Raw genomic sequence first — 139231 nt, 5'->3', positions numbered from 1 at the left:
GAAAAAAAAAAAAAAAAAAAAAAAAAAGGTCCATCTCTGGTTTCCGCCTGAAACCAGAGCAAACTGCCATTTTAGCAATTTTGACCGAGAACATGTGAAACGGCAATTTGGCCATTCCAAAAAATGACTTCCGGAAAAGTATTCCGTAAGTCATTTTCAGAAAAAATGAACAGATTTTCCTTGGTCAACGGAAAACATTTTCCATTGATCGCATTTTCCGGACGTTGCCAAACACCGAAAACTCGAAAAACATTTTCCGGAAGTCATTTTCCGGGTTACCAAACTGACTTTATATATATATATATATATATATATATATATATATATATATATATATATATATATATATATATATATATATATATATATATATANATATATATATATATATATATATATATCATGTCTGTATGATTTTCGAAAATTTATTGGGCCTCATATAAATTATATTATCATCCCTTTATGTCCATATAATTTTATTGGACCACGTCTGATGATCGAAAAAAAAAAATTGAATAATTACCCATCATCATGCCTGTATAAGTTTCGAAAATTTATTGGACCTCATATCAATTATATTATCATCCCTTTATGTCTAGTTATTGGACCACGTCTGATGATCGAAATTTTTTTTTTGAATAATTACCAATAATATGTCGTATTATCTGTATAATTTTCTAAATAAAAAAAAAATCATCACAACCTGATGTATTTCCAATTCTTTCACTGCTTTTGAATTGCCAAAACACACATACACACAAATTTTTGAACAATTTTTTTTGTTCCAAAAAATGTATATCAAACCCACAAAACAATAACCCTAGATCCGGATTCATGAACGAATCAATTCACACCAAAATTCACCCAAAGGTTAAAATATTTGATTTGACATTTTTGCTCTCAATTCTAACACCTATTTAACATTTATTTAATAGAAGGACCAAAAATAGTACAAAATCAATAGTTAAGGGACCAACTTTGATAAAATTAAAAGTCGAGGACTAAAATTGGTAAAAAATCAATAGTTAAGGGACCAACTTTGGTAAAATTAAAAGTCGAAGACCAAAATTGGTACAAAATCAATAGTTAAGGGACCAACTTTGATAAAATTAAAAGTCGAGGACAAAAGTTGGTAAAAGTCAATAGTCGAAGGACCATTTCTGGAATTAACCTCTTAAATTATTACATGAATGCACAAGATCTGATCTCACGATCCTACCTAAACAAGTGATCTCATATGATCCTAACAAAAAAAAAAATATATATATATATATATATATATATATATATATATATATATATATATATATATAATCACGTTCAGGTGTGTACGGGCCGCCCAGGAGAGAACTGCGGACGAATCGCAGTGCGCCACGTGTCTGGAATGTAGTTGCACCTAACGTTATAACTAGGTGCACATAATGTTATAACTAGGTGCACCCAGGTGCATAAATGTTAACAAGGTACATTACTTGCACTTGTAAGTGAAAATAGGTGCACACGTGCAAATAAAATGTATTATAAGTGCAAGTAAATTGTACAATGAGCATCAATACTAAGTGCACCTAACATTAGGTGCACATAGGTTGCACCCAAGTGCATGAACGTTAACAAAGTAAATTACTTGCACAAGTGCAAGTAAAATGTATTGCAGATGCAAGTAAAATGTATTACAGGTGCAAGTGAATTGTACACTGAGCATCAATACTAAGTGCACCTAATGTTATAATTAGGTGCACCTAAGTTGCACCAGGTGCATGAATATTAACAAGGTAAATTACTTGCACTTGTAAGTGAAAATATTTGCGAAAATAGGTGCATGAATATTAACAAGGTAAATTACTTGCACTTGTAAGTGAAAATATGTGCACTTGTAAGTGAAATTAGGTGCACTTGTAAGTGAAAATAGGTGCACCAAAGTTCTAGTTATTTACGAAAATGCCACCGCGTCATTTTTTTAAAATTTCATATGATTCGTTGATCTGGATACGTGGACGGCTGTGGAGCGTTCTCATTTCCTACTTAGGCAGTAGTTTGCACGGGAGTGCGAAGATCCAACTCATTAATAAAAAATCTAACCCGTCTCATGGATTAAGACCCGTGAGACGGTCTCACACAAGTGTTGCTCATATATATATATATATATATATATATATATATATATATATATATATATATATATATATATGAGTTAATACATTATGGGATTCAAGTAACCACCCATTGTCTTTTAATTTTCAAAATTGTCCTCTAAGAACGAACACGACTATTTAAAATTTGATAGTTGAAGGACTATGAATGGTTAATTTTGACCACAGGTGATCAATTTGAAAGTTTAAGAATAGATGTGGCAAAATCACTATATTTGGAAGATCTCATATGGCATTATATGAGAACCCATCTACCACGTAAAAACTGTGAACAAATTTATACTATCCCATCTTGAGTCTTTTTGTGGCTGGAATTTTTCCTGATTTTTTTTATATATGTTACCTTTTATTTACAGAGCGTTGTTTTGGTAATTTTGCACTGTATTTTCAATGTTGGAATGTTTTTAGGCTACTGTTATACATAATTTAGGTTTTTAATTCACAGGGCGTTTGGTTGGGAGGAGCGAATTATGTAAGGAAAAGAATTATAATTCCGTGAAAAAAAATAAGTTGAAAATAAAGCATGAATTCATATTACATTGTTTAATAGGAAAGAATAGAATTATTGGGAATAAGAAGGGAAGAAGTGGTATAAAGACTAAAATTTCCTTGTGTAATAATAATAATAATAATAATAATAATAATAGTAATAACCAATGATAATTTTGTCATTTTCACCCTTTTTTTCCTTTCCACTTCCAATTCATTATCGGGAGGGTGGAGGGGAGAGGGGAATATGAATTGCAATTCCACAAAAGGAAGAAATTGCAATTTCTTTTAACCAAACAATGTAATTTTGACGGGTGTTGAATTCAATTAAAAAAGACTTTCAATTACACATTTACACCCAACCAAACACCTTGTTATTGTAAAATTTGGATTCCCTAGCTTATGTAGTCTCCTTCGTGTGGGGTTTTCTTCTCTTGCTAGCCATTTTTTAAGACATGGACTCATGTTAATTTTCGTATTTTTAGTTGTCTATCGTTTAATTATAATTTTTTTTTTTGTGATTGACCTGTGTATTTTTTGTGGGTGGCGTGCATTGGCATGGTTACTGCCCACTGGTGTGCATTTTAAGTAATTTTAGATGAATAACAAAGTCCTCATGTAAAAAATATGACTAATCATAGTCACCTATAATTGTTCATCAATAGTTTATGGTTTTAGTAAAAAAAAGGTACTAGATTAATTTTATAATTATAATAAACTTTTAAGTTTGTAATATTTATAAAACATGTCTTGTCCCCATTTTCCCTTACTACTATTGTGCATTGTGTCCCTATTGTTTGAGTATAATATTGACTACTTTTGTGATTGGCCTATATATGTGCATTTTTCTCGGGTGCCATGCAATGTACCAATTAATGTGCATTGTTGTCTCCGTATGTATGCATTTGCACAATCAATGGTGTGCATCTTGGGTGATTTAGAGGAGGATTCAAATGATAACAATGTCCTCTTGTAAAGAGTTAGGACTGATAATAGCCACCATCAAGGTTCGTTAATGATTGGGAGTTTTAGTAAAAAAAAATGCATGATCAATTTTATAAGTATTGCAAACTTTTAAATTTACAATATTTATAAAATTTTTAAAGTGTGTATTTGCATAGTCAATGGTTTGGCTTTCATTGTGGATTACATTGAGTAGAGTTCAGGCGAGTGAAAAATAACGACTAATCTCAACCTTCATAATTTTATAATTATTGTAAATTTTTAATTTGAAATATTTTATAAAAAGCACTCCACACTTTTTCCCTTATTTTTCAAAAATCATAAAACTTTGATCTATCCAAATGAAGAGATCATACCAATATTCACTTTTTACTTTGGAGTATGTTCTCACGTAAACGTAACCCTCACCTATACACACTTTTTAGTGTGACAAAACTGACATATATTAATTGAAGTAAATGTTACTCTATCTGTCCCATTTTATTTGTCTTACTTACAATTTATTGGTAAAATCAACTCGTTCTTCTTTGTTTGTTTTCTTTATTATTTTTACTTATTTTTAAATTTGATTTTTTGTGTTTAATAGTACTTTAGTGTAGTTTCTAAATATATAAATTTTTGTATATTAATACTACACTTAATATTATGAAAAATTGAATTAAAAATAATTTCAGTTAAGTCTAGTTAACCGAACCAGACACATAAAATGAGACGAATGGAGTATGTTTTATTGATGATTTTGTCAAAACCGAGTATGAAAGTACAAAATGGGAGTATAAAAATAGTAGTATTACTGTTTGGGGCACCAAGTCCAAAAGAATACGTACAAAGTCCGAGATACTGGCTCAAAACGCCGGCCAAAATAATAAATAAATAATACAAGTTATAACAAAAATAATGGCTAAAAATAATAATGTAGGCCTGGAGGATTGAACTTGGTATAGGGGTTGAAGGTTTGGATCACAAACCACTAAGCCAGTTAGGATTTAGTGAGCCAAAAGATTAATTTCAAGGGGGATGTGCCTTATACAGTGTAGAGGGCCTTCCGGATTGTTGACAAATGTACGGTATCGGCTTACCTTCGATCTTAGCCGTACGTACATGTGTCCCTTCACTACATGAATGTCAACGATCTCCACACGGACAAATAGAGTATCCTTCCTTCTAGTACACAAGATACATGTTAATTTGGTGGTTTGGAACTACTTGTGATGTTATGCTTGAGATTGTGGGTTTCATACCCCATGGTAGCTCTTCCTTTATTTATTTCACTTCATGGTTCCTTTTTCGGCAAAAGATTTATCCAATAAAATAGACTCTCGGTCCCATGTCCTCATCATTTATAATAGTAAGAATTGATGAAATTGATTATTTAACCCTAAACAAAGAAGATGAACCAGCTGCAGGGGGAAATAGAAAGCCAATAAAAAGATGAGACGACAGACAGCCTAATTCATGTATTGCATGTATTTATTGTATTGGAGATTTGGAGGATGACAAACGGACTCCTCCTTTCAATAACAATTGTAACAAAATTTAGAAAATCAAAGAAATGATGAACGTAACACCCCCGGGTCCAATAGTTTTAACACCTATTTTTAACCCCCATTATTATTATTTTTCCTTAATTTCATCAATTTTTAAATTACCTATACTATATCAGAAAGTCATCATAATAAAGTTGAAATAATGAGAGTAGTTACGATAAATGGTGTAATCTAATAACATAAATATGGGATTTATAGGAAAGATGATGTGGATCCATTCTCAATTTCTCATCTTTATCATACTTTTTTTAGCGTAACAGTCACGAGATACACAAAATTTAGGACAAAAGAAAACGGAGGTGAAAAATGTGAGAACAAGAGAAGAATGAGGTGCGTGGACCCACCTAAGACCAGCGTCTCTCCCCATAATTTCCTCGTGAACCTGCAAACAGGGAATCAAAAGGTCGCAAGGAAACGAAATAAATCCCACAAATGGAAACTTGACTGAGAGGACTCGGAAAAGCATAAGCCCATACACCATTCCATTTTGACAGAGTTTTAGTGAGAGAAAGAGAGAGAGAGAGTCAGAGAGCAGAAGAGAGTTTTCTTCGCGTGTTTTTAACTTGTTTGTTTTATTTTTTGTCTGAGTTAGGGTTTTTTTTGTGGCTGTGATCGTTTTCATCGTCGGCGGGAGGTATCGGAAATGGCGACGAGTTCACGTTCTGCGGCGGTCAAGCGGGAGTTGAGGAAGCCGGTGTTCGTCAAGGTGAGCGGTCTGAAGCCCGGGACCAACGGCCACACGCTGATCGTCAAGGTGATCGGCTCCAACATGGTGTTGGCGAAGGGCAGCGCGGTGTCGACGCACCTCCGTAACACCAGCATTGCTGAATGCCTCGTCGGAGACGAAACCGGCTGCATCCTCTTTACTGCTCGCAACGATCAAGGTATATATGGACCGTATGGTCAATGTGTGTTAGTGTTTATGTTGTGTGTGTGTGACACAGGTTTTGAATTTTGTGTGATGTGAATGCTTCGTGTTTCGTGTCGTTGAACATGTGGAATTCGTAAATGTGCCTTGAAAATTTCTGATATGAAAACCTAAATTTTGCCGGATTTGTAGTTCTCTGAAAGCTTTGTTTGCTTAGCTTTTTGTGCTATTGGTTTGTCTTGTGCTCATCAGATGATGTATCTGTGCTCATTTTGATGCATGCAAACTTGAAATCTAAGAGTTTGTATCTACAGCTAATTGACTGTTGTTGAGTGTGAAAATCCACAATTGATCAGTTCTGATCTTTGACAGAGGTTCTAGTTTTATTGCTGCAAATTAACTGTGCTAATGTAGGGATACTTGATTGTTGCAAAAAATGGGAGTCTGTCCATTTACTATTACACTTTTCCTCCTATTTTGCCCCTCATTATAAATTCTGTTGAGCTATATATGACTGAAAAATAAACTCTGTTCCTCCCCAACAGTAATGTTGGGGGTACTGTAATGGCCAAAACTGAAATCATTTTGGCTATTCTCAGGAATTCAACTTACTTTTTTTACCCAAGCAAGATATTGATTGCTAATAAACACTTTAGGTGTGAGAGAGATCTTGTGCAACTAGAACAAAATTTTTGTTCTTTGAAGCTTACCTTCTTAATTTTGTAGTAAAGTCCATTTTATCATATCCATAAATACTCAGACCACCAGACAGCAATGACCACTTAGAGATATTATAACAATTGTCTTTCTACTAATGTACCTGCAAATTTATGGTGTACTTATTCCATTAACCTGCCATTAGGCATATAATGACTTTATTGACGGTCCAAATTCTCTGTTCCATAATGTCTTTATTCCACCTGCCTATGATGCTATTATCCTCTTTTCAAGTTTTCCTCTGGTGTTCTACTAGCTATTTTCTTTATCTACTTGGTACAAAGCTTTTCAACTCCTGTATTTGGTGAAGAACATTTACTATCTTGTCAAAAAGAATAGAAGAGAAAATCCTCTGGTTGGTTTCCTTTTATTGTCTTACCCTTCTGGACACTGAAACATTTATCTCAAAGTTGCTCCAATCGTTTTCTTTTCATGTGTAAGAAAGGATATTATTCCATTAAAATATTATGTGTCCTGAATAAAATATTGAGAAAGATTCAGATTGACACACTGAATGGCATTTGTCACTTGTGGAAGTGTAACCTTCATTATATTTTATATGTTTACCAATGCTACTTTGTTATTTATGTTGTAGATTAGTTATCAAACCAACTGAAGGAATTACTTTATAAAATTGCATTGTTTTTGACTGGCAAATTTATTCTTGGTGGTGCCTTTAGTAAGCAATATTTGATGCAGGGGCAGCCATTTGTCTGTTACAACAGGGATTACAAAAAGTAATTGACATTCCAATTCCCAACCCTTCCACCCCAGAAACAAACACAAAACAAATTGATTCATTCTAGATTCTCTGATCTCATCCCATTTTGTTCTTATAGTGGGCACTTGATCTTAATGCTTCATTCTTTTCTTATGCAGTTAATGTGATGGAGCCTGGTACTACCGTGATCCTCCGAAATGCTAAGATTGACATGTTCAAGGGATGCATGAGGCTTGCTGTTGACAAATGGGGCCGTATTGAGGTCACTGAAGCGGCTGCTTTTGATGTGAAAGAAGACAACAATCTCTCACTGATTGAGTATGAGCTGGTGAATGTTGTGCAGGAGTGACTCTGGTGGTTTAGCTCCTGATTTACTAGTGTACTAGTGTAGTTTTTCCTGGTTTGCTGTGGTAGTCTGCAAATGGTGGGATAGTATGTTTTTTGGTGATGACCATGCATTTTGTAAGCTTAAAGAAAATTATTGTCTGGTCATATAAAACTTGTTTAATATGCGGCAAAAAGGAAACTATATATAGTCCTAGCTCTCTTTCAATGTTTTTGTTTTTTTAATTATTTTTTTCTCTTTGCTTGGGACAATCTTATAACCTAGATTAGGGTTACTTGATATACAAGTATATTAAAAATATCCGTGGTATATTAAAAATAAACTTGTATGGAAATCTTAATGTGCAAGATATGTGCATGTGCAATATATGTGCATGATATAATTTGCCCTTGTAATACTCTCTCAACATAATAAATGAATTTTTCTGTCACATAATCATATTTGTAATTCATTTTTTTTTATTCCTACAATACCAAATAATTCTTAAAATATAGTATAATAATAATAAATTTCATTTTAAATTGGGTCCACTCAAGGCCTTCCCCATTTGTTCATTTTGACACAAGTTTTTAGGCAAAAATAAAACTAACCCACAAGTTTTTATACAAATGGGGGATGAGTTTTTAGGGATGTTTTTCTAATGCAAATATGAGTTTTTGGCAGAAAAAGGTGGGCCCTGCCCAGTGAGAAAGAAGCTGCGCCTCACTTATGAGGCGCAGTTTTTGCGCATAGGCGGGCTCGTAAATACCAATTTTTTTTTCTGTTTTAGATTTTTTTTTTCTTCTTTTCTTTTTTTCATCTCTCTCATTTTTTCTTTTCTAATCACACTTACAAAAACTCCTCAAAAATCACACCAAAATTACAACTATTGAGGAAGACCTAAATGAAGCTTGAATCGTGCCAGGTAAGCTTATCTTGTATTTGTTGCTGTTAATATATATATATATATATATATATATATATATATATATACACATATATATATATATATATTATATATTTCTAATAATATGAGAATAAATTTCTAGGTATAAACTAACGGACAAATTCAAACCATTAATCTGATAGATAGAAATCAAGTAAAAAGTAAAAACAATATAATGTACCATATCATCTTTGCAAGCATCTCAATTGTTGGGATAAACACCGGCTAAGTTAAAAGACAATTCATGTACAAAAATGTAAAAAAGTAAAAACTCTAAAAAAGAACGAAAATAGTCCTTCGCAATGTAAATAGTATATTAATAAATGAACCTAGCTATGTTATAGACTTGTAGCTGAAGTAGGAGCAAATGAAGAACAAAAGTAAATGATGTTACTAGAATGAACCTCAACAACAATAACCCATTCAAAACGTAAACGAATCAGAACCTAAAAATTCTATTGTTGTTGGCCGGATAAGTGATCCGACAACTCTGCCGCCATCGAATTTAGAATTGGGAATGAAACTCCGCATATGCAGCTCAACTGGTCACAATGGATAAAGTTTAAAAGCAAAGATCAGAGATCGAATTTCATTAGCGGTAGTGTGGGGGCAACCTCTCAAAGTGAATGGGGACTCTTTGTGCACAGTAAGCATAGGTCTAGTCTCGGGGGAGAGAAAAAAAAAGTATCTCCTGCAAGGGACGGTTTAGGTCTAGCCTCAGTGTTCAGTTACAGTTTTTAAAAGGAGTAAATGGTGATAAGGGGGAGAGAGAAAAAAAAGTATCTCCTACCAGGGTCGATTTTTGGTCGGAATTGTGGGGTTAAGGTGGAGAGCAACAAACCGCGTTACGCGCCCTGAGCGCGTAATTCCTATGCTTTTAATGTTTTTTCAGATTTTTTTTAAATTTTTTCTTTCCTGCTTCCCTTTTATCTTCTCTTTCCTAATCATAAAACTCCTCAAAAACCGATCACTATTGAGGAAGGCCTAACATAGTAACATAGACATGTTCCATGTAATAATAATAAGAATGTTCCACCTTGCTCCACAGACATGTTCCAGAAGATTAAAATAGCGCTAAACAATATCAGACATGTTCCATGTAATAATAATAAGAATTAATTTCACTTTTGCTCCCATGGCTTTTAAAATCTTGTCAATTTTGGTGCACATTTTTAAATTTTTTTAATTTCGGTGCCTAACTTTGTTATTTTTATCAATTTTAGTCCTTCCGGCTAAATTGACGGTAATTAAAATGTTGCTGGATTTTATATTTAGGGGCAAAATCATCATCCCAAAGAAAGGTTTTCAATATATAAACAAAATCACGGTAAAATCATATTTATAGGTGTTTGATCGATGTAAATAATGAGAAAGACGGGCAGAAACTAGACAGAGATCTATGAGATTTATAACATCAACGATTGACAAACCTTTCTTTTTCTCTTAATATGTTTTTTTTTTTTGTTTAGATATTGAAGATCTTTCTTTGGGATGACGATTTTGCCCCTAAAATATAAAATTCTGCAATTTTTCGCCGTTAATTTGACCGGAATGACCAAAACTGATAAAAAAAATTAGACACCAAAATTGAAAAAAAAAAAATTAAAGTTGTGCACCAAATTGATAAATCTCAAAAATCGTGGGACCAAAAGTGAAATTAATTCTAATAATAATAATAATAATAATAATATCATCAACATGTACACGAAGATTTATGTTGCATGGAGATTTAAGTTAAGGTTGTTCCATACTCAAAGCTAAGTATCAAACCTTGACGTTTAGTTAAGGATGATGATACCTTTCTAACAAATCTTTTTTTTTTTTGAGTGCCAAGAAAAATCGCAGTCAATCTCTGAGTATGTATATTGAATAAACATCGCCTTTTGACTCTAACCTACAAAGGACCACAATGAGATAAGCTATTTTAAGTTGTCCTTAGTTGACCGACTCAAACCAGAAAAGTCATAAGCCGGCTCCTACTATGATACAAATTCGTACATTCAAACAAATGAATACCATGTACACATAGGTGCTAATTATAGAAAATGATATTGCGATGAAATATTTTAGATGCATGTGACTATGCATAAGTATCAAAATCTTTTTATATTTATTAGCTATAGCTAAATTAGTTTTTTTTTTTTAAAGAATTATAGTTAAATTAGTTAAATTTCATTATGAGTTGATCAAATAAAGTGACTTTTTTTCAAAAATAAATAAATAAATAAATAAAGTGACTTTAGATGTTAAAAATTTATTAAATAAATATTAATTTCATATAGCATTATATTGTCCAAAATTGCAACCCAGCTAGATTGGGATACTTAATGTCAAATGAAAATCGACACACACATAAGACTGGCGCTAACATTGGATCAACTCTTAGGTTCATGAATAAACATTGCAAACCACCATTCATAGTTCATTTCATGCTTTGTGGGGAATAGGATGTTGTTCTAACACCATACACTCTCCAAATACCATTGCCCTACTCAATCTACAAGGGTCCATCAACTTAGCTATACCCTCATCCCGCATTAATTTCCTTTACTCCATGCATATCTCTCTCCAAATTTTATATTCAAAGTTTCAAACACATACATACAGACACGCGCGCGCGCACACACATATATATGAGCCCGTGAAGGTGAAAACAGGTTGTCCATGAGAGATTTAAGAACCACTCACAACCATCCATGTGCCCAAATCTAACGGATTAAAACCCCTAATTGTTTTTTAAACACGATGGCATTTTCGTAAATAATTGAACATCGAAGTACAAGTAAATTGTTTTAAAAGTGCAAGTAACAGTTTCATATAGTGCACCTAAGTGCAAGTAAAATGTACACGAAGCATCAATATTAAGTACATCTAACGTTATCATTAGTTGCACCAAACGTTATCATTAAGTGCACCTATGGAAAGACTTTATCATTAGGTGCATGAATATTGTTAACAAGGTAAATTACTTGCACTATTTAGTAAAACTAGTTGCACTTGTAAGTGATTTTACTCGCAATTTTTACTTGCAAATTTGCACTAGCTACTTGCACTTTTAACACATTTTACTTGCACCAAAGTTTGAGTTATTTTCAAAAATGCCACAGCGTCATTTTTCAAAATTACATCTAATTCGTTGAATATGGGCACGTGAACGACTGTGGGTGGTTCTTAGTTCTCTCCTGGGCTCCCGTTCTCACCTGAGCGCACCGAGAGAGAAAGAGATTCAATAAGAACTACTTCCATAACTAATATCATATGTTCATCTAAGATGATCAATAGTTGAATTTTTTTTCAGTTATCTGTGAATGCACAATTAGGCCGACATTATAAGATGTACAATCGTAATTACAGAGATCGATGTGATTTCATCCATATTTTACTATAAAACTATGGGAGCTTTCCATATAAGGATGTGATTTTACACATACAATAATAATCCATGAAAACTTTTACATATTTACAAGATTGCAAGTATGTTTCTTTTTTTTTTATACCAACCAAACCGTTATATTAGATTAAATCAAGAAGAAAAGGAGGAGGAGAATCCTCCCAATACATACTACCAGTGTGAGAATCAACCACTTTAGTCAAAGCATGAGCAACTTGGTTCGCTGATCTACGAATGTACTGAAAAACACATGCTAAGAACAAACTACAGATAGCTCAAACGATGCATGTTTTTATCCAAAGTGATACATGCATATGTTTATCCCAAAGTGATGTTTTATCTCAAAGTGATGTTAATTTACCAAAAAAGTGATTGTGTAAGTTTTGCATATTTCTAAAAATGTCACCCATTTTATTTATTTTTTAAGTATAGAGTTTGTCTGTTTGGTCATGTTTTGTGACCGACGAATAAGATTTCTTCTTATTTAATTTCTCAAGTTATGTGTGTAAAAGGGTCTCTCATAAAAAAAAAAGAAATTGAATCTTAGTTGTTGATCATAATTTTTTTAAAGAAGAAGATTGAAGATCTATATATTCTTAAACTAGCTATCAATATAATATATATTTAAGTTAAAATAATACAAACTTCTTTCAAAATAATGTAATTTTGTTCAAAATTATCACCTTAAAAACTTTTATATATTTATAAAAATATCATGACATATTTTATTTAATTGCATAGAACAAGTTGGATTATGTAATAATAATTTAGTAGGTATTTCCAAAACCATCCATAAATGCATTGATACGGGTGAAACTTTTTGTATTCACCCAAAACACCGAGTAACTAACTCATGCGATTCGGAACAAAGAATTACGAGATAAACTAACTTAGGTAATTCATAATTGATCGGCTTAAACTAAAGAGTTAGTCACAAAGAATACTCAGGGTGTGTTTGGTTAGAGGGTTTTGGTATAGGGAATGGGTATGAAAGTGATTGCTAGTGTTTGGTTGATAGGTTTTGAGAATGCTACTATGGGTTTGGAATACTCCATTAATGAGAAAACCCATACCCTTATTAAATAAGGGTTTCATTTCACTTCCTCATTTCTTCCCCAACTATTAATATTCATTCCCATTCCACCCAACTACCAAACATGCTAAATGTTTTCACCAAAACATATTACCCTTACCAAGTATTTGATACCCATTCCGATTCCGATTCCCATGTGCGAACCAAACACACCCTCATTGCTTAAATAATTTTCAATTTTTTCTTCAAAATTCTTACCATTCCAGCATTCCTACAATATACCTAGCTCAAAGGAGAATACTCTATGTTTCAAATTGAAGGAGGGAATGCAAAAAATTTTGCAATTGATGAGTCACTTTGTTTTGAAGAAAGTTGTCCCCGAACATCCTTAGAAGAGTTGTCTCCAAATGATCAGGCTCTCGATTGAATTAGTCTCATCTCATGATGATCACGAGATGCAGATACTAGTGTAATATGCAAAAATAATAATAATAATAATAATAATAATAATAATAATAATAATAATAATAATAATAATAATAATAATGTGTGCAATTCTAACTTATCTCTATGTACTATACAATAAAAATTTAAAAAAAAAATAAAAGAGAGTATTTGAATTTCGTTAATTAATCTATATATGATGATTCTTGCATTCAATTATACTTATAAATTTGATGATGATGGGAAATATTTAAGTGTGATAGACCCTTAATTGTAATTATGTAGCTTAATTAAGAAGAATTAATTATGTTTTAGAATTAGTAGGATAATTAGGATGGTATAACTTTATTAGTGGGAGACTTAATATTGTGCCTAAATTAGCGTAGGAAAATTATGTATATCATAATATATCATTACTTTCCAATGACCTTGTTCTCAAGTGACATGAAATGACTCTCCCAAATGGGAGGTATTTGTGCTTCAATAAGTTGAGAAAGTATATACAAACAGATACTACAATGTAACAGAGTTCGTAGTACTTATACAATTAGTATAATTTAGGAAGAGAAATATATTGTTATTCTACTATTTTAACTATTATTCTTGGACCTCTCACACGTTCGAAGTGTGAAATTGAAGTTTGTCGTGATTCGAATATGGTTAGAAGCCAGAAACCTACATAAAAAATTTCTTATCTGTTATGGTCCTAAGGTAAGTTTTCCATCCGTTACGGTCCTATCTAAGTCGCAACAAAGTGCTTCTTGTCAAAATAGGAAATACAGACGAAGTGATCTTTATTATCGCAAATTCTTTTCTTTCTATATATTCTCAATCTAATTAATATAATGTAAATTAAACATTTCTTTTCTTTCCATTTATAAAAAGAGGCACAATCCTAGAGGCTTCCTAAAATTGTTTATAAATTTATATATGTCTAATTAATATTATCCATTTATTATCTTACATGATCTTTCTTTCAATTTTATAATTGTTTTAACAAAGTGAAAACCTAAAACATGGATATGCTTGAATTGCTTTATCTTTTCCTCTCTCTCTCTCTCTCTCTTAAAATATTTTAATTTAGTCTCTTTTTCTTTTGTAACTAATTAGACAGCTCATAGCAATTGTTGGTCGTAGTTTATTTAATGGAGTAATCAAAAAATTGGCCAAGTACATGATCCTAAACATTGGAACTTGTTTGATATAAATATTTTTTTCCAAAAATATATATTAAAAAAGATTTTTTTTATTATTATTTTATAGAAATAGGAACATCTTAATCCACAAAGCTAAGGATAAAGTTTTTTAGTGTAATATCTTCCCCAAAATATTCTTCTCTACTTGTGTTGTAGGCCCAACTTCACGTGAATACTTGCCCATGCACGGGAAGTTAGCCATCTTCAACTATAGTTATTATATTGATCATAAGTCAAGACATTAAAACGGTTAAAATAGTGTTAATATATAAAATTAAAACGAGTAATGTCAATGACTTTGTGGTCTAGTGTCACCTGGTTGTACCCCATATGGAAGGGGGTGATTTCGAGCCTCAGCGGAGATGATGTTTCAGTAGGTAGAAGGGGGCTGGGTTGATTAGCTCTATGTATTTTAATTCGATCAATTATAGAATTAAAGAGACAAAGAAATTCCCTACTCGATTGTTCAAATATAGGTAAAATGTACTAGCAAATCAAGCCAACTACTAGGTGTTATGTCAAATAGTTGGCAACTAGGTTACTAGATAAACTCCTTTGACATGTTTTTCACTATCCAATCTTCCATCTCCAAGGGTCTTAAGAAATTAATAGTTTAACACAATATAGATGATTTTTTGAAGCTTAGAATGCTTAGATGGCTTGATTACTCGTGTAATTTCTCTCTATTTCTTTCAAGCTTGCAAACTTTATACAAGCTTCAAGTGAGGCTGTACTTATAGAGATGAGGAGCCAAAAATTCAATTGAATCTATCTATTGGCGCTCTCTAAGATGATAGTTAGGTGTCCAAAAAGTTGTCATCTTCTCATTTTTCTGTTGCACGCAATTAAGCTTTGGGTATTAACCAATACTTTTTAGGTAAAAATATCATTTTGTCCTTGAAATTAAAGTAGGTATATAGCCTTTCTAAACATATTTTAAAGTCCGGACTCTTAAGAGATGCGCCCAATAGCTCTTTTTCTCATAAGACAATCCATATTCCTTGTACTAGATTTACCAATTGACAAGTGTGCTAGGATTTGCTAGTCATGCATGTTCATTGAAAAGATCTAGGTCAATCTATTAAGATCTACTAGAACCATTAGTATAGAATGTGTCAGATAGATTTTTGTTGAAATAAATGCACAACGATATACTCTAATCACAAAATCTTCTTGAGAAGATCTACGTATTAACTAAACTTTAGGCAAATAAATTGAGTCCTATTTTAACCTTTACAAATGTCCTACCCAACTCATTACAATCAATATAATGAAAATTTAGAGACACTAAATTCTTTATCTATATAAATATTACCATCATCAAAATCTAAAGGCTATTATTTCTAACATAACCAAATTCTTGTGCTAACTGAATAGCCACAATAATTGAAATATTGCTTTTAGGATTTCAAGTGTATGTTTGACGATTTATCGAATGGTTTACGATCATTGTTGGTTGCAGATTGTGTGGACATAATTAACTTGGTTACAATTTATGTAATCCATTGTCTCTTTTGCCAGTTATATCTATTAAAAAAAAAAAGAAATTGAAACAATTAATACTCTTTTAATTAAATTTTTTTTATAATTTTAAACACAATACATCCTAAAAACCTAATTTTTGAAGTGTGACTCGATTAGTGGACCACTCTCCTAAACATGCCTTTTGATAGATGCCATTCAAGATACTCCATATCAATACATATAAATGATATAATTCTTATTAATGTTTTAAAGGTAAATTAAATAACAAATAAAAAAAGTATTTATTCTTTAAAAAAATGTAGCAAATTTTTATGCCATGCATGTTAATATATTTTAACATGTCAGTGACAATTAAGTATGTGGCCTGGCTTCGTTAAACAAGTTAGTAATTATTCTCTATTTTATTAATTTAAAAATACAATGATAAAATTAATTAAAACCCAAATTCTTACAAAAAATTAAAATTGAATAAAAAAAATTTTACAAGAATATCTCAAATATATATTCGCTTTATTTTTTTTATTTTTGTGCCAAACATCTATGTTGTGTTGTACCAATACAAGCATACATGTATAGTGGGTTACTAGATATTGTTTATACAAATGCTAACAGTACTTAAAATTATATTAGTATAACTTGGTAAACGTATATATTTGTATTGTCAATACTAATACCAATTAACACTTTAATTTTTAATTTTTTTAAAACAATTTGTTTAATTATTTAATTATTTAATACCACATATTTAATAGTAAGCAATGTGTGTTTTATCAATTTTTTCTTGCTCAATTAACAACCATTATTTAACCGCCAATAATCTTGTGTTCTAGTGAGACGAAATTGCTCTCCCATATAAAATGTCAGACCCTTAAGGTTGTATGACCCTGACCCAATACCGAAAAGATGCACGGAATGTATATAAACAAATGATCTATGTAACATAAATAATGAGCACATTAGTTATGTTCATAGATGTAGTAAAATTTACATTATATTCATGAATTAAAATTTAATTAAATTCCATTCTTAACAAAAATTACTACAGGTGACTATACTGAATTGGTCCCAATCATGGTCCTAGAAAGGCTAGTCTTAACCCTACCCGACCTAATCCGTTTTAGAGTAAGTCATGCCTAAACTGACTCTAACACTACTTCTAATGAAAATTGTATAATGTTCTAATCAAATATATATATATATATATATATATATATATATATATATATATATATATATAAAGAGTTTTGTATATATTACCAAGGGAATGTTACATTGGAATGTCACTTACAAGTGTTCGGTTTATGTTATCTTAAGATTCTAAGGGAGTTGAAAGTTATATGTCTGTCACATAAGCTAGCTTTTTCCCTTGTCTTGATGAGAAAATGTGATTCTCTTAAGTTAATTTTTGTCACTCTTGATGTGACTATTTTTTGTGGTTAGTTTTTTATTTTTTATTTTTAATATTTATTTAAATAAATTTAAAAATCATTATATATATATTGTCTTTTGTTATTATTAAATCTATTGAAGTATTAAATTAAAGTGGTTATTTAATATAAAAGATAACCTTCCACCAAACATGTTAATCAAAATAGTTGAACCAAATGTTCTTGGTAAACATTAAAGATAAAATTAGGAAAAAAAACAGTATTTTACTTGGTATATTACGATGTGTTTGGTTCATTAGTTTGCACACTAGGAATATAATGAGAATCAAAATCATAGTTATTGTTTAGCTGACAACTGTTTAAAACACAACTATGAGATTTGATTACCCCTTCAATTAAAATTCGCATTCCCTAATTAAAATATGTATCATTTAATCTTATTAGTAATATGATTTTTAGGTTTGAATTAGTGCTTTTAGATTCTTTTTATTTTTTTTCATATTGGTGCTTTGAATGTCATTATATTAAGATCAATTGTCTTAATTTTTTTATTTTTGTATTTTAAAAACTTTTATTCCCATTATAGGATCATAAGTGTCATACATAACCAAACATCAATATTCGTAATCATTTCAACTCCACCATACCACCAAATATGCAAAATATTTTTACCAAAACTCATTACAATTATCAAATATTTAATTTTAATTCCGATTTCAATTCTCATATGCGAACTAAAAACCCCTTAGTATATATAGGTGGCTATAAACGTTCTTATTATTGATAAGTCTTTACTTTATAGCTAGCTAGGCAAAATGGCAAACACATTAGTTAATCAGCTGATATCAAATCAAAGAACATTAAAATAATCATATATACCAAACATTAAATTAAAGCCTCATCTGTTCCCTGGCCTATATATCAACCCATACCATATAATAAAAGCATATATATGACGTTTCGTGTCATTTCATTTCATTTCATTGCAACTCCCTAAATCTTCACCTCATCAGCTCCTGACATGAATTTCTTGAACTCTCAAACCAAGCAAAAAACCCACTCATCATCATCTCTCAACCACAACAAGAAGAGGCTAACCCAAGACCAAGTGAAGCTCTTGGAGGCGAGTTTCGACTCGAACAAGAAACTCGACCCGGAGCGCAAGTTCCAGCTCGCGCGGGACCTAGGGGTCCCACCGCGACAGGTTGCAATTTGGTATCAGAACAGGCGAGCGCGATGGAAGAGCCAGAGCCTGGAGCTCGACTACAGTGCGCTCCAGGTGAAGCTCGAGAGCGCGTTGGCTGAGAAGAGACATCTGGAGAGAGAGATGGGGAAGCTGAGAGAAGAGCTGAAGAGGGCAGAAGAGAGGATGTTGGTGGTTGGAGGGTCATCATCACAAGGGCAAGAAGGAGCTGCAGCCCTAGCTAGGGTTTCTTCATTTTCTCCATCGCCTAATTATAACTCAAGCTGTTGTGATGAAGGCATGAGCTCCAGTTTCCATGATGAGGAGGGGTTGCAGTTTGAGGAGCTGTATGCTTCCCTGGTTGGTGCAGAAGATGGGTCAAATACAAATTCTGGTTCGAGTTGGGCAAATGGGAAAGATTTTTGGGGCTAATAACATGCATAAATGAATTTTATTTTATTTTATAAATAAAAGCTATTAATTGTATGCAATCTTTATTGACTTCAATTCCCCAGGGAAAGATGGTTTTCATTTCTTTTCATCAATTCATATGGCAGTGGCCAGTGGGAGTTAAGTTTGAATTGCTTTTTGTTTTTTTCTCTCCTTTGGTGAACATAAATTATAAGAACTTTAGTTCTATGTTTTTTTAATCCAGCTCACTCATATGTTTATCAATTTAATATTCAAGGTATCACCTGCAGTGGGTGGTAGCTTTCGATGTATGTTAAATTAAAGACATTTTTTCTTGTGTGTATTCATGCTTGATGGAATAATGAAAAAAGTAGGGGTGTCAAAGCGGGCCGGCCCGCCCCATTAGGCCCGGCCCGCTGCGGGCTTTTATTTTCGCGGGCTTATGCGGGCCGGCCCGCGAAGCCCGCGGGCTTGGAAGTATACAGCCCAAGCCCGCCCCGCGCGGGCTTGCGGGTTTGGCGGTCTGGCCCGCGGGCCTACTAATAAATATTTAAAAAATCTAAAATTAAATATTAAATAATATTTAAAATAAAATATATGATATTAGATTAATATAATATAACAAACTTCACACTGTTCACAGCCCACTAATTAAAAAACCACCAAAATCATTAAATTATAAAAACATAGAACACAATAACGCATCAAACAAGGGAAACAACATAAACAAAGTAAAAACATTCCTACATTTTATTACACATTAATACTTAGTATCTTAAAATTCAAACATAACATTCAAATCAATGCACTCTTCAGTCTTCAAAGTTCAAAGTAATATATATCATCTATAATTAATAAGTAATTATATATATTAATTTTTTTTAATAGCATGGCCCGCGGGTCAGCCCGCGCGGGCTGCGGGCTTCCGCGGGCAAAGCCCGTTAGGCCCGCTAATTGGCGGGCCTTCTTTTTGGAGGCCCTAGCCCGCCCCACTGCGGGGCGGGTGCGGGCCAGCCCACGGGCTTCGGCCCTACTTGACAGCCCTAGAAAAAAGGGTTGTTCAACACGGCCCAACTCAAAACTAAAGGGGAAGAGGCCCAAAGGAAGACTTCAAGCCGGGGAAGCAGTCCTTCAAGCGTTATACCGTGGATCCTGGTCCTATACTGTATATTATGCACTTAAATAATGTACATTATGTGCAAAAATAATGTACCTTGTCCAATCAACTAACCAAATCCTAAATAGAATACACTTACTGCAATGCAATGCAAATCAGGAAAAATAAGCAAAAGACAAACCTGGATCAACATCAATTGCAGAAATCAATTCAACATTAATCAAAGCATTCGAATCACCTGCAATATAGAAAAGTAAACAATATAAATCGAAATTCAAATTAAAAATGAAACCTAAATCGCATGTAAATACCTGTATTAAGTTGAGAGAGAAGCGAGAAGGAAATAATTCACGAAGAGAATTTGCAGACAAGGAAATCGCAATTTGTGAAGATAAATCAACAATCGGAAATCAATCTGCCAAGCAATTCGAAAATAATTTGCAGAGAGAAGAGGAGAAAAGGAAATCAAAGCAGCGAAGGAGAGAATGAGCGAGCAATGCGATGACCACACATCAGCGAAGGAGAGAATGAATAACGGACGATTGAGGCCGTTAAAATCAAAGGAGCGAATTTTTTTTTTTTAAGAATTAAACGACGTCGTTTTGTGGCATGGTCCACACAATAATTTGCGGGTCCTATACGACGACATTTTGAACTTTAATTTTAATGGCGATCGTTTGTTATTCATTTCGCGTTACAGATTTTTTTTTAATTATTGTAAAGCATATTTATGTATCTCGTGTTATGCGTTTCTGTACTTTATGTTACGCAATTCTGTACATTAAGCGTAAGGATTTTGTACCTAAAATTGATTAATAGTTGTATAACACAAAACATATTGTGTGTCTTATTTTACGAATTTATGTCTTGTATTATGAAATTATGTGCCTATAGGACATAAATTATTTACATAAATCAGATCTAAGAATAAGTAAAATAGAAAACATATATATGTATCTCGTGTTATGCGTTGATGTATCCCATGTTACGCAATTTTGTACATTAAGCTTAAGGATTTTGTACCTGAAATTGATTAATAGTTGTATAACACAAAACATATTGTGTGCTTTATATTACAAATTTATGTCTTGTATTATGAAATTATGTGCCTATAGGACATAAATTATTTGCATAAATCAGATATGAGAATAAGTAAAATAGAAAACATATATATGTATCTCGTGTTATTCGTTTATGTACCTCATGTTACATAATTATATTCTGTACCTTAAACGTATGGATTCTGTACCTAGAATAAATTAAAATTTGTGTTAAACATGAGAAAATGGAAGCTACGAAATCTGTTAAAGCTTAAATATTAAACTACATTGTTTTGATCCAGGGTCCACAATGCTATGTGGACCCTAGTCTATGATATAAATTGCCGCAATCCTTATACCAGGCGACCAGGGTTTACAATGCACTGTAGACCATAGTGCATGTGTATGTGTCTTATGTTGTGAGTTTTTGTGCCTTGTGTTATGAAATTCTATACCTTAAGATTATGAATTATGTACCTGAAACAAATTAGTAATTGTGTCTTATGTTATGAATTTGTGTGTCTTGTGTTGTGAAATTCTGTGCCTATGAACATAAATTATGTATCCAAATCAGATTTGAAAAATAAGTAAATATATAACATGCGTATGTGTCTTGTGTTGTGATTCTTTGTATTTTGTGTTATAAAATTTTATATCTTACGAGTATGAATTTTGTACCTCATCATTTCAATTCAAAGTCCAAAATGCTATGTGAATTCTGATCCGTGATATAAATTACCTTGGGGAAGGCTTCGACATTCCTTTCCATACATGAGCAGAAGTCAAAGATACGAAGGCTGGGAGAAAAGTTATGTTGGTTCATTTGATCTTAAATTACCTGATTAATGTGGGTTTGGTAATATTTTTTTAAAATAGATTATTTACAATGTAGTGTATGTTTTTATACTTTTTCAAATATTTTTAGTAAAAAAATCTAAGTCCCATTATTGAGGTTAAAATCTATGATCACCCATTTGAAACAGTAACCGGAATACTATAACACTACATGGTAACATATATTATATTGTTTGGTTAAGTTAGATTACCTAGTAATGTTATATTACATTAAGGGGTCGTTTGGTTCACGGAATCTTGGATTACATCAGGTAATAGGATTATCTCCAAGAAAGTAATGTGAGATTGTGTGAATGTAAGATTACCTTATGTGTTTGGTTTGAATTGTGGAATATAATATTACTTTGTTTGGTTAAAGGTTATATTTTAAGTTATATGAATCAATTTACTATAATTTCCTCAATATATATATATATATATATATATATATATATATTTATTTATTTATTTATTTATTTATTTATATGTGTCTTCGGCGTGTGTATTTATTAATTTATATGTATGAATGTATATCAATGCTTAATATTAAAAAAAATAAATATATAAATATACATACATGTATATTTGATTATATAAATATATATTTATTCTATATACGTTGTTGTTCGTTGTTTATTGTTGTTGTTGTTGTTGTTGTTGTTATTATTATTATTATTATTATTATTATTATTATTATATAAGGATTAGTTAACAAGGGCAAAGTTGGAATAATTCAAGGTTCTTATTCGTAATACAATTCTATACTAGAATTACTGATGGTAATAATTCAGTATATATATTTCTCTGCAATGCAATCTATACTATTAATAAAAACAATATCCTCAGTTTTAACTTCCCGCCCAAAATAGACCTAAACAATATCCTCAGTTTTAACTTCCCGCCCAAAATAGACCTATAATATTTCCTCAGTTTTAACTTCCCGCCCAAAATAGACCTATAATATTATGGTTTGCGTAATATTTTAAAATATGGTAATACAATTCCTATCAATAATACAATTGTAATTTAAAATAGAATTCCTAATAAAATATATTCTTCCCTACGTTCCTATTCGTAATACAATTCTAGACTAGAATTACTAATGGTAATAATTCAATATATATATTTCTCTCTAGAATTACTAATGGTAATAATTCAATATATATATTTCTCTGCAATGCAATCTATAGTAATAATTCAATATATATATTTCTCTGCAATGCAATCTATATCTATACTATTAATAAAAACAATATCCTCAGTTTTAACTCCCGCCCAAAACAAACCTATAATATTTGGGTGTGCGTAATATTGTAAAATATGGTAATACAATTCCTATCTCTAATACAATTGTAAATTAAAATAGAATTCCTAATAAAATATATTCTTCCCTACGTTCCTATTCGTAATACAATTCTAGACTAGAATTACTAATGGTAATAATTCAATATATATATTTCTCTGCAATGCAATCTATATCTATACTATTAATAAAAACAATATCCTCAGTTTTAACTCCCGCCCAAAACAAACCTATAATATTTGGGTGTGCGTAATATTGTAAAATATGGTAATACAATTCCTATCTCTAATACAATTGTAAATTAAAATAGAATTCCTAATAAAATATATTCTTCCCTACGTTCTTAAAATAGAATTCCTAATAAAATATATTCTTCCCTACGTTCATATTCGTAATACAATTCTAAACTAGAATTACTAATGGTAATAATTCAGTATATATAGTTCTCTGCAATGCAATCTATACTATTAATAAAAACAATTTTCTCAGTTTTAACTTCCCGCACAGAACAGACCTATAATATTTTGGTATGCGTAATATTGTAAAATATGGTAATACAATTCCTATCCCTAATACAATTGTAAATTAAAATAGAATTCCTAATAAAATATATTCTTTCATACGTTCCTATTCGTAATACAATTCTAGACTAGAATTACTAATGGAAATAATTTCGTAATACAATTCTAGACTAGAATTACTAATGGAAATAATTCAATATATATATTTCTCTGCAATGCAATCTATATCTATACTATTAATAAAAACAATATCCTCAGTTTTAACTCCCGCCCAAAACAAACCTATAATATTTGGGTGTGCGTAATATTGTAAAATATGGTAATACAATTCCTATCCCTAATACAATTGTAAATTAAAATAGAATTCCTAATAAAATATATTCTTTCATACGTTCCTATTCGTAATACAATTCTAGACTAGAATTACTAATGGAAATAATACAGTATATATATTTCTCTGCAATGAAATCTATACTATTAATAAAAACAATATCCTCAGTCTTAACTTCCCGCCCAAAACAGACCTATAATATTTTGGTGTGCGTAATATTGTAAAATATGGTAATACAATTTCTATCCCTAATACAATTGTAAATCAAAATAGAATTCCTAATAAACTATATCCTTCTCTACGTTCCTATTCGTAATACAATTCTAAACTAGAATTACTAATGGTAATAATTCAGTATATATACTTCTCTACAATGCAATCTATACTATTAATAAAAACAATATCATCAGTTTTAACTCCCGCCCAAAACAGACCTATAATATTTTGGTGTGCGTAATCTATACTATTAATAAAAACAATATCCTCAGTTTTAACTCCTGCCCAAAACAGACCTATAATATTTGGGTGTGCGTAATATTGTAAAATATGGTCATACAATTTCTATCCCTAATACAATTGTAAATCAAAATAGAATTCGTAATAAACTATATCCTTCTCTACGTTCATATTCGTAATACAATTCTAAACTAGAATTACTAATGGTAATAATTCAGTATATATACTTCTCTACAATGCAATCTATACTATTAATAAGAACAATATCATCAGTTTTAACTCCCGCCCAAAACAGACCTATAATATTTTGGTGTGCGCAATATTGTAAAATATGGTAATACAATTCCAATCCCTAATACAATTGTAAATTAAAATAGAATTCCTAATAAAATATATTCTTATCTACGTTCCTATTCGTAATACAATTCTAGACTAGAATTACTAATGGAAATAATACAGTATATATATTTCTCTGCAATGAAATCTATACTATTAATAAAGTATATATATTTCTCTGCAATGAAATCTATACTATTAATAAAATATATATATTTCTCTGCAATGAAATCTATACTATTAATAAAAGCAATATCCTCAGTCTTAACTTCCCGCCCAAAACAGACCTATAATATTTTGGTGTGCGTAATATTGTAAAATATTGTAATGCAATTCCTATCCCTAATACAATTGTAAATCAAAATAGAATTCCTAATAAAATATATCCTTCCCTACGTTCCTATTCGTAATACAATTCTAAACTAGAATTACTAACGGTAATAATTCAGTATATATATACTTCTCTGCAATGCAATCTATACTATTAATAAAAACAATATCCTCAGTTTTAACTCCCGCCCAAAACAGACCTATAATATTTTGGTGTGCGTAATATTGTAAAATATTGGAATGCAATTCCTATCCCTAATACAATTGTAAATCAAAATAGAATTCCTAATAAAATATATCNCCTATCCCTAATACAATTGTAAATCAAAATAGAATTCCTAATAAAATATATCATTCTCTACGTTCTTATTCGTAATACAATTCTAGACTAGAATTAGTAATGGTAATAATTCAGTATATATATTTCTATACAATGCAATCTATACTATTAATAAAAACAATATCCTCAGTTTTAACTTCCCGACCAAAACAGACCTATAATATTATGGATTGCGTAATATTGTAAGATATGGTAATACAATTCATATCCCTAATACAATTGATTAAAATAGAATTCCTAATAAAATATATTCTTATCTACGTTCCTATTCGTAATACAATTCTAGAGTAGAATTACTAATGGTAGTAATTCAGTATATATATTTCTCTGCAATGCAATCTATACTATTAATAAAAACAATATGCTCAGTTTTAACTTGCTGCCCAAAACAGATCGATATTATTATGGTATGGTTTGCGTAATATTGTAAAAAATATGAAAATTTTGCATAATTCAACCCGCAAGGCCAACCAATTTTCTGAACGACATTTGTGCATGCAGGTGTCGGCGCACCCCCCCTGCGCGCGAGCCTTAGAAAAACTCTTGTATAAGTAGTGATGCAAACCCCTTCTCAAACCAATGTGGGACAAAAGTTACTTGAAAGGTTTTTCTCTATATTTTTCTAACTCAAATGGGTCAACTTTGAGAACCAATTTCTTATTCACCCATTATCAGTTTTGAGCGTACAATATATCAATCTTTTCGTCTAACTACGAAGAACACGAATCCACTTTGACCCGACCCAAATCGAAAGTGGACCCCACATATATTTGTACCACAATATTGCCAGTAAAATGCCATTTTATGCTAATTTTTTTCCAACAGTTATTTGTCCAGAGAATATCAACGTGTTGAAGGAAGAAGATGATATATAGTGAAGGGCAATATCATCTTCACTATATATCATCTTCTTCCTCCAACACAACGCTCTACGGTCAACCAACAATTACTCAACTGATTATCCCATTANCTATATTTTTCTAACTCAAATGGGTCAACTTTGAGAACCAATTTCTTATTCACCCATTATCAGTTTTGAGCGTACAATATATCAATCTTTTCGTCTAACTACGAAGAACACGAATCCACTTTGACCCGACCAAAATCAAAAGTGGACCCACATATATTTGTACCACAATATTGCCAGTAAAATGCCATTTTATGCTAATTTTTTTCCAACAGTTATTTGTCCAGAGAATATCANACACGAATCCACTTTGACCCGACCAAAATCAAAAGTGGACCCACATATATTTGTACCACAATATTGCCAGTAAAATGCCATTTTATGCTAATTTTTTTCCAACAGTTATTTGTCCAGAGAATATCAACGTGTTGAAGGAAGAAGATGATATATAGTGAAGGGCAATATCATCTTCACTATATATCATCTTCCTCCTCCAACACAACGCTCTACGGTCAACCAACAATTACTCAACTGATTATCCCATTACTCATATGTAAATTTTTCTCTAATATAGTTATACTTACTGAATATCAAAATATAAGTGTACCTCAAGATCTTGCAATAACTAACCGACAAATAATTAAATTAATGAATATGATGCAATAATGTAAATTATCTACCTATTGCATTTATACACTTATTTTAGAACACTGAATTTTTGTGGTATTTGTTGTATGCAAGGAAGACGCATACTATAATTGCATTTATACACTTATTCATACTCATATTCGATGTTATATTTTATATAATTGTATATCGATTCAAATATTTCTTAAAATATTATAACAAATTCATTCCGTGCAACGCATGGGTGAAAATACTAGTTATTAATAAAAACAATATCCTCAGTTTTAACTTCCCGCCCAAATCAGATCTATAATATTATGGTTTGCGTAATATTATAAAATATGGTAATACAATTCCTATCCCTAATACAATTGTAAATTAAAATAGAATTCCTAATAAAATATATTCTTCCCTACGTTCCTATTCGTAATACAATTCTAGACCAGAATTGCTAATGGTAATAATTCAGTATATATATTTCTCCGCAATGCAATCTATACTATTAATAAAACAATATCCTCAGTTTTAACTTCCCGCCCAAAACAAACCTATAATATTATGGTATGGTTTGCGTAATATTGTAATAAATAACCAATTTTCTGAACGACATGACGACATTCGTGCATGCAGGTGTCGACGCACGAGTCAAGCCTTTTTAAGGTCATTTTGGGATTTCATTTGCACCCCCCTGCGCGCGAGAGAGAGAGCCTCTATGCTATACAATTCAATAAGCCTTAGAAAAACTCTTGTATAAGTAGTGGTGCAAACCACTTCTCAAACCAATGTGGGACAAAAGTTACTTTGAAAGGTTTTTCTCTATATTTTTCTAACTCAAATGGGTCAACTTTGAGAACCAATTTCTCATTCACCCATTATCAGTTTTGAGCGTACAATATATCAATCTTTTCGTCTAACTACGAAGAACACGAATCCACTTTGACCCGACCCAAATCGAAAGTGGACCCCACATATATTTGTACCACAATATTGCCATTTTATGCTAATTTGTTTCCAACAGTTATTTGTCCAGAGAATATCAACGTGTTGATGGAAGAAGATAATATATAGTGAAGGGCAATATCATCTTCACTATATATCATCTTCTTCCTCCAACACAACGCTCTACGGTCAACCAACAATTACTCAACTGATTATCCCATTACTCCCATGTAAATTTTTCTCTAATATAGTTATACATTCTGAATATCAAAATATAAGTGTATCTCAAGATCTTGCAATAACTAAACGACAAGTAATTAAATTAATGAATATGATGCAATAATGTAAATTATCTACCTATTGCATTTATACACTTATTTTAGAACACTGAATTTTTGTGATATTTGTTGCATGCAAGGAAGACTCATACTATAATTGCATTTATACACTTATTCATACTCATATTCGATGTTATAATTTATATAATTGTATATCAATTCAAATATTTCTTTAAATATTATAACAAATTCATTCCGTGCAACGCACAGGTCAAAATACTAGTTGTTATATAAAGTTTTAACTACATGAGTGTATGTATAGCGAGGTATTCATTATCGTTTGGCAATGAGATTTCATGGAAATCGATATATGAAAATTAAATTATTTTTATAATAAATTAAGATATATTGTATTGGGTAGATTTTATTTTATTTTAAAAATAAATTAATATTTTTGGATTTTTGGATAATTGAATAACTTAAGATATTGTATTTTTGGATGATTTCTTGGAAAGAAATAGGGCAGGAATCAAAGTTGTTATATAAGTTTCAACTATAGTATACTGTGTATGTATAGCGGAGTGTACTGTATATGTATAGCGGGGTATTCAGTGTCGTTTGACAATGAGATTCCATGAAAATTGATATATAAAAATTAAATTATTTTTTATAAAATAATAAAATTTACCCAATATAATATCTTAAGTTATTATATTTAATTTTAATATATCGATTTTCATGTAATTTCATTGCCGAACAACTTTGAATATCCCACTATACATACACAGTCGTGCAGTACACTGTAATTAAAACATTATATAACAACTTTGACTTCTACCCTATTTCATTGCAAGAAATCATTTTCTTCATTAATGAAATAGGGTAAAATCATCCAAAATATTCATATAAATAACATGTCATCGTATTTTATTATTTTATTTTTCCATGTCAACAAATTAGATGGGTTACTTGTTAGAAATGAGCTAAAAATGCTAGATGAAAAATAATTAGGAGTATAATGACTTAGATGAACCATATTTTAGTTCATGGTGCTAGATGAATAATCAGTGTTAGTACATTGGTCTATTTGACCATTTTGCCTATTTTTAATATATTAAAAATATATATTATATTCATAGCTCACGGAGAATTTTGCCCCCATTTTTGGTGTATAGTTGTAGGTTTTTAAAATTTATTGAATACATTTGTGTGTTTTATCATTTTTTAAGTGTTATTTTTACTTTGTAAAATGATTTTTTGCATCATTTTTGCTTCTTTTTTTTTTTCATTTTGATTTTTGTTATGCTTGTTTATTTACCTTGCGTAATTTGTTATTTTTTACCGTTCTCATTCTTCTTCTTCTTCTTTTTTTTTTGTTATTTTTTACCGTTCTCCTTCTTCTTCTTCTTCTTTTTTTTAAACATTCTTTCTACGTATATTTTATACGTAATTTTAATTTGAAATATTTAGTTTTATTTCCTTATGAGTACTTTTGTGTGTCACATATTTCGTGTGTATTTCACTAGTGGATTTAAAAATTAATCTCCTAATTTGACTTGGGTTACAAGTGTGATTTTGGTTGTATTGACCGCATCTTTTTGACGTATATACAATATATGCGTCACTTCTAGGTGAGAAAATATGCAATTCGACACATTGCTTACGTTTATATCTATATAGAGTTAATACCCAAAATTGTTCTCGACTATAGTGGTTTTTCTCAATTTTGTCCTAAACGACTTTGGTATCAGATCCCAGACTTTAGTGTTATCACCAAAATTTGTCCTCTGTTAGCGGAGCTGTCAATTCGGCGTTAAGTGGAGGGACAATTTGGACAATTCATGTTTAAGTCTTCTCTCATCCGGTCACTTGTACCAACGAAATGTCATTACCCTTGAGAGAGAGAAATATGGTGAGAGAGAGAATATGTTATTAGAAGTATTTGCTACAGTAATGAGGTTGCTAGGGTTTTGTGTTTTATGATTTGACTGAAAATTTTCGATGGAAATACCTAAAAGAAAACCTAATTATGCTTTATTGAGTCAGATTCCAAACGATAACTTCCACCAGCTACCGAAGTTTACCGCTCCCGGAGCTGGTGTGCCAGCTTACGAGTCTCATTCAGGGGAGAAGAATAAGGCGAAAGGTGATAAGGGATTTGATTGGGACTTGATTGATCATAGAATGATTCAGTCGCAGAACCGAATCAGCACGCCGGGTACCCCGCGTCGATTGGGTTGCAGAGACAATCCAGCGATAGTAGCTTCGGTGAGAACTCGATCTCCGGCGACTATTACATGTCGTCGTTATCCAATCCTGATGCATCTTATGGACAGTTAAATGATGGCGGCGGCGACCTGAGGCTAGGTGGCGGCGGCTCTTCGTCGTCCAAGAGCTGGGCGCAGCAGCTAGCACTGGCGCTACGGCTTTCATCTGAAGCTACATGGGCTGATGATCCTATTTTTTGGTTCCCGTGCCCGACGAAGGGGCATCGAGGTCTTCAGCTTCAACTACTTCAGCAGAGTCCATGCCACATAGATTCTGGGTAAGTTTTATCATTCTCTTATACGATGAAACCTTTATTCAAGACGCCCAACCTAGATTAAAGAATCATTGTAGTAATAAAATCTTCGAAATCAGTTATATATATGATCACCACTGTCAAAATACAACAGTAGTTAGAATTAGATAGGTAGCAACCTAAAATCTGAGCTAACAGAATCTGGTGGGCAAAGAAACCTTAGAAATCTGCGGCTGTAAAGAATCATATTCCACCAAAAAAAAACCATCAATCGAGCGAGGATTAAAGAATCATAGTAGTAATAAAATCTTCGAAATCAGATATATGATTACCTCCTCTATTTTGATGTTGAACCACGGGTCTTGAAGCCATTCTTTCAAATATGCTTCGGAAAATGAAATCTTTTTCTTTCTGGGTATCTCACAATCCTTCCTCCTCTTCCAACTCTATCTGAGATCTTTCTTTATATCAAGAAACAAAGGAACAAGCCCGATTAGAAGAGTTGAGATGGCGCCCCCTTCAAAGATGTGGAATTGAAGACTATATTTGCTTTGGGGGGAATTTTGGGGGAAGAGAGAGGCAGATTGTAAGGGAAGAGCGAATTTTGGGGGAAGAGAGACATCAGGCCCTATATATAGAATAAGAAAAAGAGAGATCGGTGGCGGACTGGCGGGAGATATCATGCGCCCACTTAAAATTTTGAACACACAGACTCTCAACGGATAAATTAATCCGTTGAGAGTTTTTTTTTTTTTTTTTTTTTAATTCCGTTGAGAGAGTAATCATTTTTTAAAATTCTTCCTAACTAATTTTTAAAAGGTAAAAAATTGTGTGAAATTGTATTTCGAATCTTTGTCCGTGAAATATGTCGGGTGAAGATTAAAATGTAATATTTATACACAAAAGTGTAATACTAATCAGAATAAAATATTTATTATTTATATGAGAAATTGTAATACTTTTACATTTTGATTTAAAAGTATTACATTGTCTTTTATAAGTAACAAACATTTGCCAACATCACTTATAAGGGAAAATGTAATACTTTTAATGCAAATTTTAATACTTTTACATCAAAATGTAAAAGTATTGCATTTACACTTTCACTTATAAGCAATAAATATTTTATTTCTGATCTATATTATATTTTTTCATATAAGTAATACATTTTCATATGACTCGACCCGACTCGTCTCGCGGTCAAAGATCCGTGAGAAGGTCTCACATAAGTGTGACTCATTTTTAAATGCGTTCGTAGAGTTATTTTATAAAAATTCTCCATAGCCTTTTCCTTTTTTTTTTTTGTATAAAGCTAATTTTTATTTTTATTTTTAATTTCTTTCATATTGTTAAAGTTGATTAAGCAAGTCAAACTTTGGTTAAGAAGAGGGAGGAAGTCAGGTTTTAGAGAGACAACAGTCATATATGTAGAATAAGAAAAAGAGATATCGACGAATGCGAGTGACGGAAACCCTAGCTAGAAGCAAGGCTAGCTCTCATGGCTCCTCTTAAGGAGAGTCATTTGCACTTTCTCAAACTCAAGCCGACGCATCATCTCATCATGTGGCTTCATGACCTCAATCCAGCCACACTGTTTCCTAAGGGCAAGTTTAGTGAGCCAATCAACAACAAAGTTATTCTCTCTAGGCACGTGGCTAATCTTGACTTCCCAGTTTCTCAAAATCCATTTCTTGCACTCTCAGATAATATCCCGATCGGACCCATCAAGCCAATATCATTATTGATCTAATGCACCACATCCTGAGAGTCACAATGAATTCATCTCGCCACTATCACAAGCCCATTTTAATTCGTTGCGTGTCTAACCCTCTTTGTGTCTACGAAATTTGAATATTTTAGATATACGTCAAGTGACAAGCAAGGAAGCAAGAATTTAAAAATTTATTTCGATAACATGTAGTAGGTATGGGAAATGTGATATCAATATCTATTAGGATACTTCAATCATATATCATGGACCATGGTTCACCTTGTAAGGTATACCACTTATAGGATGTACATTTTTAATATAATAAAAGTGTATATTTTAAATACATTAGGTTCATTTTTTAATGTACATTATTTGTGTACTATATGCCCATTATTTGATAGTATTCCAAATAATGAATTTTTAGTACACAAATAATGTGAACCATGAAAGTTCCATGATATAATTTGCCAATACATGTCACCAATGCTGAGAAGATTAACAAAAAGCTCGACAGGCCTAGACATCCATTGCCATGTGATCAGCAATCTCTCTCACTTCATTTGGAGGATTCCTTTAGTGACAATAATATTTCAAAGTAACATGATTATCTCCATTTTCTAAGGTAATTTTATTTTGTTGAAATATTCTAACTTTGCCCTAATAATAATAATAATAATAGTTATTTTAGAGTTGTTTTATTGATTTTTTTTACTTAAGATTGTGAATTATGAGAAATCTATTGTAGTCATTTTTCTGTAATCAAAATGAATAATTGACTAATTGTTTACAAAAGTTTATGAACGCCTAATAAAAAAAAAAACAAAAACAAAAACAAAAACAAATAAATTAACTCCACTGCTCAGTGGCTCAGTGCTCACTCAGGCCGTCGGCCAATAATTCTACGCAAATGGCTCTCTCAAGGGTCTCTGTGTTTAGCCGGAATCCTGTCCGTTCTCCGCCGCTTCCTTTTACATCTTCCTCTCCTTTCTCTCTCTGTATCCAACGCAACCGCCAAATCGGCGCCTTTGCCGTCCATTCCATGGCGGAAGAATCCACCTCGTCTCCGATTGCTGCGGCACCTCCGCCGAAGAACACCCGGTGGAGGCCAACGTGTTTGTACTTCACTCAAGGTAAGTGCACTAAGGTAATAACATTCCTCAGCAACTTCTTAGGGCGCTTGTAAACACGAAATTTTCACTGTTTCCAACTTACTTATATAGTTTTCCTTTTTCTGGCTTTAACTTAGATGGATGATGCAATTCATATTGAGAGGTTCAATCACAGTTGCTCCGTCTCTGGGGAAATGACGGCAACTGCTTTGCAATCCAGGAATTTGCAGCAGCAGGGCTTAGAGTTTCTCCTCGTGCTTGATTTGGAAGGGAAAGTTGAAATCCTTGAATTTCCGGTTTTGTTGTTTGATACGAAAACCATGGATGTTATCGATTTCTTTCATAGGTGAGGTTCTGTTCATTTATCATATTCTCTGGTGCCATACCATTGAGGATTGAGAGCTTTACAGTAGCAGTAATAAGAATTTTAGGTTTGGATTTTATACACATTGAAAACTATAGCATTGTTGTGTCAAGCTGTATGAAAATTTTAGTAAAGAAAATATTTCAAATAAACAGATGCAGGATGCCAAGATTTAGGCGCTGCTAAATTTTAGAATGGCTTTGATAGCTTCTGAATGTTTTGCCTCTTTCAGCCAAGTCATATCAATGTCAGTTTGTTAATTTCATACCCACAAAAGGTGAAATCCCTCGCCCCGGGACCTCACACCTGGCCCGACAGGATTTGTGGCCTTCAAGAAATAATGTTATAGCATTAGCATTGGAATTGTTATGGCCTTTTAGATAGAATGTTACTCTGTATAACAAGTGGCCATAGTACGTTTTGTTTCCATGCCTGTCGAGTATGTTATATGTCAAGATAAATTATTTGTGTTCAGGGAGTATTAGTTTCAACCACTTAGCTCTGTCTCTTTTTTTTCACTATATTGCTACAGGTTTGTCAGGCCCTCAAAAATGACGGAGAAAAGAATAAATGAATATATAGAAGGAAAATATGGAAAAATAGGAGTTGACAGGTATGATATTGCCTCTACCTTTCACAAGATTGTGTATCTTTGTCTAAAATATGGTTCACCTCCTTTATAGCTATCATGTTTGTGCAATTATACAAAAATGGATCCAATAATTGGAAGGATTAATAAAATTGAATTTAAGAGGTGGGAAGCATGTTTGGTTACTTAAAGATATGAACTCTCAAACCTACTCAAAAGATTAAAATTTAGAATCCAGTAATGAAGAATTATTTTCCTCCAGCTATCTCCTATTTTATGGTTTTAGCGCAGGCATCGCGTATGGTGTTTCATCCTCCTTTAGACTTAACATCTCTGGGCATGATTTTGTGTCCAGCATTCACAAATTTGTGAACAATGCATAATGTTTTAATTTCCTAGTAAATAAACTCTTGCAGGGTTTGGCATGATACAGCTATCCCATTCAAGGAAGTTATTCAAGAATTTGAAACTTGGCTAGTTAAAAATGAATTATGGCGAAAGGAGCGGGGTGGCTGTCTGAGTAAGGCTGCATTTGTAACTTGGTGAGTTTCTGAAAATGGAAGATCAAAGCTCCCCTAAAGTTTTCTGATCTAAAATCCAACTGCAAAAGAGAACTCATAACTGCAAGAGAAAAAAAAAATAGATGTTAACAGAAACATGGGTTTAAGATTTATTTTTTTTTAAATATTTCTTTTAAGACAATATGTGAATCCTCTTATAGTTATTGGCAATGGCCAAATCTCTTCTGTTTTTGGAGAACTTTTTGGGGCTGATTTGTTTCTATGGTCCCAATTTATTTTCCAGCGCATACTTGTTGGCTTTCTCATCTTAGGATAAACCAGTTACCCAATCTTTTAGAATCTGTCCTTTTGTTTCATTGGTCTGTCTAATTGCAGTGCATATGCATGTGTGAGGTTCTGAAATGCTTGTCATGTAGAAATCCTGCATACAATATTCTCCTGAAACCCAAAATAATAGAAGGAACAGATTTATGTTATGGTTATGGAAAGTAAGAATTTTTGTTCGAGGGAATGTGCGCTGATAACCAATTTGTAATTTGCCTGCAACAGTGGGAATTGGGATTTGAAAACAAAAGTCCCCCAGCAATGCGAAGTAGCAAAGATGAAACTCCCACCATATTTTATGGAATGGATCAATTTGAAAGACATCTATCTAAACTTCTACAAGAGGAGGGTAAGGATAAACTTCGCCTCTTCTCATCCGGTATTTTGTTGCTCTTGCCAAGGGCTTTTTCCCCTCTTTGGTGCATACCTTTTAATAGTTAACGACAATGTTGCTTTACTTGTGGCACTGCAGGCCCCGGGGATGCTTTCCATGATGAGGGAACTAAATATTCCGTTGTTGGGCAGTCACCATCTTGGAATTGATGACTCGAAAAACATTGCGAGGGTATTGCAGCATATGCTAAATGACGGCGCCTACTTGCAAGTTACTGCTAGAAGAAATCCTGACTCTCCTGAAGTTGTAAAATTTCTTTTTGAAAACCGTATCAGGTAGTTGAGCAAACTAAAACCTGAAACGAATCAGGTTTTTGACTAATTTGAAGGTTGTAGCTTTTTACTGAGATTCTTTTTGGAAGTCTAACTAATAGTTTTGGAAATTTTAAGGTCATTTAGATGTTTATTACAGAATTACAGGACGTTGATGTTTTGATATTACTTAGTTGTCTTGGTGTTTCCCTGTTCATCACATTTCCATACAAACTATAAGTTGTCTGATGTATGTTACTGAACTGCAAAACTAAAGGTGGGTTTAGGCATAAGGTATGGGTATCAAAGTGATTGTTATTGTTTGGTTGATAAGTTTTTAGAATACTACTATGGGTTTGGAATACCTCGTTAATTGGAAAACCCATACCCTAATGAAATAAGGGTTTCATTTCCCTTCCTCCTTTTTACCCCAACTATTAATAATCATTTTCATTCCACCCTACTACCAAACATGCAAAATACTTTCACCAAAACCCATTACCCTTACCAAGTATTTGATACCCATACCGATTCCGATTCCCATGTGCAAACCAAACACACCCTAAATAATTTTTTTTTAAATCCTGAATGTCTTCAAATACAATAAATAATCATATTAGCTCCCAATGAGGATTGATCTGGTCTCAAGTTTGACCCTCTAGATTCAAGCTCAGTTAGTATGCGAAATCCATTGTTTACCAAATACTCGGCATTGGCTCTACGGCATTTAGAGACAAGGGTCCATGCTCTCGCTCTCACTATTCAAAAAAAAATCATATTTAGTCAAATTAAATTGAATAAATTAAAATTTTCCAATAATGAATTTATGGTCTAGTGATACGAAGTAGCTCTCCCAAATGGGAGGTCGTGGGTGGGAGCTTCAGTAGATTGAGAAAGTAATTATGAACAGATACTACATTGTAACAGAGCTAATAGTACTAAAAAAAATTGAATAAGTTTTCAAAAAAAAATGAATAAGTTTTTATTTTAGCTTTATTAATGATAATTTGATATTCGAAAATGTAAATTATGTATTATTGAAAAAGCACAATTTGTTTCATAAAACAAAATTCCAGTTTTAAAACGAATATATGTATAAATGGTTTAGTCAAAATTAAATTAGATTAGTTCACGAGAAATAAAGTAAGCAAATATAAATATAAATATATATATAAATAAATAAATATATATATATATATTGTGAATTCTACTTTGTCTATTTGAAAAAAAAAAATGGAAAATCTGTCCCGTAGCAATTAAGCCTCAAATTAAATTATCCCTCTCCATCAAACATTAATTAGAATGTCAAAACCTCAAGGATATGATAATTAGTCTGGCTATGATTTTCGTTTCTATAAGGTTAGGGTAGATTTGGAAAGTGGTTACCTTCACGATAAGGTCTTTGACCACTCCAATTAACAATGACTATAGTACAAATTTTCACCTTAGATTATGATATATGATCACAATATCTTGTTTAATTAATTAATATCAAAATCTATAGATATTTAGTAATATTTAATAATATACTAAAAAATTGGTAAGTATGTATTAAAACTTTAGTCTTAATATATTTTAAAATTAGTGACGTAGTGTTCACGTAAATAGCCGTGTGGGTTCGGCTGTCTGTACTACATGCATGCAGATCAGAATATTTTGCAAAAACACATCATATATCGCATACACGTATCACATGTAATTATTCTACACCATGGGTAAACACCTGTACCACGTAGGCTAAGGGAAAACTGTCTTGTTTGTGATATGATATATCCACATATAGTGCATGTATACACTTCAAACATATATATAGATTAATCAGAATCGCTAGTTAGTCCCTGTCATTGACTATCTTAAAAAGTTTGGGCGACTTTAAGTTAGGTGGTCTACCACTTGGATTAATCTCATGAACCACTTTAAACACATAATTTTAAATTAAATCTCGTAAAATTGTCATTGATTGGTTTAGGAAACTTTAATTTGATAACTTTAGGTCAGATGGTCTACTACTTGAGCTTTGAAAAAATTCAAATACATATTGTTTTTAAATGTCTTAATAAGATTGTGATATAGTGATATGTATTGAATTGTTTCTAAAACTATATATAGTACCATTCAGTAAGTAGATGGTATTGGTATACGGAATTTCCAGCACTTTGACAAATGTTACCATCAAAGTGAGCTAATTAAATGAAAGCAAATCCTCAAAGGTTTTTTTTTTTTTTTTTTTTTTTAGAGGTTTTGTTGTAGTAGTAGCAAAGCTGGAGAGACATAGCAAAACGATCCATGATAATTTTTAAGGAATTGAAGTCCTATACGTGCATTTCAAATTTCAAAAACATTTTATTTTCAAAAAATTTATACAAACTCTATAATAAAACAAAAATTTAAAACTTGTATATAGTATATCCTAAAAAGAAATTTTCAAAAAATTTATACAAACTCTATAATAAAACAAAAATTTAAAACTTGTATATATACAAACTCTATAATAAAACAAAAATTTAAAACTTGTATAGTATATCCTAAAAAGAAACTAATACACAATTAATATTTATGCATATTTATGTGTGCACGCAACAAAAAATTTGTAATCTAGTTTACACTAGTTAAAAAGTGAAACAACACGCACATATATATAGGAAAGATTGTGATGCTTAAAGTAACTCTCTGTGAGGCCATCTCACGTATGAATCTTTATCTTAAAAAAGTGTTTGTTACTTATAAGGAAAACTATAAACTTTTTGAGAAAAAATATAATACTTTTAAATTAAAATATAAATGTACCACATTTTTTTCTCAAAAATATTACACTTCCCGTTAGCTAATAAGTAACAAACACTTTATTTCTTATAATTATTATATTTTTCAGTATGAGTATTATATTTTCATCTTATTGACTCAACATATCTCATGAACAATAATTATTGAGATAGTCCACACAAATTTTTACCAAACTTAAAAGTTTTAGAAACACATAACAAATTCAATGTCTTTGCCATTTACAGGGTGGTAGCAAGCATAATAAGTTATCATACCAATTAGAGTTTCCCCAAGTCATTACGCAAATTCACATGTACATTTTATAATTAATTTTTCATTTACTCATTAAGTTCTTGAATGTTAATGTATAAAGTTTACCCCTTTCATTTAAAAAATTCTTTTTATTTACTCATTAACTGTTCTTGAATGTTAATGTATAAAATTTACCCCTTTCATTTAAAAAATTCTAGATTTATTTTTTCTTTCCGCAACCATGTTAATTTAAATTAAGAAGAAGACTAATAAGTTATTTATCAAATTAATAGTACGAGCAACTTGTTTAAATCTAATGTGGTAGCCAAAACATAATTGTCAAATGTGGCACGTCATCGATGTTCTAGGTCGATCCGACTCGGATAGAAAACGATGCCTAAAGCTACGGATTAAAACTGCCTTTTTAATCTTTTTAGGCCTACTTAGGTGTCGTAACACATCTTATCATATATTTTTTAAATAAGAAATTTAAGTATATATTCATATTAAATATATTTCTTATTTTGTCATAAAAGTAATGAATTGAAGTCCTATCCATATGTTTTTTGCATGTCTAGTTAAAATATAAAGAGGTGTCTAAGCTAATTGGTATGGGTGGCTACTACTGGCTACAATCACGCCGCCCATCAAAGTAGCTTAAAAAAACTAGTAAAAATACAAAAGATAAAAGTATTGAAGAAATAATATTAAATTAGAAACAATATTTTGTTTAGGGAAGAAATAATATTTTACTAGGTCTTAATAATTAGTGAATAGCGAATTATTTACTTGTTTTAACCAACGATTAATATTAATAATTTATAAATTGTTTTAACCCACGATTAATATGCTTAATTAATTCTAGTTGGTAATGTATAAAGCAACAAATAAGAACATGAATAAATTGTTTTATTTATGAAACAACATACGAAAATGGGTAAAACAAAGTGCCATTTTTTTCTCCCAAATACAAAAATAAAACAAAACAAGTTAGACTTCCTACATACCATATATAATTCTATATATATTATCTCTAGCCTTAGCTGTCATATAATGAAAAGGAACCAATTCAAGTCACCCATCCCATAATGTTTTAGTCAATTTGCTGTCTTTAATGTAATGAATAATACACCCATCACATGGCTGTGCTGGCATCAGCTACCATATTTTTCCAACCCAATATTTTACTGTTTGCTCATCTTATTGCCAATAATCAATACTATATTCTATTTTTTAAAAAAATAAAATAAATAAATATAGCATCTAAAGAATATCTTTTATAATGCCGATAGTAATAGGTAAAATCATATATAATATTGATAGGGAATACACCTCGAGTATATCTCCCTTCTCGTCTCGTATAAGTGCTTGGCATCCATATATGTCATGCGGGTCACCGAGAGGGACCATTCCCGACCTTCGCCGACCAGTAGCTTGACATTCTTGGCCTAAAGTTGATAACTGAGCTAAATGGAGGCCGTAACAGCATTTTACTACAGCATTTTACTGCAGCAAGAACTCTCCCGACTCGTTCAAGTCGGGATGACCTTCCCGAGTAGGCCCACTTGGATTGATAGAGTTGGATATCTCAGTGGACAGACATGAATCTTGTAACACGTGGCTGAGGAGGCGCCGTTCCCGAGCCTCCCTAATGCATGTTCAACACGTATCCGTCATGTCGGACTTATGACGTGCTCCCTCCTTACCTCTATAAATACCGCATTTATGGCTAGGAGGAGGGACTTTTGGACTCATTCTCTCTCTAGTCCTATAAGCTTAGGAACTTCTGATCTTTGGTCCTAGCCTCCCGATCTACTACAAAACTACGAAATTATCATATCGCATACCAATACGCAAACCCGAGTGTATTTATTACATCAAATATATTTTATTGTAGTGGATATTATTGATACTAATCCTGATAGTAATTGCTATAACATAAAATAGTATCATAATTATATCTGCTGATGATAATTTATCTATATTGATCATAATCAACAAAAAAAAAAATGTAGGACCAAATGCGTACCTAACTTTTAGATCAAGATGATTAGGTTAAAAGATCATTTTATTTAATTAAGATTTAATTTTCAAATAAATTTATGCATCAACTATAAAGCTTGTCTATACTGTATACCTTTTTGGTGGTTTTCTTTTTTTGGTAAATCAGTAACAAACTGGCAACACTAAATAAGGCAAAATAGGTTTCGAAATACTTTTTGGTGGTTTTCTTCTTTTGGTATATCAGTAACAATCTTGATGGTTTCATTGTTTTGTAATGCGTGATTGAGTATAATTCTGACCGTTTACTCAATTCTCTCATATTTGTCAACTCATCAAAGGGTATGCCAGCTTGTTATGATTCCAATCAACCTTTTTTGTTTTTTGTTTTTTTTTTTTATTTTGTTTTTTAGCGACAAGGAAACTCTCAATCACGGTCCGAAAGTGTGCACTGCGAAAGCCATGCATTCTGCTCCTAACTAGTAAAGAAACACAAAAAGATAAATCAATCTAAGTTGTCTATTACTGTCTAGCTAGCTCAAACGAAGAATCAAGAAGGTCACTAGGCCGCTCTCATTGAAAGTCAAACTTAAAACTTTGTAGTTAGTAGTTACTACCAAACCAATAGCCTGACCAACATGGCTGAAGTTTCCCTCTTACATGCTAGAACAAGCGTTGAATTGAAACCTCTCTCCGTGACCTGACTCCCTTTCCCCCGTTAATGGTCTTCACAACTACTTCTGAATCTATTTTAACTTTTACATTCACAAATCCTAGCTCCTCCCCCCCCCCCCCCCCCCCCCCCCTTCAAATCGAAAACTTTTATAAAGACCCATATTTGGTAACATAGTTAGTTTATCAACCAATTTTAACTTATTTGATCATTATTAGTTGTTTGATTTGGTTAAACAATCCATATTAGTGTTTGATTTATTAGCTTTTTGTGACAGCTTATTACATCAAAATGCTAAAATTTAGAAAGCTGTTTAAAGCAACTTTTTCGATCAGTTTTTTGAGAAGTCATTTTGCATGTAATCAGTTATCAACTAACAACTAATTTACCAAATGCTTTTCTACAATCAGCTAATACTGTAAACTAGTCAAATCCACTAATCCAATTAACCAACCTATTTACCAAACACCTCAAAGTTATTAACGAAATCTATTTTTGTCATGAAGTGTGTGAGCCAAATCTCCCCCATCAGCCCTCTTGCAGCTCCAAAATAAACTTCCTGTGCAGAATCTCTATTAAATATCAGGTTGGCTTCCACCGGCAAGACTGAATGCTCCAATTAGATGCAGACATCTCTTTCCACCCCCATTTTAATAATCTCAATTGTGTATATACATTCTTTAGTTCACATAACTTTTGTCTTTGATGAACCAATATTATTGTATATCACTTAACAACCAAATCTCATGGCAAGCAGCACATGACATCCAAATCCCACATGGCCTCTCTAATCAACCTCTTCTGACAGCCTTTTCCTAGATATAAAAACAACCCAAGATCCACATGTGCCCACTCCCCTTAAAAACAACCTGAGAAACTCAGAAACCTTTGATTTTGTTTGCTCCTCCTCCTCCTTCTATGGCTATGGATTTTCTTGACTCTCTACCCCTTCAATCCTCTCCTAATCTTAGCATGATAATAGAGCCTGGAGAGCTTCTGGATGAAACCTGGTTTTTTGGGAACTTGCTTGATGGAAAACCAAGAATGTTGAGATGCTACTCTGATCCTTGTCCTTCCTCAAAGACATCATCATCATCTGATGATTACGATGATGACGATGATGACGTGTTTCCCGGGAAGTCCATGGAGGAAACCTTTTCATCAATCAACAGAAGAATACCAGAAGGCAAGAGAGCGTTGAGTCTTCGCGTGCCCGGGACAGGTCTGATGAAGACTCCTTCCCTGCCAGCGAAGCAACAACCGGATTCAGCGGACACAAACAATCCGAGAATTCAAGAACCGTGGCGTAACAGCCTGTTAAGGGCTCCATCACTGCCCAGTTTTGCAGAGAAGGAAGAATTTCAAGACGAAGAGAGTGAGTTTTCTATGGGAAATTTGATCAGACAGGCATCTTTAAACCAAACCAAAGTTCTGACCAGACATGAATCATTAAGCCAACCCAAGGTTCTGATCAGACAAGGATCCTTAAACCTTAACCAATCCAATCCTCTGATCAGACAAGGATCCTTAAACCAATCCAAACCTCTGACCAGACAAGGATCCTTAAACCAATCCAACCCTCTGATCAGACAAGGATCCTTAAACCAATCCAAACCTCTGACCAGACAAGGATCCTTAAACCAACCCAAAGTTCTGCCTCCAAGACAAACTGCAAAGGTACCTTATTGGACTATGTCAGCGCCACATTTTAGTATTTCACTATGGTGATTTCAATTCATACATCCAAATAAGAACAGCTTTAATTCAAACTTTTTTCTGCAGGGTGTGACAAGAAGTTGCAGCATTTCTACCATCCCAAAACAAAATCCGCGAAAAAAATCAGAGCCAGAGAGCATTAACCCCATCTTGGACTGCAATTCCGGGGAGACAAAACCGCGATTTGCATCAAATCAACCCAAGATAAGAAGGAGCCATTCTAGTGTAGATACTGAAGAGTTGAAAGGATTGAAGAACTTGGGGTTGAAGGTGAAAGATGAAGAAAAGGTGAGCAGAAGAAGAGGTGATACTACATCAGAGGCATGGCTGGCAAAGAGTTTTGGGGCTCCACTACAAAGTGGGGCAGCCGCTAGCAAGAAATCAGCAGAAGACATGAAAGCACAGATAAGGTTTTGGGCAAGAGCTGTGGCATCAAATGTGCGCCAAGAATGATAATTCATCATCAAAGTTAAAAAACTTTAACTTAGCCTCACAGTACTATACTACTACATACATAAATGTTCTTGATTTCCGGGAATTTGAGAAACTACTTAGATTTTTGTCTGACAATTGAAGCATATGTTACATCTCAACTAAAAGTCTATAAACTAACAGTTAGACTATATGCGTATTTATGTTTATAGATCCTTTCATGTGTGCGAGCAATTACTTTTGATAGGTTCTCTCATAACTTTTTACATAGGACTAATTCTGATATTAAATTGAAGTATGTGTTTCTTTCTCAATTAGAAGTCTAAGCTGATAGTTGGACTAAAATATTTATATGTTATATGCTCAGTATGTTGATAAAAAGATTTGTGTCTAGAACACATGACTAGACTTTCTGGACTTGTCTCTTGATGACTTGTGGCTTGTAAACAGCTTAGTGTAGAAGGTTTCATTGTAGACATAGAAGCTAGGCAATAGGTTGAGTTCATGACAACCATCTTAATTATCTCCTAGGATATGATGATGCCAATAAGAATGTCCTTACATTAAGATTATAATATAGAGTTTTCCCTTTGCTTTATTGTGCATGATCTTTCAAGCTATATAAGATTATAATTTGATATTAAGAATATATATGGAGTATTTATGTCATATGCTCAACATGAATTAAGCAATTTGCTGTCAATGATCCTCTACCTATTACATATATATTGAAAATTATAATTTTGTTCATTTTAGTGATTTTATATTTTATTTTTTTACAAATATATACAATTTTTATTTGTTGGTATGACAATATCTTGCCACTAAAAATATATTGTTATAATTATAACAATATATTACAATGCAGTATATGTTCATAACTACTTTCTCAACATATTGGAGGCACAGTCAACCTATTAGCGGCACGAACCCACCACCTCCTGTATAAAGGAAAGGGTTTGATGCCACTGGACCACAAGGTCCTTGGGGTAATACCATCCTTTACTTCTTTTTAATTGCCAATAGAGAGTGAGAAACCAAACATTAGCATCATATATCCACTTTTTGTCTTTTAGGTATTATCTATCTTAATAACTTATATTATAAAAAAATTTCTAATTTTCCCCCCTCTTCCTCCTCACATATAGAACAATAAACAAATACTCCGCAGTTAATAGCTAAATACATTTTTTTAGTTATCAATAATTTATATAATTATTACACATTCATGAATTAAAAGATCATAATCATAGAATTTATTATCTCGAAATAAAATAAATCAAGGAATTCACTTCATATTCAAAAAAGAAATACATATATTAAACAATCGATTATTTAACAAGGATAATGCAACATATAACTCAACTAAGTTAAAGTCCTCTAACCTCAGTTAGCATTCCAAATAGGAGGTTATATGTTCAAAGTTCAAATTCCGATGGTAAGAACTTATATTCATAATACTGAAAATGTTTGAGAAAGTATAGAAAACCTCTAATTTTTTCAAAAAAAAAATAAATATTACCTCTAATTTCTTATCTTGTACTCATTCAAAATATTATTGAGATAAAATTACATTATATAAGATTTTGATAGAAATAACATTACTAGATATTCATTAAGAAACAGTAATGGAAGTGATGGGACCAGAAAGATATTTTCACCACCAAGATATTATCCAATAAAATCTCATAAAAGTGCCAAAAAATTCATTGATGTTTTTTTTTAATTTTTTGCAGGAAGATGAAAATTTGAAACCATAGGCCATAGCCATAAACCTTCAAAATCTTTCGATCTCCATTTCTATCCCTAAAACCCCAAGAATGTTGCAGATACAGCACTGTTCATTCTCCATCTTCCCCCTTCTTCACCCCCATAAACCCTCATTTGCTCCATCCAATCTCTCCTTCTATAAATCCGTGAAGACTCTCCGTCCAGTAAGGGCCCAGAAACTCCGGCCGGCGCCGCCGGAACCATGGCTGGCCCAGGTTGAAGACGAGCCCACCACCGCTACTGCGGATTCACTGCCTCCGGAGGAAGGGCCCATCGAGCTCCCGTCTTCAGCTCCCGCCATTTTCGGCTCCTCGGACGACCCTACCCCTATCCAAACCGCCACTAGTGTCCTCCTCACCGGAGCCATCTCCGTCTTCCTCTTCCGGGCTCTCCGCCGCCGCGCGAAACGTGCCAAAGAATTGGTAATGCCAGCATTTTTCTCCTTGGAGTTTGTGAACTTCTGAACTTTGATTTCAATGCTTTTTGCTTCTGAACTTTGATTTCAAATATACTGGCAGGGCGTTTGGTTGCAATGAAGGAATTAGCCAATTAGGGGGAAAAATTGACAAATTGCAATTTCACGTGGAAGAATAGTGTGCAGGAATTTAAGTTCACCCAGAATAGAATTACTAGAAATTTCAATTTCTATATTTGGTATGAAAAATAGTACTCCTTATAAATGAAACATCTATACTTCTTATAGCATATACAAATAAAATATCAATTTTGAGAAGTAGTGTTCATTTTTTTTCTTCTAAAAAATAGCGGAATTGAAAATACCAGGGAGACATAAGATTCTAATTCGGTGAAAATAAAGGAATTGCAATTCCCCGACCACACAAAGGAATTTTCTTAGCTTTGGAATTATGTAGGAGTAAAATTCTAATTCCTTCCAACCAAACTGGCCGTGAGGAATGGACTTATTTATCTCCTAAATTTCATTCAATTTGAATAAATTTCCAAGATTCATTTTTCACAACAATTGTATTGGAGATTTGAAGTTATGTATTTTCATTTTGTATGCTCTTGCATTGTTGTTACCTTGTATAGCTTTAGTCTGCTGAATGAGCAAATAACTTCATATAACTATTTGCAAAGAGTTTATTCTTATGTGTTGAGCATATCATGGTGGGATTAGCGGTTTAGGTCATCTGGAGAGAAGAAAACACTAAAAGAGGAGGCAATTGAGAGCTTGAAAACAATAACGCCGACACCTATTGATGCCAAGGCTCCACCTTCACCTGTTCAGGCACTCTTGGGTGGTTTGGCAGCTGGTGTTATTGCGATAATCCTATACAAATTCACTACAACTATTGAGGCCACTCTGAATCGCCAAGCTATCTCGGATAATTTCTCGGTGTGTCTCTCATTTGCTTCCCAGATTTGTTTGCGTTGCATTTATTCTAATATTCACATTGTAATGCTGAAAGCTGCAACTAATGAATATGGACTTTTGAACTGATCAATTCAGATAACGAATTGAATGTGGAGTTGAAAAATACTTAAATTTCTATATGAATGAGGTGATTGCCTTATCTATAACCTAATATTTTGCATCCTAAAATGGTGTGCTAATTTGACGCAAAATCTACCATGTGCCTCCTTGCTATGGCTTTTCACTTTGGATTTAATGTTCACATTGAAGAAGATTTGAACTATGTACTAAATATTCATATTTGGAAATTTTCACATTGTATTTTAGAGGGTGGACTAGCAACATCAACCCTATTGGCTATTGTACTGTAGATAAATTGCTACTTAGAAGTACACGAGTAGTTCCTGACGTTATATTCAGATGTATAAATACGTTTGTCTCTTCAAACTCATTCCGAGAAAGAGATGTGTTTCTGGAATAGTTTTTCTGTTAAAAGTTGTGATTTCATTTTTCTTTCACTGCCCTTTTCAACTCATTCATTTTCTTTGATCATTTTCAGGTTCGTCAGATAACAATAACAATAAGGTAATTTGCTCTGCTTCCTTGTGTCAATTCACTTACCCATAGTCACAATATGTTGTAAACTAATAAACTGCCATTTTGTATTTGCAGAACAATTGTTAATGGCTTGTGCTACCTTGCAACATTCATTTTTGGCCTCAACTCTCTAGGCTTAGTCCTATACTCTGGCCAGCTTGCCTTAAACTCATTTTCTGAAGACTCTACAAGTCAAGAAACAAAAAATGAAAGAGAAACACCACCGGGTTCAGATCCTGTAGATAGCAGTGAGGGTAACAATAGTAAAGATGATATAACTTCAGATAGTACAAAATAACTGAAGGTATAGAAGGGAAAAAAAAAAAAAAAAAAGATATAGATTTAGTTCCTCATTTTGTATGATATGTACAAATTCAATTAAGACATGCAATTTTTGGTAATGCATCCATTCTTCGTAATATTATCAATTTACAATCATTTAAAATGAAAATACATTTCATGGTTGCCACCTGGATGACCTAATGAAATTGCAGCTGGAATTACAAGTACTAAATGCAAAGCTACAGATCCGCTCAAATGCTTTTATTGTTTTCTACTGAATAGGAATGTTAAAAAATAGTAAATCTCACATATGCTGGTTGAAGTGATACTTGTTTTCATTTTATGCCTGCAAATACTATCTCTGTTACTCTTTGCAGGAAGTGGTCACTGCCGGACACTGGATGTCCTGCTTTAGTTCTCATACCGTCTTCCTTGGTCTCCATTATTCTGAGCAACAGTGATTACTTCTTGATACGTTTTTACTTGCTCACCTATTTTCTTGAAGGAATCTTGTTTGGGAAGGGGACAATATTCGTGCAATTCACATGAATTTTTGTCAAGGTTGTACAATAGTGTCACCATAGCCATTGATGCGCACAACATTGGGATTGGACCAAAGATCCACATCAGCAAATTGGTGGCGAAATACAGTGCCCGTGTTCCAGCCGAAAAGAAATTGCCTCCTCTTATCACCGCCCTCACAATGTATTTCACCGGTAAGTCACTTTTTGGTGTGGTGATTAAGAAACTTGCATGAACATAGTATCTCGCAGCTTGCACAAAAGCGCCAAAAGCGACTAGGAAGCAGGAAAGCAGAGCTATGTATTTGATGGAAACAATAGTAGAGCTCGTGTTACCATAGATTACACTGCTGGTAAGTATGTTCTTGAAAGAGCTTCCAAACCAAGCTCCAATTAAGGAGCAGAGAGCTAAGGACATGGAACACATGGTAGTTGATACTGATAAATTGGAATTGATCACATTTACAGCTACAGTTCTGTCTTTACCTTCAACCTGCAAAGGTTTAGCCAAAACTTGTGATTATCTCTATACAAAACAATATTTTTTTTGAAACAAACGCTGAATAACGAATCTATTGTTCAATTTCTTACCAGCATCATTCTCTCTACCCATGCTTTCTTGTTATGATTTTCATATCCTATGACCGTTTCCCCTGGACATCTCAGGTATCTATAAAGGAGGTAGAGATGATACCCGAACATGATCAGCAAACCAGCCGGGACCAGAAGAATATCCAGATGCTCCTCCTTCCAGGTTAGATGCATTCTTCTGGTCTTGCTCTTAACCTTTCTTTCTCCTTGTGGCTTCTTGTGTAAATCACAGACAACCTATCTAAGAGTAGTAGTTGTGCCTAATCTATCTTACCTTGTCTAACTACACCTATCATATCTCAGACTTCCATATTTGATTAAATGCAGTGGCCCAGGATTGAAAATTTAGCCAATGACTTTCTCTAAGGTGCTGAGTCTATGCATAGAAAGTTATTGACTTTGGCAGAACATTTTGCTTTTAAATTATCATGCATTCCCACTGTCAAGGTTGGCATATTCCTGTCAGCCTTCTTGGGTCCTTCTGTTTATCTATTTTTTAAGAAAAGCATATGATTTATGTGGGGCAATCATGTTATGGCTGCTTTTAGTTCAAATAATGTGAATCAAATACTTGGTAATGTAATAGCTTTAAATTTTAAATACAAAGAGTTTATTTGTTTGGTAGTAAATAGGAATTAGAATAAAAATAATTAATAAATTAATTAAAATATAAATATATAAGAATATATAATACATGTATATACACATACGTATTACTACAGTCCCCACTTCTATTTTTGTATGTTTGGACTTGAAAGTTTTTTTTTTTTTTTAATAATTCCTACAATTATGCACTAAATATAATGTTAAGTACGCAAGTGGTACATGTGGATGCGCTAGATTATTGGAGTTGTTAATCACCAAGTGGTATGCAGCAATCCATCAAGCAAATGAGTAATCAATCATTATTTAAAATGAATTGAAGTATTTATCCCTTTTTAATGCAATTGGACCCCCAACTCCAGCGTTGTTAGGTGTGTGTGTATATATTAACTCTAAATACAAATGGATCGATCAAATCGATCAAATCGATCATCACTTTTTACTGGGAAGATTGTTATCACCTGAATTCTTTTAAAACACTTGTGCACCTGAAAAAGAAAATTTGTGCACTTCAAAGTTAAAAAATTTACTAAAATGTCACTATGTTTTTTATAAACTTGTAGACCATATCAAGAGTTGAGATTTCACACGTGTGCACGTGCACACACATGGCGGGTTCAATGGGATTTTGGATGGACCTTGTACATAAAATTTGAATTCAACATGACCAACCACTCGTTATCACCTAAAAACCCCAATCCATACGAGGTGGTTTGAAATTGACACCTTTAAACAATATTTAACACATGTATATGTATGCGTGTTAAATATTTCTTTAAAAGAGATTTACTTTTTCATTTGTTACTTAAAAGAAAAAGGAAAGCAAAAAAAAAAAAAAATGTCATCTTAGCATTAATACCATGTTTGTTTTGTTTTGTTTTGTTTTTTGTTTTTTATTCTTTGGTTGTTTGTGGTTGAGAGAGATATAGTATTAAAGCTTAGATTTTTCTTTAATTTTAGTGAATTGATTATTTATTATTAAAAAAAAAAAAAAGAAAAAAAGTTGGTGGTGTTACCCACACTAGCAATGCTTAGTGGGTCCGTTAAAAGCCGAAGACAACTTTTTTTTTCTTCAAAAAACTCAAGCATTGATCTTGCTCTAAGGAATAAAGAATAAAAAGTTAAAATGTTAAGTATTTCTTTTTATCTTGTGTTATGTACTAATTGAATGAGAAAAAAAAAATGTGTCGTCTCTTATTATTACATCAAGACACTAATAGTTAGCCATCACGTCAAGGAGCAAAGAATAACAAGTTGCGAAGTATTTTAAGCATTTAAGAAGCCTAGTTCCAAATAGGAAGTGTCAAGTTTGGTTTCAACTTTCTAATTAAAAGTTGCTAAAAAAAATTCTAATTAAATTGAACTGTTATTCTATTTCGCTTTACCACATTGGTCTTCTGATCTTCTCTGCTATTTTCAAGTTACCAAATGCTTAATAATAGAATGCTTGAAAACAATTTAATATTAAAATTTTATCTAATGAACGCTAGGCACAATAATAAAATTACTCTAGTTTTAAAAGTAACTATCACTATCATTGGGACACCAAATATAATGTTACATACAATTTACCTCTCTTTCATGATTTATGGGCTATTACTACTCAATGTACACCTTCAAGGAGTAGTTTATTCTAACTTGTACTTGTTAGAACATATAATATATAAACATAAATGTGCAATTCAATTATTAGTTTAAACATTTAGTTAAGATAAATAACATGCTTCAATTTGGTATTATAGACAATCACATACATGCTAAAGATTATCGGTTCAAACCTCTGCGTCACCTGATAATTGCTTGGAGCGAGTCAAAATAAGCATAAATGTGCAATTAGTCTTGTTAAAGTTCTTAGCTTTTTAATCCATCAACAACAACAAGAAATGAATAATGATAATTAAATACGGAGTAATAATGAAAGTCTTGGTCTTGTTAAAGTTCTTTAACTTTTTGTGCAAAATAAAATAATTCAACTTTTATGATGTCTCATTGTCTCCAAGTCTATTGATTTAATTTGTACTCGGTGAGACTTTATCAAATTTGGCAAAAAGTTATGTACTTACTCCCTCATTTTTACTCTCTGATTTAATAATTGATGATTAATTATCTTTATTTTATAGGTCCCAATGAAAATGTTATTATCAAAATTTCGTGAGAAGTAAAAGTTGAGAGTAGGAGTAGTATTTTCCTTTGGTTGTGTTCATTGTGTAGGTCGTGGTTTACACAACTGTGTGGATCATGGTCTAAAAGGAAGTCCTTTTGATGTTTTAAAAAATATTTGCTCCGCGCGCGTGTTGAATAATGAATATTCTAAAGTAAGATAATGTATTTTATGAGTTAGAATAATATACTTTATGTGTTAAAATAATGAAATTTCTGGGGTAAGATAATGTATTTTATGAATTAGAATAATGTACTTTATGTGTTAGAATAATGAAATTTTTGGAGTAAGATCATATATTTTATGAATTAGAATAATGTATTTTATGTGTTTGTAGACTGTGGTTCACACAGCTGTGTGGCCCGTGATTGATCAAATTTATTGTAGCTAAACATACATATAATTTTATCGTAATTTTTTTAAAAAGTAAAACATTTGTGCATTATGCCAATTATATTTCAACTTTAACAATAAAATGCCAAATATTTGTATATTTAAAAATTATATCTAATTATACTTAACAATTATATCTAAACTTTTAAAATTTGACAAATTAATATTAAATATTATATTTTGTAACAATTATACGAAGTAATTTCAAATCTAGGATATTTCTAACCTAACAATTAAGATTTCCCTAAGTTAGCAAACAAATTATTTTTAAAATTATAATACAACGTCATTATTTGTAAAAATATAATGTATCAAAACGTCTACATCATACAATTAAAAAATCACAATTAAACCTTCTAAAAAAATATTCTACATACATAAAAACATGTTCAAACATTATACTCACTGATTAATAACTAAATCACGTCACGCGAACTAAATTACTTTTTAAGATTTTGATACTATAATACTTTGTAATAAAATAAAATAAAATAATTAAGGCGGGTGGAGGTGCGTTGTCATGCACTCATGCATATCCATCTGAATAATTTTTTTTTGTTTGAAAATAGAATAATAATTGAATCACGTCAATGTATGAAGTCATCCCATATATTGGGGTATTGTACTCCGTATTACATAACGTACCGAAGATGTTTATTATCATTTTTTTAATACACTCCAACTTATTGTTTAACAATTATATCAATTTTGATTTGAGATATGATGAAATTCATACCTGCAACCTTTATTATGTTTAGGGAAAAGGGTCAAATAGGCCCTCGAACTTTAGCTGGAAAGTCAATTAGCCCCCTCAACTTTTTAAATATGCAATTACACCCTTCAACAATTAGTTTTGAGGCAATGAAGCCCAAAAATCAATTTATGACCTGCTATTACAGGTTAAAAAAAATTCCGGCGAAAAACTGACTGGCGACCGGCGAAACTTATTGGTTCCCCGGCGAACCAGTGGACTGGTTCACCTTCTCTGGCGAGAAGGGGAACCAGTGACTGGTTCGCCTTCTCGCTGGAGAAAGGCGACCCAGATTTGGGCCGCCTTTCTCCAGCGAGAAGGGGAACCAGTCGTTCCCCTTCTCGCCGGAGAAGGCGAGGGCGAACCAGTAGACTGTAATAGCAGGTCATAAATTGATTTTTGGGCTTCATTGCCTCAAAACTAATTGTTGAAGAGTGTAATTGCATCTTTAAAAAGTTGAGGGGGCTAATTGACTTTTCAGCTAAAGTTTGAGGGCCTATTTGACCCTTTTCCCTTATGTTTATTATCATTTTTACGCATTATTTCTAACAACCATTGCAAAACTTAAAAAGAGTAGTATTATGTAAAAACTTGTATGGATTTGACTTTGTTGTAGACACTAGTTTACAAATATTTGAGGGTCTGTAGGTCAGTTGAAACGTATCTTATTATTTACCTACTTTATTTGCTTCTAAGGTAAGAATGATGAGAGACCTTTAAATTTATAGTTCAAACTTATAAAAATAGTATTTAATGGGGTTAACGATTAAGCTATTCGGATTTATATAATTTTAAAAAAAAATCTCAATTTTAAACCACTGAAATAATAATGAGTTAACAATAATTTAAATATTTTAACACTTGGTTCAAGCAATTCGTGAGTTTAATTAAATTTTATTACAGTATCAATTTTATATATTTGATATGTAATTTAAATTTATAAATATAAATTTATTGTTTGTTTTATATTTATATGTTTATAAAATATTGTTTAAAACTTGTAAAATATTGTTTATAGCAATTCGTGAGTTTATTTAGACTGAGCTTCAGAATCAAACTAGGCTTTGAGCTTTGAGCTTTGTAGTTTATCGTGTTTGAACTCAAGTTCAGTTCAATACTTCAATTAGTAGTTTCTCACTCTCTGATACCGTACCCAGGCCATTTCCTTTTAAAAAATTTTGCTTTACAATGCAATGCATTTCGTAAGACGTCACCATGATCCATCCAATATTGTACGGATTATTTCTTTTTTTGTCCATAACAAATGCATTATATATTTATGAGTTCAAAAAGTATTATATTTATGAAAATAAACAATTTTTTTGAACATCACAATATAGTAAAGAGGACAATTTTTTATGGATAGAGAGAATATAGAGTACTTTGCAAGAAAAACATAGGACGTCAGAAGATATCAAGGATTTAATTTCATACTTGTACCTGATATGCAAGTTAAAAGCATTGGAAGAATTAACTGATTTTTACAAGTTAAAAACATTATACGAGTGTCCTAGCCTTAAAACGAAATGGTTAATGTTGGAAGAATGGTCTAATTTTTACAGGTTTATATAAATCCTAATCTGAAAGCATAGAACATACAGCTACCCTTGCTGCACATTAGCAGAACCACCACCCGTATCGAGCATACCAGTCATATCTGCCACTGCATCTGAATCTTCATCCATAGCATCGCAAGTTTCCATCAGAACATCACTTTGAATTGGTATCTCTGAAATTCCCACATTTTCCGAGCTGACATTCTCTGCATCTTTTGTTGATACATCTTTGTATTCATTTGCAACAGAAACATCTGTGTGACTGTCAGGAGCGACAGCTGGTGCAGCCTGTTCATAGGCCTTTAGCTGCTTGTCTGTGGCCTCAGTTGGGTTTGATGTGGCGGCAGAATTACTAGCAGGAGCCACTGTTGCAGCAACATTTGCAAGCTCCTCTGGGTTAAATTGCTCGTCTGTTGGCTCAACTGGATTTGGTGTGGTGACAGGACTTATAGCAGGAGCAACTGTTGCAGCAACATTCTGATGCTCCTCTGGATTAAGTTGCTTATCGGTTGGCTCAACTGGATTTGGTGTGGTGACAGAACTTATAGCAGGAGCCACTGTTGCAGCAACATTAGCATGCTCCTCTGGATTAAGTTGCCCGTCTGTTGGCTCAACTGGTTTTGGTGTGGTGACAGAACTTATAGCAGGAGCCACTGTTGCAGCAACATTAGCATGCTCCTCTGGATTAAGTTGCCCATCTGTTGGCTCAACTGGTTTTTGTGTGGTAACAGAACTTAGAGCAGGAGCCACTGTTGCAGCAACATTAGCATGCTCCTCTGGATTAAGTTGCCCGTCAGTTGGCTCAACTGGATTTGGTGTGGTGACAGGACTTATAGCGGGGGTTACAGGAGCCACAGCAGCAACATTTGCATTCTCCTCTGGGTTAAGCTGCTCATCTGTTGACTCAACTGGATTTGGTGTGGGGACAGAACTTATAGCAGCAGACATGGGAGCAACAGTTGCATGCTCCTCTTCCTCAGTATTTTGCACTGTTGGATTTGGCATTGATTCAGCTGGAGGCATTGATGTCGGTTCAGCTGGGGGCGTTACTTTTGATTCAGCTGAAGACTCTGGCATTGATTCAGCTGGAAGCTTTTGCACCGACTCAGTCAGAAGTTTTTGTGATTCAACCGGAGCATTGGCCTCTAAGGTATTGCCAGGTTGAGCATCATTACTAGCTTGTTGTTGCTGCATAGGAGGCAGATTTGATCCAGCATTCACGTGGTCCACAGCCTTAGGCAGGTTTAATGTAGAGGCAGATCCATCAATATGAGCTGAAGAAGTCATAGTGGTAGCATGCACATGCTCATCCGTCTTTATCTTTTTAGCTAATGGTTCAACTGGCTTCCCTGATGATATAGCTGGAGGTTTCTGTGCTGTTTCGGAAAAAGCATAGACCCTCAATGTGTTGGCTGTTTGAGGATCAGTACCAGCTTTTTGCTGCTTCGTTGTTGCAGATTCAGCATTTAATTGCTCTAACCTATAATCAGTTTCAGGCCGACGGCAAATCTTCCTCAGAGGAACAATCTCCTAGGGAGAATGATGGCCAATTTGTATCAGCTAAAATGGATGGCATCATAATAATTCAAAAACAATGGACATTTTGGAATATTAAGTTATTGTGTTAGTTAAATATGACATGGCAATCGAAATTTGACAATTACATACAAGACTGGGAAGTTTAGAAACAAAAGCATTTATCAAAGACAAGCCATGGATTGGTCCATTAGCAGAGTACTAAAAAGAAATACCTCAGATTGATCATGATCATAGCGGACCAAAAAGCGACAGCGGCAACCTCTTACATCATGCCTGCGCCTTTGAGCATCAAGTACATGTGCATCAAAGTAAAGAGCCTGCTCCTTGCCTTCCTGAAAATTTTACAAGAGCCTTAACAGGTTGATATCATAAATTTAATAAAGTAGCAGCAGATTCCTAACTGGTGGTAATTTTACTAGAAGCATGTAAAAACAGTGCACCTGAAAGCAGAGGATTAGATCTCCTGGTAGAACTGCTACGCATTCTGATGATTCACAGGGAAGAGACCTCTGCCTAACATTTCTACGAACATTAACCCATTCATCCTCTTCTGCTCCAAAACCAGCAAATCGAACCAGAACTTCCTGAATTGGCCAAGCAATATTAACCATATCAAGGGGCAGAAAAGGACAGGCTGACCAACAAATATATTGACTGAGTATTTATTTTCTTTTTGATAAGTAAACAATGTATATTGTTACATTAAACTAGAATGGCAGAATATCTAATGTCTACACACATGAGCAAGAATTAAATGTGGTGCAGCTGAATGACTAATTGCAGTATACTCTATCAATCACAAGAGGCATCTGATAAAGTTGCAAAGGTCAGAAAATCATGCAGTGTCTAGAACAGAAAACACTCATCCTATCTTGGTAAATTATAGGAAATTGTAGCATCTGCAATGCAAAGAGAAATAATTAAGACATGTAAGATATGCTAATTACCGGATCACCAGTTTCCATGGATCTATGCGACAGAAAAGCTGCCACATCATACCTAGAAAGTAATGACATTGCATCAGTAAATAAGAACCATAGTAGAAAAACCACCAGGTCACATACAAAACTAAAATAAAAATCTAAGATTTAATTATTTAAATTACTCACCATGCACCATCCCTAGCAGATTTTGCTTCAAACTCCATTTGGGAGCTATCTGAACCATTCCTACCTGCACTTACTGGTGATAAAACGCAAACTTTTGTAAAGAGTTGAAAGAATTAACTATACAAGATAAAATAAGAGGAAGGCAAATATAATAATGTAAAATAAGCATTACAATCATTAAAAATAATCATGTAATATGTCATTGATGTCAATTGCACTCTAATAATATTTAAAACAAAGTTTGCTAAAAAAATTCTACCTGAAGGGGCAGCAATGGGTTGAGGTCCTTGAGGAGCTTGGATCATTGGTCTCACTGTGACTTAATTACATATAGAATACAATAAGACACAGTAACGGAATGACATGGTTAATGATTAAATGAAGGAGATACAAATTTGCACTCACCTGAAGGAGGAGGAGGACCAGGTTGGGGGACTTGGGGAACTGTCCTTACAATAGTTGGTTCACTTTGATGTGTGACCGGAGCAGGCACTTTACTGGGAGTTTTAGCTGCTTTTGCTCGGAGAGCATATCGCCTATTCTGGAACCAATTCCATACCTGGAATAACAATATGAAAGATTAGGGAAAAGAAATACTACTTAAGGATAAATCATTTGTAACGACAGTCTCTTACTTGTTTCATCTGAACCACGACCTTTCCAGATCTCTCGGCTGAAGCACTAAAATCAAAGGCAGTTAAATTACAGTCCAACCTTGACATCTTACGGGTTAAATAGCAAATTACCAAATAAGTAATAGGTAAGTACAATAGTACATACCTAAACTTCTCAGCAAGAGACACAAGAACCTCACGAGCAGGCACTTGAGTATTGTGTGCTTGCAAAATAGCCTCCATCTCAGCAACCTTCAACATTATAGACCAAAAAAAATGACTATCCAAGAACTCATTATCGTACACATAAAACTAAATTCTGGCTCCATCTCAATAAAACCCAGCCCAATCCTATATCCCATAACAAATAAGAAAAAAGAAATAGAATTTATCCCAAATTCTACAAATTAGCTTATATCTATTAACTCAAACTTCTATCTTTTTGTTCTAAAGTAAACATGGGGTAACAGGGAGCACTACAAGTTAAAACTAAAGAATTTACTGGTGAAGTATAATGGACCAGCTACTAATTGATATTGAATAATCGAAACAGGGTTGGATTTAGCGTTTCCATTTCCACAGGAAGAAATTGGGTATCCAGTTGGTGCTTTGGCTCACACATACTGACAATTTCATTGGCCTGAAAAGATCAGTATATTGGCTTCGGTGGAAATTTAGCTCCCATCAAGTTACACCATTTAACTTGCGTAACAGTATTCTCTTTTTGCTTTTATTCCTGAACTGGTGAAGCTTTTCATAAGGTGTCTAGAGAAGTTAAAACCACTTTTTGCACAGCCATGGGAGCTACAACAACTTCTATAAGATCAGCATTCAAATTGAAGAGAAAATTATAATATAAAAAGTCTGTTTTCTGCACTTTTCAATCCTACCTCCTCCCTTTTTCCCTGCTGCTTTAATTAGTTCTATTTTCAGCCGATTAAAAGAAAATAAAAAGCTTATGTAGCTTATTTCACAGAATCAATTAAAAATTAGAATGCCACAAGTACCAATGTGCCTTAAACTGAATTACAGGAAAAGGAAACTACAAAATAAAAATCAATCACCAAATTGCATTGGCAAAAGCGCGAAAATCAGTCATAAGCGAGCATAAACTAATCCAGAAAGACACATACATACAAGATATAAGCAGACAAGAGGGAAAGATTAACCTCAGTAGGGTTGAAGCGGAACGAAGGACCTCCGTTGCTCGGCGGTCTACCCATCGGCTCCGGCCTAGAGAGAGAGAGAAAGCGCGCGCTAGAGAGAGAGAGAAGTGCAGAAATTTGAGACAGTAAGCGAAGGTGGGAAGCGGTTTTGTTGGATCAGACTTCAAATTTTCGTTTCTCGACTGCTGATGTCGTTCGTAGAAGAGATTACGGGGCACGGGGCACGCTAGCCTTTTCCTTCTTTTCTAGCTTTTAATTTCATCGGGATCCCTGAAATTCTTCAGAATAACACATTAGTCTCTTTTTATTTCAAATATTATGCCACAACTTCATTGCTTCTTTCGTGACACGCCACATTTATTTTTAATATTACAATTATATCCTTATTCATCTATATTCCTTCAGGACCTTCACTTGCACTTACATACACTTGAAACATTATAGTTAGTCCTGTCAAAGCGGAGGATACGTAGAACTAACCCCGCGCTGCCTCATCTAGCAAGCTAGGGTTGGTAAGCTCGTCAAAACAATAAAAGTTTAACTTTAATTAAAATGCGAATGAGCTTCCTAGTAAAAAATATGGTTAAATTTTAATGCATTATATAATAGAATATAAATTCTACAATTATAATTACAAAAATTATATACTATTATTTTTTAGTACTACAATCTAACCTATACATAGTATCTTCAAACAACATGATAAAACAAAATATTTTAATATAATTAACATTTTAATATTGAATATAGTTAATTCCCAAAATGGTTCTCTCACTATGATATTTTCTTAATTTAGTGTCTTGACTTTTAATTGCACACAAAGTGGTCCCCAAACTATTCAATTTTAAGCCAATTTGGACTCCGTTAACTTTCGCATGAACATTGTGTTAAACAAAAGGGCAAAAAGAATAATTTACTTTGAGACCTTTGACCAGCATGTTTCTTCCCCAAATTAACAAAACAAAATACATTATGCTGAATTTTACTTTCGATATTCATAACAGTCCAAGGGTCATGGAACAAAAACCCTAACGAAACGTTTAAATCCTGCTAATAAACAATAAAATTTTAGATAAATTTTTTTTTCGTATCAGTGGAAAAAGCTTACCGGCGCATATTGGAACTTCCGTTTGGGAGACATTTGAGGCTGGGCGGAGTCGCCGGAGGCCGCGGAGGGAAGAGGAATCCAACGACAGAGGAGAAGCGTGGGAGCAGCTGCGTTGTTAGCGTTGGTGGTCTGGATCTTCCGACGATATCTCAAATCTTCCGTCGGATCTTGTGTCTGGATCTTACATGCTACCTTTGAACCTAAAGCGAATCTGTAAAGCTTGCCCTTGAATGCATGAGTCCTAGCCATTGTTGATATATCAGAAAGTGTTAAACATATACTATAGTAATTTACCATTATAGTTTACTTGCGAGTCATTTCTATATCAATTCTAGATTTCTGCAGTTTTGGGTCAAAATTATAGTTTTCTATATCATTATAGTTTACTTGCTGCCTTTGGGTCAAAATTTGTATAGATTTTTGCAGTTTTGTAATTAAAACAAAGCAGTTTTATTAGATTAAAAAAAAACATTATGCCCAGGTTTCATTTTTGTCTTGCAGCAGTAAACCTAGAAAATGGTTAAATTTCTCAAGCCTAACAAGGTTGTTATTCTCCTTCAAGGCCACTACGCTGGCAAGAAGATGGTCATCGTGAAGTCGTTCGACGACGCACTCGCAACCACCCCTACGGGCACTGCCTGGTCGTTGGGATCACCAAGTATCTAAGCAAGGTGTGATCCGCAAGGACTCCGTCAAGAAGCAGGGGAAGAAACTTTTAAACTGGAGACCAACACTTGAATTACCCATTTTACTCCTCATTTTAACACCCATTTGACCCCAAATCTAACAGATGACCTTTTTGGCTTAAAATTGAATAGTTTGGGATTCACTTTGGGTGCAATTAAAAGGTGAGGCACTAAATAAAAAAAGACCATAGTCGGATGACCATTTTGGAAATTAACTCTATTGAATATTAATATTAGACATATATTTTTGAGTATCGTGTATATAAAATATTTGTGTGTGTGTATTATCAAATGTGAACTACCACTTAAGTGAAAATGTGATAATCAACATGAATACACAAAATCTACTCAATGATAGATTATGTGCATTCATACAGTAGCTCGCAGATTCTCACTTACCGTGCATTTCTTTGGTTCACATGGGAAGTCTTGTTCGCATTTGAATGGGACTATATATATATATATATATATATATATATATATATATATATATATATATATATATTTCTATTCAAATGTGGTCGCGCCCTTACGTGCGGCCGTGCGGTTTACACCATGAAATACACCACTCAACGTTATTGAGTGGTGCATTTCGTAACATTGAGTGGTGCATTTCTTAACATTGAGTGGTGTAAACCGCACGTAAGGACGCAGGCACACCTGAACATGACCCTATATATATATATATATATATATATATATATATATATATATATATATGTATGTATATGAGACGAGACGAGACGGATTAGGTGAGAATCACATGCCCATGATAGAAATAAGAATCAATTGCAGACGTCCACGTGTTCAAATTTTACGGATTAGAAATGCTATTTAAAAAAAAAAATACGGTAACATTTTCGCAAATAATTAAACTTTGAAGTGCAACTAAATTGTGTTAAAATGCAAGTAACAGTTCCATATAGTGTACACATGTGCAAATAAAATGTATTAAAAGTGCAACTAAAATGTATTAAAAGTGCAACAAATAATTTACATTGAACATCAATATTACGTTCACCTAATGTTATCATTACTTGCACCAAACGGTATCATAAAATACACCAATGTTAAAAAGGCAAATTACTTACTACTAAGTGAAATTGGTTGCACTTTTAAACAATTTTAGTTGCATACTTACACTTTTAACACATGTTATTTGCACTAAGATTTCATTTTGTTTACGAAAATGTCACTACGTTTTTTAAAAAAAGGTTACATCCGATCTGTTAAATTTGGACATGTGGACGCCTATATATATATATATATATATATATTTTGCATAAGTGGAAACTTATTGTATCAAAGAAAATGTCTTATTATACTCCGTATATATTTATAGTTTCTCTTCTTCTTTATTGTTTCTTCCATTTTGCAATTATATATTTCCACCAGAAAAAGATAATGTGAAATGGAAAGAGTTCCTTTTCATTTTTATTTTTTTCTAAAACAAGAAAAAACCAAAATTATTCGAAAAAAAAAAAAGAAAAAGCTAATACTACCAAAATATAGAACTGATTTTACCAAAACGCCCTCAACTGCCTTATCTATTAGGGGTACGTTTGGAAATTAAAGAAGCCTAGTGAGGCCATTAATGACAAAAAGCGTACACCTTGAGCCAAGAAGCAGTTAAAGGTGCAGAAAAGAAAAAAAAAATTAAAAACAGAAAAAAAATAAAAATATTAGAGAGCATTTCAAGAACAACCAGCAGGTGGTTTTCCTCTGAGCCTTCCTTTCTCTCTCTACAAATTTTTTTTTTTTCTTTTGCAGAGCTTTCTCTGCGCTTTCCCTTGTGGGATCTGTTTTCCTCTGATCAATCTCAATTTGGTTAGTTTTCCTGTTATTTTCAACCCCCTAATGAATATATATTTCATGTTTAAAAAAATATTAATCTGTTTTTTTGGGTTGCATTGCTTTTGTACAGATATATGTTTGTATGCGTGTATCTGTGTATATGCTTTATCCCTGTAAAATGCATGCATTAGGGCCTCAAAGGGAGGCATTTCTGGGTTTTTTGCTTGATTGCAATTTGATGATCATTGATTAGAAATTTAGAATTTGTCTTACAAAATTTAGGGTTTTTTTTTTTTTTTTCCTTTCTTTCGTATTCCTAATTTTTACTCTTTTTTTTTGTTTGTTTTTGTTTTGTTTTGTTTTGTTCTGTTTTTTTTTGTTTTGTTTTGTTTTTTTTTTGTTTTTGTTTTTGTTTTTTTTTTGTTTGTTTTTTTGTTTTTGTTGTTTGCAGCGGTTGCATATAATTTATCTCAAAATTTGGCCGGGGAAATCTAAGGTTCTACTCTGGAAGCCAATCAGTTTGTTGATGGTAGAAAGGTGAGGTTTTTCTTTGTCTTATTTTATCTCTGTTTTTAAAATGCGTTTTATGTTCAGTTATTGCAGTTTTTGTTGCTGTCTGTGTCATTCTTATGCAAATTCTGGATGTAAAGACTGCTAATATGCATTTTTCTTTTTATTCCATTTTATAGTGTATTTTGAGGCATTTGTGCTTATATAAATGTTGGTTCATCTCTTTTGCTCTTGCAAACAACTAACTTTTTTTTTTTTTTTTTTTTTAAATAAAAAATTATATTAAGAAAGAAATAAAGATGTAGAAAATGTAAATATCTTCACCCAGAGTGTTCATATTAGTCACCTTTAAAGGGGCAAAAATTGAAGATATACGTATTGTGAATAAGTTATTTTTTTTTTTTTCCAATTCTTTTTGCCATGGAGGAAGCTTAGGAAGTGAAGAATATTTCTAACCTAGTTTTCAAAGGATAGGAAAAGTTGAATCTCAAATTGTACATTAATTTATAAGCTCTAATCTGATTACTGTCAAATGTATAAAGCTCTTTCAAGCAAAGAAAGATTTTACTTGCAACTTTTGTAATACCTTCATTCCTTCTTGGAAGTTCATTTTTAGAATTATAGTCCCTCGACTAGAAGACTATAGTGACATCCCATCGAAAAAAAAAGAAAAAAGAACTTGTGGGTTTACCTGATTGCCATCCCTTCACTTTTTGTGACAACTTAGAAATACCACTTAGCATTGCCAAATTCCATCAATTTAAGCCCAAAACCTAACAAAATATTAAAGTTGATACTATCACAAAGACTGAGGGATGGCAATCAAACAACTTTCAAGTTGTTACTTATTTTGAGAAAGTCACTATGGTCAAGTGGCTGAAAGTGAACTTTTCTCCATTTCATCAGAATCAATATTTATCGTAGATTTTTTATATGTTTTTGTTAAGAGTCCCACATTGAAAAAAATAAGAGAGAACATATGGGTTTATAATGCATCATTTTGACTAGCTAATAGATTGGATTTAGTCTTTTAGTATGGTTTGGCCCATGTGCATTATAGCCCAATTGAGTGACCCTGACACTATCTTAGATTATACAAGTTTTCTATGTCTTAATCAATTAATTCAGCCCCTTTAAATATGTAGTCTAAGGTATATCCTATTTTCCAATATAATTTATAAAAGTAACTGGATTATGGTTTAACTAGTGTTTTTAGTGATTGAGCGTTTGATTGAGAGAAGAAGCTGCCCTGCAGTCTATCCCTCATCTTCACTATTGCTACTTGAATTTATTGACAATTGATCTATTCATGTGTTTACTACAGATTTCCCTTTCTTGATTGCGAGTTCCTCAAATATATATCAAATTATGATTCTTTTACCAGTTAATGACCATACATATGATGATGATTTCCTGGACTCAAGTACTTCGCAGCAATATCATGACAATGATGATGTTGATCATGCTCCATATGTTGAATCAAACTGTTATGAGTGATCTAATTTCTGAAAATAGCAGTTACTCTTAATTTTGACAAAACTTCAGAGAATTACACATTCTGGTGTCATGAGAATTGCACTATCTTCTTCAATATGGTTTACGAATTTGATACCATTAGACTTGAAAGAAGAGTAGAACTCATTCAAGAGAGCTTGGTCATCGTAAGAGTAGCTTCACGGGGTCATGAAGGGTTGAGGCTGACACAATGACCCATGCTCTTCCTAAAATCGAAACTTCCGGAACCTGTTATTTTGCGGCACTGCAGAGAGAGTGTCTAGGAGTGTGTATAGGGAACTAGGCTATTAGGATTAAATGGTTAAGACTTGGGCCACAAAAAAATATTTTAAGGCTAGCCCATGGGCCAGCCTGCAGCCTGTGCAGGCCAATCCACGAAACCCGCCAGCCCACATTTTCATCAGCCAGAAATTCTGAGTGGTGGGGTGGTTTAGGGTTGGCCCACGGGCTTTGGCCGACTTTCACACCCCTAGTTGTTTATTATTGCCTTATTGAGAAAAGATGCTAATTTTTTTTATTGAAATTTGCTCTTCTAGTTTTGTCACCAATTCCAAAGGGTTGAATAGATACGTGGAATAATTTGTTAGACTGTTTTGGTTTTGTTCTGCATATGGAAGAATGAATATTCACTTTACTTCATACTTATTTCTCACTTATTTTCCCTCTCTATATCTGAGTAATAATTTCCCTTTTACATCCCCTCTTTATTTACATTTTAACAAACACTATTAGTTGTGGATTCCCTTTCCATTCTAGCATCCATCTACTTCTTACCTTCAACCAATTGTAGTGTTATACTTTCTTCTAATGGAATTCATATTAATTCCTTTTTTGGTGGATAAAAAATTTCTTCGCATTTGTTCCCCTAATGGAATCTTTCTTCTGAGCAGGCATAACCAAAAACTTCTATTTATCAACATGGGGCAGAGGAATATACCATCCAATAGACAAATGATTGATTTAGAATCAGATCAGCAAGGGCAAGACTATATCCATCCCGAGCCTTGTGTCTTTTATGGGAGTGTAACAACTTTTCCGCAGCTTAATGCCCATACATTAGGACATGTACCAACATTAGGAAATGCTGGCAATATGTATTTGCATCATTTGCCAGAAGGCCCAGAATATCATGACAGTGCTTTATTTTATGGGATGCCACAGTACAATAGCACTATTCACACTCATCCTGCTGCAAATCTTGATCCTGCTATTGCTACATCTTCCAATCATTATAATCCGTACATGGGTGCTCCAGCTGCTACTTGTGATTTCCCTTTTCCAATCAATCATGCAACTCATGATCAGCTCCAATTCTCAAGTACTCAAAGCATGGCCGGCATTCACACAGATAATAATGGATGGAACACTCCTTATGTGGATGATGTCAGAGGCTCATTCAAGAGAAAAATGGCTGAGGGATTCCATAGAAATCTCCAGCACCATCATTCTATGATGGCTTCTAGCTCTTCTGCAGCCCCAATGATTTCGAATGCACATGGGTCAGATACTTGTTTAACGGCTGCTGCGTCACATATGCAACCAAGTAATTGTGAATCATTAATGTTTGCGGAAGATGGATCCCTTAGAAGTGTGATGAATGGGTCTGGTGTCAGTGGTTCAGAATCTGTAGCAGCACACAGCTTCAGTCACATTAATCAAGTAAACTATGCAGGCCAATCCTTTCAATTGGCTGGCAATCCTCAGTTGGACATGCAGTTCTGCAGTAGCAGTGGACAGAGTGAAACTTGGGCCTGGAATCAGGGTGCTCCTTTGCCCTACATGCAGGGTAATATCTATTGCTCTTGTCTATCCTACCTCAATACCTCCCTTCCCTTTTTGGGGTGATGAGGGAAACCCGCAGCCACTAATCAAGGTTGTGCATTGGGTAAACCCGGCCTTGTGACCCTAGCCGGCAAAGGACCACAAGGAGGTAAACCAGCCTAGGATGCTCATAGAGTCATAGCTGACCGGCTCAAACCAAGAAGGTTGGGATTCGAACTCGTGACCTTGTGGTTACAAGGTTGTATCATTAGCCATCTTGGCTGGGGTTACCCCCAATACCTCCCTTCCCTTGATTTGTCAACGAAATGTTGTCCACGTGTATATTTTACCCTAGTATAAGTTTCAATTGCTTAGCAGTGTGAACTGATTACGTCCCTTCTTTTTCTTCTTGTGCACAAAACACCAGGGAGCATGGGAGGTTGTTTGGAGGCTGGAGTCGTGGGTGTGCAAGGTTATCAAGTAACTGCCAACAATAGGAGCTTGACAAGCTTTATGCACCCTCCCATTCCTCTTGTTCATTCAAATGCTCATCATATGCTACCATCCTTGCAAGGGATGAGAGGCCATAATATCAACTTTCCTCCTCAAGTGGCATCATCTTCACGTAGACACATAGCAAATGGCTCATCAACAAACAACATAAATCCTTTTCCAGGTGCAGTAGAGGGAGGAGGTCCTAGATATATTGCACCTTTTCCACCAACTGGCATTAGGCTTTACAGGCCTCGTCGAAGGGACTTCACATTAGAGACAAACAATACGAGGCATCGTAACATTCCTAATGTGAGAGTTCTGCCAGATGATGTATGTTTGCCTGTGTCACTACTTATTATATTTTTGGCATCTATGTTATCTAACCTGACAAAACAGTGTGAGTGATAATCTTCGGTGATTCTATGTAGGGAGTAGCAATGCTAGAGATTCCTGGCTACGGTGAAGTAGGGGATTCTGATGATCAGCACAGAGATATGCGCATGGACATAGATCACATGTCTTACGAGGTAAAGAAATTAGCAGTTCAGCATGGACTAACCTTAACCTATATTGTTTTATTGCCAATCGTTACTTCCAAACATCTAATTATGTGGTGTCATTTAAATATAATCTCGCAGGAGCTTCTTGCATTGGGCGATCAGATTGGCAGTGTCACTACTGGTTTTTCAGAAGAGGCCGTTATTAGTCATTTGAAAACAAGATTATTCACCTTCCCAACAACTTCTTCTAGTTCAGAATGTGCTGAATGTCTGGATCAAGAAACTGATTTCTGTGTCATATGCCAGGTATTGCCCCAATCTTTTACTTCCCCTTTGCAAGTCATGAATATCTGGCTGATATTTTGGAGTTTGAGTCACAGTGTGATGGGTTTTATTTTCTGCACATCCACTTAGTACCATAGCTAAATGTTTGTGCTGTTACTATTCTAAATTTTCATAAAAATTTTATCATTCCCGAAGTTGCCATGTAAAATGAAGGTATGACTATTACTTCACGTGGTTTATATTGACCATGAGAAAGGAAGCACTTTCTTTAAACTTTGTATATTGCACTGTTTGTGGTGTTCTTCATTTCTTGACCTTCAACTAATGGGCCCTGTTCTCTCAGAATGGCTACGAAGACCAAGAAAATATTGGAAGACTTGAGTGCGGGCATGAGTATCACGTAGATTGCATAAAGAAGTGGCTGATTGTGAAGAACAGTTGTCCAGTCTGCAAATCCGCGGCATTGCCAACAGAACAAAAGGATTCATAAAAATTGTTGGTGGAACGCCTTGTGGAAGAAGCCTAATCTTTCGTTCTTTTATATCTATATAAGAAGTATTTATTGTCCAATCAGAGAGAATGGATTCTTGAACTGTATTATATCCTGTACATAATTCTCCCTGTCCAAATGTAGCTGCCAAAACTGCAGCAAAATGTTTATTCTGTTGGGCTGATATCCGTGATCTGGAAATTGTACAGACAACAGAACTCTAAATCTTGTTCCAGACATGCATAATAGCTGTATCAAAGTCCTGTTGATATGTGATCATGCACCAGAAATATCCCAGATGAATAATGAGCATAAAGTCCATAATTGTCATGGAAGTTGATGTTATTCTTTTGATACCCTTGAGGCCGTTTTGATCTGTGTGTGTTAGAAATAGGGATGACAATTTCAATCCATTCGCGGATATCCATCCGAATCCACCCCTCATAGATTGGGGTGTTTTGGGTGATAGTAGATGGTGAGTTGGATGTGGGTCTTAAAAAATAAAATTCGTAGTGAGTTGGGTTGGATTCGAATTCTATATACAAAACCGGCTAGAAACTTAACTAACCCACCATGTGTGTGTATATATATCACATTTGGTGTAAGTTTTATTTTTATTTTTTGTCAAATTTGGTCATTCCAATCAAATCTTCGATAGAAAAAATAATTAAAATTTGTCACATTTTCATTTCAAAACCATTCATTTTCTTTTAAAAAAAAAACTCAGAATGTTCGTACAGTTTTAAAATAAAAATGTGAAACACTCTAATTATGTATTAAAAAATTTGACTAGAGGAACTAATTCTGGCATGGAAGACATGCACACAATGTATTCAACATAATATTTAGGTATTAAATATGAAAGTAATATAAAAGTCGGGACAATAAATGAGAATAAATTACGTCTTTTTTTTTTGATAATAGAATAATTACATCTTAAAAGAGCTAATTTTGAGAAAAACATATAATTATATAAAATAAAATGACACTTTTGACATCTGAATTATTTCACTTTTCAAAATTAGATTTATGTAAGTTAATTTAAACAAATTTTGTACTTAATTGTCTAAAATATTACATTTTTAGTCTCTAATTTATATAATGGTCAAACTCAATTAATATATAATGTTATTTTTATTATTTAAAACAATATTCACCGTTAAAAATGATATTTCTATGAGGAGAGTAAAATTTTAACAAGTGATATTGGTTCTAAATGACAAAAATAATATAATAACAAAAAAATTTCTAATAGAATTTGACAATTACTGAGTATATTACACTAGAGACTAAAAATGTAATATTATAAATAAGGAATAAGGGTCAAATAAGCCACTGAACTACACACGAAACTGCAATTAGGCTATTGAACTAAAAAACAATGCAATTGGGTCCCTGAACTACACAAATTCATACAAATTAACCCAAAGTGACTTGTTTGACTTGATGTTCCGGTTACCAACTTTAAAAATAATATTTTAAAATAATTTTAAATTAATTAATTAATTAAAATTAAATTTAAAATTAAAAATTTTAAAAAGGACCCAATTGACTTGTTCATGTTTTTTTTTAATTTTAATTTTAATTAATTAATTAATTTAAAATTATTTTAAAATATTATTTTAAAAGTTGGTAACCGGAAGATCAAGTCAACAAGTCACTTTGGGTTAATTTGCATGAATTTGTGTAGTTCAGGGACCCAATTGCATTGTTTTTGAGTTTGATGGCCTAATTGCAGTTTCGTGTGTAGTTCGGTGGCCTATTTGAACCTTATTCTTATAAATAATTAAGAAAATAAATTTATTTAAATTAACTTTCATGAATCAATCAAAAAGTAAAACAATTAAGGAGTTTAAAAGCACTATAAAATATAGTATTTGTTAATAACTACTTTCTTAACTTACTGAAGTACAAAAAGTCATTATCGTCTTATTGAGTTCGAACCCATGACCTCTCATCTAGAAGAGCCACTAGACTACAAGGTAAAAAAAAAAAAGAGTTTAAAAGTGTTGGTTTCCATTAAATTAAAAAAAAAAAAAGAAGACAGGTTTTCAAAAAAGAAAAAAAGAAAAAAAGAAAAGACAGAATAGAGGAGAAATCTCCATAAAAATGATTTTATTTCTTCTCGGAACCAAATTTAACCGAATTACAAAAGTTGGGATTTCTCCCTCCATCCCTCCATTTCTATTTTCTAACCCTAGCTTCCTTCTTCTATCTTCCAAACTCTCTGAGCTTCTGTAATCTCTAATTGGTTTTAATGGCCGAAGCTTCCGACGATTCCGCCGACATCGAGAAGCTCTACGAGTTCAACGAGCGGCTCAGTTCGGCCAAGGACAAGTCCGAAGTGAGTAACATGAACTCTGCTCTCTCTCGATTTTCCTAGGGTTTACAAACACTTCCATTCCATGTATATAACATTTGTTTAGTAGTAAACATGCTGTGCTGTTTATTTCTTTATTTGTACTTGGCCGAGCAGTACGGGAAGGACTACGAGAGTATAATTGTGGCGGCAAATGCAAGTGTAAAAGCTAAGCAACTGGCTGCGCAGCTCATCCCCAAGTTCTTCAAGTACTTCCCTCAGCTCGCTGAACAAGCTTTTGAGTCTCACTGGTATTTATGTGAAGATGAAGAGCTTGCGGTTAGTGTTTCAATTTCTTTAACTATTTCTCTTTCTAATAAATTGTCCTTACTCTTCAACAAAAACCCACTTAGAGTTGAATATAAACTATGCATAACTTGAGGACTTTAGGTGGAGTTTTACACACAAGGCTTGAATTTTACAGAAGAATGCTTTTAAAATTAAATTAGGGGTGATTATTTAGAAGAAACAGAGGAATGGAAAAGGATACATAGTGTCCAATAATGTTAGCTTATGTGAAGTAGAGAAAATTCTAACTCATCTGAGTTAAATATTTGACTTGGTTTCAGAAGTAAAGCAATGCATAAAATGATTTCAAATTGGTAGGCAGGGGAACATAGCATGGCATTTTAATTTGAATACCTGATTGTGCGTTTGTGATTATAGAAAAGAAGTGTAGTTAGATTGAAGCTGAAGTGGAAAATATGGCATTGTTTGTTTTATTTTATTTTATTTTATCTTGTTTTTATAACATTTGTTGAAGTCCTTACTTTGCTTTTTAATTGCTAAAGGTCCGTATACAAGCAATCCGTGGACTTCCTTTTCTGTGCAAGGATACACCAGAATATGTGCCTAAAGTTGTTGACATTCTTGCTCAATTCCTTGGAGCAGGTAATTTTCTGTTTCATAACCTATGAATTGTTGCTTGCCTAAAGTTGTTGACATTCTTGCTCAATTCCTTAGAATGATGAACTCCCCTGATGACTTTAGGTGAAAACGTGGAGCGCGATGCTGTACAGAAGGCTCTTATGACATTGTTAAGGCAGGATGTGAAGAGTAAGTTTCGGTTTCAAAGTTTATATAAAAATCTCCCTTTCCCCCAACTTCCCTGGCCCCACCAAAGGAAATGATATCCAGTTATCCACATCTTCCTCCAACAAAGACTCAAAGAGTAAGGAAAGGAAACAAGGAGAGAAGCAATCTTTTTATTTTTTATTTATTATTATTATTTTTTAAATAATAAAATCTAGCATTTGCTTATTTTTTCACTCCTTTTTTTAGATGATAAGCTTTAGTATTCACATAAACAATTCTTAGTTTTATGTTGATTTTGTATTTCCTATTGAAAAATAAATTTCTGTTCTCGTTTCATTAATTTTACTTTAGCTGCTGTCTTTGACTTTATGAGTAGTGAGGAAATAGGATTTTGTATATACAGGGGGACAGGGGGTTGGGTTCATTTCGTGTAGGTGCTTTGCGTTGGTGAAAGATTAAAGTTACAGAGAAAGAAGATGTGTGCTATTTCATTATAGTCCAAAAATTAATGAGGAACTGTAGTTTGTCTTTGGAAAGTGCCCAAGTGGCTCTTTTGTGTGGAAACTTTGGTGATAGGAGTTCTTCCTGTGGTTTGCTGGAGGGAATATGGTACTCCTTAATTTGTATCAACAGTGGCTTTCTTGTGTGTCACATGGTGAGAAGTTGGCAACAACATCAATTGCTACTCTGCCAACAAGGAATATGGTACTCCATTTTGATGATATGGAGGATCTCAGTTTCCCTTGCTTTGATTTCATTCTTTCTTCTATCATCTCATGTTGTGATGTAACAAATTATACAAGAGAAAATGTCAAGAAGTTGTAAGATACCCAGTATTTATTTGTCTACAACTTAGTGATAAGACGTTTATTGGCTGACCTGTGACTTTTCTCTTCTTGGGTAGCCCAATTGTATTCTAATTATGCTTTTCTGTTGCAGCCTGTTTAACTGCTTTGTTCAAGCATATTGGTAACACCGAGGATCGAAGTGCAGAGGAATTAAGTACCTGGGAGAGCATTCGTGAAAAGGTTATACACTTTATTAGGGATAAGGTGAGACTTCAATCAAACATTTCCATTGTCTGTTTAACGCACAAGGAGTCAATAAGTTTTTATTGCTTTCTAATTATACAAGGTTTTGTTAGAATTCTGTAATTAAACTCAATGTAACTGAAACTATGGTTCTTTCTCATGATGTAATACAATTGCTATTTAGAATAAGACATGGTCTATTGTCATCAAAAGAGATGGCTTATTGTTATTGATATAATTGTGTTTTTTCCAGGTGTTTCCTCTTAAGGTAGAGCTATTAAAGCCACGGGATGAGATGGAAAGGCATATAACTAACTTGATTAAACTGGTACAGTGGTACTTTCTTCATAGCAAACATCAATACTAAAATGTTTAGCTTTCAATGGCCTATTTTTGATTTATTGACTATTGTATTTAGTGGTATGGTCTCAACACTGAGTCAACTTGATGCTGTTGGTCTGACACTTAAACTTAATTAGTTTTTGCTGTTCAAGTGATTCTTTGCTTGCTCTTGTTAACCTCAAGAAATGTTGCAGAATTTGCAAGATGTAACTGCAGAAGAGTTTAACATGTTCTTGAACTTCTTGAAAAGCTTGACTTTGTTTGGGCAAAATGCTACTGCGGAGTGTGTACAGGAGCTGGTTGAAATTATTGAAGGTCAGGCTGATCTTGATGCTCAATTTGAAGTAAGTTTTTGTACCTTTCTTTATATGATAGAGCTGAGAGCAGTTTGTAATATGTAAATCATTCCGTGAGGTGGGTGTGGAGTAGTGGCCAAACCTGGATTTGAGGTTTAGGGGGACTTGGGTAGGTTTTCAACATATCTAAAAATTTGAACTCTGTAGTTGTTGAGTCAGGTTGGTTTAAATAAACCAAGATTTATTTATTTGTTTATTTATTTTTATCTTAAAATTATCTTAAGTTTGTGATTTAATCTTGCCATTATTTCCTTCATTAACAAACTAGTATGCTGAAACAACTGATTTACTCTATAATACACAATTATATATTTTTTGTTTTTGGTAGATATGGAGTATTTCTAAATTTTTAGATTTTTCAAAAAGCTAGAGGGGCAGGTTCCCCCTCCTTTCCCTAATTTTGCCACTGGGTGTGGGATAGGTACCTACATTGTGCACATTGATTTTGCCTTGGATATGAAATTCTTAATGTAGAATAGTCTGATTTTGTGTACTGATTGCATGTTATTTAATTTTATCTTGCCAATAGGTTTCTGATGCGGATCATATTATGCGGTTCATATCTTGCCTCTGTATGGCCATTCCCTTTTTCAAGGTAAATACCACTTAAGTATTTGAATATTTGATAGTCTCCAATTTGTTTCTGCATTCAGTTACCTCTTAATGTATTTTTTTTTAGAGGGGAGCATCAAGCAGCAAGTTTCTTAACTATCTGAACAAGCAAATTTTTCCTGTTTTTGACAAGGTACTGCTTGAGTGACGTAATCTATGTTTCTCATTTTGTTTAAATAATATGATAATTAGGGATACTTCATTTATTTTTCTTTTTATTTCTGCATTGTCAATTATCTCTGGTATATAATCTGTGTCCCTATTGCAAGGACTATGTTTGCAAGTTGGCTATTTGAAATGTTTTATGAAAGCTGCTTAATGAATTTCCATTTTGGAGATAAAACATATTATGATGTTTATGGGCTGGTAATTATTTAATGATGAAATGTTATTTTATGATGTAAATTCGCTTTCAGGCCTTGTTCAGCAACTACAATACATCTTGTAGAACTTCCTGTATTTCTTAATTCAATTTTTTTTTCTTTTCTTCATCTTGGATTATTTCGGAACTATTAGATGCAAGTAATACTTTTATATATTCAGCTTTCAGAAGAGCGAAAGTTGGACTTGCTGAAGGATGTAGCAGATTGTTCCCCTTATGCAAGCCCACAAGATTCTCGTCAGCTTCTTCCATCCATTGTTGAGCTTCTAAAGGTAATGCCATAATGTGTGAAAGAGACTTGCATATTTGCTTGTTCCTCCTATGCAAATCTGCATGTTTGGTGCTTTGGCAGAGTTGAAATGGCAATTTTCTGTGATCATTTGACTTTGCTGTTTTCAAACTTTTTCTTCAAATAATTACACAATGCTGTACCTGTTGCTAAAATGCATTCATGGAACTTGCATTTCGAGATTAGTTATAGTAGTAGTCTTATTCATGGGACTTGCATATGTAATCCTTGCTGCTGGTTGGCTTTAGATGTGATCTACTGTTTCAATTTTTTGGTTTTGCCAATTCATTGGGCAGTTATGTTCTTTTGCAACTTTAGAATGCAATCCCTTAATTGTTGGCCTTTACTCACAGATCTTAGGTCTTTTAGGAGACAACAATATCTGTTTTTCTTCTATGCAGTTGCTATACCTCCATTTTCGTATCGGGATGCTAACATTCTCATTGAAACTTCCAATATCTGATTTTCCTCTCAGAAATGCATGGTTCGGAGAAAGATTGAAGAAATAAACTTTACATATATTGAGTGCTTGTTGTATGCATTTCACCATCTGGCTCATAAGGTAAGAATCAAGCTTTTGTGCTGTGCTTTATATGTGTGGTCAAATGAATTTACATTCCGTTAATTTATTATTTTTACAGACTCCTAATGCAACAAATAGTCTTTGCGGCTATAAGATTGTAACTGGTCAACCATCAGACCGGTTGGGGGAGGACTTCTCAGAGCAGTATCGCGACTTTACTGAGAGGTACTATCTCCTTGTTTCTGCTTCTTTTAAATATATAAATTTCTGACTTGTTCACCACAATTTCAAAGGGAGTGTTAGTGTTTTGCTCTATATTACAGAAGATGATGGTTGGGTATATTGTGAACTCTGGCTCCTATAACTATCTGGGCCCGGATTTATTTATTTGTGTGATGAATGTTTACTTAAATTCTGACTTGTTCACCACAATTTCAAAGGGAGTGTTAGTGTTTTGCTCTATATTACAGAAGATGATGGTTGGGTATATTGTGAACTCTGGCTCCTATAACTATCTGGGCCCGGATTTATTTATTTGTGTGATGAATGTTTACTTCAATGCAATTAGTGTCGACCGTTGGTCTAGGACTCTAGGTAACAATTTGTCAAACAATTGGGTTGTACGTGTTATATCTTTCATCCTGTTCTTACCACTAGATATTGGTTTTGTTATAATCTAAGATTGGATTAGGGTCACTCAACTGGGCTATAATGCACATGGGTCAAACCACACTAAAAGATTGAATCTAACCAATTAGCTAGTCTAACACATGGCCTTATAAACTCATATATTCTCTCTTATTTTATCAATCTGGGACTTAGTATTTTCGCTAACCTCTGTTTTTAATGATGACCCAGATTGAGCACTACTGAGGATTTAGCAAGGGCAATGAATAAGAAATTGACCCAAGGAATGGCAGAGCATAACAAAGCAATGGCTGCTGCTAAAACAGAAGAAGAAAAGGATGCTATTGTAGGCTTACTCGTTCCCTCACTTTGCTTGTGTCTACTATGAATAGTCTTGCTTCACTCTCCACTTATGTAGCTATTTGGCTTGAATTGCAGAAAAGAAAGAAACAGGAAGCTACCTCCAGTCTGCGTGCATGCAACAATATATTAACAATGTGCTCGGTAAGCTTTTCAACTATGTATTAGAATTAGCCTCTATTTATGGGTTTGGTTACTTTTCTAGAACTGACATTTTGTTTTGTCTCAGCCACTGCATATAAAAACACCAAAATTTATTGGAGATCAAAAACTTAATTTGTCATGGAGAGAAGTTTCTAAGCCTTCCGGTCCACCAGTTTCTACTGTTGCTGGGTACTTGACAACCTTGCTGAAATGTAGCAATTAGTATTGTGAAAGATTAAGATTGGCAATTATACCTGATAATGTGGTTCTCTGTTGCAGTCAAAAACGGAGTGCTGCTGCTAATGGATCAAGCTCTATTATGGCCAAGAAGGGCCGAGGAGGTGGTATGCAGAACCCATTGCTTAGCAAGGCGTTTGAAGGTTTACATGATGGGGGGAGAGGTGGTGGAAGAGGAGGTAGAGGCTGGCACAGCTATGGTAGAGGCCGAGGCAGAGGTCGAGGGAGTTTTCGCTAAATCTCTAAATTCAATTTAAGGTGTGGTAGTTCAATTGATAGAATTAATATTTTCTTGATATGTGTGCTAGATATTTTACATGACATTTGAGGAGCTTAGGCTAACTAAATTAGCAAATCACTGATTAGAAAAAAGAAAATTCATTCAATCTGTAAAACTTTAACAGCTTCCCTGCTCCCTCATTCTATTGTATTCTGCAATTAAAATTATGTACCTTCTATGTATTCTATTGTTAGAGTGTGTCTCAAAAGCAGTACTCCTTATTTAAGTACAAATTTTCCTTTACTTTGTTGGGATTAAAAAAGGGATAATCGGATATACAATAATGTTTTCTTGATTTGGCCATAGTATTAATATTATTTTTATATAAATTAATATTTGATGCATTCAGGTAAACTATAACTAAGTTGGTTAGAATGTTGATTTGGTAATTACAAGGTAACAAGTTTGATGCACACTTTTAAATAGTAGTTGCGAATTTTTTTTGTCAGTTAATTTTTTTTTTAAAAAAAATGCATAAAGACAGGAATAATTCTACATGTTATATTATTTTGATTAGATAGCAATTGTTTTATATAATGTTTCATTCTTGATCTCCTTCTGTCTCGTAGTTTGAGGATTTGATTTACTTGTGTTTGGAAACATGGTTCTTCTTTACATAAAAGAAATTCCAATTGGAAGGATAAGAATTTAGTGAAGGTGATGAAATTGGACTACTGGAGCTCAATTGTTTTAATTTCAGTCATTCTAATAATTTTCACTGCAAGGATGTATTTGGCATTGTCCATTTAGATAAATTGTGGTTAAAATGATTAAATGATGTATTTGGTTTATTTGTTTTCACCAGTCTCAAATTAATGACTATGAGTCAAAGTGGCAAAAAAAAAGGGGAGAAATTTAAAATATTATTGGCTCTGTTTGGTAAATAATCAGCTTATCAGTCAATTTTGGCTTATTTGACTATTATTAGTTGTTTGGTTAATAAGCTTTTTGTAATTTTAAAATGCTAAAATTCAAAAGGCTACTTAAAGTAGCATTTTCAATTAGCTTTTTGAGAAAAGAAATTATACCAAACAGCCTTTATCAAACAACTTTCTACAATCAGCTAATATTATCAACAAATCATATCTTCTAACCCAAATAGCCAACAACCATTTACCAAACATGACCATTGTATTTTTATTTAAACATGATAAATTATAAATTTTTGTTGTCAGTATCAATAGTAGGTATCTACGGTAAAAGATGTTTAATAAAAATTAATTATATTCATGTTAAATTAATCAATAATAATAAAAAAGCATTAATGATTCAATTATAATAATTTCACTAAATTATGATATGATAGTTACACATTGTTTTTAAATTAAATAAAATTACTTATCACATTTATGATTTATTCTTTCATCCAATTTTTTTCTTTTTGTTTTTTTCGTGAAAAAATAATAATTGATGAAATATTGATGGGATGTTTGAAAATAAATTATAAACTAAAGTCAGTATATAACACAAATATTTAAAATTTAAAACCCAAATACCTTTAAGTCGGTGGAGCGTGCTAACGTACACTTGTTGACTCATCTCAGCCAATCACCTTTTCTTCATCCCCTTCAGTGCAATCGCAGGTCAACATAAATAAGTATTCAAAATCTCAAGAAAACAATTTGCCCGTTATAGCGAAGAGGTTTTCGAACGTTGTGAGGGCGGCTCTGTTCATGCTGCGACAAGGGATTTCCGAGAAGAAGCTCATGCTTGATCTTAATCCCCGGCTGAAGCGCGGCAAGATCGACGCCGGGGGTGCACAACCTCATCTTCCACCACCACTCTTCCTCCGCCGCCGCAACTACGAAAGACTGCAGCGATCTCCCCGCCTTCGCCGACCCAAAACTGCGGCGATCTCGCCGACCCAAGACTGCGGCGATCTCCCCGCCTTCGCCGACCCGTCAGATGCGTACGTGTTATTTGGGTTTTAAATTTTACAACTGCCACCAAGACAGTCGAAATTTGGTTGTCTCTCTAAAACCCTAGATTTCCTTCTGTCAGGTAAATCACCTTCTGTAACTTATGCTTTTTGATTAATGAATTTGAACTTCTATAAATTTTAGATGTGTTTATTATATAGGGTTAAATTCTATGTTTGATTGCTCAATTAAATTACCATTGGCTGTTATTATTGAAAATAATAGTGATCAATATTCTTTAGGGGGTCTGTTGTCTGAATTTCTCTGCCTGTTCTTCATTATTCTGGGTCCTAAATTCTTTTCTGTTTTCTAAAACGCCCCCTGCCCATCTTCTTTTTTTTTTTGGGTTCTTTTCCCTTTATTATTTTGAAAATCATTTTCAGAGTTTTTAAGTATTTTTTTTCTCTGTTTTTAAAATGTTTTTCGAGTTTGTAAGTGTTCTTTTTAGTTTTTAAAATGATTCCAGTGTTTTGAAGTGTTAATTTTTAATTTTTAAAATAGTTTTCAGAGTTCTTTTCAAAAAAAAAAAAGTTTTCAGAGTTATTTGTTTTTTTAACATGTACATTCTTAATTTGATTTTTTTTAAAGATTCTTTTCCCTTTGTTATTTTTAAAATAATTTTCAGCGTTTTAAAGTAATTTTTTAGTTTTAAAAATGATTTTTAGTGTTTTCAAGTATTTATTTTCTGTATTCTTAAAGCATTGTGCTTCTTATATGTGTTAGGTAGGCAAATAAATCTTGTGCTAAAACTAGAACTTAGTTTTGTTTGATACTTTCTTCATATTGTAGCTTGAATAAAGGTTGTGTCTATCTTTTTCCATAGATCCTTCATGATGCAGGACTGTGGCACTCGAAAGCCTTTGGTACTTCGGTAGGGCGAGCAGCCCTTTTTCTAGTCTTCATGCATTCTTTTTTTTGAAACCCTGCATTGAGTGCTAAGAACATCATTTTTGGATTGGTATATGGAATTTATTTTGTAAATTTTGGAATTTGGCTAATTTTTTCTTTATCATTCCTCAGGATGAGTGTTGTTCAAAGTTTAAAATTCATCCAATCTTGCATAAGGTATGCTCCTACTTGTTTTGAATTCGAAAATTCTGCATTCTACTTTACCTCCTACACACACAAACAGTTCATCCCAGTGAAATATTTGCTTAAATAATACTGGTATATTCATGTATTCAGCATGACAGTGGAGCACAAGAATCATCTTGGTAGCCATAATATGCATTTTCCACTTTTCAGGTCTATCTAGAGAGAATTCTGTCAAAACCTGAAATTGATGCTTTTGCCGAAGAACTAAAACAGCACCAGGTTTCCTTTTATTTGGTTTAAGTACAATTAATATTTATATGATCTCAAGTGTGCTCTTTAGTTTAAAAATAATTTTCAACTGTGCTCTAGTTTAAAAATGATTTTTAAGTGTTCTTTAGTTTAAAAATGATTTTCAAGTGTGATATTTTATTAAAAATGATTTTCAAGGTGCTATTTTATTAAAAACTGATTTTCAAGTGTGCTATTTTATTAAAAAATAAAAAAATAATTTTCTAGTGCGCTCTTTTGTTTAAAAATGATTTTTAAGTATGCTCTTTTGTTTAAAAATGATTTTTAAGTATGCTCTTTTGTTTAAAAATGATTTTCAAATGTGCTATTTAGTTAAAAATGATTTTCAAGTGTGCTCTTTAGTTTAAACATAAATTTTATTTTTTAATTTTAAAAATGATTTTCTAGTGTGCTCTTTACTTAAAAAATGATTTTCAAATATTTTCAAATGTGTGCTCTTTAGTTAAAAAAATGATTTTAAAAGGTACTCTTTACTTAAAAAATGATTTTCAAATGTGTGCTATTTACTTAAAAAATGATTTTTAAATGTGCTCTTTTAGTTAAAAATGATTTTCAAATGTGCTCTTTTGTTTAAAAATAATTTTCAATTGTGCTCTTTTATTTAAAAATAATTTTCAAATGTGCTCTTTTGTTTAAAATAAATTTTATATGTGCTCTTTAGTTAAAAAATGATTTTCAAATACGCTCTTTTGTTAAAAAATGATTTTTGAATGTGTGCTCTTTACGTAAAAAATGATTTTCAAATCAGCTCTTTACTTAGAAATGATTTTTAAATATGCTCTTTTGTTTAAAAATGATTTTCAAATGAGCTTGTTACTTAGAAAATGATTTTTAAATGTGCTCTTTTGTTTAAAAATGGTTTTTAAATTTGTTCTTTTATTTAAAATTGATTTTCAAATGTGCTCTTTAGTTAAAAACTGATTTTCAAATGTGCTATTTACTTAAAACTGATTTTCAATTGTGTTCTTTAGTAAAAAAATGATTTTCAAATATTTTCTTTAGTTAAAAAATGATTTTCAAATGGTCTCTTTAGTTAAAAAATGACTTTCAAATGTGCTCTTTTGTTAAAAAATGATTTTCAAATGTGCTCTTTAGTTAAAAAATGACTTTCAAATGTGTGCTCTTTTGTTTAAAAATGATTTCCAAATTTGTGCCGTTTACTTAAAAAAATGATTTTCAAATGTGATCTTTAGGTAAAAAATAATTTTCGAATGTGCTCTTTATTTAAAAACTGATTTTTAAATGTGCTCTTTAGTTAAAAAAATGATTTTAAAATTTGTTTCTTTAGTTAAAAAATGATTTTTCAAATGTGCATTTTTAAAAAAACTGATTTAATTTTCAAATGTGCTGTTTTGTTTAAAATTTATTTTCAAATTTGCTCTTTTTTTTTTTTTTAAAACTGGTTTTCAAGTGTGCTCTTTTGTTTAAAAATGATTTTTAAATGAGCTCTTTAGTTAAAAAATGATTTTCAAATGTGCTCTTTTGTTTAAAATTGATTTTCAAATGTGCTCTTTAGTTAAACTGATTTTCAAATTTGCTCTTTTGTTTAAAAATGTTTTTCAAATGTGTTCTTTTGTTAAAAAATGATTTTCGACATTGGAATATAAACCACTGACAAACGTTCGTTTTTAGTATATTAAATGTTCATTTTTGATTTGATAAAAGTTTATTTTTTAATAGTATATATTTAAAAAGGAAAAATCACCATTTTTGTCCTCAATTGTTTTTCAAATGTCAATGTTGTCCATATGTTTCAATTTTAACTAATTTGATAATCGAATTGTTTAAAATTTTGTCAATTAAACCCTTGAGGGACCAAAATGGTAACTTCCCCATTATTTAAATTTCATCAATTTGATCCTTGAAGGATTTAATTGATGAAATGTTAAACAATTAGAGGATCAAATTAGTGAAAATTGAAAAAAATTAGGGACTACATTGACAATTGAGAAACAATTGAGGAACCATAAGAGTTATTTGTTCTATTTAAAAATGAACATTTAGTACAAAAAATGAACATTCAATGAACTAAAAATGAACATTCAATATACTAATAATGAATCTTATGTTAATTGTTATTTTGTTAGTTGGACCATGTTCCGTAGTATAATTAATGATTGTCTTATTTATTTTATACACAAAAATCGAACTTATTAATAATGTTTTGAGTATAGTATCCTATATGACATGTGATTGATGTTGACTTTGATTATTTAAATTGCTAGGAACAGCTAGGTGTATAAATAAAGACCAAGTTGATTAGGTTAATCACCCATTAATTAATTGGCTGTTACGTTGTAGACCAATGCAAGTTGGAGATTAAATATTTTGAGTGGGTTAGTGGTGGGATTAATTAATTTGGTAATGGCATCTATCTAAAGGATTAATTTGGTGTATATATTTGCAGCAAAAACCATGTTGAATCATCCCCCAATTAAGCAAATCGATCTTTAATTTGTTCAATTGGTATACTTACTCAGATTATCAGTTGAATCAGCAAAAATTATTAATTATGTTTTGAGTACAGTATCCTATATGACATGATAAGAACAATCTTATTATTGGTCATAAAGTACATAACGACGAGATCTATTTATAAGGATACAAAGAGTCTATAAGAATAATAGTAAATGATAATATTCCTAATAACATGGAGAGGAATAATGAATTCAGTGTGCCTAAATTATAGAGTCCTAATACGTCTCCTCCTAGAGAATATTGAGCTTGTCCCTTAGATCATTTAGCCTTGTTGTGCTTAGTGACTTGGTGAAGATGTTGTTAGTTGGTCTTTTTATAGAAATGTAGTTTCTTTGTAGTTCCTTGATACTACTTTGTCACAAACAAAATAAAAGAATCTTGACGGGCCAATTGAGAGACCAAAACAGTTATTTACCCTATTTAAAAATGAACATTTAGTACAAAAAATTAACATTCAATGAACTAAAAATGAACATTCAATATACAAATAATGAATCTTATGTTAATTGTTATTTTGTTAGTTGGACCATGATCCGTAGTATAATGATTGTCATTTTTTTTTTTTGAATACTAATGATTGTCATTTTTTATTTTGAAAAAACTAATGATTGTCATTATTTATACACAAAAACAAAACTTATTAATTATGTTTTGAGTATAGTATCCTATATGACATGTAATTGAATGCTCTGTTTGTCATAGCTTATTTAGGAGCTATAGCTTATTTTAAGCTGCTAAGCTATAAGCTATGTTTGGTAATGTTCCCAAAATAAGCTAAGCTAAGTAGCTTCCTAACTTTTTTTTTCATCTTTATTTGTATTATTTTAAATAAATGACATCCCTTACCCCTCCCACTTAAAACCTTTTGACCATTTCTCTTCTCCTATATTTTTATTCATCCTCTTCCACAAGGTATCATATTCCTATTACTTTAACTCAAATAAAAATCATATAATTTTATTCCTTATAAAAGATTATTGTTATATTTTTTAGGAAGATATTATTTAGTGGATAAAGGATATCTAGATAGACAAGGATATTTGGGATGCTAAATCATGATTATGCTAATAGTTTCCTTTCAAAATGTTAAATTTTAATATGTAAACAAACCTATTTGAATTAAAACCATTTAAATTTTATGAAGATGTCTTTTTTTAGTCTTTTTACATTTATTAGCTTATCAAAAAACTAATTTTACTAAGCACTTTTAAACATATCAGCTAGCTTAATAGCTCTTCAATTTACAACTTCTAACTTATAGTTTTTCAGCTTTCAGCTAAGTTTATCAAACATAGCCGTTGACTTTGATTATTTAAATTGCTAGGAACAGCTGATTAGGTGTATAAATAAAGACCAAGTTGATTAGGTTAATCACCCATTAATTAATTGGTTGTTATGTTGTAGACCAATGCAAGTTGGAGATTAAATATTTTGAGGGGGCTTAGTGGTGGGATTAATTAATTTGGTAATGGAATCTATCTGAGGGATTAATTTGGTGTATATATTTGCAGCAAAACCATGTTGAATCACCCCCCACAATTAAGCAAATCGATCTTTAATTTGCTCAATTGGTATACTTACTCAGATCTATCAGTTGACACAATCTGTGTTTTGCCATAGTTACGTTATGGCTGGTGCTATTGTTGATTTTGTAGTTGGAAAGCTGAATGAGCAAGCTTTCCAAGAAGTAATATTCCAGTGGGGAATCAAAGCTGAGGTGGAGAAAATCACTGATCTGCTAGCCAACATGAAAGGCTACATTGAGGATTCAGACAAGGGGAAACAAGACACCAAAGTAGCAGAGAGCTGGGCGACACAACTGAGGGATACCACTCTTCAACTTGAGGACTTGGTGGAGGAGTTCATGTTGGATTCCAAGCTTCTGGAACTCAATACTCCTCCGTTCAATTTTTGTGAATTCAAGTCCCTCTTTGCCAACGTGCAGAGCTTTGCCAAGAGGGTGAAGATACAGTGTCGCTTCCATCAGCAGTTAAAAGCCATGGATAAGAAGCTACTTGCTCTAGAAACAGACAAATCAAAGTACGCTATAAAACTCAAGACAGACAATGACGGACGAAATGAGGTACTGATGGGCAGTGGGAGTGGATATATGGAGGTGATAGAAGCAGTGGGGATCGACATGGAAGTCAACCGGATAGCAGAACTGATTGAGAAGCGTAGTGGTCAAGTGAAGTTGATCACAATTTGGGGAGCCGGAGGTGGTGGGAAAACTACTTTGGCGAAGCAAGTTCATGAAAGAGTCAAGAATGATGGGAGCATTGATTATTGTTGGTGGGTTGATGTGAACCACTCCTCAGATATTGAATATGTTCTGATGACAACAATCAATGGGGTGTATAAAAGTGTTGGAACCAAGCCTCCTGCTGAACTCGAGAAAGCAGATAGAAATTCTCTTCAACAGCACATTCTTGATTACTTGGAGGGAAAGAGGTATGTTGTATTTTTTGATGATGTTTGGGATCATACTCTCTTGGCAAAAATAAAACTTCCAGGTGACCGTGCATCTTCAATTATCGTCACTAGCCGTGATAAAAATATAGCCAAAGGGTCTTTTCTTGGGGCTGCACCTCATTATGTTGAGGTGAAGCCATTAGAATTTGATTTGGCATGCAGCCTTTTCTGCGAATTGGCTTTAGGTAGCCACAGCTGGCCTAATGGGCTTGAAGAAGCCGGAAAAGCATTGGTTGAGAAATGCTCAGGTTTACCTGTTGCAATTCTTGCAATGGCTCGGTTGATGTCCACAAAAGGTGATGATCCATCAAAATGGAGGGATGCTCTCAAAAGCCTGGACTACTACTCACAAGAATTTGAATCCAAAGACTCGCAAGAATTTGAATCCAAAGCAGGTGGCAGTCTAACATCTCTCAACAGAGCCTTGTTGTTGAGTTATTACGAACTGCCAACGCACCTCAAGTCATGTTTTTTATACTGTGCAATGTTCCCCAAAACATATGACATTGATGCCCAAATGTTGATCCGCATGTGCATTGCAGAGGGGTTTATCAATGATGATACCCAGAGTGGCAGAACACTAGAGCACATAGCAAGGGATTACTTCCTTCAGCTCAAAAATAGAAGCTTGCTTCAGATCGTTCCCAATAAGTACAACAATTCTAAACAGTTAGGAACAATGATAATGCACGACCTTTACCGTGATGTGGCGTGTGAGGTGATTAGAAGGGAAATGTTTGCTGAAATCATCATATTGGAGGGAAGTACCAAACTTGAGTGAAAGCAAAGGCGTAGTTTGATCATCGTGGAAGAGGTGCAAAATGCTCAGCTTCACAATTGCTACGAAAATATGAAGAAGCTACGTACACTCATCATCGACTGTAAAAGGATTGCTCTGAATTCATTCCCTCAGATGCTCCAAAACTTGAAGTTGCTCAGAGTTTTGGTGTTGGAACGGTTACCTGATGGTATGGAGGAACTGCCCAATGAGGTTGGGGATCTAATTCATCTTAGGTACTTAGATCTGTTTGTTAATTGGAAGATTAGACATCTCCCTGATTCTTTGGGAAGATTGCACAATCTACAGACATTGGATTTAAGTAGTTCTTCAGTGGAGAGTTTGCCTAAATCCGTATCAAAGCTTAAGCAGCTGAGACATCTCATTGGAAGTTATGAATTACAAGTGCCAGATATTGTATTCACATTTTCTCATCTTCAAACATTATCTGGCATACTGATTAATACCATCCAAGCAAGAGAATTAGTAAATATCCCACAACTCACTGAGTTGAATATTATTTTCAAGGAAGGAGAGGAATGCTGGAGAGCAATTTGTGATTCTGTCAAAAAAATGACAAATCTTCACTCTCTAACTCTTAGAAGTGATGATGAATTACAAGAAGTTATAAATTTCTCACTGCCCCTTTCGCTCGAGTATCTCGAGCTCTCTAGTTTTGGGAAATTGGTAAATTTTATTAGCACTTCGCATAATTTATATAGATGACTGTGGTGTAGATGGAGATTTCTTCAATAGTTTGGAGAAATTGCCAAGCCTGTTGAATCTCTACATTGACAGTTATAGTGGAGGCCAGTTATTGTGCAGTGAAGGGAGCTTTCCAAAACTCAAGGAGCTAGTGATAGTGTGCGAGAAGCTTACCAAGTGGGAAATAGGAAAATGAGCTATGACATGTCTTGAGTCACTATCTATGGATGAGTGCAAATGTCTAGAAATGCTTCCAGAAGGCTTGAGAGAAGTTGAGCATTTGAAGCAATTGCATCTATCCTGCCCATCTCAACAACTTGTTCAAAGAATAAGTGTTGAAGGATCAGATCGATGGAAGATTGAACATATACTAAGAGTTACTATTGGACACAATTATAGTGAAGAGCCTTATCTATTAAATTAAAAATATTATTCACAAAGAAAGATTACTAGCTTTTATTGTTTTTACGCTTTGATGTTGTTTTTCAAGTCTTCCAATCTCTTGTGGTTGTCATTGTTGGCTTGTTGATTTTTTTTCTTTTTTACTTTTTTGTGTTTAAATAATCAATTTTTATCTTTTTGTATTTGTACATTATTTCATTAGTTGTATGAGCTCATGCCTCATTGTATGATATATACATCACACTTAGTAATTATCATAAAAAATTTATAAATATTTTTATCATGCAATTGGTCAAGATAAAATTCATATTTATTCTTCCAATTTTATTGATAATGTTTCCATACCTACATACTCTCTCCCATAATATCATAATTGAAAATTAGTCATCTCACATTCTATATTTAACTATCAAGTATCACTTGTGTATTTAGTTTTTTTTTTTTTTTTTTTCATCCAAGTTAGGTCTCATCTAAGTACTTCTCCAATGGCCAGATCATGTACTTGCCAATTCATTTTAATCTTATAAATAAACCAATTAAATTTCAAATAGTTCGACATTGTAACCAAGTTGATTCATTATCACTTTTCTAGCATAGTGGATAAGTCACCCAAAAAAATAATTAAATATAATCAAAGCAATTATTTTAACCTTGTTAAAAATTAAAAATAATAAAAAAGCTGACGAGATTATCATATTTAACCGACTTTAGTGTGTTAATTTTTTATCTTTTATTTCATTATAGTGTTTAAAGTATAAGGATCAAATAATTAATCAAAATTTAAATAAAGAGGCCATATTAAACATAATGTTACAGTATATGTACTTTAATTTGTGTGCCTAAGGGCTAAGGAAGAAGTTTGAATTTTTATATTTTTTTTGGTTAGAAGACAGACTTCATCCTGTATATACAGGGGATTGGGTTAATTTTTTGTAGGTGTTTTGCGTTGGTGAAAGATTAAAGTTACAGAGAACGAAGATATATGCTATTTCATTATAGTCCAAAAATTAATGAGGAACTGTAGTTTTCTATTCTTGGGTAGCCCAATTGTATTTTAATTATGCTTTTCTATTATTGCAGCATGTTTAACTACTTTGTTCAAGCATATCGGTAACACAAATTGGCTTTCACAAATCATAAGGCCTTGTTCAGCAACTAGAATACATCTTGTAGAACTTTCTGCATTTCATAATTCAATTTTTGTTTTTTCTTTTCGTCATCTTGGATTATTTCGGAACTATTAGATGCAAGTAATACTTTTATATATTCAGCTTTCAGAAGAGCGAAAGTTGGAGTTGCTGAAGGATGTAGCAGATTGTCCCCCTTATGCAAACCCGCAAGATTCTCGTCAGCTTCTTCCATCCATTGTTGAGCTTCTAAAGGTAATGCAATAATGTGTGAAAGAGACTTGCATATTTGCTTGTTCCTCCTATGCAAATCTGCATGTTTGGTGTTTTGGCAGAGTTGAAATGGCAATTTTCTGTGATCATTTGACTTTGCTGTTTAGATGGCAATTGTTTTATATAATGTTTCATTCTTGATCTCCTTTTGTCTCATAGTTTGAGGACTTGATTTACTTATGTTGTGTTTGGAAAAGTGATTCTTTCTTTACATAAAAGAAATTTCAATTGGAAGGATAAGAATTTAGCGAAGGTGATGAAATTGGAGTACTGGAGTAGTTTAATTGTTTTAATTTCAGTCATTCTAATCATTTTCACTGTAAGGGATGTATTTGGCATTGTCCATTTAGATAAATTGTGGTTAAAATGATTTAAAGGGTTCCACTACATAGGTTATAATTTCATTGTTATTATTTTAACTGCTATTCCAAATACACTAAATTTATCTTTATAACATTTGAACTGTTGGTCTGTTGGTGCCTTGGCAAAATCTCTTACCATTCCATCAATGTACAAAAAGAGAATAATCATTAGAAATCATGTGCTAAACACACGAAAAAGAAAAAGAAGAAGGCTAAGTAATAAGACGTTATGGTTTAGGTGTTTCGCTATATTCTCGAGTGATGATTGCTTCTATTTTGCTGCATATTTTTCTTATAGTCTAATCCAAGTGATAAGTGACATGAATATTTCAATTTTGTAAGGAGCCTATAAACTGTAGTAAGTATGAGCTACACGGTTTCCCATACTTATGCAGCAAAACAGGTAACAAATTATGCAATTTTAAATAAATTGTAGACATATAATATGTTAACTGCATACACATATACATACATCGAAATAAGGCAAGAGACAAACCCAAGAAATCCATAAATGAACTAAAAATAAGAACTAGAAAAAGCAATACAGCTAGACGTTGTCGAGGAGCTCGAAGCGGACAGAGACGTTGTCGAGGTAAACATCGAGAATGCCCTTCGGAAATAGCCCCATGGGGAGGGCCCGGGCGTGGGCGGAGAGGAGCTGGTAGATTGATGGGGGCACTGTAGAAGTTTCGTTGAGGTGCTACGAAGGAAAAGATTGTGCTTTTTTTGAATTGAAGAAGATGAAGAAGAAGATTGTGGGACAAACTATGTGAATTATTATGGAGGAATTGGAATCAGGTAACAATGAAGCCATAATCATATCGTCTTCTGCCTGATTTGGAAAATGGGAATCGATTCCGGTTAGGATTTTTAATGTTAAGTTTCTTCCTTTTTCTTTAGACATGGAGAAATGCTAACCAGTGTTGGGGGAAAGTAACATTGTTTTTGCTTATTTTTGGCTAATTTTACACTTTTGCTCATTTTTTGAAAAATAAACCAAACACATCAACATAGTTTTCTGAAATACAACCAAACACTAGAAATGAAAAATATTTTTTGAAAAATTACTCATTTTTCAAAAAATATTTTTCTGATGTCATTTTTAGGTTTCCAAAAGCACTCTTAGTTTGTGTGTGCGTGAGAGAGAAAGTCGAAGCATCAAGTTTTCAATGAAATAATAGTGTCGGAAATCAAAGAAAACACACAAATGAAGACAGTAAAGTCATGTTCATATAGAATTGTCAATTGTGATGGTACAAAGTTAGCATCTACATACAAGATATTACATGAGTTTAGGAATAGTGCCTATTGAGGTGGAAGGGAGAGAAATGGAGAGTGAAAGAAATGGGATCAGACTGTAAGAACCAATTTTTTGGAATAGTAACGTGTACTTTGGATTCCAAAGCCAATGTCACGCCACCCGTGTCAGGCGCAACTAATGCACCTAGCGGACGCGTCAGTCGCGGGTTGACAATTTTTTTTTTTGTTTTTTGTTTTTATTTTTAAAATATGATTTGTTTTTTTTTTCTTCTCTTATTTTCTCTTTTCTATTTACACTTATAAAAATTTCTCAAGTAGACAAATTAGTAATGAGTGCCAGCTATGTTTGACCAATTCCAACTTGGATATAAATCATAGATAGAAAAATGGTGGTGTCTGTGGAAGCTGTGCTGAAACTTCATTTTCATAGAGTTAATAATGCAGAAAATGACATTCAATTTTTTAAAAAGAAATTTTCAATTACACTATTCAATTACTTTAAAACATTGATGCAAAAAATCACTGTCATAGACGATTGCTGAATGAAAGAAAAAAAAAACACTTCAAAAATAATTGTGGAACAAAAAAAGGTGATAGAATAATTAAGAAATGATACATGTTATTTTTCTCTATTAAGAAGTGCCATTTTTTCTTAACTTATATGAAAAGTGTATTTAAGTAAGTTTTTTAAATTTGTAACATATGATTTTACTTCTTCATTATTGTTCTTTAAACATCTTTTTATTATTTATAAACTTATTATTCAAAATTATGATAATAAAGTTATTATCTATAGTTAGATAAATTATCACAAGACACAAAAATTTAATAATAAATTATCAAAATATAGTTGATCGAGTTTTATTTCACCAATAAGCCTTGCATATATATATATATAACCATATAAATCTTATTATATTTTGACTTATCATATTTTAGATTTTTTTTTTTACTACTATCAACTCTATTACAATGTAATATATGTTCAATATATTTTCTCAATCTGTTGTAGTCCAAGAAGGAAAGTCATAGAAGTGCTGAGCACAATGTAATGAATATTATGATAACGAGAAAGAATTCATGACTAATCATATTTTATAGGTAAAACTATGAATCACTACCTAAGTAGTTAGGATAACAAGAAAGAATAAGTAATTGAATATTCAATTAAATTATGAACTAAGTTTAATAGTGTCTGGCAAGCATTTTATGCTCAGATGACATTTTTGTGGCTCTTCTTGAGGAAATGTCACATGATCGAACTCTGATGGTGGAATATTGACTCTTTGGGCTCTAATAGATAGATAAAGTATAGAACATATATTACATTTTAATAGAGTAAGTAGTACTAAAAAAATTAAACTATTTACTAAACAGCTAAATTGAATCAAACTATTTAGGGGGTGTTTGGTTGGATGGAAAACATTTTTCATGGAAAATGTTTTCTTTAAAGTGGGGAAAATGGTGTTTTATGTTGTTTGGTTGGATAGAAAACAATTTCCATGAGAAAAAGTTTTCCTTAACAATGAGGAAAATGTTTTCCTAGCAAATCTTAAGTATTTTGTTTTCTATGGAAAACTTTTTTCCATGGACAACTAGTATCACAATTTTATCCTCACCATACTTTATCCTAGCAAATCTTAGGTGCGTATTTGTATCACTTAAGGTGCGCCGCCATTGTTATAAACTGAAGGTGCGCAATGTTTAGACTTAAGGTGTATTGTTTTAACACTTAAGGTGTATGTTTATATCACTTAAGGTGCGTCATTTTTAGCTTATGCTTCTTCTTTCTAGACGACGCACGTTTGTTTGTTTGTTTTTTTTTTTGTTTTTTTTTAATTCATTGATTTGCGTCATTGATCTAGATTTGATCAACGACTCAGATCTAACCGCACCTGAGATCTAGATTTGAATTATTATTATTAGTGTAAATAATAATTAATAAATTATTATTTCCTTATAAAATGACGCAGAATTTTCAAGGATTTTTTTTCATATATTACCCATAATTTGTTTCCATTAATCTCACAATTATAATGGTTTAATTATTCTCAGAATTTGGTATGTAAAATTTTGTTACCAAATAAACTTTATTAATTTTTTTACCAATTAATTAATAATATTAGTTTGGCGTGAAAGTTGAAGATGAGGATTTTACTTTTATCAATAGTATAGATTATTATTATTTTTGTGAAAGTTGAAGCATAAGTTTTCAATGAAATAATATTTGTGTCTGAAATCAAAGAAAACACACACATAAAGACATTAATGTTATGTTCATAGAGAATTGACAATATAATTGTGATGGTTCTAAGTTACGACAAGTTTGATAAATTATTAATGAAATCAAAGAAAACACACGTACACATAAAGACATTAATGTTATGTTCATATAGAACTGACAATATAATTGTGATGGTTCTAAGTTACGACAAGTTTGATAAATTATTAATGTGTGACATCTATGTTTGACCAATTCCAAATTGGATATAAATCATAGATAGAAATTTGGTGGTGTATGTGGAAGCCGTGTTCATACTTCATTTTCATAGAGTTAAAGCAGAAAATGAAATGAAAAATTTTTAAAAAGATAATTGCAATTACACTATTCAATTACTTTCAGATATTGATGCAAAAAATCACTGTTTTAGACGATTGAGGAATGAAAAAAAAAAATCACTTCACAAATAATTGTGGAACAAAACAAAAGGTGATAGTATAATTAAGAAATGATAAATGCTATTTTTCTATGCTAAGAAGTGCCATATTTAATGTTCTTAAATTATATGAAAATTGTATTTTAAGTTTTTTAAATTTGTAATATATGATTTTACTTCTTCATTATTGTTCTTTAAACATCTTTTTATTATTTATAAACTTATTCAAATTTATGATAATATAATTTTTTTGTGCATTATAAGGTAAACCACTAGTTATTATCTATAGTTAGATAAATTATCACAAGACACAAAAATTTAATAATAAATTATCAAAATATTGTTGATTTTTATTTCACCAATAAGCCTTGCATATATATATATATATATATATATATATATATATATATATATATATATGATTGCGTTCAGGTGCGTACTGACCGCCCAGGAGAGAACTGCGGACGAATCACAGCGCGCCACGTGTCTGGAAGGTAGCTACACATAACGTTATAACTAGGTGCATGCAATGTTATAACTAGGTGTACGCAATGTTATAACTAGGTGCACCCAGGTGCATAAATGTTAACAAGGTAAATTACTTGCACCTGTAAGTCCTGTAAGTGAAAATAGGTGCACACGTGCAAGTAAAATGTATAGAAAATTGTCATTTTAGTCTACTGACTATTGGGGTCCTCTTAATTTCAGTCCACGACTTTCAAAAGTGTTAATTGCATACCCTGACTATTCAATTTCTGTCAATTTTGGACACTCCGGCCAAATTGCCGGTCAAATCTCACCGGAATTTCCTAAACCCTAAAATAATGAGGGCATTTTGATCATTTCACACCATATATCTTCTTCTCCGGCGAGCTACCCCATTTTTTCCGACGACCGCTTCGTCTTTGACTCCCCTCCGAATCGATGGCAATTTCCTAAACAACTGAACAGCTTCGTCTACTCTTCTTTCCTTGCACAGCCCAATCAACACGACATTGTAACAAACCAAATTAGGTTTCCCACCCTTGGCCGCTATGACCTCCAAGAGCACCATAGCCTCTTCGTGTTGGCAAAGGGCATAAACCAGATTTGTAGCTTGGGTTAAATCAGGCTTATAGCCTTTTTCTACCATATACTCTAAATACAGAATTGCATCATGTAGCTTAAGTTCTCTGGCTGTTCTATCATTACTGGCAACATTCCAGTTAGGCAAAACAAAAATACCATCTTTCACGGCTAATTCGCTCTGTTTCCAATAAGAATTACTAGTACGAGTATGGGCAATGGCTAATACTCTACAAAACTTCTTCTTATGCAGGAATGAGTTATAAAGCTTGGGCCTTTCGGGCAAGAATTCGCAGGGTTTTCTTGCGAGATCCGAAGATGGGTTTGTTAATGGAGGCGATGAATTTATAAGCATAGTCATGAATTGAACAGTTTCGTGAATAAAAAACAATTCCTTATCTCCAGAATTTTGACACGACAAGAAACTTCATATAAAGTTGTGGACGAAGCGGTCGTCGGAAAAAATGGTAACTCGCCGGAGAAGAAGATATAGGGTGTGAAATGACCCAAATGTCCTCATTATTTTGAGGTTTAGGAAATTCCGATGAGATTTGGTCGGCAATTTGGCCGGAGTGTCCAAAATTGACAAAAATTGAATAGTCAAAGTATGCAATTAACACTTTTGAAAGTCGTGAACTGAAATTAAGAGGACCCCAATAGTCAGTAGACTAAAATGACAATTTTCTCTAAAATGTATTACAAGTGCAAGTAAATTGTACAATAAGCATCAATACTAGGTGCACCTAATGTTATAACTAGGTGCACATAGGTTGCACCCAGGTGCATGAATGTTAACAAAGTAAATTACTCGCACAAGTGCAAGTAAAATGTATTGCAGATGCAAGTAAAATGTATTACAGGTGCAAGTGAATTGTACACTGAGCATCAATACTAAATGCACCTAATGTTATAACTAGGTGCACCTAATGTTATAATTTGGTGCACCTAGGTTGCACCAGGTGCATGAATATTAATAAGGTAAATTACTTGCATTTGTGAGTGAAAATATTTACGAAAATAGGTGCATGAATATTAACAGGATAAATTACTCGCACTTGTAAGTGAAAATAGGTGCAAAAATATGTGCACTTGTAAGTGAAATTAGGTGCACCAAAGTTCCATTTATTTACGAAAATGCCACCGCGTCATTTTTTAAAAAATTGCATCTGATTCGTTGATCTGGACACGTGGACAGCTGTGATTTGTCCGCAGTTCTCTCCTGAGCGAAAGTACGCACGAGAGTGCAACCCTATATATATATATATATATAAATCTTATTATAGTTTGGCTTATCATATTATATATATATATATATATATATATTTTATTTTGGACTACTATCGACTCAGCTATTATATTACAAGGTAGTATATGTTCAATATACATTCGCTATATGTTGTACTCTAAAGAGTCAATACCCCACCACCGGAGTTCAATCTTGTGACACTCTCAGAAGGAGAGTTGCAGAGATGTCAATTGAGCACAAGGTGATAAATATTAGGATAATGAGAGAATTTATGACGTCATATTTTATAGATAAAACCTATGAATCACTGCCTAAATAGGTAGTATAATGAAAAAGAATAATTTTTTTAAAGATAAACGTAGCTATTCCATTAATTCATAACATAAAACGTTTACATCAATAATCAAGCAATGAAAAAGAATAATTACTTGAATATTGAATTAAATTATGAACTAAGTTCAATAGTGCGTGTCGAGCACTTTGTGTTCAGATTGTGCCTCTATAGCTCTTCTTGGGTACTAAATTATGTCACAAAAGTTCTTTAAGACAAAATTAAAAAAAAAAAAACCCTAATCGAGGACCATTATATTTTGGATATCAACTCACTTATAATGCTTTATTTGACAAATTGCGCATTCTGTTATTAGTAGTTAACTATTAGCTATTAATTAACGTGTCTAGTTAGTTGATACAAGTTGTTTGTAAAGAATTGTTTGATAAAATTTGTCATTAACCGTTACTTGATGACATATAAAATGACTTTTAATGATATAATTAAGTGTATTGTATAATAAAAATTTATTTATATAATAATTACATTTAATAATAAAGTTTAAAATAAAAAATTCTTTATAATAATAAAAATAAAGAACCTTTAATTATGAAGAGCATTTAATAAAAGATATTTTTTTATACTATTAGCCATCGAGAACAAATTAAGATTTAAAAGAAAATAAAAATTGTGAGTTAAAATAAAAAGTTAAAAAGTGGGGAAAGGATATGATGCTTGAGAAAAGAAGTGACGGCATTAATGAAATTTGATCATTTCTTCAAGAAGGCAAATTAAAATATGCTCCTAGTAAATTTTTTAGAACATTAGTTTATGATTAAAAAATTCGATGTCAAATATATTTGCCAAACTACTAAATGAAATCAGACAATTAAAAACTAACTCAAAATTTTATTTATCGAATAGGGTCAATTCTCTCAGTATTTTTTTTTATTACTCCGTATACTATTTTAGTGAATTGATGATCCAGTAGGGGCAAATTATACCATCAACCAGAGTTGCTTTGCATTATGTACTTGGTCCAAAATAATCATCAGATTTTATGTTTATTTGTAATTGATATATTTTGTACCTATGATTAACGGTTTATATGTTTGTAAATAAATTAAAGGCACATAACATGTTAATTATTACATATGAAAAATGTTAATTGCATGTACAAAAAATGTTAATTGTAAGCCAATAATATGTTAACAATATATTATATGTTTGTCGTTAACATATTTTGTTTCTACCCTTTGTAACTAACATTATAAAATTGACTATGTTTATTTTTTTTTTATTTTTTTTAAATTTTAATTTTATTTTAACTAAAAGCTTTAACTATTGATGAATCCTTATAAACGGCTGAACACACACATATACGTGAGATTTTGGGTCTACTGGTATATGTGTTTAGTAATATTATTTCTACAAGCTGATTATTACAATAATTTTGTTATAAAGTATTACTCCGTATATATAAGGCTTAAAATATAGATTATATATATTTAAAATTCTGCTATGTAATGACACTTTATTTCTTGCAAATTGTTTATTATAGTTTTCCTATAAAATATTACGTTTATGCTATAAAGTATAATATATAAGGTTTAAAGTATTAATGATATCTGTAATATTTTGTAATGTCATTACTTTTTTTTTTGAAAGGAAACATCATAATGGCATTAATAAACAACCAAATGGGAAATATAGGCAGGTGGTACAGCCATCCACTACCCTGAAACAAACAAAGAACCAGTTGTCCGTGCAAGAACATACATGAGCCACATGATTCGCTGATCTCTTGACATGGCGAATAGACACGTTCCCAATGTCACTAGCAATATCACGACATTGCTTAACTAACAAACCCACATAAGAAAGATCCAAAGAGTGCGAATAAAAATTATTACAAAAATTGAGACAATCAAATTCAATAATTAAATTCAAGTAGCCACTAGACTTCAACCATGTAAGCGCTTCCTTTACTGTCATAGCTTCAGCCAACAACGGATCATGAACAATCCCTAGTCGCCCACTGCACGCAACAACAAACCTCCCGTTATGGTCCCTAACAACAAAACCATAACTAGTTCCATCTTCAAAGACTGCATGGCAGCATCAACATTGCATTTAAGGATATTTGCCGCCGGTGGAGACCAACTAACAGTAGAAGGAGAATGATCATGCACATGATCAGCTCGTGAGTACCAGAGTATACCTTGCATTGTGAAACTTGGTAAAAAAATAACCTTCAAATTCTCTACATGTAGTTGACATATTCTATATATACAATTATATTAATCGTTTTTGTACATGTAAACAAATTGAAGACACATTAAATGGTAATTACCGACACATAACATGATAACTACAAACACTTAATCTTTAAATACAATTACATAATATGTTAATTGCAGACAAGTAACATGTTAACCAGCATCTTATGTGTTTGTAGTTAAGATATTCTGTACTTTTAATTAATAATGCAATATGAACGTTGTCACATGGTATAACAATTATATATATATAAAGAGAAAATTACACTTTTCGTTCCTGAGTTATAGGATAATGGTAGAATAATTCGTCCCTAAGTGTTGGTCATGCCCACTTTTATTAGGGACGAATTTTACAATTACTCTATAACTTTAGAACAGTAATGCAATTTTCCCTATATATTATCTATGGGAGAGGGAGATTGGATCCAATCAAATGAAGGTTCATGCATAATTTGGTCGTCAAAATTTAAAGGTTCTTTTTAATTATTTTTTTAAAAATTTCACATAAGCCTGTTTTATTTGATTGTTTGATCTATAAATATCTGCACTAATAACCATGGATGCATCACCACCAAGCAAGTCCTACTGCTTTAACACACTCTCTCTTGTTTCAAAAAAAAAAAAAACACTCTCTCTCTTTTTCTGTAATAACCAAGCAAATCGATCTTTAATTTGTTCAATTGGTATACTTACTCAGTTGACACAATCTGTGTTTTGCAATAGTTATGGCTGGTGCTATTGTTGATTTTGTAGTTGGAAAACTGAAGGAGGAAGCTTTACAAGAAGTATTATTCCAGTGGAGAATCAAAGCTGAGGTGGAGAAAATCACTGCTCGGCTAGCCAACATGAAAGGCTACGTTGATGATTCAGGCAAGGGGAAACAAGACACCAATGTAGCAGAGAGCTGGGCGACACAACTGAGGGATACCACACTTGAACTTGAGGACTTGGTGGAGGAGTTCATGCTGGATTCCAAGCTTGTGGAACTCAATACTCCTCCCTGCAATTTTTGTGAAGTCAAGTCCCTCTTTGCCAACGTGCAGAGCTTGGTGGAGAGGGTGAAGATCCAGTTTTTCTTCCATCGGCAATTAAAAGCCATGGATGAGAAGCTACTTGCTCTAGAAACAGACAAATCAAATTACAGTATAAAACTGAAGACAAATGACGAAAGAAATGAGTTACTGATGGGCAGTGGGAGTGGATATATGGAGGGGACAGAAGCGGTGGGGATTGACAAGCAGGTGGAGGATATAGCAGAGCTGATTCAGAAGAATCGTAGAGGGCGGATGTTGGTGATCACGGTTTGGGGAGCTGGAGGTTGTGGGAAAACTACTTTGGCCAAGCAAGTTTATGAAAGAGTGAAGAATGGTGGGAGCATTGATTGTTTTTCTTGGGTTGATGTAAACCACTCCTCAGATATTGAATATGTTCTGAGGGAAACAATCAAGGGGCTGTACAAAAGTGTTGGATCAGAGATGCCGCCTAAACTGGAGAAAGCAGATGAAAATTCTCTTCAGCATCACATTTGTGATTACTTGAAGGGAAAAAGGTATGTTGTATTCTTTGATGATGTGTGGGATGAGAAGCTGCTGAGTAAAATCAATATTCCGGTCCATCATGAATCTGCAATTATTATCACTAGCCGTGATAAAGGTATTGCTGACGGATCTTTTCTTGGGGTTACGTCTCATTGTGTTGAGGTGAAGCCACTAGAATTGGATATCGCATGCAACCTTTTCTGCAAATATGCTTTTCCTCCTCCTGCTAAGCCTGAGGGCAACTGGCCTAACGAGACTGTTAAAGAATTGGGAGAAGCATTGGTTAAGAGATGCACGGGTTTACCTGTTGCAATTCTTGCAATGGCTGGGTTGATGTCCAAAAAGGGTGATGATCCAGCAAATTGGAGGGATGCTCTCCAAAGCCTTGACTACTACTCAGCACAATCTGAAGAAGGTGGCAGTCTAAAATCTCTCAACAGAGCCCTATTGTTGAGTTACAATGAGCTCCCAACTCACCTTAAGTCATGTTTCTTATACTGTGCAATGTTCCCCAAAACACAGAGCCTTCATGTAGAAAAGTTGATCCGGATGTGCATAGCGGAGGGGTTTATTGCAGAGCGTGGTGGGAAATCACTAGAAGACATAGCAAGGAATTACCTCCTTGAGCTTAATAACAGAAGCTTGATTCGGATTGTCACCAAAAAGTCTATATTTGTTAGAGTGGAGGACAAAATTGAAATGCATGACCTGTTCCGTGATGTAGCTGGTGAGGTGATCAGAAGGGAAATGTTTGCTGAAATCAAATTGAGTGGAATGCATAATACCAAACTAGAGTGGAAGCAAAGGCGTAGTTTGATATTCCTAAAAATAAAGCAAAAGGTGGATCTTGAAATGGGCAATATGAAGAAGCTACGTACACTCATCATTTTCCGTGGAGGGATTATTGTGAGGAATTCGCTCCCTCAGATGCTCCAAAACATGAAGTTGCTCAGAGTTTTGGCGTTGGAATGGTTAATTGGTGGTTATGCGAAGGGACTACCCAATGAGGTTGGGGATCTAATTAATCTTAGGTACATCAGTCTGTATGGTAATATTGCGACGAGACATCTCCCTGATTCCTTGGGAAGATTGCACAATCTACAGACATTGGATTTAAGACTGACTCCCGTGAAGAGTTTGCCTAAATGCGTGTCACAGCTTATGCAGCTGAGACATCTCTTTGGGCACTATGACTTACAATTGCCAGATATTGTATTCACATCTTCTCAGCTTCAAACATTATCTGGCATACTCATTAATACCATTGAAGCAAGAGAATTAGTAAGCCTCACACAACTCACTGAGTTGGACATTACATTCAAGGAAGGGGAGGAATGCTGGAGAGCAATTTGTGATTCTGTCAAAAAAATGACAAATCTTCGCTCTCTATTTATTTGGTATAAAGGTGATGGTATGGTATGGGAATTTGGAAATTTCTCACCACCCCTTTATCTCGAGAAGATGGCGCTCCGTAATTTACAGAAATTGGTAAAGTTTACCCGCACTCTTAACTATCTTCACTCAATCAATATACAAGAGTGTTATGTAGATGGGGATTTTTTCAACAGTTTGGAGAAACTGCCAAGCTTGGTGTGCCTCTACATTGGGTCTTACAGTGGAGAAGAGTTATTGTGCAGTGACGGAAGCTTTCAAAAACTCAAGAAGCTAGAGATATTGTGCGAGAAGCTTACCAAGTGGGAAATTGGAAAAGGAGCTATGAAATATCTTGAGTCACTAGCTATACTTGATTGCTATAGTCTAGAAATGGTTCCAGAAGGGTTGAGAGAAGTTGAGTATTTGAAAGAATTGCGTCTATCCCACCCATCTCAACAACTTGTTCAAGGGATAAGTGTTGAAGGATCAGATCGATGGAAGATTGAACATATACCGAGAGTTACTATCAAAACAAAGTCCACGGATGACGACGACAAGGAGGACGAGGTGGACATAAAATGCAGGAATGAAGACTAAATTGCGGCCATAACTATGTTACAGCAGGGGAGTAATGTGGCTGCCTTTTGTCTCATCCCACGCCAGAAGCAAGCTCTCTGATCTGCACACTTGAGCACCACAACCTCTTAAGAAACTGCATGTACATACCTAGTTTCTCTAGTTTGTTATTCTCCCTACCTTATAATACCAAGTAGTTATCCTAGCTTGTTTGTTTACGTGAGAATAAACACACACTCTGTACAAAACCTTCTTTCTCTCTATCAATCAACAACTATATATATATTTTGTTTATATTTTGAATGAAGATATATGACTCCAACTCAGGTCAGATATTCTCGTCCTTGATCCTATACAAAGAGGTTTGACAAAGTTTTTGGTATGATCCTCAAACTAGAAAGGCAGATGGATGTAGAAAGTGTTGGATATAATAGTAATGATGTGATGAGTGGTAAGCTTGCCTGGGAGGCCTGTCTGCTAGGATTGGACAAGATCCATTCCGATCCTGTATGTGACGCTTCAGGATTATTATTATTGCAACACGTAGAAGGTGACCGAAACCGTCGGCTCAAATTAAAGCTCCGGCCGGAGGTCGGCGGTGGAAGTCCAAGTTGAGCAGCAGAGAAAGCCGTTTGGTTCTAGAGAGAAAAGGGAGGCAACATTAGGGTTTATTATTATTATTATTATTATTATTATTATTTTTATTTTTATTTTTCGCTTCTTAGCCTCTTATTTCAAGATTCTTCAATTCTAAATCAATTCTAAAAGTATTGTGATAACTTTAGTATGACGGTAATAATGGTTACCAAAGTATATTTGTGTATAAGTGAACGAAGACAATTGCATTGCTATAATTTGTGTACAAGAAACAGAGCGTCCCCTCAACTTGTTACATGAGCTCCATTTCTAAAAACATAATAAGTGTGAATGAATGTTATACCCTTCATTTATGTCTGTTTTTTCCGTTAAGTTTTTTTTTTTTCGTATATTATGCTATAAAAGTAGTACTTTACAATATATTAGACAAACATACCCCTACCGTTATAACTTCCGTTATCTTTTCCACTATTGTTACCATGCACATGCATCCACTATATATTTTCTTATTTTCTTCAATAATAATAATATATACACAGTATATATTGAAGTTATATATAAGTTTTTTTCTAAAATATAAATATAAAATTTATAAAAATATTTTACATTATTATTATTATTATTATTATTTACAATAATTTAAATATCTAAAATCTAAATAAATTTAAAATTTTTAATATAAAATATTAATATTGGGCACCTATTTTTTGCGCAACATGCATGAGAAAAACTAGTTTATACTATACATGGTAACGACCACAATAATGAGCACTAACAGCCTCCTAATAAGTGCAACGGCTCCTCTCCATAAGTGTCCGACTCCTCAGTAATTGTTGTGCGCGCTCCTTCATAACTGTTCTTTGATGAGGCGGACCATAAGAACCGTTACTACCTCTTCCTAAGTGATGCCTGTTGTAATTTATAACTCTTATCTTTGATGAGGCGGTGTTCTTAATGCGTGGGCTCTTGTAACCGTTCTACCTGTTCTTTGCTCTTGATCGTTGTTTCATAGTTTCATGACTTTCAGACCAGAAAAATGACAATATGAGTGATAATAATATTTTTTTTTACAATAGTATCTCATTTTCAATGGTACTAACTAATTGTATTTTTATTGACAAAAAGAGTTGTCACAAATATTTTTTTAAAAAGAGTGACCAACAACTATTTGTCACAAAAGTACCAACATTTGTGTCTACACTATATTTGTTACAATTACATTAATTTCCGCCATAATTATAATGTCGCCAAAATATACATGCATTTAATGACAACAAATAGTGACTACTTAGATTATGATGCTATCACTCTAGTAATAGTGAAAACTTATTATAACAAATACGGAGTACTTATTTGTCACAATTATCATACTATCCGTGACAATAAAAAAAAAGTTATCACAACTATAAAAAATAATGGTGTCAAACTATTTTTTTTAATCACAAAAAAAAAATTTATTTGTGACTAAATTACGAAGTTTCACAACAAATTTATTACCAAATGTCTTACCTCTTGTTGTGAATACATTCGACATCAAACAGAAATCTGGGTATGGAAATCAATCATGTCATACCTAGCTAGCTTATAGGCAGATTGCGCGATTATTCTACATTGACTATGCTACTGAAAAGAGCGTATTTTGTGTGATGTGATGTGAGCGAAGTGGTGTATAGTGGTGTGTGAAGAGTGTCGTCCTCTGGGAAGGCGTAAGGGAGTTAGTAAGCAAGCGGATTAATCACAAGAGCTAAAAGTGTTTGAAAGCTAGTCCGGAGCATATGTAGGAGTGAATCATGCGAAGAACAAAACAAGTAATGCAAAAGAATAAGAAACAATCGAAGAGAAAGGGGATTCGAATCAACTCATCAAGCATATTTACCCTTGATTTCCTATGGTCCTAGGACTTAGCAATGCTTATTGGACAAGATTGAGAAAAGTTCACTAGTGCCAACGCCACTCTCGTGGACGGTGGCCTCTCTACCATGCCTTAGCTTTATTCTCATAATAGTTAGGCTAGAAGAAGCAATTCATCAAACACTTGGTGCGCCTCTTGCCTTCCAATCTCACTTTTCTCAAAGGTGAGAAGGAAATGTGAATGGTTGCAGTTTTCTTGTCACATACAAAATCATTAATTATTCAATTATAATAATTTCACTAAATTATGATATGATAATTAGACATTGATTTTAAATTAAATAAAATTACTTATCACATTTATGATTTATTCTTTCACCCAATTTTTTTCTTTTTGTTTTTCATGGAAAAAATGATGAAATATTGATGGGGTGTTTTGAAAAATCTATATTATTAATAAAAACAAAATCCTCAATTTAATTTTAACTTTCCGCTCAAAGCACTCCTATACTATTAAGGTTTGCATAATATTGTAAAATATGATAATACAATTTCTAATAAAATATATATTCTATTCCTAATAAAATATACGGAATATATTCTTTCCTACGTTCATATCCGTAATACAATTCTAGATTAAAATTACTAATTGTAATGCAATCTATACTATTAATATTTTCCTGCAATGCAATACAATATGTAACAATATGGTACATATATTTTCCTGCAATGCAATCTATACTATTAATAAAAACAAAATCCTCAATTTTAACTTCTCGCCCAAAACACTCCTATACTATTAAGGTTTGCGTAATATTGTAAAATATGATAATACAATTCCTAATAAAATATATTCTTTCCTACGTTCCTATTTGTAATACAATTATAGATTAAAATTACTAATCGTAATAATACAGTGCATATATTTCCCTGCAATGCAATCTATACTATTAATAAAAACAAAATTCTCAATTTTAACTTTCCACCCAAAACAATCCTATATTATTAAGATTTGAGTAATATATTAAAGTATGGTAATACAATTCCTATTTGTAATACAATTGTACATTTGTACATTAAAATATGATAATACAATCCTAATAAAATATATTATTTCCTACGTTCATATTCATAATACAATAATTTCCCTACAATGCAATCTATGCTATTAATAAAAAAAAAAAAGATCCTCAATTTTAACTTCCCGCCCAAAATACTCCTATAGTATTAAGGTTTTCATAATATTGTAAAATATGATAATACAATTCCTAATAAAATATATATTCAGGTTTGCGTAATGTTATAAAATATGATAAGAGTTTTTTCCACTTTTGGTCCTATGACTTTAGTGTCTCCGTCAATTTAGGTACACGACTTTCATTCCTGACATAACTAGTGCTTGACTTTAATTTCTTTGCCACTTTTAGTCCTTGACTTTGATTTTTTTTCCACTTTTAGTCCTTTTGGCCACCTGAGCGATTACTTTTAATAGAAATCAATAAACTGTTCTACCATTAAGGGTAAATAACGTTTAATGTATTTAGGGATTTATCAATAGACAATTTTACCCTTAATGGCACATCATTTGTTGATTCCGATTAAAAGTTGTCGCTTAAAAAGCAAAGAGAACAAGCAAATAACGTCTCTTTTTCCTATTTTTTCACTGATTTTATTTATGAATATATTTAGGGCTTTATCAAAAGACACTCTTACCCTTAATGACACAATAGTTTGTTGATTCCAATTAAAAGTTGTTGCTTGGATGGCCAAAAGGACTAAAAGTGGAAAACAAATCAAAGTCAAAGACTAAAAGTGGAAAACAAATCAAAGTGAAGCACTACTTATGTCAGGAATGAAAGTTGTGTACCTAAACTGACGGAAGCAGTAAAGTCATAGGACCAAAAGTGGAAAAAACTCATATGATAATACAATTCTTAATAAAATATATTCTTCACTGCGTTCCTATTCGTAATACAATTCTAGATTAAAATTACTAATCATAATAATATAATACATATATTTCCATGCAATGCAATCTATCAATCTACTATACTAATAAGAGTCAAAGAGAGTTAGGCCTAAAATGGGTAGAAAAAAAGGTGGTCAAATTATTTAATCTAATGGATGGTTCAGATGAATTATTTAATCAAATAGATGGTTAAGATAATTCAGATTAATATTATTAATAGAGATTACCTAATTTAACCTTACCTTTATGATTATCCGTTAAGTTTTCTGTTAAATATTCTCTTCTCCGTTAACATTCCGTTAACTTTAACTTACCCATTAATTTCTATAAGAAAGGTCTTAGGTTCGAATCTCATCTCAATCAAGTTTGACATAATTAAGTTTCTCACTCTATTTTACTCTTATTAAATTAAATAAATTAGTAGCTACAACAAAAAATGATACATATGTATTTCTTTAATTTAAAATTATGTGTCTACAATACCTTTATTTGAAAAAATTATTCATTATCAAAAAATTAAATTAAATAAGAGAAATAATTTCATTAGTTATATTGTCTCTATTTTCTCTCATGCAAAGATTCTTTACATTCAAATTTATCAATTGATATTCATTACATTGTCCATTATCTTATTTTTACAATATCTTGTAATTAAATATCAAAGTTATAGTACAAAATAATGTTATTTAGTTACCAAGTATTTTATTAATACCATGAAATTTTTTTTTAAAAATAATTTGAAGCTAATTTTATTAACTACTTGGGGATTGGTTGACAAAGAGAGTACTCAAATAATAACCCAACAAATTGAAGCGGGATCACTCCATTTTACTCATATTGAATTAAATAAATTAGTAGTTACACCAAAAAATGATACATATGTATTTCTTTAATACCATGAAAAAATAAAAAAGAATAGTTGAAACCAATCATATTAACTACTTGGAGGATTTGTTGACAATGAAAGTACTCAAATAACCCATTATCCAGCAAATTGAAGCGAGAAACTACCTTTTAATATCTTTGGAATACATAATATTTTAAATTTTCAAATTTTTATTAATTTATTAATCTTTTTTCTTAAACTAGGGATTTCTTTATCCACGATAACTCATTCAACAATAATGGTTGAACCAAATGAACCCCAAGCAGAACACCTAAAGGAAAGTCTATAGCTCCTATATCATAATCTCATTGCATGACGTTGTCATCTATGCTACCAACAATAACCGAATTGCAAATAACACACTACCAACAAAAAGGAAGAGAACAAATAGTAAAGATGAAGACAATGACAATGTTACTCAAAAGAAAATTAAGAACACTTAGAAAAATTCAAATTAAAAGTAGTATTTATTTATACTATCATTTTTAGACCAAATATTTAGACTATCGATTTTACAAGGTTGCAAACATTTACTTTAGTAATAATTATAATGAATTTTCTATATTATCTTGGATTCATATACTTTGAGTTAGATATTTAAATAAAAAAATTCGACACATTCAATTACCCATGTATAAACTTCTCCTATATAATTTTGCATTGATATACTTTCAAATTTTTATTTAAATATAAACATTGGGCATTAACTCATTCGCGCAATGCGCGTATAAAACTAGTACTATTAATAAAAACAAAATCGTCAATTTTAACTTCTCGCCAAAAACACTTATATATTATTAAGGTTTGCGTAATATTGTAAAATATGATAATACAATTCCTAATAAAATATATTCTTCTTTACGTTCATATTCGTAATACAATTCTAGATTAAAATTACTAATCATAATAATATAGTACATAGATTTCCCTGCAATGCAGTCTATCTATACTATTAATAAAAACAAAATCCTCAATTTTAACTTTCCGCCCAAAATACTCCTATACTATTAAGGTTTGCGTAATATTGTAAAATATGATAATACAATTCCTAATAAAATTTCTTATTCTCTACATTACTATTCGTAATACAATTTTAGATTAAAATTACTAATCGTAATAATACAGTACATATATTTCTTTGCGATGCAATCTATACTATTAATAAAAACAAAATCATCAATTTTAACTTTGCGTCCAAACACTCATATACTATTACAGTTTGCGTAATGTTATAAAATATAATAATATAAATCCTAATAAAATATAATCTTCTCTGCGTTCCTATTCGTAATACAATTCTAGAGTAAAATTACTAATCGTAATAATACAGTAAATATATTCCCCTGCAATGCAATTTATATTATTAATAAAAACAAAATCTTCAATTTTAACTTTCTGCCCAAAACACTCCTATACTATTAAGGTTTGGGTAATGTTATAAAATATGCTAATACAATTCCTAATAAAATTTATTAATCCCTACGTACCTATTCGTAATACAATTTTAGATTAAAATTAATAATCGTAATAATACGGTACATATATTTCCCTACAATGCAATCTATATACTATACTAATAAGAGCCAAAAAGAGTTAGACCTAAAATGGGTAGAAAAAATGGCGGTCAAATTATTTAATCAAATGGATGGTTCAGATGAATTATTTAATCAAATAGATGGTTAAGATAATTCAGATTAGTATTATTAATAGGGATTACCTAATTTAACCTTACTTTTATGATTATCCGTTAAGTTTTCCGTTAAATATTCTTTTCTCCGTTAACATTCCGTTAACTTTTAACTTACCCATTAATTTTTATAAGAAAGGTGTTAGGTCCGAACCTCATCTCAATCAAATTTGACATAATTAAGTTTCTCACTCTATTTTACTCTTATTAAATTAAATAAATTAGTAGCTACAACAAAAAAATGATACATATTTATTTCTTTAATTTAAAATTATGTGTCTACAATACCTTTATTTGAAAAAAAATACTTCATTATCAAAAAATTAAATTAAATAAGAGAAATAGGGGTCATTTACTTCATTTCTCCGTTATTCCATTTTCAGTTTTTCATTTCTCCAGTTTTCCATTTTTCCTTCTCGATCCATTCCTCCAGGCGACGCTTTGCACTGTTTACCCGCATGTTTTCCATTTCTCCAAATGGAGAACTCCTTTTTTGTTCTCTCCAAAATCTTACAAAAACGGAAGATTGGAGATGGGAATATGTTTTAGAGAATTGATTTTAGTGAACAACCTTTCCATTTTCCATTCTTCCACCCCTCCATTTCTCCATTTTTTTTTGGAAAATTCTCCATTTTTCCAAGTTGGTAAACGATCCCATAATTTCATTAGTTATAGTGTCTTTATTTTCTTTCATGCAAAGACTCTTTACATTCAAATTTATCAATTGATATTCATTACATTGTCCATTATCTTATTTTTACAATATCTTGTAATTAAATATCAAAGTTATAGTACAAAATAATGTTATATATTTATTTACCAAGTATTTTATTAATACTATGAAAAAAAATTAAAATAATTTGAAGCTAATTATATTAACTACTTGGGGATTGGTTGACAAAGAGAGTACTCAAATAATAACCCAACAAATTGAAGCGGAATCACTCTATTTTACTCTTATTGAATTAAATAAATTAGTAATTACACCAAAAAATGATACATATGTATTTCTTTAATACCATGAAAAAAATTAAAAAAAATAGTTTGAAACCGATCATATTAACTACTTGGGGAATTTGTTGACAATGAAAGTACTCGAATAACCCATTACCCAGCAAATTGAAGCGAGAAACTACCTTTTTGCTTATTTTTGTAATGCAACATATCCTTCTATACTATCTATACTATTAATAAAAACAAAATTCTCAATTTTAACTTTCCGCCCACAACACTATTATACTATTAAGGTTTGCGTAATATTGTAAAATATAGTAATACAATTGCTATTCGTAATACAATTGTATATTTAAATATGGTAATACAATTCCTACTTTCCTATTCGTAATGTAATTCTAAATTAAAATTACTAATCGTAATAATAAGTACATATATTTTTCTGCAACGTAATCCATACTATTAATAAAAACAAAATACTTCATTTTAACTTTCTCGCCCAAAACACTCCTATATTATTAAGGTTTGCGTAATATTGTAAAATATTATAATACAACAACAACAACAACAACAACAACAACAACAACAACAACAACAACAACAACAACAACAACAACAACAACAATAATAATAATAATAATAATAATAAGGATCCGGAATTCAAGTAGAGATAATAATTAACGTAATGGATATGAATATAAAAAAGATTGTGACTAAAGGGGAATGAGTCAATAGACTATTAAAATTGCACTATAAATTCTCTCAAAAGCAAAGAACAAATCTACTATTGAATATTTTCTATTCTTTTATGCTATTTCTCATATTTCTTCTTATTGTTTTTGTCTCTGCCTCCGTCCTATCCCCCGGGACAAGGAAAAGCTTTTTAAGTCTCTGGTTGATGTGTTTTTATTTGTCTAGAGAATATCAACGCTCTACGGTCAACCAACAAACACTCAAGTGCTTATTCCATTACTCTGAGGTGAATTTTTCCATAATATAGTTATAAAATTAAATTATTTACTAAATAGCTAAATGGAATCAAACTATTAAAAAATAACCAAAAAATTAGTTAATATATTTATCTAACTAGGCCAATTCTCTTAGAGTATGTTTGGAAACCCGAAAAATGATTTTTAGAAATCATTTGTCGTGCTTCTAGTGTTTGGAAATGGAGAAAATATTAAAGTCAATGGAAATTGATTTCCGGTCAAAGGAAAAAAAGCCAAATTTTTTGGAAAATGACCAAGAATGCTAGTCACAGTGATGTTGTACTAGACAAGGTTCTCGAACTCGGTGGTGCAAGAGTGGGAAAGGTGGAGCTCGAAGTGGATGGAGACGTTGTCGAGGTAAACATCGAGAATGCCCTTCGAAAACAGTCGGCGTGGGCTGAGAGGAGCTGGTAGATTGACAGGGGCGCTGTCGAGGTTTCATTGAGGTGCGACGAAGGAAAAGATTGTGCTTTTTTTTTTAAATTGAAGAAGATGAAGAAGAATATTGTGGCGAGCACACAAACTATATGAATTATTATGGAGTAATTGAAATCATGTAACAATGAAGCCATAATCATATCGTCTTCTGCTTGATTGGGAAATGGGAATCGATTCCCGTTAGGGTTTTTAACGTTAAGTTTCTTCCTTTTTCTTTAGACATGGAGAAGATGCTAACCAGTGTTATGGGAAAGTAACATTGTTTTTGCTTATTTTTGTCTAATTTTACACTTTTGTTGATTTTTTGGAAAATAAAACAAGCACATCAAGATAGTTTTGTGAAATACAACCAAACACTAGAAATGAAATTTTTTTTTTTTGAAAAATGACTCATTTTTCAAAAAATATTTTTCAGATGTCATTTTTAGGTTTCCAAACTCACCCTTAGTTTGTGTGTGTGTGTGAGAGAAAGTCGAAGCATCAAGTATTCAAGTTTCCAATGAAATAATAGTTGTGTACGAAATCAAAGAAAACACACAAATAAAGACAGTAAAGTCATGTTCATATAGAATTGTCAATTGTGATGGTACAAAGTTAGCATCTACATCCCGTAGATATTACATGATTTTTGGAATAGTGCCTGAGGTGGAAGGGAGAGAAATGGAGAGAGAAAGAAATGGGATCAGCCTGCAAGAACCAATTTTTGGGAACAATAAGCGTGTACTTCGGATTCCAAAGCCAATGTCACGCCACCCGTGTCAGGCGCAACTAATGCGCCCAGCGGGCGCGTCTGACGCGGGCTGACAATCTTTTTTTTTTTGTTTATTATTTGTTTTTTTTTTCTTCTCTTATTTTCTCTTTTCTAATTATACTTAGAAAAATTTTTCAAAACCGCGAAAAAACTCCATTGATAAGGATGCTCACTACAAGTAGATAAATTTATCAATTAATTAATAATATTAGATTGGCATAAAAGTTGAAGATGCGGATTTTACTTTTATCAATAGTATAGATTATTATTATTTTTGTGAAAATTGAAGCATAAGTTTTCAATGAAATAATAGCTGTGTCTGAAATCAAAGAAAACACACACATAAAGACATTAATGTTATGTTCATATAGATTTGACAATATAATTGTGATGGTTCTAAGTTACGACAAGTTTGATAAATTATTAATGAGTGACAGCTATGTTTGACCAATTCCAACTTGGATATAAATCATAGATAGAAAAATGGTGGTGTCTGTGGAATCTGTGTTGAAACTTCATTTTCATAGAGTTAATAATGCAGAAAATGACATTCAATTACACTATTCAATTACTTTAAAACATTGATGCAAAAAATCACTGTCATAGACGATTGATGAATGAAAAAAAAAACAGTTAAAAAATAATTGTGGAACAAAAAAAGGTGATATAATAATTAAGAAATGATACATGTTATTTCTCTGTTAAAAAAAAAGTGCCATTTTTTCTTAAATTATATGAAAAGTATATTTAAGTAAGTTTTTTAAATTTGTATCATATGATTTTACTTCTTCATTATTGTTCTTTAAACATCTTTTTGTTATTTAGAAACTTATTATTCAAAATTATGATAATAAAGTTATTATCTATAGTTAGATGAATTATCACAAGACAAAAAAATTTAATAATAAATTATCAAAATATAGTTGTGTTTTATTTCACCAATAAGCCTTAGCTTGCATATATATAACCATATAAATCTTATTATATTTTGACTTATCATATTTTAGATTTTTTTTTACTACTATCGACTCTATTACAATGTAGTATCTGTTCAATATACTTTCTCAATCTGTTGTAGTCCAAGAAGGAAAGTCAAAGAAGTGCCAATTGAGCACAATTGATGAAAATGGGTGGATCAATTATGTTTTATGATGTTTTTTTTGCTTGAATTGGAGCAAATAATTGTCTAATTACATGTGCAATGCATGAATACATTTTTTATTATATATTTAGATAATAAAATTAAAGATGAAATTATACAAAATTCTAATATTGAAAGTGTACATTTATTTTTTTAGTACTACTGACTCTGTTATAATCTAGTATCTGTTCATAGCTACTTTCTCAACCTACTTAAGCACAAAGAGTCAACAATCGTCTCCACTGAGGCAAGAAACCCACTCCCTTCCATGTGGGGGAGTAAACCGGGTGCCACTAAACCACAAGGTTTTTGGCAAGTGTACATTTTTTTATTATAAGATTAGTGCAAAGTATCACTCAATTAATTGAATAATATATGACTTGCTTGTCTATAACTTATGCAATTATATTGTTACTGAAATAAATATTGGAAACATTAGAAATAATTTAATTGTAATTATTATAAAAATAAATTCAATGACCAATGTTTAGTTTAATTACCATAATAATTATTAGGCAATTATTATTAGTCAATTACACTAATATATGTGCAATAATACTTTTATACCTTAAGTATATTCATTTTGACCATATCGCATGCATTTAGTTTTTTCTTCCTCCTCCGTATCTGAATGAATTAGTTGTTATTATTATAAAAAAAAATTCAACTCATATTTTAATTGTAATTATACTAATATATGAGTAATTATTAACTTAATTAACATAATAATTATTAGTCAATTATACTAATATAAGTGTAAATAATTTCTTAATTACCATAATAATTATTAGGTAATTATATTAATATTGTGCAATTATACTTTTATACACGTTTACTTGTAGTTATACTAATATTTATGTAATTAGTAGCTTAATTAACATAAAAATTATTAGATTTTATATAGTAATAGTTTGGGCGTGGAATAATAAAAGTAAGATTTGTTTTTATTAGTAGTAAGTACTGATAGATTTCTAATTAATTAATTACATATAGAATTTAAAAAATTAGCATTTAAATTTTGTATGATTAATTAAGTGCATAAGTATATGTATGTATGCATGTATTTAAAAAAATTCTAAATATTTATGAACATATATTTTGTTAATTTTATAATTTAGTTTCTTAATTATATTTTTTATTTTAGTAATTATAATTAAGGAAACTACATATACAAATTAAAAGAATGTAATTATTAAATTTGTATGAATTAATATAGTCCGTAACTATATTGAGCATAAATTACTAAAACTATGAATCATTACCATTATTTTGAGTACAATTCATTATTTAATTCTTCAATTGCACTATATGCTGAAAAAAGTAAGAAATACAATGAAAAATTATGAATTATCGTAAGGTAAAAAAAAATCTTGAAATATATGATTTATATATTAGTCTCGAAATCAATTAGATACAAATTATATTAGGAAAAGTATAAAAATAGCTTAATAATTATAGTACATTAATGTCGAAAAAAATATTTATTTTTTTAATGTGGTTGTGCGGTTAAATATGAGTCATTGATCTTACTTAAATCAATGTCAATGATTAACAAAATTTAAAATAGAAAAAAATAGGGTGGCAATTTGGTAATTTTTTGCATCTAGGTCAAATTTGAGGTGAGTAATTTTCCTTCTTAAGGTGTGTGGTTTTTGTGCTTAAGGTGCGTGATTTTTGTGCTTAAGATGCGTGTGTTGTGTGCTTTATGTGAGTACTTGTTGAAACTTAATGTGCGTCAACTTGAAATTTAAGGTGCGTGGTTTTCCTTTTTAAGGTAAGTGATTTGTACGCTTTAAGCTAAGGTTCGTGAGTTGTTGAAACCTAAGGTGCGCCATTTTAAAACTTTAGGTGCGTGGTTTGTATTCTAAAGGTGCGTGTTTTGTATACTTAAGGTGCGTGATTTGTGTACTTAAGGTGCGACATTTGTGTGCTTAAGGTGTGTGATTTGTATTCTTAAGGTGTTTTATTTATATGCTTAATGTGCGTGGTTTGTATAATTAAGGTGTGCAATTTTAATGCTTAAGGTGCGTCTTTTCGAGTTAACCGCACAACCACACGGGAGCAGGTTCCTGCACCTGAACTCATCGATATATATATATATATATAACACTTTTAATTCTATATTGATAAGTATAATTTGTGTACATAATTTAGAAAAATATTCAATATTAAAGAAAGAATATTATTTAAAAATTAATTATTAATTAGATTGCCTAATATAGTTGTCTTAGTACGTAATTGATTCTTATGCAACTATAATTCGTACATTTGAACACTTTTTATTATCAACCTAAATATATGTTAATTACCTTAATAATTAAAATAATTTTTAGTCACATCCATAGTACTAAAAATATTAGTTTGGATTTTTTATAAATAAGATATAATGTTTAAACCCAAATAATTAAAAATAATGTGTCCACAGTACAAAAGATTTTATAATTGACTCAAAAATTAACTATTAATTTTATTGTTGAATACAAACTGACAATTATTAAACATTATTTATGGTAATTATTTTAGCCCGTGTAATACTAAAATTATTAGGTAGGATTTTTATAAATAAGATATAATTTAATGAGTAAATATTTGATGCACCGCTGGTGTATATATGCTATACAACAGCGGTAAATAAAAAGATGCCACCTATTTAAAAATAAATTCAATATTAAGTAGACCCTTTTTTGCAAAATATAATACTTCCTATATTAAACATTACTTAATTTAATCACAAGTAATTAATGTTATTATAACTCTTTTTGGTTAATTACTAAAATCTATCAAAACTGCTAAACAATTTCACCCCTCACTTGAGCTGCTCCTGTGAACATGATCTCCACTATGGCTATTCTCCCAATAACTCTGTTCATATCAGAAGGTAAAATCTATGTACACACATGAGAAAAAAGAATTAGTCTTCTTCGAAGCTGACCAAAATGGTAGCACAGTAGAGATGGAATACAGAGTGTGGAGAATCCAATCCACATTCCCCCAGCCGAACCACACTCCTTCCTCTTCATCATCACACTCCTCATGTTGTGAGGTTGGTGGTGACAAATCCTTCCGCGGACAAGGCACTTGAATTTGGAATTCGCGTAGTCCAGTGTTATTGGCATAAGAAACCAAATCCATCACTAATCATGTTCATTTTGCTGCTTGTTGGGATCTTGTCACTAAGGTGGTTATTGCCTAAATATATCCAATATTGTGATCTGCAATAGCATCAATTCATGAATGATTCTAGTATGAAATTGGATAGTGAGTTTGAGTTTGCCTAAAGAAGTTGTAATAATTTCTACCCGAGTTGATTGTCAAAACTAACAAATCCAATAATGAATAGAAGTTGATGCTCTTTGGCCGAGAGGGGTTGCTTTGATCTTTTCCAGTTCACCATCCACTACATGTAGCGTATGGCATAACTAAGCCCATAGTTGTGTTGCGCCCGCGGAAGTGGGATAGATCAGATTGCAACAATAATTTGAGAAAGAAAAATAAATGAGGCACAGATTTTACGTGGAAAACCCCTAAACAAATTAGGGTAAAAACCACGGGCAAGGGTAGAAGAATTTCACTATGAGAAAATAGGAGTTACAACCACTCTCTAACTAACAAGGAGAAAACAAGGATAATTCTCTCTTGCTAGGAAGGAGAAATACACTCAACAAACTCTCTAATATCTCTAGTATATGAGGGAAGAATAGAATGATTTGGGATGGCTAGAATGACAAAATGACCACCATATTTATAGTTGAGAATTTGGGGTCATTTTGTAGTTAGCCTAAAATGTAGGGACCAAACAATAAATATTTTGTTCAACAAAGTTTGGCTACCTAACATTTGTGTTCAAAGTTTTCAGCTTGCTGCCTAATCTTGAGGGCTGCTGCCAAACTCCATTTGTCGACAAGTTGAGCAATAATAAATTTGAAATTAACCTTCTGTCAGTCCGCCGGCTTTACTCATGCCTGCAAGATTTCGTAGGTCTGCAGGATGCTTCTTGTTAAGCTGTTGACTGACAGGTCAAGGATTTGGAGACGACTGAGGTTACATTGGAAATCTTGTGGGGCGATGAGCCAACGAGATGATTATTTCTTAAACGACTCAAACGCTAGATAGAGGGTAGAAATTTGAGTGATGAACTCTGGGAATTCTCCAATTATCGTGTTGTCATGAAAATCAAGATGTTCAAGATGGAAGATGTTAATTAGACTGCTAGGTTCCAAGAAAAGCTATTTTCCCCAAGGAAAGGAGGTAGTCTGGTTTGAGTACGTAGGCAAAGATGTCAGTGGGACTTTACGAGATAATTCATTTTCGGACAAGTCTAGGCACACTACTAGTCTACTAGTATAGAAATGGGTTTTGTCTAAGATCTAGAAATGTTTTGCCAAAGAATATGCTCTGAGTTCTTGCAGAAAAGTAGGTTGGCAAGGGAGGTTTTGATAAATTTTGCTCGGTAGTAATTAACGAAAAAAGAATTATAAATGTATTAAATAATTAGTTGTTATTAAATTAAGTAATATTTAATATAATAATTTAGGAAGTGTTATATTTTGCAAAAAAAAAGGTCTACTTAATATTGATTTTTTTATTAATGAGGTGGCATCATTTATTCACTGTCGTTGTATAGCATCTATACACCGGCGGTGCATCAAATATTTTTCTTAATTTAATTAAATCAAAATTATTAAAAATAATGTATTCATAGTACAAAATAAATTATACTTGCCTTAGTAATTAATTATTAACATAATTGCGTAATTTAAATTTACAATTATTAATAATTAATTATGGTAATTATTAGGTATTAAAAAAGAGATAAAAACGAATAAGGAGAGGAAAACATATAAAAGATGACATACAATATCTTACATAAGGCAAATTAATATAAAATTTAATAATTACTTCAAAATCAAATACATGAAATATTGTAGGAAACATTGATTTCATCCACACGAATCCCGATCTTCTTAAACTTGTGCTCGTTTGCCTTTTTTGCTTCATCCACACGAACCCCGTTTTTCAGTTATGCTCCCACTCCCACGTACTTGACATGTAGATTACCTCCTACAACTACATAGATTTCTAGTTGCACACCACCTGATCGGTGAAGACCACGACGTTCTCGTAAAGGTTTAAAACGGCTTCCTGCTATGACAATTAATTATTACCATAAAGCGATATTGTAATATGATTTAGATAATTATATTATTATTAAAATAACTATAGAAAAAATAAAGGAGAAATAATTATAAAAAAAAAGTAAATATAGTGTAAATTATTACTACCTCCGTCCCATTTTGTTTGTCTAATTCGGTTAATGAGGCTTGACTGAAGTTATTTTTAATTCAATTTTTCATAATATTAAATTTAGTATTAGTATATAAAATTTATATATTTAGAAACTACATTAAAATTAGTATTAAACACAAAAAATCAAATTTAAAAATAATTAAAAATTACTAAAGAAAATAAGCAATGAAGAAAGAATTGGTTTGACCAATGAATAGTAAACAAGACATGTAAAATGGGACAGAGGGAGTATATAATAATGCATATTACATGTAAATTTATAAAGTTGTAATATAATTTCTTACTGGGCAGTGGAAAAAGGGATGAGAGAGTCACCAGCATGGAAAGAAGAGGGAGACAGTGCAAAATGAAGAATATATTTATAGACTTATAGGTAGAGAATGTGAGAATTATAAATTTGTATAATTTTTCAAAAGGAAAGTGTAATTAATTTTTTTTAAAGTTTGTAAATAATTTTCAGTCAATTAGTAATAATATCTGATCTTTTTTTTTTTTTTGTCAATTTGCCTAATTTCCGTTTCTTTTTCCATTAGGATTCTTTTATATTTTCAATTAATTGATAATATTAGTTTCCTTTTCCATTTTACCTTTACTATTGTTTGGGCGGGAATTTCACAAAGGAGGATTATATATATATATATATATATATATATATAGAATTAAGTTCACGTGCAGTTAATCTTCTCAGGTGCGGTTGTGTGGTGAGAGGAGAGCCATTGATCTTGTCAGGATCAACATTCAAGATTAACAACGTTTTTTTTTTTTTTTTTAAATGCGGTGACAATTTGGTCATTTTTTATATGGGGCAAACTTAAGGTGCTAGGGTTTGTGCCTAAGGTGCATAGATTTTATTTGTGCTTAAGATGCGTAGCGTTTTTTCTTTAGGTGCGTGCAGTTGGGAACTTAAGGTGTTTAAGTTTTGTGCTTAAGGTGCGTGGTTTTCCTTCTTAAGGTGCGTAGTTTTTATGTTAAGGTGCGTGCAGTTGAGAACTTAAGATGCGTAAGTTTTGTGTTTAAGGTGCGTATGTTTTGTGCTTAAGGTGCATGATTTTCCTTCTTAAGGTGCATGATTTTTGTGCTTAAGGTGTGTTTTTGTATCACTTACGGTGCACCATTGTTATAAACTGAAGGTGCGCAATGTTAAGACTTAAGGTGCGCCATTTAACACTTAAGGTGCATTGTTTTAACACTTAAGGTGTATGTTTCGATCTATCACTTAAGGTGCGTCATCTTTAGCTTATGCTTCTTCAATTCTTTCCAGACGCACGCTTTTTTTTTTTTTTTAATCATTGATTTGAGCCGTTGATCTAGATTTGATCAGCGGCTCAGATCTAACCGCACCTGAGATCTAGATTTGAATTATTATTATTAGTGTAAATAATAATTAATAAATTATTATTTCCTTATAAAATGACGCAGAATTTTCAAGGATTTTTTTTCATATATTACCCATAATTTGTTTCCATTAATCTCACAATTATAATGGTTTAATTATTCTCAGAATTTGGTATGTAAAATTTTGTTACCAAATAAACTTTATTAATTTTTTTACCAATTAATTAATAATATTAGTTTGGCGTGAAAGTTGAAGATGAGGATTTTACTTTTATCAATAGTATAGATTATTACGGAATATTATTTTTGTGAAAGTTGAAGCATAAGTTTTCAATGAAATAATAGTTGTGTCTGAAATCAAAGAAAACACACACATAAAGACATTAATGTTATGTTCATATAGAATTGACAATATAATTGTGATGGCTCTAAGTTACGACAAGTTTGATAAATTATTAATGAAATCAAAGAAAACACACGTACACATAAAGACATTAATGTTATGTTCATATAGAATTGACAATATAATTGTGATGGTTCTAAGTTACGACAAGTTTGATAAATAATATTATTAATGAGTGATAGCTATGTTTGACCAATTCCAACTTGGATATAAATCATAGATAGAAAATTGGTGGTGTATGTGGAAGCCGTGTTCATACTTCATTTTCATAGAGTTAATGCAGAAAATGAAATGAAATTTTTTTAAAAAGATAATTGCAATTACACTATTCAATTACTTTCAAATATTGATGCAAAAAAACACTGTTATAGACGATTGAGGAATGAAAAAAAAAAAAAATCACCTCACAAATAATTGTGGAACAAAACAAAAGGTGATAGTATAATTAAGAAATGATAAATGCTATTTTTCTATGCTAAGAAGTGCCATTTTTTCTTAAATTATATGAAAATTGTATTTAAGTTTTTAAAATTTGTAATATATGCATGATTTTACTTCTTCATTATTGTTCTTTAAACATCTTTTTATTATTTATAAACTTATTCAAATTTATGATAATATAATTTTTTTTTTGTGCATTATAAGATAAACCACTACTTATTATCTATAGTTAGATAAATTATCACAAGACACAAAAATTTAATAGTAAATTATAAAAATATTGCTGATTTTTATTTCACCAGTAAGCCTTGCATATATAACCATATAAATCTTATTATATTTTGACTTATCATATTTTATAGATTTTTTTTGGACTATACTATCGACTCAGCTATTATATGTTGTAGTCTAAAGAGTCAATACCTCACCACTGCAGTTCGATCTTGTGACCCTCCCGGAAGGAGAGTTGCAGAGATACCAATTGAGCACAAGGTGATGAATATTAGGATAATGAGAGAATTTATGACATCATATTTTATAGATAGAACCTATGAATCACGGCCTAAATAGTTAGGATAATGAGAAAAAATAAGTAATTGAATATTGAATTAAATTACGAATTAAGTTCAATAGTGTGTGCCGAGCATCTTATTCTGAGATTGTGCTTCTATAGCTCTCCTTGGGTACTAAATTATGTCACAAAAGTTCTTTAAGGAAAAAAAAAAAAAGCCTAATCGAGGACCATTATATTTTGGATATCAACTCACTTATATTGCTTTATTTGACAAATTGCGCATTGTGTTATTAGGAGTTAACTATTAGCTATTAATTAGCTTGTTTAGTTAGTTGATACTACAAGTTGTGTGTAAAGAAGTGTTTGATATGTTCGCGAACATTATTAACGAACATAGACAAGCTTGTTCACGATCTCTTATCAAACGGGCTTACACATTTTCATATTCTGTTTGTTTATTAATCGAACTCTAAAATTTGTTTGTTAAAACATAAACGAACGCTTATCGAATACGAACACGAGTAGTTTGTCGAAAGTTATGTTCGCTAACGCCCATACTTCTACATAAAAGACAACATTGTTGCAAAAAATAATTGTCTTTGTGCATTTTTCTTGTAATGTACTATTAATGGACTGTTTCGAAGCATCTTTGATCCTAATTTACCTAAAGGTATGTTAAATTGGTTGTTTATATTGAACATCCCAACATGCCAACGTACTACCATTAAACTCTATGTATCGTGGTCAATTGAAGAAATGCAAATTAAAGTTGAAACAAAAAAGAGTATGAGTAACATAATTAATGATAATAAGATAAATCATGTGGTATTCATACTAATGAACAACAACAACGATAGGAAGAACCAAAATAATAACAATAATAAAAGATATGAGGATTTCCTATCACCTTGGAAAAGTGGTCGGACATTCCGACCACATTTACATAGTGGTCGGAAATACCGACCACCAAGGTGGTCAGAAATTAAGATGAAATATTTAAATGATTGAAAAAAATTCAACTACCTTTACATAGTGGTCGGAAATTCCGTCCACTATGTAAAGGTGGTCGGAAATTCCGACTACATTTCCGGTCACAGCAATCCTTTGACGAAAAATTGAAAAAATGCCACATTTTTCTACGTGGTCGGAAAATCAAAGATTTCCAACAGTGAATTTGTCATTAACCGTAAGTTGATGACATATAAAATGACTTTTAATGATATAAGTATATTGTATAATAAAAATTTATTTACTATATAATAATAATAATTACATTTAATAAATAAAATAAAAAATAAAAAATTCACTATAATAATAAAAAATAAAGAACCTTTAATTATGAAGAGCATTTAATAAAATATATGTTTTTTTATACTATTAGCCACCAGTAACAAATCTATATCTATACTATATATAAAAACAATATCCTCCACCATAATTTTCTCGCCCTAACGTAGGGGCATTTTAGTAATGTGGTAATTTTATGATAGAATAATATTAATTATAATTCGTTATAATTCGTTATTAATAATATGGTAATTATTATGATAGAATAGTATTAATTATAATTGGTAATATTGCATTATAGTACAAACTGATGTGATAGCAGTATGGTAGTAACTATAATATTACATTAGTTTTATTTATCTGATTACATATAGGCAATTAGGCAATTAGGAATTATTATAATTATATAATTAGGAAAACTGTAACGGATGTATATATTTATGTATATAGTTAATATATATTTAAATATCTATAAGAAAATTATTATACTTTCCTTTTTGATATTTAATATTTAAGAAAACATCAGAAAACATAATCAATCAAATCAATTTCATCAATTGCGCTATATAATATTTGATGTTATAATTTATATAATTGTATATCGATCTAAATATTCTTAAAATATTATAACAAATTCATTTCGTGCAACGCACGGGCGAAAATACTAGTTAAGATTTAAAAGAAAATAAAAACTGTGAGTTAATTAAAATAAAAAGTTAAAAAGTGGGGAAAGGATATGATGTTTGAGAAAAGAAGTGACGGCATTAATGAAATTTGATAATTTTTCTTCAAGAAGGCAAATTAAAATATTCTCCTACTAGCTAGTATATTTTTTTACAACATTAGTTTTGGATTAAAAAATTCGATGTCAAATGTATTTGCCAAACTACTAAATGAAATCAGACAATTAAAAACTAACTCAAAAATTTATTTATCAAATAGGGCCAATTCTCTCAGTTTTTTTTTTTAAATAAATTACTACGTACTATTTTAGTGAATTGATGATCCAGTGAGGGCAAATTAAATCATCAACCAGGGTTGCTTTGCATTATGTACCTTTTGGTCTAAAATAATTATCAGATTTTATGTTTGTAATTAATGTATTCTGTACCTATGATTAACAGTTTATATGTCTGTAAATAAATTGAGCTACAGAACATGTTAATTATTACATATGCAAATTAAACTGTTAATTGATTGTAAAAAAAATGTTAATTGTAAGCATATAATATGTTAACAATATATTATGTGTCTGCAGTTAACATATTTTGTATCTACCCTCTGCAACTAACATTATAAAATTGACTTTTTTTTTTCTTTACTTAAAGCTTTAACTATTGATGAATCCTTATAAGCGGCTGAACACACACATATACGTGAGAATTTGAGTCTTATGGTATATGAGTTTAGTAATATTATTTTTCTACAAACTGACTATTACAACTATTAAATACTATTACAACTATTAAATAGTAATTACAGACACATAACATGATAACTACAAACACTTAAATTTTTAACTGCAAGTACAAAATATGTTAATTGCAAGTAACATGTTTGGTAGATAAGATATTCTGTACTTTCAGTGAATAATGCAATATGAACGTTGGCACATGGTATAACAATATATATATATACATATATATATATATATATATATGTATATATATATATTTCTTTATATTTGCCCTTCCTTTTCATGGTGCATACGGATGAAAATAACGGTAGGGCTATATTTGGTCACTTTTTGAAACTCTGGGACCATTAATGATCAATTTTAAAATTTAGGAGCATAGATGGCAAAGTCATTATATTCGGGACCTCAATTGATATTAACTCTAAATTCCACATAAGCCTATTTTATTTGATTGTTTGATCTATAAATATCTGGAGCACTAATAAGCATGGATGCATCACCATTCACCACCAAGCAAGTCCTACTGCTTTAACACACTCTCTCTTGTTTCAAAAAAAAAAAAAAAAAAAAAAAAACACTCTCTCTTTTTATGTAATAACCAAGCAAATCGATCTTTAACTTGTTCAATTGGTATACTTACTCAGAAGACACAATCTGATCTGTGTTTTGCCATAGTTACGTTATGGCTAGTGCTATTGTTGATTTTGTAGTTGGAAAGCTGAAGGAGCAAGCTTTCCAAGAAGTATTATTCCAGTGGAAAATCAAAGATGAGGTGGACAAAATCAGTGCTCGGCTAGCCAACATGAAAGGCTACGTTGAGGATTCAGGCAAGGGGAAACAAGACACCAAAGTAGCAGAGAGCTGGGTGACACAACTGAGAGATACCTCACTTCAACTTGAGGACTTGGTTGAGGAGTTCATGCTGGATTCCAAGCTTGTGGAACTCAATACTCCTCCCTGCAATTTTTGTGAAGTAAAGTCCCTGTTTGCCAACGTGAAGAGCTTGGTGGAGAGGGTGAAGATACAGTATTGCTTCCATCAGCAGTTAAAAGCCATGGATGAGAAGCTACTTGCTCTAGAAACAGACAAATCAAAGTACGGTATAAAACTCAAGACAATTGACGAAAGAAATGAGTTACTGATGGGCAGTGGGAGTGGATATATGGAGGAGAACGAATTAGTGGGGATTGACATGGAAGTCAACCGGATAGCAGAACTGATTGAGAAGCGTAGTGGTCAAGTGAAGTTGATCACGATTTGGGGAGCTGGAGGTTGTGGGAAAACTACTTTGGCGAAGCAAGTTCATGAAAGAGTGAAGAAGAATCGCAGCTTTGATTATTGTTGGTGGGTTGATGTGAACCACTCCTCAGATATTGAATTTGTTCTGAGGACAACAATCAATGGGCTCTACACAAGTAGTGTTGGAACAGAGATGCCGTCTAAACTGGAGAAAGCAGATGAAAATTCTCTCCACCAACACATTTGCAACTACTTGAAGGGGAAGAGGTATGTTGTATTTTTTGATGATGTTTGGGATAATAATCTCTTGGCTAAAATAAAACTTCCGGGCCACAGTGCATCTTCCATTATCGTGACTAGCCGTGATAAAAATATAGCCAATGGGTCTTTTCTTGGGGCTGTTCCTCATTATGTTGAGGTGAAGCCATTAGAATTTGATTTGGCATGCAGCCTTTTCTGCAAATTGGCTTTAGATAGCTGCAGCTGGCCTAATGGGCTTGAAGAAGCCGGAAAAGCATTGGTTAAGAAATGCTCGGGTTTACCTGTTGCAATTCTTGCAATGGCTCGGTTGATGTCCACAAAAGGTGATGATCCTTCAAAATGGAGGGATGCTCTCAAAAGCCTTGACTACTACTCACAAGACTTTGAAGCAGGTGGCAGTCTAGCATCTCTCAACACAGCCTTGTTGTTGAGTTATTATGAACTGCCAACTCACCTAAAGTCATGTTTCTTATACTGTGCAATGTTCCCCAAAACATATGCCATTAGTGCCCAAAAGTTGATCCGCATGTGCATTGCGGAGGGGTTTATCAATGATGATCCCCATCCCCATAGTGGCAGACATACACTAGAAGCCATAGCAAGGGATTACTTCCTTGAGCTCAAAAATAGAAGCTTGCTTCAGATCCTTCCCAATGAGTACAGTGGTAAAGAGTTGGGAAGAATCGGAATGCACGACCTTTACCGTGACGTGGCTTGTGAGGTGATTAGAAGGGAAACGTTTGCTGAAATCATCAAATTGGAGCAAAGTAGCAGGAAGCTTGAGTGGAAGCAAAGGCGTAGTTTGATCGTCGTGGAAGGCGAGCTAAAATTGGCTGATCAGCTCGACAATTGCTACGAAAACATGAAGAAGCTACGTACACTCATCATCAGCCGCTGTGAAGGGATTATTGGTGTGAATTCATTCCCACAGATGTTCCAAAACATGAAGTTGCTCAGAGTTTTGGTGTTGGAATGGTTACCTGATGATATGGAGGAACTGCCGAATGAGGTTGGGGATCTAATTCATCTTAGGTACTTAAGTCTGTCCAGTTATCTTGAAAGCCCAATCACACGTCTTCCTGATTCCTTGGGAAGATTGCACAATCTACAGACCTTGGATTTGAAACTCACTTGGATAGACAGTTTGCCTAAATGCGTGTCAGAGCTTAAGCAACTGAGACATTTCTTTGGAAGTATTGAATCACAAGTGCCAGATATTGTATTCACTTTTTCTCAGCTTCAAACATTATCTCGCATATTGATTAATACCATCCAAGCAAGAGAATTAGTAAACATCCCACAACTCACTAAGTTGAATATTATTTTCAAGGAAGGGGAGGAATGCTGGAGAGCAATTTGTGATTCTGTCAATAAAATCACAAATCTTCAATCTCTATCTATTGGAAGTGATGGATTACAAGATTTTATAAATTTCTCTCCACCCCTTTCTCTCCAGAAGCTCAAGCTCTCTAAATTTGGGAAATTGGTAAATTTTATTACCACTCCTAACCATTGTCTTCGCGTAATTTATATAAATATGTGTGATGTAGATGAAGCTTTCTTCAATAGTTTGGAGAAACTGCCAACCCTGTTGGATCTCTACATTGAGAGTTATAGTGGAGACGAGTTATTGTGCAGTGAAGGGAGCTTTCCAAGACTGAAGAAGCTGAAGATATGGTGCAAGAAGCTTAGCAAGTGGGAAATAGGAAAAGGAGCTATGACATGTCTCGAGTCACTATCTATACATGATTGCGGTTCTCTAGAAATGCTTCCAGAAGGCTTGAGAGAAGTTGAGCATTTGAAAACATTGCATCTATATCTCCCATCTCAACAACTTGTTCAAAGCATAAGTGTTGAAGGATCAGATCGATGGAAGATTGAACATATACCAAGAGTTACTACTCAAGACAATTTTTTTGGAAAACCTTCTCTATTAAATTAAAAATATTATTGACAAAAAAAGATTAATAACTTTTTTTATTTTTATGCTATGATGTTGTTTTTCCATTCTTCCAAATCTTGTGGTTGTCATTGTTCTCTTGTTGATATTTTTTGTGTTTAAATAATCAATTTTTTTTTTATCTTTTTGTATTTGTACATTATTCCATTAGTAAAATCTATAAATATTTGTATAATGCAAGTAGTATTTTCACCCGTACGTTGCACGGAATGTATTTGTTATAAACTTATAATATATTAATAATAATTAAATCAATATACAATTGTGTAAATTATAATATCAAATATTATATAGTGCAATTGAAAAATTGAGTTGAATCGATTATATTTTACAGAGTATGATGTTATTATTGCTTTAATTCAAGTAAATAACTTCCAAATAATAGCCAGCATGTAGATATACGGATCTAGTTGATGATTTTGAGAATTCTGATCTAAAACAGTTTTGGAATCGGGAGGGGTTGATGATTTTGAGAGTATTAGCCCAAATTTGCGAATGACAAAGAGACTATGTTTTCCTTGCTTATTCAAGATGGTACATGTCAAGAAAATCATTAACTTCCAATAGAAAATCATGGCAAGCATATTCAATAGTGACAACTAAGTACTAACACATAATCTAATATGTTCAGTAATAAAGAGAGAGAGGGGGGGAGATAGAGATTAGTTACAATAGAGAATCATGGCAAGCGTATTCACTAGTGACAACGATGAGAACACAATATTTGTATAAATAATTGAACTCAAACCTACAATAGTAGGAATAGGAGATATATATAGAGCTGTCAAAACGGGCTCAACCCTTACCTGTGCTTTTGGACGGGTTGGGTCAAAGAAATCCCAACCCGTCCCGTTTTCGGCCCGATCCGTATAACAAAGGTCCTTTGCATAGTTGGTTTCAATACTAGTAAGTTATGTAAAAGGTCAAGGGTTCAAATCTTGGTAGCAACAATATTTTAAAATATTAATACAATACCACATTTACACAATATATTTGAGGGTTGGGGGTGGGAATGCGGGTTATACGGGTTGGCCCGTGCGTATTGAAACCAACTATGCAAAGGACCTTTGTTAAACATTGTTATATACGGATATATTTATTTAGATCATTCAAGCATTATATATAATTTATTTATATTAAATTTATTACAAGTATTAATTAATACATTTAATTGTATCTTTATATTAATATTAATATATAATTTATTAATTTATTTATATTAAATTTATTATTATTATTAATGAATGCAATTAATTTTTTTTTTTTTTGAATACTATTGACCCTCCCCCACTCAGGGGCGAACCCATGACCTTCCACTAGGGAGAATCACTTCATGCCGCTTGACCACAAGGCCTTTGGCACAATTAATTGTATCTTTATATAAATATTAATATAAAATTTATTATTAGTATTAATTAATACAATTAATTGTATCTTTATATAAATATTAGTATAAAGTTTATTTATAAAATTAAAATTTAATTATATATATGTGTGTATGTATGTGTAGTGTGTGTATAATATGTATATATATAAACATACATGTTATTTGTTCAAAAGGTTTGATGTGCTTTATTGGAAATGATCTTAGTTCTTCACTTAGAGGTTAGGAGTTCAATTTCTAACTTATACAAATAAAACAATTTTAATAATAATATTCATTTAAAACATAAAAAGTAAAAAAAAAAAAAAATAACGGGCTGGCCCGTTTAGCCCGTCAGCCCGGCCTACACGGGTTGGGTTGGCCAAATCCCAACCCGTGGGAAAACGGGGCAGGTCCGTCCCGACCCGTTTTCCGACCAACCCGAGACGGGCCAGCCCGTATGGGCCGGGCTGGCCCGTTTTGACAGCTCTAGATATATATATACAAGAAGAGTCTCGGGGAGACTGGAACATATAGTCCTAACATAACTCTGACTCATAAAGTCCTAATACTCCCCTCAAGCACATGGAAACATAACTCTGACTCATAAAGTCCTAATACTCCCCTCAAGCACATGGAGCTTGTCTCTAAGAAAGGAAAATTGTCTGCAAGTTGATCCTTTGTTGAGATAAAATTCACCTGAATAGAGATAAAATTCACCTGAATATCCCCATTAGCAACACTATAATTCACCTGAATAGAGATAAAATTCACCTGAATATCCCCATTAGCAACACTATCCCTGACGAAGTGATAGTCAATCTCTACACATTTAGTCCTCGCATGAAAAATAGGGTTCGCACACATGTATGTAGCACCAAGATTGTCACACCATAGATGAGGAATGGATATGTCAGATATACGAATCATCGGGCATATTAGGAAACGATACAACTCATCTCGCTCCTCAGCTAAACCAATCATCTTCCGAGCCCTGCCAGCCTGAATTTCACATCCATTAGCATGAAACACCAAAGAACAACCCATGTTCTTAGTAACTTACTTACAGAAATTAAGTTAAATTCAAATTGAGGCACACACAATACATCTTGTAAAATAATATTCATAGATAATCGCACACAACCAACATGAGTAACCACGGCACGATTTCCATCCGACAACATGACATAGATTTCTTGCACCTCATTCGAATCCAAAAAATATGTAACATTATTCATAGTGTGGTCTGTCGTTGCATCTGTATCAATAATCCAAGTAAGCGACTGGCAGGAAACAAAATGCTTACTATCTTGAACATTGGGTTTAAAAGATGTGAATGAAGCATTTGCTCGCCTATTGATATCTCCAGCAGCAACCGTAGAGGGAAGGATGTATTCAGTTGTTCTCTTGGAATATGACTAGTTGGCTGACTTTGCTACAATCAGAACTCCTTCCTCTTCCCTTTGCCGTGTGCGTGCCCTCATTATCTCTATATTTGCTATCTAGAGTTTGTACCCAAAGGCTATATATCTTTCTCCCTCCTTAGACGTCACCAAGCTTCACATAATTTACCCATTCGTTATGGCAAATTATTGAGTAACCATGGTCCACATAGTGATGTGTGAACCATAACAAAATGTACATTTTTAATATATTAAATGTACATTATTTGTGTACTGAATGTACATTTAGTATTGTACCTCCCTTTAATACAATATATATTTTCAATATACTAAAAATACATTATTTTAATACTGAATGTACATTATTTAATAGTTGATGGCGTAAATGTAAACGGGGTACGGATTTACACCACGTGTTGTTTGATTGTGTATGATGTAGTGTATGGAGTGTGTATGATTGAGAAGGAAAGCCATGGATTCCTCCCTGGAGAAGAACCAAGAACCCCATAGTGAACAAGAGAGAGAGGGTCGAGAGGCCAGGATCCAAGGCTGCCATTACAGTGGAGGGTCAGGTCCTTTATATAGGAATAGGACCTGACCCTTCGGGAATATAATATTTCCCAAAGGTCACTTGCCCTTTAACAATTCCTAAGGGACACCCGACCTTTTAGGGGTACAATAATACATGGACTATATACATTGTATTTCTACAATAGTCCCTTGGGGTATTTACCCATCACAAGTCCCCCACTTCTTGAATCTACGAGAGTCGTCAGGTTCGAGAAGTAAAATGTGCTCCGGGCGGCCAACTTGTTACAAGCAAAATCTCCCCGGTTTGAGTGCTTTAATAGTTTGTGATGAACCCCTCAAGTTTGAGTTAAGCATGAGGGGCGTGATCTACGCTGGTTGCCTCGTTAAAAACCTTATACTAAGAAAAACCCTATGGGAAAAAACCTAGCTAAGGGAAAAAGAGTACAACCAAAAAGGCGTAATCATTTAAAGACTATAAAAGGGGGCTGTCTTGGTTTTATGCAGCTTGATCAGCTTTTCTGGGTTGAATCTCGAGTGATTCTTCATGTCCCCTAGTGATTCTTCATATCCCGTGAGCTTTTTAGAAATCCTGCAAAAAATAAGATAAAAAATGCAAATATGCATGTAATGCATGCCTATCCTGATATGCAAATTCTAAGTTAGTTCCTAACTCCACTTCTATAACTAAAAATGAACCCTCACTCCGAGGGATACCTTAATGCACCACTTTGGGGCTGTGCGGGCACCCAAAGCCACTATATTGCGCAAGATTTTTTGTGCCAAAGGCATCTTTTTTACCGAGCTGGTGCTTTGACGACCGCAGGGGTCTCATCGCTGAGGAGCGGGATTTTATTTATTTTTTTGCGACCACAATGGCCCTTTTGCGACCACAATGGTCCTTTTTCAAGTGCCATGACGAGGCATGTGCACAATCAACCGGGTAAATCCGTGCAGGTTGATCAAACCCCAAACGGAAGAGCCGGAGATTTTTCCAAGTGCCATGACGAGGCATGGGCACACTCAACCGAACAAATCCGTGCAGGTCGGCCAAACCCCAAACGGAAGGGTCGGAGAGTTTGTTTTTTTTTTTTNTTTGCTCGCCTATTGATATCTCCAGCAGCAACCGTAGAGGGAAGGATGTATTCAGTTGTTCTCTTGGAATATGACTAGTTGGCTGACTTTGCTACAATCAGAACTCCTTCCTCTTCCCTTTGCCGTGTGCGTGCCCTCATTATCTCTATATTTGCTATCTAGAGTTTGTACCCAAAGGCTATATATCTTTCTCCCTCCTTAGACGTCACCAAGCTTCACATAATTTACCCATTCGTTATGGCAAATTATTGAGTAACCATGGTCCACATAGTGATGTGTGAACCATAACAAAATGTACATTTTTAATATATTAAATGTACATTATTTGTGTACTGAATGTACATTTAGTATTGTACCTCCCTTTAATACAATATATATTTTCAATATACTAAAAATACATTATTTTAATACTGAATGTACATTATTTAATAGTTGATGGCGTAAATGTAAACGGGGTACGGATTTACACCACGTGTTGTTTGATTGTGTATGATGTAGTGTATGGAGTGTGTATGATTGAGAAGGAAAGCCATGGATTCCTCCCTGGAGAAGAACCAAGAACCCCATAGTGAACAAGAGAGAGAGGGTCGAGAGGCCAGGATCCAAGGCTGCCATTACAGTGGAGGGTCAGGTCCTTTATATAGGAATAGGACCTGACCCTTCGGGAATATAATATTTCCCAAAGGTCACTTGCCCTTTAACAATTCCTAAGGGACACCCGACCTTTTAGGGGTACAATAATACATGGACTATATACATTGTATTTCTACAATAGTCCCTTGGGGTATTTACCCATCACAAGTCCCCCACTTCTTGAATCTACGAGAGTCGTCAGGTTCGAGAAGTAAAATGTGCTCCGGGCGGCCAACTTGTTACAAGCAAAATCTCCCCGGTTTGAGTGCTTTAATAGTTTGTGATGAACCCCTCAAGTTTGAGTTAAGCATGAGGGGCGTGATCTACGCTGGTTGCCTCGTTAAAAACCTTATACTAAGAAAAACCCTATGGGAAAAAACCTAGCTAAGGGAAAAAGAGTACAACCAAAAAGGCGTAATCATTTAAAGACTATAAAAGGGGGCTGTCTTGGTTTTATGCAGCTTGATCAGCTTTTCTGGGTTGAATCTCGAGTGATTCTTCATGTCCCCTAGTGATTCTTCATATCCCGTGAGCTTTTTAGAAATCCTGCAAAAAATAAGATAAAAAATGCAAATATGCATGTAATGCATGCCTATCCTGATATGCAAATTCTAAGTTAGTTCCTAACTCCACTTCTATAACTAAAAATGAACCCTCACTCCGAGGGATACCTTAATGCACCACTTTGGGGCTGTGCGGGCACCCAAAGCCACTATATTGCGCAAGATTTTTTGTGCCAAAGGCATCTTTTTTACCGAGCTGGTGCTTTGACGACCGCAGGGGTCTCATCGCTGAGGAGCGGGATTTTATTTATTTTTTTGCGACCACAATGGCCCTTTTGCGACCACAATGGTCCTTTTTCAAGTGCCATGACGAGGCATGTGCACAATCAACCGGGTAAATCCGTGCAGGTTGATCAAACCCCAAACGGAAGAGCCGGAGATTTTTCCAAGTGCCATGACGAGGCATGGGCACACTCAACCGAACAAATCCGTGCAGGTCGGCCAAACCCCAAACGGAAGGGTCGGAGAGTAGTGCCATGACGAAGCATAGGCATACAGCATCCTCAACCGGACAAATCCGTGCAGGTCGGTCAAACCCCAAACGGAAAAGCCGGAGATTTTTACAAGAGTCTCATTACAAAGAAATTAGGATACAAAAATCTATCATTTCTAATAAGGGACTACAATCTTCATCTTTGGAGTCTTCATCTTCAATAATCTCCACCTCCATTGGAATCTTCATCTTCAATTCTTCAATAATCTCCACCTCCATTGGAATCTTCATCTTCAATAATTTTCGTACAGGAGCGTGGTGATGGGAATTCATCTTCAATAATTTTCGTACAGGAGCGTGGTGATGGGAAGATATTAGAGAAATATCCCTTCCGAATTTAAATTAAGATAACAATAATATATTAGAGTGGTACTTTTGTCTCCCACTACACTATATTATATATATTTTTGTTCTTTTCCTTATTTTCTTTCCTTTCTCCTGATTTCTTTCTCCCACAACCTTTTGTCATTTTTCTTTTTTGTCTTTTCTTCCCACTTTCTTCCATAATTTTCTCCACTTTCTTTTATTTCTCCCACCATTTTTGTCTTTTTCTCTTTTTTGTCTTTTCTTCCCCCACCTTTATTCTTTCTTCATCCTATGCCCGACAACACTCCCTCTTTTACTCTTATTTCCTCCCATTCCAAAGACATTACAGACAAAAACAATAATAAAGAAAATGTTATGGGTCCTGGTGGTTTAGAGTGAGGGCCGAAGAGGGTGGAGATGGTGGCCGGAGGAGATGAGCTCGTTGACGAAAATCGGAGTCCGGCACAGGCTACCGGAGTTCTACTGGTCGTGTAGTTGCGGTGGCGGGCAGTAGGAAGGTGATGATGAGGTGGTGTTATGGAAATCCGATATTGGCGTGATGCGGCGACAGCTTCGGCCGGCGATTGCTGGCGATTGTGGAGCTCTGGCGGCAGTTACGTTGGCGGCTGTGACGTCGGCAGTAGTTGCTGCGGCGAGTGGTGGTCGCGACGGTTATTGCTGTGGTGGCCGATGGTGAAGTCGGCGGCTTGTGGTATTCCGGTGACCGGCGGCATATTCGTTGATGAACAGAGAGAGATGTTGCTGTTGTTAATGGTTGATGGTGACCAGATGATGGCATGATGATCGTTTATCATTATGATAAAAATGATGATCATCATAATGGATACGTACTCCATTATCTTTGCCTTTATCTTTTTCTTTCCTGGGGAGACATTCAAGCACCATCCACTCTTTTTTCTTTTGTCTTTTTCCCTTGCCTTTTTCCACTCATACTTTTTCTTTTCCTTTTATTCTGCCGGCAACCACTCTTCATTTCTTATTTTTATTTCCCCATTCCAAAGCTATTATCATATAATATTATAACAATAATGTTATAATAATAATAATAAAGAATAATAAGAAGAATGATACTGGAGTACGAAGCATCAAAACCATTCTTCTTCGTTGTTCGCCAACCAGATAGACAAGGTTGCGGTGGTGGCGGAGCATGGTGGCGCCGGAGGAAGGAGCCCAAACCAGCCGCTGGAGGTCGCGGGTTGAGGCAGCGGTCGGTGGTGGCAGTGGCGTGACGGTGATGTGAAACTCCGATGAGCAGCAACCGGATGAATATGTTTCTTTAAGCTAAGCACAACTATGACCCGATGTTGGTGGTGGTGAAGTTACCGTTGATGGTGATGAGGATGGTGAATATCATCCTGATGATTAGAGGAACACGGCATTTCGTCACATTCCCCACAGACGGCGCCAATGATGGCGTAAATGTAAACGGGGTACGGATTTACACCACGTGTTGTTTGATTGTGTATGATGTAGTGTATGGAGTGTGTATGATTGAGAAGGAAAGCCATGGATTCCTCCCTGGAGAAGAACCAAGAACCCCATAGTGAACAAGAGAGAGAGGGTCGAGAGGCCAGGATCCAAGGCTGCCATTACAGTGGAGGGTCAGGTCCTTTATATAGGAATAGGACCTGACCCTTCGGGAATATAATATTTCCCAAAGGTCACTTGCCCTTTAACAATTCCTAAGGGACACCCGACCTTTTAGGGGTACAATAATACATGGACTATATACATTGTATTTCTACAGTAGTCCCTTGGGGTATTTACCCATCAATAGTATAGTAATTATTCATTATTCTTTTGGGCCAAGCCGCCAAGGTGCGGACAGCGGAGGCCATGGATTGATACAACATCCAGTAATGTTTTATATTGTGTAGGCAATTATACTATGGACTAGGACCAACATTGCAATGTGAACATCTGATAAATGTTTAATTTTAGTATACTGAATATTCATTATATTTTTAAAGTACTAAAAGTTTATTTTTTAATAATATATCTAAAAATGAACATTTAGAGTAAAAAATTAAAATTCATCAATGTACTAAAAATGAAAATGTAATATACTAATAATGAATCTTATGTTAATGATTCATTTTGTAAGCTGGACCATGATCCGTAGTAAAATGATTGATATTATTTATACACAAAAACAGAAATAATTAAATATTAATTATGTTTTGAGTATAGAATCATATATGACATGTCATTGATGTTTACCTTTGATTAGATAAATTGCTAGGAATAGCACATCGTTGTATAAATAAAGACCAAGTTGATTAGGTTAATCACCCATTAATTAATTGGTTGTTACGTTGTAGAGAAATGCAAGTTGGAGATGAAATATTTTGAGGGAGTTAGTGGTGGGATTAATTAATTTGGAAATGGTATCTATCTCACCAAACGAGGGATTAATTTGGTGTATATATTTGCAGCAAAAACCATGATGAATCACCCCCACAATTAAGCAAATCCATCTTTAATTTGTTCAATTGGTATACTTACTCAGAAGACACAATTTGATCTGTGTTTTGCCATAGTTATGGCTGGTGCTATTGTTGATTTTGTAGTTGGAAAGCTGAAGGAGCAAGCTTTCCAAAACGTAATATTCCAGTGGGGAATCAAAGCTGAGGTGGAGAAAATCAGTGCTCGGCTAGCCAACATGAAAGGCTACGTTGAGGATTATTAAGGCAAGGGGAAACAAGACAGCGAGGCAGCAGAAAGGTGGGCGACACAACTGAGGGATACCACACTTCAACTTGAGGACCTGGTGGAGGAGTTCATGCTGGATATGAAGCTTCTGGACCTCAATACTCCTCCTTGCAATTTTTGTGAAGTCAATTCCCTGTTTGCCAACGTGCACAGCTTTGCCAAGAGGGTGAAGATACAGTATTGCTTCCATCAGCAGTTAAAAGCCATGGATGAGAAGCTACTTGCTCTACAAACAGACAAATCAAACTTCGGTATAAACCTCAAGACAAACGATGAGGGAAGAAATGAGTTACTGATGGGCAGTGGGAGTGGATATATGGTGGGGATTGAGAAGCAGGTGGAGGACATAGCACAACTCATTCAGAAGCGTAGAGAGCGGATGTTGGTGATCACGGTTTGGGGAGCTGGAGGTTGTGGGAAAACTACTTTGGCCAAGCAAGTTTATGAAAAAGTGAAGAATGATGGGAACATCAAATCTTTTTCGTGGGTTGATGTAAACCACTCCTCAGATATTAAATTTGTTCTGAGGGCAACAATCAATGGACTGTACACAAGTGTTGGAACAAAGATGCCGTCTGAACTGGAGAAAGCAGATGAAGATTCTCTTCAACACCACATTTGTGATTACTTGAAGGGAAAGAGGTATGTTGTATATTTTGATGATGTGTGGGATGAGAAGCTGTTGAGTAAAATCAATATTCCGGTCCATGATGAATCTGCAATTATTATCACTAGCCGTGATAAAGGTATTGCTAGCGGCTCTTTTCTTGGGGCTACGCCTCATTGTGTTGAGGTGAAGCCACTAGAATCCAATATAGCATGCGACCTTTTCTGCAAATTTGCTTTTCCTAGCTGTAACTGGCCTAACGAGGCGGTTAAAGAATTGGGAGAAGCATTGGTTAAGAGATGCTCGGGTTTACCTGTTGCAATTCTTGCAATGGCTGGGTTGATGTCCACAAAGGGTGATGATTCAGCAAAATGGAGTGCTGCTCTCGAAAGCCTTGACTACTACTCAGCAGAATCTGAAGAAGGTGGCAGTCTAAAATCTGTCAACAGAGCCTTATTGTTGAGCTACAATGAGCTCCCAACCAGGCCGGTCCATACTGTAACACCCCAATTTCTGCTCCGACAACTATTACAATATGCGTAATAAAACGCTGCGGAAGCTTACATCTTACAGCAGTAAACTGGGTGCTACCGCCACACCTAGAGTGAATTCTATCACCTCTTTGACAAACTCCACTCTAAGTGCACAGGCTAAACTTACAACATTAATAACAATCCCTGTCTACATCNGAATTCCTTACCTTGTAAAGGATTTCTAACACCTTAGGAAGCAATTTTGGATCCTTTCCCCAATTTTCACCTTAAAACCTAGGTTCAAAATCAACACCATAACATCATGTATCAAGAAATTAAACATAGATTCATAACCTAGGAAGGATTACAAAGCTTTCTACCGAATAATATCGAAAACTTACCGAATAAATTGGAAGTTTAGAAGGATTTGGCTATGGAACTTTGGAAGAAAAAATGGTGGAAGATGATCACACCTCTCTCTCTCTCTTTTTGGCATTTGGGGAAGAAAAGGGAAAAAAAAATTCCTTTTATATTTAATCCCAACTTATGGGATAAGCTTTAGGAAAAAAAATAATAAAATAATAAAATATCTCCACAACATATCAGTTGTGGTCCAAACAGATAAAGTTTCGGTGGAAAATAATCCAGAAAGAATAATTTCCGAAACCACAAATTTATTCCAGTCAAAAGCTCCAAAATGGGCTAGGTTCGGTACACTGCGGAAATTTCGCGGTGTACGATCAGAAATAAATTTCGACCCTTATAGCTCATCCAATTTCAACTTAACTAAGCAGGAAGTTCATACTTAGTCATAACATGCCTAATCATCAATTTCTAAGGAAATCCGAGCTGAAAATTCGTCCTCGAAAATTTTACGGTTCGTGACCGGCACGAACGATCGCAGCTTAATGACAACTATACCTCCGTATAAAAATTCCCTTGACATATCGGGAGATCATCTTATGAATGTCATAGCCTAAAGATATATTTTCCGACCCTTAGACTTATCGGAAAGACGAGGGGTTACACATACATTTTAGAAGCCCTGGGAGAAATTAAATTAAAAATGGGCCCCTTATATGAAAATGAGCAAATATCATTTTTAGTCCCTCAACTATAATATATGTATCAATTTTGGTCCTTGACTATTAAAAATTTCAAATTAGGTGCATGACTACTTCAACTTGCAGGTTGCTCAACATATATTTCTTCTTCAAGAAAACCATTCAAAAAAGCAGACTTGACATCCATTTGATGCAATTTCCAATCATTTTGAGCAGCAAGAGAAATATCATTCGAACTGTATCAAGTCTACTTACTGGAGCAAAAACCACAAAATAATCAATACCTGGTTTCTGCTTGTAGCCCTTTGCTACCAACCGTGCTTTAAAACGGTCAATTTCTCCATTTGACTTGTATTTGGTTCTGTAGACCCACTTTACTCCAATTGGCTTCTTTCCAGAAGGTAAATCTGTTAACTCCCAGGTACCATTCTTTTCAATGGCACGAATCTCCTCATCCATCGCCTTAAGCCAATGAGTTTCTGTAGCAGCCTCCTCAAAAGATAGAGGGTCACAATCTGCAAAAAGAGCAAATTGAACAATCTCTTCATCAGACAGGTCATTATCATGACCCAAAACATAATCCTGCAAGCGAGCTGGTAATTGTCGCTCGCGTTGAGATCGTCGAACAGATGACTCTGGTTGTGAAGGAGACTGGACATTATCTGGAATCGGTTGCTCATCAACAACATTGTAAACAACAGGAACAACAACTGACCTTTCATCTTTAGCTGACCAATCCCAGGCACTATATTCATCAAAAGTGACATCACGGCTTATAACAACCTTTTTATATTCATCAAAAGTGACATCACGGCTTATAACAACCTTTTTAGTTTCAGGGTTGTATAGTTTACGGCTTATAACAACCTTTTTAGTTTCAGGGTTGTATAGTTTATAAGCCTTTGAAACCTTTTTAGTTTCAGGGTTGTATAGTTTATAAGCCTTTGAAGCCTTTTTAGTTTCAGGGTTGTATAGTTTATAAGCCTTTGAAGTGTCACTATAACCAATGAATATACACTTCTCTCCTTTATCATCCAACTTCTTTCTCAATTAATCTGGCACATGTGCATATGCCAAACATCCAAAAACCTTGAGATTTCTGATAGAGGGTTTTCTCCCACTCCAAGCTTCCTCATGTGTCTTATCACGAACACTTTTAGTAGGACACCTGTTCAACACATAGACAACACATGCAACAGCCTCTGCCCAAAAAGGCTTAGGCAGATTTTTAGATTTCAGCATGCACCTCACCATATCCATGATTGATCTATTCTTCCTCTCAGCCACTCCATTTTGTTGTGGAGTGTATCTAGCTGTCATCTGGTGCTGAATACCTTTCTCCTTCAGAAAATTATCACAAGCAATATATTCTGTACCTCTATCAGTTCTCAAGATTTTGATTTCATAACCACTTTGCTTTTCAACAAAAGT

At 33.0% G+C, this 139231-nt stretch overlaps 14 protein-coding genes and 2 long non-coding RNA genes across 20 annotated transcripts; 12 read left to right on the top strand and 4 right to left on the bottom strand.

Moving 5' to 3' along the window:
* Positions 1-5498: 5498 nt before the first annotated feature.
* Positions 5499-8008, top strand: LOC115999658 (uncharacterized protein At4g28440-like). The gene is made up of 2 exons (XM_031239510.1): positions 5499-6033; positions 7614-8008. Exons 1-2 carry the CDS (start codon positions 5793-5795, stop codon positions 7802-7804), a joined length of 432 nt encoding a protein of 143 aa, XP_031095370.1. The 5' UTR covers positions 5499-5792; the 3' UTR covers positions 7805-8008.
* A 10676-nt stretch (positions 8009-18684) lies between these two features.
* LOC116019130 (homeobox-leucine zipper protein ATHB-52-like) lies at positions 18685-19454 on the top strand. The gene has a single exon (XM_031259284.1). It carries the CDS (start codon positions 18685-18687, stop codon positions 19276-19278), a length of 594 nt encoding a protein of 197 aa, XP_031115144.1. The 3' UTR covers positions 19279-19454.
* Positions 19455-31026: 11572 nt separating this feature from the next.
* On the bottom strand, positions 31027-31726 carry LOC116001460. Its single transcript, XR_004094233.1, has 3 exons — positions 31470-31726; positions 31317-31370; positions 31027-31213 (listed from the first exon to the last, which is right to left on the bottom strand). It is a non-coding gene; the product is annotated as an uncharacterized LOC116001460 (long non-coding RNA).
* Positions 31727-33706: 1980 nt separating this feature from the next.
* Positions 33707-36617, top strand: LOC115995941 (uncharacterized exonuclease domain-containing protein At3g15140). The gene is made up of 6 exons (XM_031235092.1): positions 33707-33992; positions 34095-34303; positions 34854-34934; positions 35327-35452; positions 35981-36104; positions 36228-36617. Exons 1-6 carry the CDS (start codon positions 33756-33758, stop codon positions 36426-36428), a joined length of 978 nt encoding a protein of 325 aa, XP_031090952.1. The 5' UTR covers positions 33707-33755; the 3' UTR covers positions 36429-36617.
* Positions 36618-42718: 6101 nt separating this feature from the next.
* LOC116017132 lies at positions 42719-44452 on the top strand. Its single transcript, XM_031257663.1, has 2 exons — positions 42719-43766; positions 43872-44452. Exons 1-2 carry the CDS (start codon positions 43008-43010, stop codon positions 44256-44258), a joined length of 1146 nt encoding a protein of 381 aa, XP_031113523.1. The 5' UTR covers positions 42719-43007; the 3' UTR covers positions 44259-44452.
* A 1499-nt stretch (positions 44453-45951) lies between these two features.
* LOC116013085 lies at positions 45952-48403 on the top strand. The gene is made up of 4 exons (XM_031252761.1): positions 45952-46429; positions 47146-47364; positions 47942-47967; positions 48055-48403. Exons 1-4 carry the CDS (start codon positions 46058-46060, stop codon positions 48275-48277), a joined length of 840 nt encoding a protein of 279 aa, XP_031108621.1. The 5' UTR covers positions 45952-46057; the 3' UTR covers positions 48278-48403.
* LOC116013151 lies at positions 48358-49736 on the bottom strand. The gene is made up of 2 exons (XM_031252821.1): positions 49374-49736; positions 48358-49275 (listed from the first exon to the last, which is right to left on the bottom strand). The coding sequence occupies exons 1-2, from the start codon at positions 49545-49547 to the stop codon at positions 48673-48675; spliced, it is 777 nt and encodes a 258-aa protein (XP_031108681.1). The 5' UTR covers positions 49548-49736; the 3' UTR covers positions 48358-48672.
* A 4949-nt stretch (positions 49737-54685) lies between these two features.
* LOC116029681 (mucin-5AC-like) lies at positions 54686-60635 on the bottom strand. 3 transcript variants are annotated; one of them, XM_031271732.1, is made up of 11 exons: positions 60374-60635; positions 59269-59535; positions 58266-58351; positions 58121-58166; positions 57891-58044; positions 57745-57804; positions 57486-57558; positions 57324-57375; positions 56817-56960; positions 56589-56708; positions 54686-56364 (listed from the first exon to the last, which is right to left on the bottom strand). In XM_031271732.1, exons 2-11 carry the CDS (start codon positions 59320-59322, stop codon positions 54883-54885), a joined length of 2271 nt encoding a protein of 756 aa, XP_031127592.1. In that variant the 5' UTR covers positions 59323-59535; positions 60374-60635; the 3' UTR covers positions 54686-54882. The 3 variants fall into 3 exon arrangements, with proteins under 3 accessions (XP_031127592.1, XP_031127588.1, XP_031127595.1); XM_031271728.1 differs by having other exon boundaries at positions 54686-56367; positions 60374-60634; XM_031271735.1 differs by having other exon boundaries at positions 54686-56367; positions 57745-57798; positions 60374-60634.
* A 2074-nt stretch (positions 60636-62709) lies between these two features.
* LOC116032728 (probable E3 ubiquitin-protein ligase ZFP1) lies at positions 62710-68744 on the top strand. 3 transcript variants are annotated; one of them, XM_031275450.1, is made up of 7 exons: positions 62710-62886; positions 63305-63390; positions 65769-66664; positions 67067-67443; positions 67563-67661; positions 67773-67940; positions 68263-68744. In XM_031275450.1, the coding sequence occupies exons 2-7, from the start codon at positions 63380-63382 to the stop codon at positions 68407-68409; spliced, it is 1698 nt and encodes a 565-aa protein (XP_031131310.1). In that variant the 5' UTR covers positions 62710-62886; positions 63305-63379; the 3' UTR covers positions 68410-68744. The 3 variants fall into 3 exon arrangements, with proteins under 3 accessions (XP_031131310.1, XP_031131295.1, XP_031131301.1); XM_031275435.1 differs by having other exon boundaries at positions 62712-62886; positions 67067-67464; XM_031275441.1 differs by having other exon boundaries at positions 62714-62770; positions 67067-67464.
* A 1814-nt stretch (positions 68745-70558) lies between these two features.
* LOC116021631 (apoptosis inhibitor 5-like protein API5) lies at positions 70559-77212 on the top strand. Its single transcript, XM_031262087.1, has 16 exons — positions 70559-70753; positions 70886-71047; positions 71560-71659; positions 71759-71824; positions 72743-72855; positions 73088-73162; positions 73371-73520; positions 74062-74127; positions 74212-74277; positions 74688-74798; positions 75291-75377; positions 75457-75563; positions 76197-76311; positions 76404-76469; positions 76555-76658; positions 76749-77212. The coding sequence occupies exons 1-16, from the start codon at positions 70667-70669 to the stop codon at positions 76942-76944; spliced, it is 1671 nt and encodes a 556-aa protein (XP_031117947.1). The 5' UTR covers positions 70559-70666; the 3' UTR covers positions 76945-77212.
* A 1308-nt stretch (positions 77213-78520) lies between these two features.
* LOC116021641 (disease resistance protein RPM1-like) lies at positions 78521-86081 on the top strand. Its single transcript, XM_031262098.1, has 4 exons — positions 78521-78987; positions 79926-79970; positions 80151-80219; positions 84239-86081. Exon 4 carries the CDS (start codon positions 84355-84357, stop codon positions 85978-85980), a length of 1626 nt encoding a protein of 541 aa, XP_031117958.1. The 5' UTR covers positions 78521-78987; positions 79926-79970; positions 80151-80219; positions 84239-84354; the 3' UTR covers positions 85981-86081.
* LOC116021649 (putative disease resistance protein RGA1) lies at positions 86022-87356 on the top strand. Its single transcript, XM_031262110.1, has one exon. It carries the CDS (start codon positions 86050-86052, stop codon positions 86701-86703), a length of 654 nt encoding a protein of 217 aa, XP_031117970.1. The 5' UTR covers positions 86022-86049; the 3' UTR covers positions 86704-87356.
* Positions 87357-97105: 9749 nt separating this feature from the next.
* Positions 97106-101419, top strand: LOC116031984 (disease resistance protein RPM1-like). Its single transcript, XM_031274367.1, has 2 exons — positions 97106-97581; positions 98318-101419. Exon 2 carries the CDS (start codon positions 98350-98352, stop codon positions 101131-101133), a length of 2784 nt encoding a protein of 927 aa, XP_031130227.1. The 5' UTR covers positions 97106-97581; positions 98318-98349; the 3' UTR covers positions 101134-101419.
* A 13807-nt stretch (positions 101420-115226) lies between these two features.
* LOC116001832 lies at positions 115227-115882 on the bottom strand. Its single transcript, XR_004094307.1, has 2 exons — positions 115675-115882; positions 115227-115587 (listed from the first exon to the last, which is right to left on the bottom strand). It is a non-coding gene; the product is annotated as an uncharacterized LOC116001832 (long non-coding RNA).
* Positions 115883-123611: 7729 nt separating this feature from the next.
* Positions 123612-126719, top strand: LOC115999774 (disease resistance protein RPM1-like). The gene has a single exon (XM_031239684.1). The coding sequence runs from the start codon at positions 123762-123764 to the stop codon at positions 126519-126521; it is 2760 nt and encodes a 919-aa protein (XP_031095544.1). The 5' UTR covers positions 123612-123761; the 3' UTR covers positions 126522-126719.
* Positions 126720-135486: 8767 nt separating this feature from the next.
* On the top strand, positions 135487-138126 carry LOC116019051 (disease resistance protein RPM1-like). Its single transcript, XM_031259165.1, has 3 exons — positions 135487-135589; positions 135635-136748; positions 138102-138126. Exons 1-3 carry the CDS (start codon positions 135487-135489, stop codon positions 138124-138126), a joined length of 1242 nt encoding a protein of 413 aa, XP_031115025.1.
* Positions 138127-139231: the final 1105 nt, after the last annotated feature.

The sequence above is a fragment of the Ipomoea triloba genome, chromosome 1, assembly GCF_003576645.1.
Source record: "Ipomoea triloba cultivar NCNSP0323 chromosome 1, ASM357664v1".
Classification (NCBI taxonomy): Eukaryota; Viridiplantae; Streptophyta; class Magnoliopsida; order Solanales; family Convolvulaceae; genus Ipomoea; species Ipomoea triloba.
The sequence above is the reverse complement of the archived record's forward strand: the minus strand, read 5'-3'. Positions and strand labels throughout refer to the sequence as shown.

Coding starts and splice junctions, on each gene's coding strand:
- LOC116029681 (XM_031271728.1), bottom strand. CDS start 59,322: ATGGGTAGACCGCCGAGCAACGGAGGTCCTTCGTTCCGCTTCAACCCT. Junction 57,805..57,890: donor TGGTCCTCCTCCTCCTTCAG/GTGAGTGCAAAT, acceptor TATGTAATTAAG/TCACAGTGAGACCAATGATC. Junction 57,376..57,485: donor TCTGCTAGGGATGGTGCATG/GTGAGTAATTTA, acceptor ATTACTTTCTAG/GTATGATGTGGCAGCTTTTC.
- LOC116013085 (XM_031252761.1), top strand. CDS start 46,058: ATGTTGCAGATACAGCACTGTTCATTCTCCATCTTCCCCCTTCTTCAC. Junction 46,430..47,145: donor CGAAACGTGCCAAAGAATTG/GTAATGCCAGCA, acceptor TGGTGGGATTAG/CGGTTTAGGTCATCTGGAGA. Junction 47,365..47,941: donor CTATCTCGGATAATTTCTCG/GTGTGTCTCTCA, acceptor GATCATTTTCAG/GTTCGTCAGATAACAATAAC.
- LOC116021631 (XM_031262087.1), top strand. CDS start 70,667: ATGGCCGAAGCTTCCGACGATTCCGCCGACATCGAGAAGCTCTACGAG. Junction 73,163..73,370: donor TAACTAACTTGATTAAACTG/GTACAGTGGTAC, acceptor GAAATGTTGCAG/AATTTGCAAGATGTAACTGC. Junction 74,128..74,211: donor TGGCCATTCCCTTTTTCAAG/GTAAATACCACT, acceptor ATTTTTTTTTAG/AGGGGAGCATCAAGCAGCAA.
- LOC116013151 (XM_031252821.1), bottom strand. CDS start 49,547: ATGCATCTAACCTGGAAGGAGGAGCATCTGGATATTCTTCTGGTCCCG. Junction 49,276..49,373: donor GGGTAGAGAGAATGATGCTG/GTAAGAAATTGA, acceptor AAACCTTTGCAG/GTTGAAGGTAAAGACAGAAC.
- LOC115995941 (XM_031235092.1), top strand. CDS start 33,756: ATGGCTCTCTCAAGGGTCTCTGTGTTTAGCCGGAATCCTGTCCGTTCT. Junction 33,993..34,094: donor CTCAAGGTAAGTGCACTAAG/GTAATAACATTC, acceptor GCTTTAACTTAG/ATGGATGATGCAATTCATAT. Junction 36,105..36,227: donor TAAACTTCTACAAGAGGAGG/GTAAGGATAAAC, acceptor GTGGCACTGCAG/GCCCCGGGGATGCTTTCCAT.
- LOC116032728 (XM_031275435.1), top strand. Junction 66,665..67,066: donor TCCTTTGCCCTACATGCAGG/GTAATATCTATT, acceptor ACAAAACACCAG/GGAGCATGGGAGGTTGTTTG. Junction 67,662..67,772: donor TAGATCACATGTCTTACGAG/GTAAAGAAATTA, acceptor ATAATCTCGCAG/GAGCTTCTTGCATTGGGCGA.
- LOC116021649 (XM_031262110.1), top strand. CDS start 86,050: ATGAAGAAGCTACGTACACTCATCATCGACTGTAAAAGGATTGCTCTG.
- LOC116031984 (XM_031274367.1), top strand. CDS start 98,350: ATGGCTGGTGCTATTGTTGATTTTGTAGTTGGAAAACTGAAGGAGGAA.
- LOC115999774 (XM_031239684.1), top strand. CDS start 123,762: ATGGCTAGTGCTATTGTTGATTTTGTAGTTGGAAAGCTGAAGGAGCAA.
- LOC116019051 (XM_031259165.1), top strand. CDS start 135,487: ATGGCTGGTGCTATTGTTGATTTTGTAGTTGGAAAGCTGAAGGAGCAA. Junction 135,590..135,634: donor AGCTGAGGTGGAGAAAATCA/GTGCTCGGCTAG, acceptor AGGATTATTAAG/GCAAGGGGAAACAAGACAGC. Junction 136,749..138,101: donor TACAATGAGCTCCCAACCAG/GCCGGTCCATAC, acceptor TTCTGCTTGTAG/CCCTTTGCTACCAACCGTGC.
- LOC116019130 (XM_031259284.1), top strand. CDS start 18,685: ATGAATTTCTTGAACTCTCAAACCAAGCAAAAAACCCACTCATCATCA.
- LOC115999658 (XM_031239510.1), top strand. CDS start 5,793: ATGGCGACGAGTTCACGTTCTGCGGCGGTCAAGCGGGAGTTGAGGAAG. Junction 6,034..7,613: donor TACTGCTCGCAACGATCAAG/GTATATATGGAC, acceptor TTTCTTATGCAG/TTAATGTGATGGAGCCTGGT.
- LOC116017132 (XM_031257663.1), top strand. CDS start 43,008: ATGGCTATGGATTTTCTTGACTCTCTACCCCTTCAATCCTCTCCTAAT. Junction 43,767..43,871: donor CTCCAAGACAAACTGCAAAG/GTACCTTATTGG, acceptor TTTTTTCTGCAG/GGTGTGACAAGAAGTTGCAG.
- LOC116021641 (XM_031262098.1), top strand. CDS start 84,355: ATGGCTGGTGCTATTGTTGATTTTGTAGTTGGAAAGCTGAATGAGCAA.